We start from the raw sequence: 144179 nt of genomic DNA on the forward strand, positions 1-144179 counted from the left end.
ACAAACAGTAGGCAGGCAAAACAGATCGGGACACTGAACAGGAACAGAGAACGACACAGACCAAACACCAACACAACCACAAACAATGACCAACAACAGGGAAGTGAACAGACAGAGTAAATATAGTAGACAGGAGCCAATCACAAAGCAGAGACGATTAGAGACAAAAACAAGACACCTGGGGAAGAGATGGAATGTAATTAGTGTCCATGGTGAGCGGGGCAAACAATTAACATCAGGGAGAGACGGCAGACAGAAACAAGGGGAAAATACAGACATACATGTTACAGACCTCCCCCCCCCCCTACGAGCGGCTTCCAGACGCTCCTAAGTCCACAAAACCCAGTCCAGGAGGGTGGAGCGAATGCGCAACCAGGGTGGGAGGGCGGGTCTGGTTCGTGTAGTGGTGGCGCCTGCTGAGCAGGAGGCCGGGGTGGCGCCAGCCGAGCCGGAGGCCAGGGCGGCGCCGGCAGAGCCGGAGGCCAGGGCGGAGCCGGCAGAGCCGGAGGCCAGGGCGGAGCCGGCAGAGCCGGAGGCCAGGGCGGAGCCGGCAGAGCCGGAGGCCAGGGCGGAGCCGGGAGAACAGGAGGCCAGGGCGGAGCTGGAGGCGGAGCCGGAGACCAGAGCAGGACCGGGGACCAGGGTGGTGCTGGAGGCAGAGCCAGAGAACAGAGCGGGACCGGAGACCAGAGTGGTGCTGGAGGCGGAGCCAGAGACCAGAGCGGGATCGGAGACCAGGGTGGCGCTGGAGGCGGAGCCAGAGACCAGAGCGGGACCGGAGACCCGGGTGGTGCTGGAGGCGGAGCCAGAGACCAGAGCAGGACCGGGGACCAGGGTGGTGCTGGAGGCGGAGCCGGAGACCAGAGCAGGACCGGAGACCAGGGTGGTGTTGGAGGCGGAGCCAGAGACCAAAACGCAGTTGGCAGCCAGGGTGGTGCTCTGGGCCTGTGAACAGGGACAGGAGGTAGAAGGGCTGGCAAGTCCAGCAAAGCAAAACACAGGAAAACAGAAACATGCATAGGTTCAGGCCAGGCAGAGAGTTCAGGTAGTTTGGGTGTCATGATGTCGACCGCGTTCTCTGACTCAGTCATTTCGGTCGACTCGGCTGATTCGGCTGGTTCCGTCGGCTCGGCCGGTTCCGTCGACCCGGTCAGTTCGGCAGGTTCCGTCGATCCCAGCTGCGGCTTAGGGATGCCGGCCGCCCGAGCCGATCTCATCGGGGTATCCGCCAGTTTGGAGACCAGCCGGTTAGCACGGACCTCAGCCGAGCTCGCCGGTACGGTAGCCATGGGAACTGGCTCAATCACGGGTGTGCACGGGACTGGTCTGGGCGGAGGCACTGTGGAGCATTCGGGCATCCGTGGCTGATTCCACTCTGTGGCCCACGGGCCCCGATGCTTGCTGCCCCCCCCCCAAAAAAAAATACTTACGGCCGGCTTCCGTCTCTACACTGCTCACGCTCAGCGCGGACCCGCCCAGGAGCAACGCCAAGTTGACGAAGTCCGAGAATGACTCTATCTCCCGGCTAGATGGCATTAAATGGCGTACCTTGCTCTCCAGTCCATGCCTGAAAATGTCTTTTAGGGCCTTCTCCCCAAAGTTGACTTTGTTGCACAGGTCCACGAATACCTCCGTGTATTCCTCGACTGGGGCGTCCTCCTGACGTAGACAAAACAGGATTTCTGCTGGATCCATGTGGTTGGTCGTTCTGTCACGGTGTGGCACGGTGGGACAAAGGCGAGTGAGGATCCAAATGCAGTTTAAGGTTTTAATAAACAAAACACAAACAAACAGTAGGCAGGCAAAACAGATCGGGACACTGAACAGGAACAGAGAACGACACAGACCAAACACCAACACAACCACAAACAACGACCAACAACAGGGAAGTGAACAGACAGAGTAAATATAGTAGACAGGAGCCAATCACAAAGCAGAGACGATTAGAGACAAAGACAAGACACCTGGGGAAGAGATGGAATGTAATTAGTATCCATGGTGAGCAATGAGTGGGCGGGGCAAACAATTAACATCAGGGAGAGACGGCAGACAGAAACAAGGGGAAAATACAGACAGACACGTTACACCTACGTTAGCTGATAAATCAGCTTCGGACACTACTTCCACAAAGAAGCATTCCTATAGGGTTAGCCAAGATGCAGCATCTCGTTCCCTTCCCAGGGAACTGTTTCACATACATAACCTGGTGTAGTTTTATACTAAAGAGGAGGAAAAGTAATTAATGCCAAATATGAATGTACTTGTATACACCGTAACATCTTATTCTTAAGGAATTATCAAAGTATTGCTTTTCTACACAAAGAAACATGGTAAGCCTTAGTACAAATTAAATATGTTTACATTTTTATTTATACCATTGCTTATATAATGTTTAAAACTATTGCTACTATACCTAAGAAAACTGGAATCTCCAATTACTGCCAGAATATCTTGAAGTACTTCTTTGGTAGCAGCAGTTGCTACTGACGCTGCCTTCTCATGTAGATAACCATGACTGGATTTTACATCATCCTTATTTATGCCACCATAACCCCAACTTGCTCTATCAAAAGTTCCTCCATGATGGCACTTTCCTTAAGATGAAGTGAAATTTAAAAAATATAAAATATTTAATTTGTATTTATATCTCTATCTCTAAAAAAAAAAAATTAAACAATTTACCAGAAAAATAAAATGGTCTAATAATGCCGAAGTATCCTGATGTTAGTTTCTGCTGTGCAATAACCTCTTCCAGGTGATGTTTCCTCTGCAGACATCACTATCACAACTCCTGCATGTTTTAGAATCTGGCAAAACAGGTAAGATTTTTTGTTGTATGAAATCCGAATTCTTTTTACAACCTAGATTATTTCCTATTTAATGGGATAGTCAGGAGAGGAGCTACCACTCCCATAAAACCAATGGACCAGCAGTTGAGAGAGTGTATCATTTCCAATACCTTGGTTCTCACATCAAACAGTACCTCTGTACCCGCCACATTTATACCCTGTCGAAGAATTAGTATCTAGATGTTTAGATGAACCTTAGATGCTTAAGTGTAAACTGTAAACTAAGGTGCTAAGAAACTCCTAAACCTGCAGCATCAATAGCATACTAATAGGAATCATCTTAGCTGTTTGAGAACAGCACTAAGAAGAATAGACTGGCTCTCCAGAGGGTGGTGTGATCAGATAAGCTCATCATCTTTTTTGACCTTCTTAACTTGCAGGCAATCAACAGCAACATTGCAAAATAGTAAAGGTCCTTAGCCATCGGAACAATGGACTCTTCACTCTGTTGCAGTCAGGGAAGAGCTTCCACTTCCTGAAGGCCAAAACAGAGAGAATCGGGAAGGGCTTCTTCCCACAGGACATTCAGGCCCTCAACCAGGACAACACCGCTTTCTAGAACTTGGATTTTGTTAGAACAATTCCCTCACCCTCTACACTCATGCTAATATACCTGTATTATACCCTATTATAAATGTTGATTATTTATGTTAATCTTTTCACTGAATTAATGTTTAGTGTTGTTTCCAAGTTTGCATAAAATGGGAGGGTTGTTTTAGGAAGGGGATTCAGCTTAAAACCTGTGCCAGATCAAATATGTAGACTACCCGAATCAGGAAGCAGCCAAAAGAAAAACAACAACCACAACAACAATAACACTGCATCTATTCACTGCAGCTACCATAGTTTCATGTTGCACTGCATTGCATTGCTTATATACAAACTTTATTTTGCCATACTTTTTATATGCTTTATACATAATTTCTATATTGGCCTTCCAGTGGTCCAGCTGGAACAAAAAACAAACAAAATTATTTTTCTGTGTTTTTCATGTAGATGGGTCAGGCCGTCCAGGATTCTTTAGCATTTTCAGCATTTTCCTTTATCCCAAGAATACCTTTTGAAATGTATAAAAATATGCAACAGCACATGTAAACTACAACTGAATGTAATGTACAACAGGAATAACATGAACACGTACCAACAGATAAATTATTTACCTGCGATGTTGTTAATCGGGGTGTCTTCTTTAATCAGGTTGGAATAAGGTTCTGTTTTTCCCAGTTCAATCCAGTTACTGTGACTATAGAAATCCTTAGTTAAAGACATGAACCAGGGTTAGAATTACAATGCAATCACTGCAAATTCAAATCTGTTTTTTTCCATTAAACTAGGACTTTTTAACTTGTATAGCACTACAACTTTAATTAACTATAAAGTTAATTCTAAATAGCTTTTATATTTTCATTTTAATAATTAGCATTGCTTTTTTGCCATTAAATGTGTCATACCTGCAAAGTATGTAGGATATTGCCAAGTCTCACTCTGGCAGTTACATAGCTCTGATTTTTGACACTGGATTTTATGTCAGAAAGTCCATTTAAAATAATTTGTCGTCCTGACAAAAACTCTTCGTTATCAAAATGGTAACTTCCATTAGCTAGATGCCAAACATCGATAAAAGCATTGGCGCCACTTATCTCATAAATGCTGAGATGAAAGTAAAAGGATGAATCGGAGAAACAAGCCTTTGCCACTGATGCTACTGACAGAGGGCTTGGCTGTGAAAGAAATGCAATACATAAAAATCTGAAATTCGAAATAACTAGAAATATTTATTTATCTAGAAATAAATAGTTTCTTTACCATAACAAAATCTTTTCCCTCCTGTTGAGCTTTAAACTTGCAAACATCGGCTGTTGTCTGTAAAATTGCGTCATTTGTTATGTCATGATGTGTCTTGGAGCCACTTTTCCAAAGCTTAAAAGCCAGAGACTGACTTGTTATGAGGAGCATTGTGAGATGTAAACTGATCAATAATTGTATCTGTAGCTTGGTGATTATCATCTTTACAACTATGAGGAGGAATAATATTGCATAAATAAAAAATATGATTAATGTAATTAAATTTTTATTATTTTTTTTATTATTCATTAATTTTAAATTATTATTACAAAAGACTATTGTATAGATCATACCATAAAGCTGTAGCCTTCAAATATCAGTTGTCTTTTTGTGATTTTCTTTATGGTTATCCTATGTGTGATCCGATGAGTGTTAATATAGTTTATGAACAACAGTTACAAGCAAAAACTTTATAATGGCACGACCAAACAGGAAAAACAGGTAAACATACCAGCGGAGAAACCCCTAAACACCCACATCCTACATAATCGTGTAGGAGGTAGGTGTGGTTCCTTGCTCAATCTTTGGTCATAAAGCTCTTTTTGGAAGTAAAGTTATTATTATTCAATATATTGTATAATATTCTATTGGGAGAATTATGTTAAAATTATTAAATGCCAAAAATATTAAATAAGAGGTTTGAACAAATCCTTTAAAATATTTTATTACAATTTTTTTTTAGAAATCAATACCGCATAAGATTCATCCTGCTAAACATTTTCTTTAAAGAATTAATAAAATGGAAACATAAAATTATTATTATTTTTTTATATATATAATTTTTTTGCATGATGAAATTCTTAAGGTTTCTTTTTCTCCAACGTGTATGTTTTCTTTTAATTTTTTTATTTATTATTCCTGAACTAAAACACTGTGTTTAATTCAGTAAATTCTGATGTTTAATTCTGTTCAATGTTTAATTCTGATGTTTTTCATGATACATCACCTTATAGAAACCATGCTTTTGTTCTGGGTAAGTATAAAAATTTATACATAAAATCTTATACATTTGTATAATCTTACACCATTTGTATAATCTTACACTTATACATTAAACTTATACATTGAACCGACCGGGTCAACCGAAATGACGGAGTCGGATAACACAGCGTAACCAGCCGAAGTAAGTATAAAAACTTATACTTAAAAAAATATATATACAGTAGCTTTTGCAACTTCTTAATTAGCATAAAGAAGAAAACTAGTACAAAGAAAAGGTCCTATCTTTAGTGAACCAGAGACAGTGATTGAATAGCAAAACTATTCTCTACTGAGAGCAACAGGAAGTATTTATACAGAAGAAGGGTGTCGTATTCTGTGCTATTGCTTTGTAAAAAAAGACTTCAGGAGAAACCGTTAAGATGGTTGATGTGTTTATTATGAAAAGGGCTATGTAAATTATGGGAGAAGAAACTGACATGGAAGAAAGAATATCTAGGTCAAAACAAAGGATATCATGGCCATATGAGGTTATAAACAAATGGTATCATGCAGGATTTAATAATTAAAAAATGAATTACGATTTTAAAAGTTTAAAACATGGAAGTATCATAGTTAAAACAAATTTGTATGAAAAACTCTTCAGAAAGTGTGTGCCTTGATATTAATGACCACCCGAACCGATGAGGTCGTCGGAACCAGATGAGCCGACCGGGTCGTCGGAACCAACCGAACCAGCGGGGTCGCCGGAACCAGCCGAACCAGCCGGTTCAACCAGCCGGGAACGTCGGGCCCCCACGCCACCCTCATGGAGTATATTTCTGACCATTTGAGCAGACACATGCACATTTGTGGCCTGCTGGAGGTAATTTTGCAGGGCATTGGCAGTGCACCTCCTGTTCCTCCTTGCACAAAGGCAGAGGTTATTGCCCTCCTACGGCCTCCTCCATGTCTCCTGATGTACTGGCCTGTCTTTTGGTAATGCCTCCATGCTTTGGACACTACGCTGACAGACACAGCAAACCTTCTTGCCACAGCTCGCACTGATGTGTCATCCTGGATGAGCTGCACTACCTGAGCCACTTGTGTGGGTTGTAGACTCCGTCTCATACTACCACTAGAGTGAAAGCACCGCCAGCATTCAAAAGTGACCAAAACTTCAGCCAGAAAGCATAGGAACTGAGAAGTGGTCTGTGGTCACCACCTGCAGTACCACTCCTTTAACGGGGGTGTATTGCTAATTGCCTAGAATTTCCACCTGTTGCCTATTCCATTTGCACAACAGCATGCGAAATTGATTGTAAATCAGTTTGTGTGTGTGTGTGTGTGTGTGTGTGTGTGTGTGTGTGTGTATTTGATGTCATATATAAACATATTTATTTTGAGATAGCTCATTTAATTAGAAAAAAACTTAACTTAATTATTAAAAATCTAATTGTAGCATAAATACACTTAATAGACTGAACAGGTTAGCAAATTATGATTATTCCTGTATCTCACCGGGAGTAATGAACTCTATCACATGCTCTGCTGTTATAAGACTCTAGGCTTCCCAACACCCTACAAAACAGCATAGGTCTTCATACAGTATCTACATTTTGCTCATTCTATAATAATTTTGTTATAATTGGACACCTACTGTATCTTTGTTAAATTAAAATTAATGTATTAATTTAGCAATATCAATACATTTTTTTCAAACCTATTAATATTACTAAAAAAATACATTCTTTTATTTCAACAAGGTAAAATAAAGTCCTCATAGAATTAAGCTTGTTGTTTAAATTCCTCAGAGAATTCCAATTTTTGCAGTCTTTTAGGAATTTTAAACAACAACCAATAAGCGCCACTGAATGTTGAGTCAAGAGCACTGACACCTCATCACACCTCAGAGAATTCCAATTTTTGCAGTCTTTTAGGAATTTTAAACAACAACCAATAAGCGCCACTGAATGTTGAGTCAAGAGCACTGACACCTCATCACACCTCAGTGTAAAAGCCAAAAGCTAACATCTGTGAACTGGTCATTAGGTTTTCAATCACCCTGGTCTCTGAACATCAACTTTATTAATTCTGACTGAACCTGCATCAAACTCATTCAAGTCTTCACTATTTCAACAATTAGTAAGGTAAAATTTTGGCTCTTTATTAAAGCTGGCCATGGCAAGAGCTTTAGCTTGTTTTCTATTGAAAACTGTCCACACAGTCCATGAGCCAAATGTATTGGTCCTGTAAAAAAAAAATTATTGATAAAATAGTAACCATTTACCATTCATTTTACGTACCCTACAAAGCTAATTTCTTTTTATCATATTTTTATCATGTCTAAACTGTAACAAATCCACCTGCCACCTGAGTTTTGACCACTTCTGGATTACTTCCAGCATCACAGACATGTAAAACTGCTCTGAACTACACACGGAGTAAAGTTTTGTTAGTTTGACTTTTGGGATTGTATAGGCTGCATTTCAGAAAACAATCTGAACTTTGAGCTGCGTGCCTGTGTTACTGTCAATGATGTATGTACCGTAGTAAGTCTCCTGACTTCAACAATGTCATCAGACTTGCTGCTAGTGGTGTCGATAACAAAACAAAGCACTGAAGTCTGCCTGAGACCCAACATTCTGAGAGATAAGAACAAGAACAGGGAGACACATAACTGTCACTACTGAGCAGATAAACCTGGAGGCAAAGGAAATGTCTGTCAGTAAATCATGTGTGATACATCTTGACATCTTTAACATATTCCTGTGAAATATTTAAAGAATGTTTGTGAATAACAAACGGTTAAAGTTGGTGAACAACCCAAGGGCATGCTCTCATGTCCTGCAGGAGTTATTTGTGGCTACTGATGCTACAGTACTACTTCATTTTGATGACCATGGCTGGCGGTTGGAGTATCCTTATTTATGCCTTCTTTCCCCAGACTTGGTATAGAACCTGCTTCTCCATGTTTACACTTTGATGAAAAAAATGTACAAAAGATTGTATAATATATAACAGAATTACTTTGGAGGGCATATTGTGGAAACTTTTAATGAAAAACATGTGATGATCTCTGTCTTTATTTATAGGATTAAACTATTTAAAGAATTACCTTCTGGTTTCTTATTGACAACATTTTCTGCTGTGTGAAAAAATTCTGCAGGATGTTTTCTCAGCAGTAATCATCAACACATTTCTTTTATGTATCTGAATCTGCCATAACAAAACAATGTTGCATAAAATCACTCTATTCACTCTATTTATAACTCTATTTTACTTTCATAAACTCATAGTTCCTAGATAGTCTGCTGTGCACAACCTAGATTTATTTAAGATTAATCTGTCTTTTCAAATGTAGAATTTGCATTAGAATATGCAAACAAAAACTGAAAAACTGAAGTTTGCTGGTTGTGACATAACTAGAAAAACAGGAAAAACACAAAAACAGAGAAACACCTACAGTACATACACAGAGATAGATCATGTTTCCTTCTATGTTGTTAATTGGAGTGTCTGGTTTATTCAGGTTAGAAAAGGGTTCTCTTTTCCCCATTTCTATCCAGTTACTATGATATGCAGAAATCAAGAATAACAGCACAATTGTTCCAAACAAATTTTTAAGCCTTATATTTTGTTTAATATCAACTAATGTCCCAGTAAAAACAGGACATCTTAGATATTCCACCAATGCAATATAACATCTTTCCATTTTTCATCAATTTTCATTATATCTTTATCTCAGTTATTAGCAATAGCACTATTATACAGTTATAATGTGTCATACCTGCAAAGTGTGTAGGATTTTACCATGCGCCTCTCTGGCAGCGTGGTTGTGCTCCTTGACACTGTATTTGATGGCAAAAAGTAAAAATCCTCTTCCAGCAATAATCTCCTCGTTCTCAAAATAATAAGGTACATCACAAAAATGCCCGGAGCCATCCCATGCATTGTTATTGTTTATCTCATCAATGCTTTTTTGAAAATCTTTGTCTGAATCAGATGAGTAACGGCTTCCTGCAACTGACTTAATGTAACTGTCAGTTTGCCTGTCTGCGGTATGAAAGGCACAAAACAATCCAGTATATTCATATATTGTTATAAGAAATAACGTCTCTAGGTTACGACCGTAACCCTAGTTCCCTGAGGAACATGACGTCATCGGCGGGTCACGTCGCGTAAACAGGAAGCTACAAATGGCTGCGAGACGGACAAGACGCTAGCTCCCGTGAGAGAAGGTAAGCGCCGCAGGGATGCAGGGAGTGTGTCACGGAGACGCAGCGTCTCGTTCCTCAGGGAACTAGGGTTACGGTCGTAACCTAGAGATGTTCCCTTTCGGAACTCTAGCTGCGTCGAAACGCTATGGGAACGAGTGTCCAATTACACCACACTGACCAGACCCTGCTTAGAGAGTGAGGGCCTAGGCAACTGCACGTAGGACAGAGGAGCCCGGGGTGGCTCTGAGGTCAAGGACATAGAACCCGACAAAGGTCAGCGGGGTGGACCAACCCGCAGCGTCACAGATGTCTTGGAGTGCCACTCCAGCGGACCAGGCCGTAGAGGCCACCACACTTTGGGCGGAGTGAGCTCGGACCCCGAACGGTGCGGGGAAGCCAGAGGGCTTGGGAGCCGACAATCGCATCCACTACCCATCTGCTCAAAGTCTGCACAGCGGTCAGGAAACCCTTCCTGTTAGGGCCGTAGCAGATGAGCAGCTGCACCGATTCTCTCCATGGACTCGTCCTGCAGAGGTAAGTGACCAGTGCTCGCACTGGACACAGTCGGTTCTGTCGTTCCTGTTCGGGGGCTGTAAACGGAGGAGGGCAGAATGCCTGCAACACGACAGGTCGTGAGGGGGCCGAAGGCACCTTCGGTACGTACCCAGGTTTCAGATAGAGAAACACTCTGGCCATGCCAGGGGCAAATTCCAGGCGAGACTGGGCCACGGACAGGGCCTGCAGATCCCCGATCCTCTTCAGGGAGGAAATCGCCAAGAGGAAGGTGGTCTTAATAGACAGAAACCTAAGGGCCACTTCGGTCAATGGCTTGAAGGGGGGCTCCGATAGAGCCGCCAACACAACTGCCAGATCCCAGACAGGCACTCTGGGTCGCATCCCGGGCCTCAGCCTCCGGGCGCCGCGGAGGAAACGTGTCACCAATGGGTGCCTACCCAGCGACTGCCCCGCTGGCGGGGTGCTAAATGCCACAATTGCGGACACATAAACCTTCAGGGTTGAGGGGGTTAGCCCAGCGGCAAACTGTTCCTGTAAGAACTCCAGAACTGAGCCGATCGGGCAGTTAACTGGTTCCAGGCCATGGTGCTCACACCATGACGTAAACAGTCGCCATCGTGCGGCGTACAACCTCCTCGTGGAGGAAGCTCTGGAGTGGAGAAGGGTCTCTACTACCTCGGTAGTGAGACCAGCTGCTATGAACTGTGCCCCCTCAGGGGCCACAGCCTCCACAGCTCTGGGCGGGGGTGCACCAGGGTTCCGCCCGCCTGTGAGAGGAGATCCCTCCTGGGAGGAATTTCCCACGGAGGGCCCCCGAGTAGGGACACCAGATCCGCAAACCATGGCTTGCCCAGCCATCGGGGTGCTACCAGGAGGAGACGGACTCCAACCCGGTGAACTCTCTCCAGAACTCCAGGGAGCAGTGCGATCGGGGGAAAGGTATACAGGCATAGCCTCAGCCACGACTGCACCATGGTATCCAGACCTAACGGGGCTGGGTGAGAGATGGAAAACCAGAGGGGACAGTGCGGGTCTCCCGGGTCGCAAACAGATCCACCTGGGCTCTGCAGAACCTCCGCAAGGAAGTGACACAGGGCACAGGAAACGCTCATCCAGCTTACTGGGTGTGCGCTGCTTCTGCTGCTCCACCGGCCAATCTAAATCCAGTTTGGCTACGGTTCGTGTCACGACCTTGAGGAGCTCCTCATACAGCACAGGCTGTGAGGAGCCCACAGGCTCGCTAGCATCCATCAGCTCTCCTTCCTTGGAGGGAGAGACATGTAATGCCGCGCTGCTCGCACCGGGAGAAGAAGCAGCCATCGGGCTGCAAGAGCGGGACTGGAGCCGTGAGGGAGAGCGCTCTTCTCGAAGAGCGCTCTCCGGGAGCGAAGCGTGCGCATAGCCATGCGGCTGCAATGCGAGCAATCGACTCCCTCGAGAGCCGATTGTGCATGCTCCACTCCCAAGCAAACAACGCATCGATCGTGCGAATCCTTCCCTGTAATAAAACGGGGACACGGAAAAACACACTTTCGGAATTTCTGTCTGCTAGCCATCACTAGATGAGAAAAACACAGTATCAGAAAACAGCGCTTACCTGAACGAGCAGATCGCTCGTTCTCGCAGCCATTTGTAGCTTCCTGTTTACGCGACGTCACCCGCCGATGACGTCATGTTCCAAAGCCTAATGGTCAGATTACACATGTGGTTCAGAGCACGGTCATGCAGAGGGCGTTCCCATAGCGTTTCGACGCAGCTCGAGTTCCGAAAGGGAACACTATATTTCAATTACTATAAAAAATTTATATAACAAAACAAAATTTCTTCCTTCCTGGAGTGCTCTTGATCTGCGGATATTAGCAGTAATCTGTAAAATCAGATACTTTACAGTATCTGTAAAATCGCAACACACATTATGATATGATGCATCTTGGAATTCTACTTTGACTGCATAAAGGTTTGACTTGTCATGAGGATCATTAAAAGATTTGGATAGATCAATGTATTGATTAGATTTGTGATGATCGAAAAAATGGTTAGCATTAATAACCTTCAAAACAAACTAAATATGATATTGGTTTGCATGCTTTATTATACTTATTTATAAATATCTTAATTTCAATATATAAAAAAACATTAAATGCATTAGAATCATGAATTATTGTCATATAAATCATACCTTATAGCTTTAGCCTCTAGATGAATTTATGGATCTATACTCATGTCCAAATGTCTATGTTTTCACTATTTTTTTCTTTCTCTGCTTTACCTGTGTGTTTAACTTTGTCTTTAACCTGTTTGTTGATCATCTGATCACTACTTGGTTTTGAATATGATTTTGCCTACTGTTTTTGGATTATCTGCCTGGTTTGCATTAAAGAACTGTTTCCATGCAGTGCAGTTGCAGGTAAACAGTTCTTTAATGCAATGTATTAGAAATCATTGACATATAGAACTTACCTTAAAGCTTTCTCCAGAAGTCTCTAGATGATTTTAGTGTGTCTGTGCTCTGTTCTAGTGAAAATTAATTTGTGCTTGTTACAGTTTAACTGTCAAGAATAAGAAAGAAAGTGACTGATAGCCTTGCCTATGACCAAAATTAACATACATAGCATTATTATAACACCTTGACCCCTTTAACAATTATAAATGCATGCATATTTTAATTTCATTCAGAAATGTGTGATGATCTGTCATTTACAGAATTTCTAAACTGAAATAGTTTTCTCTTTTTACCCACAAGTATACCAAAGGCTGTCAGACATCATGGAGAAAAAACAGACCCAAATGTCGGGTGATGATTCATTACATTGAAACACAAAACCAAAGAACACTGGGGGAAAGAAAAGTGAAAAGTGAAAGAGACATGACATACAGCTAAATATGGTGACCATACTCATCGTTCTCTGCATTTAACCCATCCAAAGTGCACACACACAGCAGTGAACACACACACACCGTGAACACACACCCGGAGCAAAACCAACACTCAAAAGAAAACCACAACTCAAAAGAAAACCAAAACTTAAGAGAAAACCAAAACTCAAAAGAAACAAGACAGTGCAACAAACTGAGAACACAAAGATGAGGATTAAAGCCAGAATAAAAAAGGAAGGCAATTAGGTGACATCAGGAACAGGTGTGCTGAGGTAGGAAGGAATAAAGACTAGAGTGGGGCAGACACGTGAAAACAAAACGTAAACAAAAAGCACATGGCACAATAGAGAACTGCCGGAACACCCTTATGATTCCAACAGGGAAAGTGTTTGGGCGTGATCCTTACAAAAGTATGTATTGCATACCAGTACTAGCATAACTGTAAAATGTAATTAATGTAATTGATTTTTCTAACCTAATTGAAGTAAATACTCAAATATATTTAAAAAGACATACAGAAAGAATGACAAACTGCAGCTGAAGTATACAAGGACAGTTCAAAACAGGCTCCTAGAGGTAGGGCTGAAGTTATGCAAATAGGCCAATAATCAATGAGAATCAAAGAAGAGCAAGACAGAGGTTTAAAAAAACATTTAAAATCGGACCGTGAAGGACTACATTAAGCTCATTTTCTCTCATGATTCAACTTTGTCCAACACCTAGTCATTTCAAGCCAATTCAATAAGTCAAGAAGCTTTTGTCATTTCAACCATGTGTATCTGACGCAGTACATAGTGAAATAAAAAAACGTTTATCCAGGACCATTGTGCTACAAAAAACAAAACAGCACTACATGGGCAAAACTCAGAGCATAGGACTGAAAGTAAGTTAGCTCTAGCCACATAAAATACAACGGCTGCAGCATCTGACGCAGTACATAGTGAAATAAAAAAACGTTTATCCAGGACCACTGTGCTACAAAAAAAAAAAACAGCACTATTTAGGCAAAACAGAGCTAAGGACTGAAAGTAAGTTAGCTCTAGCCACATAAAGAGCAACGGGTGCAGCATAGTGCAAACAGTGCAAGACAAAAGACGGACAGACAAAACAAAACACTACAAAACAAAACACACAAGTCAGTACCGACCAGTGTGCATTTTGTATGTTCGATCTGTGCATTGCTCCACAGTACTGAATCAGCAGAGTGAACAGCAGTGGACTGAGCACCTGAGGGGCACCAGTTCTCAATGTGGTGGTGCTAGAGTGTTTATAGGCATCTCCAGGTTCCCCTCTAACCATTAAGCCCTTAGTGTTTTGCACCCACTGTAAAATTTGGTGGAGTATTAGTGCTGTTCTGGGGGTGCATCAGCAAGCATGAAATCGAGTACATTAGTCTTTGTGAAGGCTGCATGAATCAAGCCATGTATAAGGTTGTTATGAAAGAAAATTGCTTCCTTCTCCTCTGGCAATATTCCTAACAGAATTTATTTTGAGCAGTACAGTACTCCATGACACAAAGTTAAGTCAATCAAGGTGTGGATGAAGGACTATCTCATCATGAATCTATCATGTTCAGCCCAAGCTCTAGACCTGAACCACATTGAGAACCTCTGAATTCTGATCAAGTAGAAAATGCTGAGCTACCTCAAATTTTTGCACCAGGAGTGGCATAAAGTCAACACAATGTGAAAGATTGGTTGAGAGTATGCCAAGACAAATGAAAGCTATTATTAAAAAATAAGGGTTATTTCAACAAATAATGATGACATCAGTATTGTGTTGTTAAGAAATTAATATAACCTTGTTTTATTTGCATTATTTAAGTCTGAAAACACTTTTTTTAACCAGCTGACACTTTCTGCAAAAAACACTTTAATGCCAATATGTTCATTTTGAATTTGTGAGATAAAATTACTTCCACTTTTTAATAAAGAGTAGAACATTTTTAGAGCTGTATATCTTTGGAAAATCAGAAATCGTACAGCGGGTTGTGTTCAAGCCTTAGCAAGACCAAGCTGAGCCTTTAAACAAGGTCTTTTGTCAACCCTATTTGCTCCAGGGAAACTGTATCATGTCTGCCCTTAGCTTTGAGCCCAACTTACAAATCTGGTATATGCAAAGAAAAGTATTCAATAACAAAGGCTGCTGCTTCTAGCCGAACCTTTCTACATCTTTCTTTACATAGGTAAGTTAATATACACTGAGACTAATTATTACAAATGAAAAACTGTGTTTAAAGTAATTTTAATTTATCTCATAGCAAATGAAACAAAGGAAAGAATACAAGAAAAAGACAATATAGACTGTACTGTAAAAACATTGGCTGTAATTAAGTATTTAATTATTTGGGGGGGAAATAATGAATGTTCTATGCAATACATCAAATCACCTTATACCAGTTAAAGAAAACTCCCTCATTATTTACCAGTACATGCAGTTCTAAAATGCAATTCAGGCTATTTCAAAATAAAATGCACTTAAATTTGCACTTAAGATAGAATTATTCAAATGCAAGCAAGAAAGATGAAAGCTCTACCAGAACGATACCAAACATTAACACTGTATGCATGTAATAGCAATAAGCCTGTAATTACTGTGGTTCTGTAGCTCAATCCCACAGATTTTAAATTGTAGGCAAAAACTGTTTCTTTAACATGATTAGTACAAATAGTGTGTTTGTATGTGTGTGTACTGACAATTAATGGTAAAAGATCCCTGAATCAAAGAATAATGAGCCCAAAGTTTAGACTTCTTGAAATATATATTGTGAATAAAGCAAGTAAGATGTCCTCCCTGTTACACACTGATATATAATAAGACAATAATAAAGCAAACCATTTTCAAACAGGTATAACTGCAAAATCTTTAGATATTTTCTCTAAATTTCTTAGAGATGCATGAATTGGTAAACAGATGCTCCTACATTTATCCAAAGGAAGACTGGCAAAAACAAACATTCAGCACTATTAATGCTGGCTTGGTTGCTGGGACGAGCTGTGGATGCTGTAGCAGTATTTGTAGTGATGTTGGTGGTGTTGGTTGCAGGGGGTACAGTGCTGGTGATTGGTTCTGTAGCTCTTACAGATTTAAAGCATGTGGCAACATTTCCAACTTCATCCACAGCAACCAGTTCCAGATCTACAAAACAACAAGAGGCATTGTAGATGACCATAGTGACATTCACACCTGTGTCACTGAGCACAGTAGTGGTGGTGAGGTTGCCATTTCCCTGAAGGATTCTCACAGTCGGAACACTTGATCCATTTCCATCAGTCACATTGGCAGTGAGGTACCATGAGGAGAGGCTGCAGTTGCCTGAGCAGTTAGCATATGCATTAACAGCCTCACACACAGGAGGCGTAAAATCTGTTATCTTTAAGAAAGACACAACATTTCAGTATTAGTTTCAGTTCAGACATTTTGACATTTTGTGTTGTTATTGCTCAGACTACAGACTTTCCTTCAAATTAAAAAATAAATAATGATAATAATAATAATATATATATATATATATATATATATATATATATATATATATATATATATATATATATATATAATTTTAGTATAAATATGTGAAATCTTAGTGCCAAAGTACAGTAAAGGCAGAAACACTCATTTTTTGTTTTAAAACAGATTTATATTTTTGGCCATTGAGCAGCTTTTCCCAGATCATCAGAGAAACAGGAAATTAATGTTGGAGTTTCAGTGGTGCTGACGTATAATGTAATGAAGTGTCAGCTTTGAAACCTAAATGTCCTTCTCTTCAACAACAGAATGTGGACATTGAACACTCCTTTGATAATGTCCAGGAATATTTACTGTAATATTAGTAATTACCGGTGCAATGACAGCAATACGTAGCACAGCGTAGTTGGAGTCACTTCCATCAACTGCTTCAGCTTCAATTGTCACAGTGACATCAGTTCCAGAGGGAGTGTTTCCAGGTACAGTCAGAGTTACTGTATCATTCACACTGACTCCACTCTTAAGAGTTATGGATGTGTTAAACTGAGTTTTAAAATTGCGATCATTGCTAACTCTAATATTAAAGCTTCCTCCAGAGCTATTAGTTGCAACTGTAAAGGGGAGAGTGAATATTGTTCCTGGTTCCATTGTTCCAACTTCTTGAGTCTGAGGGTAAGAAAGAAAGGCAAAAAAAGAACTAAATTTTTACCCCCCAAAAAAATTATTATTAAATGCCATTAAAATCAGTATTTGCAAACTTTGATTTTACTTAAACAGTTTTTCTTTTACTTCCTATATTTGAGTCCAGCATTACATTTGGTTCACAATATTTACTGCTCATGTATACTGTTTAATTTTAATCAAATTGTTATGTTGTATAAAATTATAACATATTATTTTGCAAGATGTTGAGTCCTTTCATGAGGGCAAGTATAAAGAAAAAACATTGTTTGCTCACAAGACTATAACTACAACTACTTCTATCTATAACTACAACTACTTCTATCTATAACTATTTTCACATTTAAATGAAAGGATCATTCTTTTTTTTACCTATGGTGCTGGTAACAATTTCTGAAGCTCATTTTGTTTTTAGACTTACAGTTATAGTCACAGTTGATGTTTGAAATTGAGTTGGTGACTGTCTCTGAAAGATGTTATCTGAAGATCTAGAGAGACTGTTCTGTCCAACCACACGAACAGTAAATGCTCCTGCCGGGATGCTGTTGAAGGTCACTAAGTACTGGCCACTAGCTACCTCTTCCAGTGACCCAAAAGTGTTGAATATTGAATTTGATGCTTCAACCAGAAACACTTCTGTAGGCCTCACAATATCCCCACCTACCATGGACACCAACAGGCTGACATTGGTGTCTGAATGAAGGGAATAAAAGAAACATTAGGGTTTTTGTTTTGTTACCATAACAAACAAACATACAAGGATATAAAAGAAAATGCTTTAAACAGCACTAACTGATTATCTGGTAATGTCATTAACTGGTTATCTGTTAATGACTTACTTGCAGGCCGTCTGTTTAATACAGAATAGCTTGGATGAAGCCCATGGGAAAATTCTACAAAGTCGAATAGGAAGTCAACAGCACTTTGACCTGAATGTTTAAAACAAACAGGCAGACAAAAGACAGAAAGACAGACAGACAAGCCGACAGACTCAGTAAGTTACTCACTGTACTATATCATTAATTTCGGCCATGTGTTAATTCACAGATAATCAGGAGGGAGCTGTACAGATTTTACCAACAACTTTGATGGTGTAGGGTTGTGTTGAACTAATATTGAAGAGCCACAGTCCAGTCTGATCTGCAATATTTGGTTGCACTGTATGGAAGTTACCAACTTTACGAATACGCCCCAGTGTCCCATTCAGTACAGTGCTGTTCTGTGAGAATCCTGGATTAGACAATAGCACAGTATACATTTACATTTAGCATAGTATTTCATAAAGTGGATGTTACGTGTACAGTATGTTGCTGTTTCTCAGAATGAAGATTATTTCACCCACAGACCTGAGGGACTAATGATGGTGTAATCTGGAGAGTTGCCTGTGATGTAAATTGTCAGGTTTTGCACAGAAGAATCCACAAAGACTGAAAAGTTTTCAGTTTCTGTTGGGTTCCTTACAGCCTGAAATAGAGTGACCTGAAGAAGCAGAAAAGTGATTGTTTCTTAGTGCTAATATGAAATTTTCCAAGTGTTCTAAAAAAAAAATAAATAAAAATAAAACCAACAAATTTAAGTATTATATTATTTTAACAAATCACTGAATCGTTTTTTTTTTTAATTTTTAAAATACATTCGTATTATCCAGGGTCAAGGATCCACCCCTCCCTTGATAGCCACATTAAGGGAACATGACTAAAAGTGGATGGGGTCCTTAAGTGTGTCTTTGGTAAAAAAAAAAAAAAGGTTTTGATTTTATGGATGGATGAAAGAGCAGCATGAAAAATAGAAGACTTGTGCCTAAAACCTCTTTATTAACTCTTCTCTCTATTCTATTCTCTCAAACTATCTGTCTTCTCTGTACTTTATCATCCTCAAATGTATGTCCTTGAGATGAAGACACAGTGCTAATCTTAAAACTATCCCAGAAGCACTGAATGTAAAGACGGATGTCAAGGGATGCTTTATTATGCCTCTCTCTGTTTTGTCTAAAGTATTTATATAATTACCAGAGTAGAGCTGGAGATATCTGCAATAATGCTAGTGGCCTGGTCTAGAGTTCCTTTGGTGACTTCAATAGCCTGACCTCCAGAGGCTTGAGCCAGGTCATGGTAGACCTGGTTTAGCTGAGTGAAAAACCCAGTGGATGCTCGCTTTTGGCGATGTACAGATGTGATACTTCTTCTGTGACGTCGAAAACTAAAGCCATTAGTTAGCATAAAGGTCACCTTCAGATTCGGAAAGAAAGAACATTTAGTGCTTTGCCAATATTATCTCATTTTAATTAACATCTTTTAAAAATGTTTAAATTAACAATAGTATCAATAGTCAGTATCAATAGTCGTGTGTGTATATTACAGATTGTCCAGCTGCTTTGGTACAATCATCAAACAACAAAAATAATTCTCTAAACACTGAAGTACTGCACACTGAATACTAATTAAACTAGTTGGGCTTTAATTGTTTAAATGGGCTTATTCACCTTTAATTGTTTAATCAGAACATTATAAGTATTTCTCATTGCTTTAACACCGAATTCATATGTATGCATACTGCTGTCATTCTTGAAACATGTTATGCACTGAGTAGGATTTACTTATCGAAATGAAGTACTCAGGTACAAAGGTACTTGAGTACTTGAGTACTTCTTACTTATCTGTAGTTGAAGATTTATTAATACCATTAAGATGATTACTGTGAATATTAGACCTTATTGCATAGAAAAAAGATATTAACATATTTACTTCTCTCATTGACACATTTCTTTAAGCTTTGTCCATATTGGTGAAGATTCTAGTTCAATATTTTGTGAAAGTAATTAATGTAGAAATAGTAACTACAACACTCCGGCGTGACATGGTCCTGTGGTCTCCAACAACAAAGCTGGCTTATGTTGTGGAATTAACAGTACCATGGCTTCTGAGAGAAAAAAGAACAATTATTTCGTCTTGGCAGATCAAACGGATCAAACTGGATCAAGTGTAAGGACCCAATCTGAGCGGCAAAGTAGAGACAGATGGTATGCAATTCAATTCAAATTATTTTGTAAAGTGCTTTTAACAAATGACATAGTCTCAAATCAGTTTTATAGAACATAAACAAAAGGACACAGAAAAAAAGGATGTCCCTGCCATGCAGAGCCCTTCAGGGATATAGAGGGTATGGCAGGAAGGGGGGGTGTACCTGGGATGCTGGGATGCAATCTAACTGAGAAAAACAATAATATTTTTTACAATTATAGATACTTACAACAGACTTTGTTTTCTCAATCAGTGCTTTCACAGTGCTTGTCAACCATATATCTTTTGCATCAGCATCAGTAAAAACAAAAATTTCAGTCTGTGGTGGAGATCCAGTGAGGGCAAGCTGGAATTAAATAGAAATAAGGATAAACACCTGAAATGTAATTAATCAGGAATGACAAAATGACTGACTGAACAAGTGGCAGAGACATTAACAAGAAGTCAACTTTTTTGAAATAAAGTTTTTAACTTTCTTTATAGAAATTTAAAACAGCTAAAGTATTTTTAACACAAGGACTTAACACTATTTGGCCTTTTTGTAATAGGAGAAGCAGTTTTTTTGTCATGAATTTCTACTGTGGCTGATTTAACATGAACTCAAATGTTTCCATAAATGTAACTATAAATGGATAAAAAGTATGATGTGTCATTCTTTAATGAATATTTAACATTTAATCTTTTAACCTTTACATGTTTTATTTTTAGACATTGTAATATTTTGAAATCAACAACAAAACATTATAATATAGCAAGTCACTTAAATGTTTGTTTGGATTACATGATTCAAAGAGCACCAGGATCTGAATTTACCCTGAGTCCTGAGAGACACATTTCAGGTTCATCTCCTCCATCGTGAGCTATAAGTGCATTGAGTTGTTCTTTAAACAAATTGGGATCAGTTGTTCTTGTTAGCGGGCCATAATCTGAAATAACAATGTGCAAGAACAAATTTTTTTTTATATCACCGTAACCTAGACAATTCCCCCAAACCACCAGATGGTGCATTGTTTGAACATATTTGCCCAATCTCTTCGCATTATTATTCTCACCTGTTTAATGTTATTTAAAAAGTCAACTTTTTAAGCTCATGTGTTTCACCTTTTCTTCATCTGTTTTCATTAAAAAAAATTTAAACCTAAACATAAAACCTGATTGAAAATGCTGTTTTAGGGAAATAATAAATTCCAGCCTGGTGTGATGTTGTCTATTGTGAAACTGAATTCCTATTATCACCATGAATTAGGAGGAATTTCAATGTCAAACAGATTTTCGTTTTTGCAGAGAAACACCTGCTGAGAAGTATGTTGAAAGAGCTCTAGTTTACCAGTAATACCATTGAATTGAGCTCAGATTATTGGTACACTAGCAGTTATTTAGTTAGCTATATATCATAAGCTTGGGTGCAGGACATTGCAGGTAATCTTATGTGTAGAACAAAATGGAATATGCATTTCTGAAGCTTTTCTGAAGCTTAGAATGCTAAAAATTGGACTTCTAAGAGTTCTCATTCATCGAAAGAGCTCATACAAATAGGTCAGTTGTATGAATGAGATAAAAGTAAGCTGCTTAGGATAAAAACAATTGCTAAATGCCATAAATAAATAAATAATATAACCAAGCATATGAACTGACACATTTTCTTTTAAAGGTTTTTATAGAATCATGAAGAAAACTTCATTGAGCAGATTTTTTCTTACCAAGTCCTAAGGATAGAGAATAACCTTCTAAATTGTGTTCACAAACTTTTGTACATCAAGTTGATAATCCTACTTGTTTCGTCAAGCATTTTGTTCATAGCATTTTTCTTGCTAGATGCTATTATCACTTTGTCATCAATCTTTCTGTGTTTATTATGCATATAATCACACAAAGCATATCGTGGCATGCCCAAGTATTAATATTTTATAAACAATAGGTCCATCTGACTTACCAGGGTCATTAAATTCCACAAGGATGTATTCTGAAGGTTGAGCTGCTGTGCGTGTTTTACTGTCAATAATGGATGAAGTAACTCTCCTGACCTCATCAATGTCATCAGACATGCTACCAGTGGTATCAATAACAAAACACAGTACTGAAGTCTGACTGAATCCCATTAGTCTGAGGGTGACAATTAAGAGCAGTGTTACATATAACTGTACTACTAAGCAGATAAACCTGGATTTGCAGCTAAAGAGAAATACTACTTCTACTCACATCTACTACAAATAAACTTTACAATACATTACATTCTGTGATAACCCTTTTTATGTTTTCTCTTATTTTTTCATCATCTTAATACCTATCATTTTTGTATTACATTACAACTACCAAATGGAGATGGCGAGTCAAGCATACACTTCCTACAAGAGCATTAGATTAGTCTATATACTAATCACATGCTACTTTTCCTAAAAAATCCAACAACCCGAATACCAGTAACTCTCCATACAGTCTAAAACTATTCCAAAGTTAAACTATTACAGTAAAAGACTTGTTCTGATACCTAAGAAATTCAGAATCTCCAACTGCTGCTCTAATATCTTCCAATAGTTCTCTGGTAGCAGCAGTTGCTACTGATGCTGCCACATCATGTAGATAACCATGGCTAGAGCTGTCAGTATCCTTATTTATGCCACCTTCAAACCAACTTGATGGATCAAATAATCCCCCATGACTGCACTTTCCTTAAGATAAAATAGAAATTTGAAGTTTAAATGTTCTGTATATTCATCTCATAATACATATTTCTGATTTTTTGTCTGCTTAAAGTTTTTGAGATATTACCTTTTGGTTTGAACAAGCCAAAGTATCCTGATGTTAGTTTCCGCTTTTCAATGACCTCTTCCAGTATGTTTGCTGTGCAGGTGCTGTTTGTACATTGTCTGCATGTATCTGAATCTGGCAATACAGATACGAAACTTATGTTGTATGACATCAAAGTTATTTGCTTTACTTTCTTTAAAACATGCTCTGCCATGTATTATTTTTGTAGTTGCATTAGTGTCTATGCTGCACAACCTAGACTACTTTATAAAGGGACAGTAGTCGATAATAATACTGCATTACTTTAAAAAAAATCTGCATCTGGGGGTTAATTACAAAAACAGATGGACTTCAAATGAACTGTTAAACAAAGAAGTTCACATATTTTTTATCACTCATAGATGTGTAATATTGCATATGACTAAATAAATGACCAAATATAATATTTTTGTATTACTGCATATCTTGGAATGTTATATCACCTGTACATCACTTGTTACTATCAAATGATAAGTGAGATGTGCCAAAACCTAAGAACAATCAATGAGGAAACAGAGGTAATGAGGAAACAGATGTAAACCACAGGTTTTCCCATATACCAATAGTCTATTCATTTACCTGCTATGTTACTGATCGGGGTGTCTGGTTTAATCAGGTTGGAATAAGGTTCTCTATTTCCTAGTTCAACCCAGTTACTATGACTGTAGAAATCCTTAGGAAAAGACATGAAGCATAGTCAAAATTAAAATACAATCAATAAATGATTAATTAAGCCTCACATTTTGTTAATGGTGAGCAACTAATGTCCTATTGCTTCAGGACTCTTCTTGGGATATTACAATTTCAAATTCATTTTAAAATACATCACAATATCTCAGTTATTACCAATAATACTGCTTTACAAAAACATGGTGTCATACCTGCAAAGTGTGTAATATTTTACCAAGTGTCTCTCTGGCAGTTTCATATCTTTGCTGCTTGACACTGTATTTGACAACAGAAACTCCTTCAGTAATAAGATTCCGTCCAGACAAAAACTCCTCATCGTCAAAATGGTAACTTCCAGTAAAAGGATGACGATAGTCAATCCAAGCATTGTGCTTATTTATCTTATCAATGTTCCTTTGAAATTGCTTGGCTAAATTAGATGAGGAACAAACTTCTGCCACTGACTCTACTGTCAGTGAGACAGGCTGGATGAAGAAAATCAATTTCTTGTCAACAAAAAAATCAAAACAATATTGGATTTCAATAGATATAAATAGCTTTAATCACCAGAACAATATCTCGTCCTTGCTGGAGTGCTTGCAGTTTGCAAACATCAGCTGTTGTTTGTAGAATTGCATCATGAGTTATATCCTGATGCTTTTTAGATTTTGTCCAAAAAGGCATAAAGGCCACTGTCTGACTTATTATGAGATACAGACAGATCAGTATTTGAATCTGTACATTGGTGGTTATCATCTTCAAGTCTGTGGAAATAAAAATAGTTCAAAGATTTCAAAGCAGACTAGAGTTTCAATATGTGCTGTTCAAGCTCAGACAATAAAATCAAGATATACAGACTGGCTCCAAATGTACTCTGTAGGCCAATAACCCCAAACATGCAGCCATTGTCATACAGACTATCTTCAGTATAGAGAAGAATAAGTAGTCCTAGAAGTGCTGGTTTATCCCCTATAGAACTGGATCTCAAAATCATCAAATCTGTCTGCGATTACATGAAGAGACAAAAGGATATCCTACCTGCTTCAAGATCTATGAAACTTCTTCAAAAACAAATGACTTACATACATGTATACATATGTATGAATGTACAATACACATATACTTATGTTAATATAATCTGCTTTCTCAATATTTCTGTCTATAATTCTAAACTCTTTGAGTCTACAGAGGATCAACACTCTCCAGTGATGAATGAGCTTTAGTGCTCAAACTAGTCATGTTTTTTCAAGTGTGTCACAACGGCTATGAAAAACAATCCCATAGGTTATATTTTGTTTACATGTAAATGCTACCAAAGAGCTGCCAGAGCTGACAAAACTGGTATACTTTTTTAATGCTAGTATCAGCCAGGCAGTTAGAAAATTGTTTCATCTTTCTCACTTTTCCATTTTCCAACTGCAAACAAAAGAGAACAGAGTTTACTCTTGATGTTAAAACTGCTGCTAATGGTTAATTGTTAGAAATCTTGTACTTTGCTTCTTTGTACATAGTGATCAGAGAGCTTAGTCAAAGCTTCCGTTGTGTATGCTCATTAAGTACGCCACCCAACTTTAAAAACAAGAAGCTGTTATCATATCAGATATGCACTAAACACATTGACTGAACTGAAGTATTTATATATTAATGGAACAATAATGACAAAGCAAACACAGTCATTTCTTTTAAATTGATAATTTATCATGAACTGAAACTGTTAAAGCATATTAAAAATGGGAACAAGAAAAACAGGTTAACACAAAAGCCATTATACTTGTATGCTAACATTCTAACCATCAACCGACTGTGGCAGTCTTGAAAAACCTTACACATAATGAAGTTTTGTCACTTCTTTTAATACTTTATAAATGTAAACATTACAGACATAGAAAATCAGAAAAAAATATTTAAAGATACCAATGAACTAATACTGTGAATGTAAATACTGCTTTGTGATGAGAAGTTAAAATGAAGGATTAGATGACAGGATTAAAGACCGGAGACTGACTAACAGATATTTGGATTTGTATCTTGGTGGTTATTATAATTATTATTTCTCCCAAATAATTAGATTAATAAAACTATTTATAAAGATCTTACCTTTAAGATTTTGTCTCTAGGTAACTGAAGCGGTGTATTGATTCGTGAAAAATCTTGCCTGTGCTTGTCTTTTGTGCGATCATGTTTTGAAAGCCACTCCCATGTAGACACTTGGTAACATCACATCATGATAGAACCTTTTTTGGGTGTTAGAGTATCTCTATAAAGTTATTAGAAGTTATTAGAAGAAGCCTAGACAAACAAGAGACACTTTTTGTGTTAACTAAAAAACCTAGAGTATCACCTCATCTCCCTGAAATTTACTGAATTTGCCTATGTAATATTATGTAATAAATAATAAATGTTGTATATAGAATTTGTTATACCAATTAGCAAAACAAATGCTCATTTTTATTTTTTTAACCAATGAAAGTGTGCTATCATTTTTTATTTATATTGTTTACTTCCACCTTCTAATACTTTTTCCCTTTCTGTTTTTATTGTAGTTCATTATTACATTGAATGAAATAACCACTTTAACATGACAAGTAACATGAGTTATCACTAATTAAAATCATTAATTAATATAAGAAAATACATTTTTATTTTGAGAGTGCATTATCAATGATCCAATATATTTTATTACGTAAAAACTGCCAGATACTTGTGTTACTGCAGCAATAACAAGCTTGTGAACCAAAAGAAATAACATATGGAAAAGTAATCTTAATTTACAGTATTCAAAAGTATTTCATATACCCTTAAAACTGGATGTCTGACTTCTGTAAAGAATGACAGGACTCTGTTAAATATATCTTATCAGCTGAGCACTCATATATAGTCATGAGTGTACACATGTTCATTTTTACATCACTGGTGGCAAAAGAGAATGAAACCAACTGAGGCTGTTGTGCTGTATTTCAAGAAATGATTATAGGGGCCACTGAAGTCAACAATAGCACAATAATTATATTGTGAATACAGAGGTGCGAGGTCGTACTGTAAAGAAGAACTATTCTGGCAAAACAATCTTCTGTCCAAGTCATGCTTGAACTTCAAGGACATTAGGGGACATCTTGGCAGTGTGTTGTGTGTCATCTGTTTTCCTACCTGTTCGTACCTGACACTAATTACCTTTCCTGTTTACAGATTACAGTCCTTGTTGTTGGTTTGTCTTTGTTTCGGTTTTGTTTCTTCAGTGTTCTCCATGCTGTATTCCACATTTCCCCTGTCAATGTTTTACATTATTTGTAAATAAAGTGTTTGTTTTGTTATCCCTGTTTGCATTTTTTTATTGTTTGTCCCTTGGATTTAAGTTAACTGTGGCCCAGTGTGAAAAGTACCTGCCAGATGAACTAGAATAGTAGTAGGTAGTTTACAGAATTTGAGGATTAATCATTGTGGACACTTTAACAATACTACCCTTTTGTGATGTTCATGGACAAAAACGTCCACTAAATTAAAATTATAAACTAAAAGTTCTAATCAAAACTACTAAATCTTAAAAAAAAAATAAAAAATTACTAATTAATTAGTGAATTTGCCTAAAAATACACAGAAAATGACTTATTTTTAATATAAAAACAAAGTGAACTGAATTTTTTACATTTTATTACAGTCTTGGATATGTCAAAAGATGACTAATAACATTGGCTTTTATGCTTTGTTAGTTTTTGTGCAGCATTAGATTTCCTCATCCCTCATTTATATATCAGGGCTGTTTATTCCCCATTGACCGCCATTAGCACCACGTTTAATCACTGCATGGCCATGAAATGAAAAAATCTTGCATTTTTGCTTGTTTATATTTCTCTCCGCTGGGAAGAGGTAACATTTAAAATTTTTACTGTTGACCAAAAAATTGGGCAATTGGCCCATTACAAAGGTCTGTGCTAAAAAAAAGCTTATTTTCTGATTTTTTTTTTACTTGGAGTTCTATGAAGTAATCAGAGATGGGCTTTCCAGCAATCCTGCTTGATTGCCTGAATTATAGAGTCTGAGAAGTGCAAAACAAAATAACAAATCTAGAAACAAAATAACAAATTAGAAAACAAAACATCAATTTAGAAAACAAAATAAAAAATCAGAAAACAAAATAACAAATAAAAACAACAACAACATTTCAGACAAACCTGAAAAGGAAGGTATAGTTTGCAAATGGAAGACTTATCAGGATGCATTGATATTTTTTCGAGACATGTCCTGTGGTTTATTTGTAAACCAACTTACAATAATCCTGCTGTTATTGCAGACCTACTGTACAGTACAAAGAGAAGAAGGTCAAATGATGCAATGCATTTAACACTGGTCTTGTCCGGCAGAACAAAGCATAATGAATTAGTATATTCTGAGTTGGTGCAGATTGAATAGGAATGATTTTCAATGAACATTATGACTGGAGAGATTTAAATGTCAATTGATAATGGTAATTGCACGATAATGGCTCTAAATGTATTTCTAATTTGCATTTAAGATGTATCTTATTAACACAGCCTGTCAGTGCTCAGACCATATGCTGCAAACTTCATCAAATTGGTCTGCACAGCCTGTGTTGTCCCAGAAGGAAGCCTCTTCTAATGATGATGCACAAGAAAGCCCGCAAACTTTTTGCTGAAGAACAGACTAAGAACATGAATTACTGGAACCTGTCCTGTGGTCTGATGAGACCAAGATAAAGTTATTTGGTTCAGATGTTCTCAAGTGTGTGTGGGAGCAATCAGGTGAGGAGTACATGTTAGTCTATGTGACCGTATGAATGAGGTACAGTACGAGTGGTGATTGACGCTCATGACCACCAATCAGAAGCGAGCAGGCAGTATTTAGAGCGGGTTGGTTTGAGCCTGGGATGCGCCACGTCCGTATCCTCCCCTTTTTCTGTTTCTATAGTAGTTATAGGCATAGACATCTACACACACACACACACACACACACACACACACACACACACACACACACACACACACACACACACATATATATATATATATATATATATATATATATATATATATATATATATATATATATATATATATATATATATCTATATATATAGAGAGAGAGAGAGAGAGAGAGAGAGTATATACTGTCACATCATGACTCTATCATGTCCAGCCCAAGCGCTAGACCTGAACCACATTGAGAACCTCTGTATTGTGATCAAGAGGAAAATACTGAGCTGAGCTACCTCAAACTTTTTCAGGAGTGGCATAAAGTCACACATCAATGTAAAAGATTGGTTAAGAGCATGCCAAGACAAATGAAAGCTGTTATTAAAAATAAGGGTTATTTCAACAAATAATGATGACATCAGTATTGTGTTATAAGAAATTAATATAACCATCTTTGCATGATTTAAGTTTAAAAACACTTTTTTTTTTTAACCAGCCGACACTTTCGGCAAATAATGCTTTAATGCCAATATTGTATGTTCATTTGGAATTTGTGAGAATAAAATTACTTCTACTTTTTAATACAGAGTAGAACAGTTTAGAGCTGTATATCTTTGTAAAATCAGAAATCATACAGCGGGTTGGGGTTCAAGCCTTAGCACCACCAAGCTGAGTCTAAGGACTCTTTCCTCTTTGCTCCAGGGAAACTGTATCATGTCCGCCCTTAGCTCTGAGCCCAACTTCCAAATCTGGTACAGTGATCCCTCGTTTATCACGGTTAATGGGGACCGGAACCCCTCGCGATAGGTCAAAATCTGTGAAGTAGCATTGGCCCTAAGTTTGACCTTTTCACTGATGGTCATCATCTTCCTCTTCCTCTTGGGCTTACTAGAGGAATCTTTCGCAGGGGCACGGCGCTTAGGAGGCATTGTAAGGGCTTAACGAAAAGTTAATTTCAAACACAATACGCAAGACACAGTTGACAGCGTGAACGCGAGTGGCGAGATACAACAAGGGAAGAAGCTGGGAGAGGATGCAATGATGCGCAGCCAATCAGCTCATATCTCGCACCGAGAACCAATCATGTGCCTTGTCTGAGTGCCCGTGGGTATGTACAAAGCCTCTGAGAGAGTTTCTCTCTTTGTCTGGCATCCTGGGAAATCGTTTTTATTTTTATTTTTCGATGAATATTTTTGAAAAATCAGCACTGAGGCCGCGAAACTTGAACCATAAAGTGGTGAGGGATTACTGTATATGCAAAGAAAGGTATTCGATAATAAAGGCTGCTGCTTCTAGCTGAACCTTTCTACATCTTTCTTTACGTAAGTAAAGTAAATATATAATGAGACTAATTATTACAAATGAAAAACTGTGTTTAAAGAAATTTTAATTTAGCTCATAGCAAAGGAAACAAAGGAAAGAATACAAGAAAAAGACAATATAGACAGTAAAAAAACATTGGAAGTAATTAAGTATTTAATTATTTGGGGGAAAAATAATGAATGTTATATGCAATACATCAAATCACCTTATACCAGTTAAAGAAAACTCCCTCATTATTTACCTGTACATGCAGTTCTAAAATGTAATTCAGGCTATTTAAAAATAAAATGCACTTAAATTTGCACTTAAGATAGAATTATTCAAATGCAAGCAAGAAAGATGAAAGCTATACCAGAACGATACCAAACATTAACACCATATGCATGTAATAGCAATAAGACTGTAATTACTGTGGTTCTGTAGCTCAATCCCACAGATTTTAAATTGCAGGCAAAAACTGTTTCTTTAACATGATTAGTACAAATAGTGTGTTTGTATGTGTGTGTACTGACAATTAATGGTAAAAAAGCCCCAAATCAAAGAATAATGAGCCCAAAGCTTAGACTTCCTTTAAATATATATTGCAAATAAAGCAACTAAGATGTCTTCCCTGTTACACACTGATATATAATAAGACAATAATAAAGCAAAACATTTTCAAACAGGTATAACTGCAAAATATTTAGATATTAGATGTCTTAGAGATGCATGAATTGGTAAACAGATGCTGCTACATTCAGCCAAAGGAAGACTGGCAAAAACAAACATTCAGCACTATTAATGCTGGTTTGGTTGCTGGGACGAGCTGTTTTAAAGCATGTGGCAACATTTCCAACTTCATCCACAGCAACCAGTTCCAGATCTACAAAACAACAAGAGGCATTGTAGATGACCATAGTGACATTCACACCTGTGTCACTGAGCACAGTAGTGGTGGTGAGGTTGCCATTTCCCTGAAGGATTCTCACAGTCTGAACACTTGATCTATTTCCATCAGTCACATTGGCAGTGAGGTACCATGAGGAGAGGCTGCAGTTGCCTGTGCAGTTAGCATATGCATTAACAGCCTCACACACAGGAGGCGTAAAATCTGTTATCTTTAAGAAAGACACAACATTTCAGTATTAGTTTCAGTTCAGACATTTTGACATTGTGTTATTAATGTTCAGACTACAGACTTTCCTTCAAATAAAAAAATAGTATTAAAAATGTATTATAAATATGTGAAATCTTAGTGCCAAAGTACAGTAAAGGTAGAAACACTAAATTTTGTTTGTTTCAAAACAGATTTATATTTTTGGCCATTGAGCAGCTTTTTCCAGATCACCAGAGAAACAGGAAATTAATGTTGGAGTTTCAGTGGTGCTGACGTATAATGTAATGAAGTGTCAGCTTTGAAACCTAAATGTCCTTCTCTTCAACAACAGAATGTGGACATTGAACACTCCTTTGACAATGTCCAGGAATATTTACTGTAATATTAGTAATTACCGGTGCAATGACAGCAATACGTAGCACAGCGTAGTTGGAGTCACTTCCATCAACTGCTTCAGCTTCAATTGTCACAGTGACATCAGTTCCAGAGGGAGTGTTTCCAGGTACAGTCAGAGTTACTGTATCATTCACACTGACTCCACTCTTAAGAGTTATGGATGTGTTAAACTGAGTTTTAAAATTGCGATCATTGCTAACTCTAATATTAAAGCTTCCTCCAGAGCTATTAGTTGCAACTGTATAAGGGAGAGTGAATATTTTTCCTGGTTCCATTGTTCCAACTTCTTGAGTCTGAGGGTAAGAAAGAAAGGCAAAAAAAACCCCTAAATTTTTAACCTCCAAAATTTATCATTAAATGCCATTACAATCAGTATTTGCAAACTTTGATTTTACTTAAACAGTTTTTCTTTTTCTTCTTATATTTGAGTCCAGCATTACATTTGGTTCACAACATTTACTGCTCATGTATACTGTTTAATTTTAATCAAATTGTTATGTTGTATCAAATTATAATATATTGTTTTGCAAGATGTTGAGTCCTTTCATGAGGGCAAGTACTGTATAAAGAAAAAACATTGTTTGCTCACAAAAATAATTACTATTATCCATTACTATTTTTCTATAACTATTTTCACATTTAAATGAAAGGATCATTCTTTTTTACCTATAGGGATGGTGACATCCCTATAGGTAAATATATAGGTAATATGATATATATATATATATATATATATATATATATATATATATATATATATATATATATATATATATATATATATATATATATTGTTCTTAGACTTACAGTTATAGTCACAGTTGATGTTTGAATTTGAGTTGGTGACTGTCTCTGAAAGATGTTATCTGAAGATCTAGAGAAACTGTTCTGTCCAACCACACGAAGAGTAAATGCTCCTGCCGGGATGCTGTTGAAGGTCACTAAGTACTGGCCACTAGCTACCTCTTCTAGTGACCCAAAAGTGTTGAATATTGAATTTGATGCTTCAACCAGAAACACTTCTGTAGGCCTCACAATGTCCCCACCTACCATGGACACCAACAGGCTAACATTGTTGTCTGAACGAAGGGAAAAAAAGAAACATTAGGGTTTTTGTTTTGTTAACATAAACAAACATACAAGGATTTAAAAGAAAATGTTTTAAACAGCGATAAATGATTCTGTTAGTGACATTAACTGGTTATCTGTTAATGACTTACTTGCAGGCCTGCTGTTCAATACAGAATAGCTTGGATGAAGCCCTTGGGAAAGTTCTACAAAGTCAAACATGAAGTCAACAGCACTTTGACCTGAATATTAAAAACGAACAGGCAGACAAAAGACAGATAGACAGTCAGACAGACAGACAGGCCGACAGACCCGGTAAGTTACTCACTGTACCATATCATTAATTTCGGCCATGTGTTAATTCACAGATAATCAGGAGGGAGCTGCAAAGATTTTACCAACAACTTTGATGGTGTAGGGTTGTGTTGAACTAATATTGAAGAGCCACAGTCCAGTCTGATCTGCAATATTTGGTTGCACTGTATGGAAGTTACCAACTTTACGAATACGCCCCAGCGTCCCATTCAGTACAGTGCTGTTCTGTGAGAATCCTGGATTAGATAATAGCACATTATACACATTTAGCCTAGTATTTCATAAAGTGGATGTTACGTGTACAGTATGTTGCTGTTTCTCAGATTAAAGATTATTTCATCTACACACCTGAGGGACTAACGATGGTGTAAACTGGAGAGTTGCCTGTGATGTAAATTGTCAGGTTGTGCACAGAAGAATCCACAAAGACTGAAAAGATTTCAGGTTTTGTTGGGTTTCTTACAGCCTGAAATAGAGTTACCTGAAGAAGCAGAAAAGTGAGTGCTAATATGAAAAAAAATAATAATAATAATTAAGTATTATTTTAACAAATCCCCGTGAACCGAGAAGTTTGGATAAGCGAAAGAAAATGAATGAATTTTAACAAATCACTAAATTGTTTTTTTTTTTTTAAATACATTTGTAACCTCCAGGGTCAAGGATCCACCCCTCCCTTTATAGCCACATTAAGGGAACAAGACTTTTCATGTCTTTGGTAAAAAGGTTTTGATCTTTGCGATAGATGAAAGAGAAGCATGAAAAATAGGAGACTTGTGCCTAAAACCTCTTTATTAACTTCTCTATATTCTATTATTCTCTATTTTATTCCATTCAATTCTCTCAAACTATCTGTCTTCTCTGTACTTTATCATCTTCAAATGTATGTCCTTTACTTGAAGACACACTTTCTGCGCTGTGGTGTAGTGTCCTACAGTCTCCTAGTGTCCTAATTTGTACAACACAAATTGGAATCCTCATGTGTTTCTTCATCTGAAGGACCAAAAAGACACATTTGAGATTGATAAGTTACACATCTTGGACAGAAAGTCAGATGGTTTGAGAGAGTAGTGAAGAAGGCCATCTAAGTGGCAAATGCTTCTTTCAACAGAGGTGGATGTTTTAGGCAACAATGGGTATCCTATTTTTCATGCTGCACTTTCATCCATCAATCTTGGCTTCAGATCAGTTATCATGTGCCACCACTGTCTGATTGGAACCTGCAGCCTGTTCCTTTCTGGGAACATGTGAACACTTCTGCTGTAGGTGATTGAATAATTTACAAAAGTAGGTTGATTGAGGTAATTACTTGATCATGTTGTGGTCACAGGTTTTGTGACTATCTTAAAATATCCCAGTAATGAATGTAAAGACGGATGTCAAGATATGCTTTGTTATGCCTCTCTCTGTTTTGTCTAAAGTATTTCTATAAATTACCAGAGTAGAGCTGGAGATATCTGCAATAATGCTAGTGGCCTGGTCTAGGGTTCCTTTGGTGACTTCAATAGCCTGACCTCCAGAAGCTTGAGCCAGGTCATGGTAGACCTGGTTTGGCTGAGTGGATGTGATACTTCTTCTGTGACGTCGAAATGCAAAGCCATTAGTTAGCATGAAGGTCACCTTCAGATTAGGAAAGAGAGAGAACATTTAGTGTTTTACCAATATTATCTCATTTTAATTTACATCTTTTTAGAATGCTAAAATTACCAGTACCAATAGTCAGTATCAATAGTTGTGTGTATATTACAGATTTTCCAGCTGCTTTGGTACAATCAAATAACAAAAATAATTCTCTAAACACTGAAGTACTGCACACTGAATACTAATTAAACTAGTTGGGCTTTAATTGTTTAAATGGGCTAATTGGGCTTTAATTGTTTAATCAGAAAATTATAAGCATTTCTCATTGCTTTAACACTGAATTCATATGTATGCATACTGCTGTCATCCTTGAAACATGTTACAGTATGCATTGAGTAGGACTTACTTATTAGAAAGAGGTATCTTAGTACCTGAGTACTTGTTACATATCTGTAGTTGAAGATTTATTAATACCATTAAGATGCTTACTGTGAATATTAGACCTTATTGCAAAGGAACAAGATATTAACATATATTTACTTCTCTCTGTCATTGACACATTTCTTTAAGCTTTTTCCATCTTGGTGAAGATTCTAGTTCAATATTTTGTGAAAGCAATGATTAATGTAGAAAAAAGCAACTACAACACTCTGACCAGACATGTTCCTGTGGTCTCCAACAACAAAGCTGGCATATGTTGTGGAATTAAAAGTACCATGGCTTCTGAGAGAAAATAGAACAAATATTCCGACCTGGCAGCTGAAGCATCCTAAAATGGCTGGAAGACCAGCATCTTTCCAGTAAAGGTGGGATGCAGTGGATTTGTTGCAACATCTACCACCAGTTTGCTGAAGAAAATAGGGGTAAAAGGTCACTCTCTCCAACAGGTTATCAAGTCAATTTCAAGTGCTGCCAAAAAAAGCAGTAACTGGCTCTGGATCAAGCGTTAGGACCCCATCTAAACAGCAAGGTAGAGACAGATGGTATGCAGTCAGGTGTAGGCCTGACACAGAGAGAAGGATGCCCCTTCCATGCAGAGCTTATCAGAGATATAGAGGGTATGTCATGGAGGCGGGTGTACCTGGGATGTTTGGTCCACAGTTGAGCCTTCTGGAGATGTTGTGGGCTTCAATCAGTGAAATGTCAATGAAGCAGGTTTTCCACCTAATGACCCCAATGACATACTTTACCCTCATTTTTTTCACCACTCCAGTCCACACCCACTGCTACTATCAAGAGAGTTTCCTACTAAAGGGATTGAAACATCTAGTTCTATTAACTTTACTAATCTTCTGGAAGAAAACCCAGTGACTGTCACTGGGAAAGACATGGGGAAGACTATGTGACAGCATGGAGAGACAGCTGACCAGAGGAAATAGACCCCAATAGGTTTGTTATGGGCTAACTACCCATAGCAGCAGGCTCTTTCACCCTATTAGGGCACAAGAGTCACCTTATCTGACTATAAGAAGTTCAAGAAGAATACCCCTAGGGTCTGCAAGTGCAAAGGTGCAAGAAAGCTAACAGACTGACTTCCCAGTAATGATCCTTGAAGAGACATGACATCGAATGAAAGTAGTAACAAGACTCCTGAGAAACCAGCAGCTGGACATGGTCTTCAGAACAAATGCCAGAAAGCCACTAACCCAGGACTCCGCATTGATCAGATTCTGTCAAGGAGAACATTAAAACAGTCGGATGAAACTCAGCAGCAAGAAGAAAGCCACAGTCCATAGAGAATCAGCACCCCAGGGAATGATGAGGAAACTTCAAGTAGAACCACCAAGCCCACCGCAAAAAGAAAGCATGTAAGTTGGTGGAAAAGCAAGTTGGTGGAATGGCCAAAATCTAACAGCAAGGAGTTGGAAACCATCAACACAGACTTAAGCCTTATCCTAAGTAACATCAAAGGATCAGCCGAGAAGAAGCTGAAGAAGATGGGCGACCATGTCTACAGCTACAGAGAGGAGAAATGGGGAGTCATGGAGCAAGTCAGGAAGAAAGACATGCTTCCCACCCCCAAGTTCCATAGGCTTCAAGAGAATTCCAACAACTCGTGAAAGAGAGGCGACGGCTAAAAAAGTTAGAGAAGGGCGACAGTAGAAGAAAGGGAAGGCATCAACTTCCTTCAAGAGGATCTAAAGCACATGCTCTCAATACTCCACTGAGCATGAAGCCTACGGATGCAACCGGAAGAAGAAAGAAAAAGAGAGAACCCTCATGGCTCTCATAACAAAAGGCAAGATCTTCTTCAGTTTATTGGCACAACGACTGACACAGTATTTAAAACAAAACCACTTAATTGATTCATCAATCCAAACGGCTAGCATCACAGGCTTTTCGGAATGCCTTGAACATAACAGCATCATACGGCATCAAATCCAGACTGCAAAGAAAAAAGTGAAAGATCTCAATTTCTTGTTCCTCAATCTGCCCAATGATTATGGATCAGTCCCTCATTCATTTCTGTGGGCTGCCTTTGATTTTTTCCAGGTGCCGACTACAATCACATTTGCATTTCCAGCATTTTGGCAGACACCTTTATCCAGAGCAACTTACATTATATTCTTTTTTAATATGACTGTGCAACTGAGGGTAAAGGACCTTGCTCAGGGGCCCAACAGTAGCAGCTTGGTGGACCTGGGATTGAACTCACAACATTCCAACTGATAGCCCAACATCTTAAGCACTAGGCTACCACAGTCAATCACAAATCTTCCAAAACTTCCAGGATCTACAGTTTTACATTACAACATCAGGCTTTTCCACAAGTTGGCAACCACTGGAGGTAGGCATCATGGTGAGGTACACCATCTCCAGATTGGCCTTCATGATGGCAATGGGAATGACTCTGGCAATGGGAAAAACTCTGTAGAATTGAGGGGAAGGGAGAACCTTGAGAGGAGCCAAACTCATATGGGTGACAGTGGAGGGTGTGATTATAAATATACAGTCTGACAATGTTGTATTGATGTAAAAGACCAAATGGAGTTCACATCTCCCCTATAGTATCGCAGAGTCCAGCTGGAGCTGGTAGATCTCTAGATGATTAGGATCCTCACAGAGTCGACCTAATCTCAGTGGAGGACCAAAATCTTCATTGCACGGAAGACTATCAGAGATGGTACAATGTCTGGATGCCTTGGGATGGGTAGAAAGAGAGAAGCAGTGGAGAGGAATTAGCGTAGCTGCTGTTCATAATATTTGCAAGTCTGATGTAATAGTGCACAATGTTATGTGATGTATTATGTGTAAGCCTGACTAAAGAGATGAGTTTTAAAATCTACATTTAAACTGGGAAGGTGTGAAAGGTCAAGTCAAAGACTGTGTCACAGATCAAAGATTTCATGTCGGTGGAACACCTGTCCCAACTGTGTCAGAAATGCCAGTAAAGAGCTTGGGGAGATGGTATGATGTGAAGCTCAAAGACAATTAGGAGTTTGAACAACTAAGAAAATGATACCAGCATGTACATGGAGCACGTCAACAAGACATTGTTGCCAGGAAAATGTGGTGATTCCAGTTTGGCATACTCCCAAAACTCTTGTGGCCATTAACTGTGTATAAGATCCCCATCATCAAGGTTGAAAAGTTGGAATGGCTGATAAGCATGCAGCTGAAGCAGTGACTTGGAAATCCACGTTGTTTATGCTTATGTTCCGCTAGCCTTTATGGACATAGCAAGTTGGAATTTCCAATCACAGATGCACCAAAGCAAGGCTACAGTCCGAGGATACAGTCATTCAAACAGCTGGCCCTCCCAGGTAGTAGTGGGAAGGACATGGACTCCATTAGAAGCTGTTCAGAGTGCAAAGTCTGTGCTTCAATTCGGAGATGTGTTTGGACAAGTACAGAATGAGAGGGCAGGGTTTGGGCTCATCCCAAAACTGCTGCTCTGTGGCACAAAGCAACATTAGTGCAGAAGAGACAGCTATTGGTAAAAGAAGTCAGGAGAAAGCAGGAAGGAGAGTGATATGCCAAAGCTGTCTTAATGGCCAAGCAGGGGAGATAGACCTACTGTTAGGGCCGGGAGAGGAAAAAGCTCTGCTGGCGTGACTGTGGTCTCCAATAACAAAGCTGGCATATGTTGTGGAATTAACAGTACCATGGCTTCTGAGAGAAAAAAGAACAAATATTCCGACCTGGCAGCTGAAGCATCCCAAAATGGCTGGAAGACCAGCATCTTCCCAGTAGAGGTGAGATGCAGGAGATTTGTTACAAAATCTACCACCAGTTTGCTGAGGAAAATAGGGGTTAAGGGTCGCTCTATCCAACAGGCCATCAAGTCTGGATCAAATGTAAGGACCCCGTCTGGGCAGCAAGGTATAGACAGATGGTATGCAGTCAGGTGTAGGCATGACACAATTCAATTCAATTCAAATTATTTTGTAAAGCACTTTTAACAATTGACATTGTCTCAAAAGAAGTTTTACATAAATAAAAGGACTCAGGAAGAAGGGCATCTAGCCATGCAGAGCCCATCAGGGATATAGAGGGTATGGCATGAAGTGGGGCGTACCTGGGATGCTGCGTACAACGTTTAGCCTCCTGGAGACATTGTGGGCACCGATCAACGAAACATCAATGAAGCAGGGTGCCCACCTGATCACCCCAGTGACTTACCTTACCCACCTTTTTTAACCATTCCACACTGACTGCTACTATCAAGAGATTCCTACTAAAGGGATTGAATTATCTAGTTCTATTAGCTTTACTACATATGATTCAATTATAAAAAATGGGTTAATGGTTTCAAGTGAGCTATTACCCTTTTTTTTTTACATAAGACATACAGTTTTGCTTACAGTATAAATGCCTGTGACACTTGAATTTAATTTTTGAGAACTGTTTTGGGAAATGGGCCAAATCTAACTGAGAAAAATAATATTTTTTACAATTATAGATACTTACAACAGACTTTGTTTTCTCAATCAGTGCTTTCACGGTGCTTGTCAAATATGTATCTTTTGCATCAGCATCAGTAAAAACAAAAATTTCAGTCTGTGGTGGAGATCCAGTGAGGGCGAGCTGGAATTAAATAGAAATAAGGATAAACACCTGAAATGTAATTAATTAGGAATGACAAAATGACTGACTGAACAAATGGCAGAGACATTAACAAGAAGTCAACCATTTCAAGATAAAGTTTTCTTAATAGAACATTAGAACAGCTAAATATTTTTTTCTTAACACTAGGACACTATTTGGCCCCTTTTTAATAGGAGAAGCAGTTTTTGTCTCATGAATTTCCACTGTGGCTGCTTTAACATGAACCCAAATGTTTTCATAAATGTAACTATAAATGGATAAAAAGTATGAGGTGTCATTCTTTAATGAATATTTAACATTTAATCTTTTAACCTTTACATGTTTTATTTTCAGACATTTTAATATTTTGAAATCAACAAAAAACATTATAATATTGACACCTAGATGTTTGTTTGGATTACATGATTCAAAAAGCACCAGGTTGGGAATTTACCCTGAGTCCTGAGAGACACATTTCAGGTGCATCTCCTCCACCGCTAGCTGTAAGTGCATTGAGTTGTTTTTTAAACAAATCAGGATCAGTTGTTCTTGTTAGCGGGCCATAATCTGAAATAACAACATGCAAGGACAAAATTTAATTATATAACCGTAACCTAGACAATTCCCCCAAACCAGCAGACAGTGCATTGTTTGAACATATCCATATTTGCCCAATCTCTCTGCATGATTATTCTCAAATGTTTTATGTTATTTAAAAAGTCACCTTTATTAAGTTCATGTGTTTCACCATTTCTTCATCTGTTTTCATTAAAAAATGTAAAACCTAAACATAAAACCTGACTGAACATGTTGTTTCAGGGAAATAATAAATTCCAGAGTGATGTGATGTATTGTGAAACTGAATTCCTATTACCATCTTGAATGTCAATGTCAAACAGATTTTCGTTAAGCAGAGAAGCACCTGCTGAGAAGCATGTTTAAAGAGCACTAATTATAAGAGACTCGTTTCAATACCGTGCAAAATTTAATTTGGATTATTGGGACACTAGCAGCTATTTAGTTAGCTATATATCATCAGCTTGGGTGTAGAACAAAATGGAATATTTTCATTTCTGAAGCTTTTCTGAAGCTTCGACTGCTAAAAATGGGAATGCTAAGAGTTCTCGTTCATCGAAAGAGCTTATACAAATAGGTCAGTTGTATGAATGAGATAAAAGTAAGCTGCTTTGGTCAAAAGCATCTGCTAAATGCCATAAATAAATAAATAATATATCCAAGCCTATGAACTGACACATTTGCTTTGAACTAAAGTTTTTTTTTTTTTTAGAATCATGAAGAAGATTGTTTATAACTTTTTATTAGATAAATGTGCAGATCTGGAGGGTTGATGGAGGGGTCATGGAAAGTTGTAGTAAAATGGAAAATCAGGATGTTATAATGAATTTTTCATCAATCTTTCTGTGTTTATTATGCATATAATCACATAAAGCATATAGTGGCATGCCCTTATGTTTTAATATTTTATAAACAATAGGTCCATCAGACTTACCAGGGTCATTAAATGGCACAAGGATGTATTCTGAAGGTTGAGCTGCTGTGCGTGTTTTACTTTCAATAATGGATGAAGTAACCCTCCTGACCTTATCAATGTCATCAGACATGCTACCAGTGGTATCAATAACAAAACACAGTACTGAAGTCTGACTGAATCCCATTAATCTGAGGGGTGACAATTAAGAGCAGTGTTACATATAACTGTACTACAAAGCAGATAAACCTGGATTTGCATCTAAAGAGAAATGAACCACTATTATCTGCTACAAATAAACTTTACAATACATTCTGTGATAACCCTGTGTTTTATGTTTTCTCCCATGTTTTCATCCACTTAATACCTATCATTTTTGTATTACATTACAACTACCAAATAGAGATGGCGGGTCAAGCATACACTTCCTATAAGAGCATTAAATTAGTCTATATACTAATCACATGCTACTTTTCCTAAAAAAAAAATCCTACAGCCTGAATATCAGTAACTCTCCATACAGTCTAAAACTATTCCAATGTTAAACTATTTCACTAAAAGACTTGTTATGATACCTAAGAAATTCGGAATCTCCAATTGCTGCTCTAATATCTTCCAGTAGTTCTCTGGTAGCAGCAGTTGCTACTGATGCTGCCACATCATGTAGATAACCATGGCTGGAGCTGTCAGTATCCTTACTTATGCCACCTTCAAACCAACTTGATGGATCGAATAATCCCCCATGACTGCACTTTCCTTAAGATAAAATAGAAATTTGAAGTTTAAATGTTCTGTATATTCATCTCATAATACATATTTCTGATTTTTTGTCTGCTTAAAGTTTTTGAGATATTACCTTTTGGTTTGAACAAGCCAAAGTATCCTGATGTTAGTTTCTGCTTTTCAATGACCTCTTCCAGTATGTTTGCTGTGCAGGTGCTGCTTGTACATTTTCTGCATGTATCTGAATCTGGCAATACAGATACGAAACTTATGTTGTATGACATCAAAGTTATTTGCTTTACTTTCTTTAAAACATGCTCTGCCATGTATTATTTTTGTAGTTGCATTAGTGCCTATGCTGCACAACCTAGACTACTTTATAAGGGGATAGTATTCGAAAATAATTCTGCATTACTTAAAAAAAAAAAAAACTTAAAAAAGTTCACATATTTTTACCGCTCATAGATGTGTAATATTGGATATGACTAAATAAATGACTGTTACATGCCAAGGCACATGTGTGTGCAGGTGTGTTTTGAATGCACTTGTTAAAGCGGATTGGCTGCGTGAGCCAGTTTGCCCAATACCGGGTGGTGCAGGGCGGAAACGCAGCGTACAGACACCGCCCTGGAAGAAGTCTGCAGCCATAAAAGCACGAACGTCGTGTCAACTCATTGCAGAGGCGCCCCCATAAACCTTTAATGGGGTGGCCGGAGGAGGCCACTGCAAATCTTGGGGCGCACCAACAACGAGAGGGGGAGGGGCAGTGAAACAGCTACTCTTGTGGCACCAAACAATCTACAATATATTTTGGTGGCTGCAGTGTGTGCTTCATTATATTTATTTGTTTGTTTGTTTGTGTATTTATTTATTTATTTACTTACTTATTAATTTATTTATTTATTCACTTCATGAGCTATTGTAAATTTTCATCATGCATTCAAATTCATACTAGGGGTGGCCACAGGGGTGGCCAGAGTTTATACAGGGGTGGCTGTGGCCACCACTGGCCACACCACGTAGTATACTTCAGTGTCTAGGGACCTGAGGTAAGGGGTGGTGCCTCCCCTGGTATTTTAGTTAGCGATGGAAGTATAGCGTAGTTCTGATTTTGGTTTCACTTTTCTTTGTAGATAGTGTGACTAAAATAAAGCAGTGTTAGGTAAGCAGATTTTGACTTTCTGTTTGTTTCTTTTCTTTGGCGCTGCCAATTGTCCAGTCCCGCCTGTTGTAGAAGTAAACATTTGTATATAACATTTGTATATAATTGTGTGTACGGTATATATTATTGTAAATACAACTGCCACTTTGTACAGTAAAGAAAAAACTCACCACAAGCATTGTTTTCGCATGTGTAAATACGGGTGTCGGCTATTTATAGTAATTATCATACAGAACCAGTTAATCTTTTACATCCATTCACAGCCATATTGGTTATCGCTAGTTGCTGACCCTGAGAACTCCCTAGACTTAACGGGATCGTAACAATGACCAAATATAATATTTTTGTATTAATGCTTATGTTGGTATGTTAAATCACCTGTACACGTTACTATTAAAAATGATCAGTGAGATGAGCCAAAACGTAAGTACAATCCTTTAAAACCTCTTACCCGTCGCCCCCCCATTTTCATGATTTTTGCCTAGATGACATACCCACCTATAAAGTGGTACAGCTCCCATATACTTTGACACACAGAGGTGAGCCTGGTCTCATTCGAAAGAAGAGAGTCTCTAGTTTCTGATACAGGCTTATTCTAGGCCTTACTGACACAGAGTTACAGAGGCTAGAATGGAGGGTTTTTATTTCCGTCTGAGTTGTTTACCTGATAAACTGATTACATACATTGCTGTATTTAATGATGGTAGGTAAACAACAACTGAGGGTCATAGCCACATGTCTTGGCTTTCACCAAAAAAAATGAAGTCAAAAGACTCAAAAATGGATTTTATATGAATATTTTTCTGCGGACATGTCCGTCCGTTCATGTTTTTCTTGTTTATTTGTTTACTGTATAACTTATAAAAAGACTGCATGCTTAGTTCAAAAGTCCTATAACAAAGAGAACACCTCTGCCTAGAAGCCTGCTGTGAAAAAAGGCCTGTAAACTGACACCCTGAGGTGTGAGAGTGTGAAAAGTTCGAGAATTGCGCAATAAAGTTGAAACAAATTAATATGCGCATGCTCATTGCACAGCCCGCCCTCACCAGATGTATCATGTTGCATCTCGTTGGAATCGTCTCCTTATTGGCTAAAGAGCTGTGGTGCTCGCGAAACATCAAATCGCTACTGGAGGGAGCAATTGTCAGTCAAAGGGAGGGTGTCCCACATAGCATGGAGAGGCCTCATTCGCTTCTTAGCTGCCTATCTCTGCACCACAGATACTGTTTGGCACATGAGAGGGCTTGTTTGATTCGTTAGACCCTCTACTACAAATCTGACGCATTTTGTAAGTTTTGTAAGCCTCCAATGAGAAGTAGGAGTCGAACAAAGGACGGAAGTGAACCGCTGTTTACAGTTTCCGGTCAGAAACATAATACTTGTGAGGCCAGCAAAGCGTTTTGGATTAAATGGCTTACATATTCCAGTTCCTTGGACTCTTGGGGATTTTTACAAGCATTTGTTTTGGAAAATACATTAACATTAGTGACAATGTGAAGAAAGGGAAATTGCGTTTAAAGGTGAGTAAACAAACCGAACTAGCGCCACCTAGTTCAGGTGGCTATCAAATGGTTAAATTACTATGACTGCTATAAATCATATTATGCTTTGTGTGTAGGCTTAATAAAATCCTGAGAGTCTATGCTTTCAAACAGTATATAATTTAACCGTGTATTTAGAGGATTTAATGCCTTAAAGTTACAATGAAGTTACAATGAAGTTGATGCAGTCTCGTCTCCTAGCGGTGGTGGCTCGTTCTCGCGACGGCGACCTGATAAGCTCCTTCAGTAATAAGATTCCGTCCAGACAAAAACTCCTCATCGTCAAAATGGTAACTTCCAGTAAAAGGATGACGAAAGTCAATCCTGGCATTGTGCTTATTTATCTTATCAATGTTCCTTTGAAATTGCTTGGCTAAATTAGATGAGGAACAAACTTCTGCCACTGACTCAACTGTCTACTGTCTACTGCAAATGAGGAAACAGAGGTAAACCACAAGTTTACCATAAACCCATCGTCTATATACTGCATATATAGTGTATTCATTTACCTGCTATGTTACTGATTGGGGTGTCTGGCTTAATCAGGTTGGAAAAAGGTTCTCTATTTCCTAGTTCAACCCAGTTACTATGACTGTAGAAATCCTTAGGAAAAGACATGAAGCATAGTCAAAATTAAAACACAAACAGAAAATAATTAATCAAGCCTCACATTCTGTTAATGGTAAGTAACTATGTCGGATTGGTTCAGCACTATTCTTGGGATATTACAATTTCAAATTCATTTTAAAATACATCACAAGATCTCAGTTATTATCAATAATACTTCTTTACAAAAACATGGTGTCATACCTGCAAAGTGTGTAATATTTTACCAAGTGTCTCTCTGGCAGTTTCATATCTTTGCTGCTTGACACTGTATTTGACAACAGAAACTCCTTCAGTAATAAGATTCCGTCCAGAAAAAAACTCCTCATCGTCAAAATGGTAACTTCCAGTAAAAGGATGACGAAAGTCAATCCTGGCATTGTGCTTATTTATCTTATCAATGTTCCTTTGAAATTGCTTGGCTAAATTAGATGAGGAACAAACTTCTGCCACTGACTCTACTGACAGTGGGACAGGCTGGATGAAGAAAATAAAGTTAAAGATTTCTTGTTAAAAAAAAATCAAAACACCTTTGATTTCAATCGATATAAATAGCTTTATTCACCAGAACAATATCTCGTCCTTGCTGGAGTACTTGAAGTTTGCAAACATCAGCTGTTGTTTGTAGAATCGCATCATGAGTTATATCCTGATGCTTTTTAGATTTTGTCCGAAAAGGCATAAAGGCCACTGCCTGACTTATTATGAGATACAGACAGATCAGTATTTGAATCTGTACATTGGTGGTTATCATCTTCAAGTCTGTGAAAAGAAAAATAATTAAAAGATTTCAAAGCAGACTGGGTTTACAAGATGTGCTGTTCAAGCTTAGACAAGACATACAGACAATATTGTCTATCATGCAATACCACTGAGAGGCATCAGATTGTTGATTCTGCAGGTTAATGACCCCAAACAAACTGCCATTTTAATACAGAACTATCTTCAGTGTAGAGAACAATGAGTCCTAGAAGTGCTGGATTATCCCCTATACAACCCTGATCTCAAAATCATCAAATCTGTCTGTGAGTATATGAAGAGACAAAAGGGTCTCCTACTGTACCTGCTTCAAGATCTATGAAACTCCTTCAGAAACTGTATGCAAGTTGTATGTACGACTTACATACATATATACATATGTATGAATGTAAAGTACACATATACCTGTGCATATACAGTATAATCTCCTTTCTCAATATTTCTGTCTATAATTCAAAATTAAGTATAACAATGAAATGCTTGCGTCTGCAGAGGATCAACACTCTCCAGTAATGAATGAGAGGCATCATACTGGCTCCAAATTTATACTGCAGGCCAATGACCCCAAACATACAGACTTTTAGTGTAGAGAAGAGTAAGTAGTCCTAGAAGTGCTGGTTTATCCCCTATAGAACCCTGATCTCAAAATCATCAAATCTGTCTGTGATTACATGAAGAGACAAAAAGATATCCTACCTGCTTCAAGATCTATGAAGTTCCTTCAAAAACAAATGACTTATATACATGTACACACATGTATAAATGTACAATACACAATACTGTACATATGTAAATATAATCTGCTTTCTCAATATTTCTGTCTATAATTCTAAACTCTTTGAGTATTCAGAGGATCGACACTTTCCAGTGATGAATTAGCTTTTGTGCACATAATAATCATGTTTTGTCACGTGTGTCACAATGGCTATGAAAAACAATCCCATAGGTTATATTTTGTTTACATGTAAATGCTACCAAAGAGCTGCCAGAGCTGACAAAACTGGTAGACCTTTGGTTTCAGTTTTCTGAAACAGCATTATTAATGCTAGTATCAGCCAGGCAGTTAGAAAATTGTTTCATCTTTCTCACTTTTTCATTTTCAAAGTGCAAACAACTGAGAGTTTAGAACAGAGTTTATTCCTGACGATAAACTACTGCTAATGGTTAATTATTAGAAATCTTGTACTTCACTTGTTTGTACGTAGTGATCAGAGAGCTTAGTCAAAGCTTCCGTTGTGCATGCTCATTAAGTACGCCACCCAACTTTAGTAACAAGAAGATGTTGTCATATCAGATATGCACTAAACACATGAACTGAAGTATTTATATATTATTGGAACAATAATGACAAAGTAAACACAGTCATTTCTTTTAAATTGATAATTTATCATGAACTGAAACTGTTAAAGCATATTTAAAATAGGAACAAGAAAAACAGGTTAATTAACACAAAAGCCATTATACTTATACATTATACTTGTATGCTAGCATTCTAACCACCAACCTAATTAAACATATTTTAATTTATTACAGAAACATGTGGCATTCTGGAAAAACACTTCTTTTGATACTTTATAATTAAAATAAAAAAAAAAAAATTAAGGATTAGATGGCAGGATTAAAGACCGGAGATTAAAGATCTTGGTGGTTATTATAATTCTAGAAATAAAATTGCATAAAATACCAACATAGGAATAATATGTGATTATTTTACTTAATTTCTCCTAAATAATTAGATTAATAAACTATTTATACAAATATTATCTTATAGATTTTGTCTGTAGGTGAACGAAGTGGTGTATTGACTCCAGAGCCGGATTAACGCAAAGGCAAACTAGGCACGTGCCTAGGGCCCGATTGGCGGGATGGGGCCCAGACAGAGGGACCAAAATATATATATATATATATATATATATATATATATATATATATATATATATATATATATATATATATATATATATATATATAATAAAAATAAAAATAAAATAAAATTTACAAATGTCCTATCTACAATTTATTTCATTATTTATTAATTAAATAAAAATAGTGACGATGTTTATTTAAACCATAGACTGTATTTATATAGAGGCGCCAGCCAGTTAAGTCCGAGGAGACGTACGCTGCGCGGCGGTCAGACGTCAGAGCGGGACAACAAATATAGCAGGCAGGTGTGTTTTGAGTAGTAGGCTGACTTTGAGGATGCTTTCGGGTGCGGCAAAACGTAAAAAGAAAAAAAATGAAGAAGAACAAAAGAAGAGACAGCGGGGGGCTTTGCAAAAGTTTCTGTCGGGCAGCCGTCTGACAGCTGTGAACGCGGTGGAAGATGCGGCGGGAAATGCGGCGGAAGACGCGGTGGAAGATACAAGTTTATAATAGTCTGAATACCTTTAGTTTTCCATAGTTTAAATCCTCCATACTTATATTTATTATTATTTATTGTTAGAGAGTTTCTAAATGGTCTTGATGAATGTGAAGGGGTCATGTTTGCCTTCTTGTTCTTAATTACAACATTTATAAATGTTGTACTCTATTGCATTTTGCAGAAAATCTTAATTAAATGTGTTGATTAAATGTAAACAGAGCAAATAAACTTATTTGCTCTGTTTACATAGTTTACTGACACCTATTTGTTATTTGCTGATACTACTGCCTTAACAATGTATCAAAAAATAGTCTGATAGACTGTTTAATATACAACATTACCAATTTGTAACTAAAGACAGGGCTATTAAAATGTGAATTAACTTTTATTAGTAACTTTGGTAAGTTTCAGATTTCAATTCATAAATAACATCGATGGAGGGGGCCCAAAAAATGCAGCCTGCCTAGTGTAGTCCATTTATTTAATCCGGCTCTGATTGACTCGTGAATTTTTTTTTTTGTGCACAAAAGACCTTTTGTGTTGATGAAAACCTTACACCCTTAACCTAATTTCCTACTGAATCTGCCTGTATTATAATATGTTATAAATAATAAATTTTGTATATAGTCACAACCGGAAGAGGAAGGAGACAGACCCGTATGCAGGATAGCTTCAAATGAAAGGGGTCTAATAAATGATAAAGAAGATAACAAAAGCAATACAAACGAAGACACTTAACAAAGACTAGACATGACGAGGGGTAAACGTAACTAATGGCTCACTTAAATATAAAAAGACACGATGACACAATAAGGATCAGGTGTGGAGACAGGGAGGGGCAGACGAAGGCGGGGCAGACACGTGACGAGGAAAATAAACAAAAAGGCACGTGGCCAAAAGTCCGGGTTGAGTCCTGACAATAGTATATTTGTTTTTATATTTTTTACTTTCACCTTCTAGTACACTTTTATTGTTGTTTATTTTTAAGTTGAATAAAATAAATATATTAGGTTAACATGACAAGTAACATGAGTTATCACTACTTCAAAAAATTATCTAAGAAGGGTCTTTTTTTGTAATTATAATATTTTGAGAGTGTATAACCTAAAGAGAAGAAAAAACAATTCAAAGTATTTTATCGTTAAGGAAAAAACTGCAAGATACTTAAAGAGACTTTGTCTGCCTAAAGTCTTTTTTACCTTTTGGTTAAAATGGATAGACTGACCTGGATTACCAATATATATTTTTCATTGCTTGTAATACAATCTCAGAATCAGCTTTGGTGTCTTTGTTTTTTTTTTAATTGTGCCTGATCCGTTACCATGTTTTTGCCTCATGTTTCTGGATTATTGTACTGGTTCCTACTGCTAATAATACTCTGCATATGGATTGTCTGGCATTTGCATGTGGGTGTTTATTACATCTGGGTGTTTATTTACAGTTGTAAAAACAGATGGGCTTCAAATGAATTGTTAAACAAAGTTCACAATTTTTTTCCACTCATAGATGTGTAGTATTAGATAGGACTAAATAAATGACCACGTATAATATTTGTCTCTTTTGTTTGATTGGTTTTGTTATGTCTACTTTTAATACTTTATGCACATTCATATATATATATATATATATATATATATATATATATATATATATATATATATATATATATATATATATATATATATATAGGAATAATATGAGGTAATTTTATTTAATTTTTCCTAAATATCTTGTTAATAAAAATATTTATACATATCTTACCTTAAAGATTTTGTCTCTAGGTGACCGAAGAAGTGTATTGACTCATGAAAATTCTTTTGTGCTTGTCTTTTGTGCGATCATGGTGAGCATTAATATATGTTTTGAAAGCCACTCCCATGTGGAACTTGGTAACATCACATCATGATAAAATCTTGACCCTTTTTTGGGTGTTAGAGTATCTCTGAAAAGTAATTAGAAAAAGCCCAGACAAAAAAAAGACCCTTTTTGTGTTGACGAAAACCCATCATCTCATTTCTCTGAAATTTTCTGAAATCGTCTGCATTATATTATGTAATAAATTAAATATGTTGTATATAGAATGTGTTAGATCAATTAGCAAAACAAATGCTTATTTGTCTTTTTTTATCAATTAATGTGTGCTATAATTTAAATTTTTTATATATTTTACTTTCAACTTCTAATAAATTTTTATTGTGGTTTATTGTTAAGTTAAATGAAATGAATATTTTAAGTTAACATGACAAGTAACATGAGTTATCACTACTTGAAATCATTTGTTAAGAAGGGTCTTTTCTTTGTAATTATAATATTTTGAGAGTGTATAATTTAAAGAGAAGAAAAATCAATTCAATGAGCCGAAGTATTATATTGTTAAGGAAAAAAACTGAAAAATACTTACAGTAAAGAGACTATGTCTGACTAAAGTCTTTGAGACATTACCTTTTGGTTAAAATGGATAGACTGACCTGGATTTCCAATATCGATTTTCCATTGCGTGTAATGAAATCTCAAAATCAGCTTTAATTTTTTTTTTTTTTTTTTTTTTTTTTTTTTTTTTTTTTTACTGTGCCTGGTTCCTTACCATGTTTTTGCCTCATGTTTCTGGATTATTGTACTGGTTTCTACTGCTAATAATACTCATATGGATTATGTACATACTGCATATGGATTGACATCTACATCTGGGTGTTTATTACAAAAAACAGATGTACTTCAAAAAATTTCTCGCACCACTGTATTGATGCCAAAAGCCCTGCTAGAGCGGACAAAACTGGTATTTTCTGGTTTCAGGAAATAAATTATTTAGTTCATTTAGTGACACAAAACCTACATGAGAGTACAATGATTACTTGTGATGCGCTACCTATTTTTAGGTACAAAGTATAAACAAAACGATTAATGAGGAAACTAAGGTAAACCACAAGTTCTCCCATAGTGTATACCCATAGTGTTTTCATTTACCTGCTATGTTACTGATTGGAGTGTCAGGTTCAGGACTCTTCCTGAGATATTACAGCAATGCAATTTCAAATTCATTTTAAAATACTCAATATATCTCAGCTATTATTAATAATGCTTATTTACAATAACAAGGTGTCATAACTGAAAATAAATAAATAAATTAATACATAAATATATAAACTGAAAAAATATTTTATCAAGTGTCTCTCTGGCAGTTTCATAGCTTTGTTGTTTAACATTGTACATAAAACAGAAACACCAGCAGTAATAAGATTCTGACAAGGCCAGGGTTAAACAACGACAGCCACCGGCACTCTCGACCTACAGTACAGGGTGTCCACAGAAATTAGGGTACTGTTGGTTGAGGAAGGAGTGGAGGGAGAAGGGTTCATAGGCAGAGAGAGAAAAGGAAAGGCAGGGATAAAGGTCTGAGTATAGGGACTCTTAACATTGGTACAATGACAGAGAAATGTAGAAAGCTGGCAGACATGATGGAGAAAAGAAAGGTGGATATACTAAGTGTGTAGAAAACCATGTGGAAGGGGAGCAAAGTATGTAGTATTGGAGTGTGATAAAAACTGTTTTATTATGGTGAGCATAGGAAGATAAATAGGGTGGGAGTGACCCTGTAAGGATGGGTTTGTAAGGAACGTTTTACAGGTGAAAAGAGTGTCAGACAGAGCAATCAGTTTAAAGTTAAAAATTGAAGGGGTTGAATGTCACCGGTTATGCTCCACAAGTAGGCCGTTAGTTATAAAAGAAGGAGAGATTCTGGAGTGAGTTTGATGAGGTGATGGAGCGTATTGCCAGATGGGAGAGAGTAATGATTGGAGCAGACTTCAACGGACATATTGGTGAGGGGAACACAGGTGATGAGGAGATGATGGGCAGGTTTGGTGTTAAAGAAAAGGAACCCAGAAGAACAGATGATGGTGGATTTTGCTAAGCAAATATAAATGGCTATAGTTAACATTTATTTCTAGAAGAGAGAAAAATAGAGTTACATATAAGATTAGAGGTAGGAGTATGCAGATAGATTACATTCTATGTAGATGAGGCAATCTGAAAGAGATACAGTAAGTGACTGCAGAGTGGTGGAGAGAATGTAGCCAGACAGCATTGGATGGTGATGTGTAAGTGTAACCCAGAGTGATTATAATAAGCAATAAAAATTGGGAGAAAATGGTAAGCCTCAGGGATTACTAAAAGAATTAATGAATGCAAAGTTAAAACTTTTCATTAGTGATCATTTTGTTTTCATATGTAGTAAATGTAAGACATATACATAGTTAAGTAATGTTCCTTTAAGATAATGTGAGGTTCAGTTCACTGCCAACCTATCAGGAGAGCAAACGCGAAGCAAGATGATTACTTACTCAGCGACTTGTATGAAAACAGAGAAATGTTGAAAACAGAGAGGATGCAAGTAGAAAGATACTGATAAAATATATCAGTGATTGTGCGTGAAAACCAGAAACGTCTTGAAAGACATTGGTTGATCGTTTTTGAGTGATTTTGAGTCATTCTAGAGTGTTTTTCAATGTGAACACTGCGATGACATGTACAGAGCTCATCACCTCATGGAAAATGGCGAACCTCCCAGCGAACTTTTATTTCAACACAACCATCTAACGTTTTCAGCAGATTTACTGTTAGTTTTCCCCAGAAGGAGGAAAAAGAAACTGTGAATTAACTGAAGTTGAACTGTTTTTCTCATTTTGGCAACATTATTATGTTCAATACGACAGAAGGAAGCCTGGATTGTTGCATCTACGTTTCATTTGGGTATAGACGATTGTTTTTTCTTAATTCAGAGACTGGTCATTTATTCAATACTTGTATTGTTTTGATTTAAAGATGATGTCTTTTGGGTGATACATTTGAAATTCATTCATTTTCTACTGCTTATCCGAACTCGGGTCACGGGGCATCGAGGTAGGATACATCCTGGACGGAGTGCCAACCCATCACAGGGCACACACACACTCTCATTGACTCACAGACTCACACACTACGGACAATTTTCCAGAGGTGCCAATCAACCTACCATGCATGTCTTTGGACCGGGGAGGAAACCGGTGTACCCGGAAGAAACCCCCGAGGCACGGGGAGAACATGCAAACTCCACACACACAAGGCAGAGGTGGGAATCGCACCCCCAACACTGGAGGTGTGAGACGAATGTGCTAACCACTAAGCCACCGTGCCCCCTACATTTGAAATATAAGATTTATTTATTTTTACTTATTGTTGATTTGATTTGTACATTGAAAGTTAAAGCTACTGAGTATTTAAAGTTGATATAGACCAGTGTAGGTTTTAATTAAGGAACTTAAAATCTAACACCAGTTCAAATAAATAATTAGAACGCTAAAAATAAGTAGGAAAAAGAAAAAAATATTAAATTGGCACTTAAACTAAAGACTTAGTTTCAAAAAGCTTTAAAAAGCAACTAGTCTTAAAAAGGCGATTAAGAAATTATATATATATATATATATATATATATATATATATATATATATATATATATATATATATATATATATATATATAATCTGCTTTCTCAATATTTCCCTCTAATTCTAAACTCTTCCAGTGTAGAGAGAATCAACACTCTCCAGTTATGAATGAGCTTTTGTGTTCATACTAGTCATGTTTTTTTTTTACATTTTTTTTTTTACAGTACAACGGCTATGAAAAACATTCCCATAGTTTATATTTTGTTTATATGTAAATGCTACCAAATAGCTTCCAGAGGAACAAGAAAAACAGGAACAAGAAAATAGGAACAAGAAAAACAGCTTAACGCAAAAGCCCTTATACTTATATTATACATTATACTTGTATGTTAACATTCTAACCAATAACCTACTTAAACATATTTTTATTTACTACAGAAATGTGTGGCAGTCTGGAAAAATCTTACACATAATGAAGTTTTGTCACTTCTTTTATAATACTTACATTGTCGTAAAAAAAAATCATATTTAATGATATCAATGAACTACTATTGTGAATGTAAATCTGTCTGTGGTTACAATCTCCTGCCTGCTTCAAGATCTATGAAGCTTTTCGAAAAATGTATGCAAGTTGTATGCATATGTATATATCTATGACTGTACAATGCACACACATACACACACACATTATATATATATATATATATATATATATATATATATATATATATATATATATATATATATATATATATATATATATATATATATGGGTAGTTGAGGTGACATGGCTTTTTCACTGTCACAGAAGATAAAACAATTTATTTCACATTTTCACATAATTTAGAATACTGTAAATGGTTAAACATTTTCTTGTTTTATATGAATTTGTTGTTTTAATACCCAAGTTATTGATAGATTTTGTAGAACTTTGAGCCAAATCTCAAAATTGTCCTATGGTGTGACGGTAGACAACATTATTTCATAAATATTACATTTTATAAATAAAGAAAATAATGTTTAAAAATCTTAATGAACACTCCTGGCATAATTGTGCAAGTGTCTATTTCACTAAGTGGCCATCACTTTTCATATACATACATTTCTCATACTCACATCATACAAGTGTAGGAATTTCATAAAGTTTGTCACAGGAAAAAAATGTCCTTTGGTGTTATGCAAAAACCTAATTTTAATTTGGGCAATATCATGGATAACTACATTTAATTGAAACACCCCACTCAAGGTCATGTGACTGAATACCCCTATGAAGGCCATGAGAAGTGCACATGGTAAGTATTTCTCTCAGAATTGTTTAAATATTTAACTATGTTTTAAGACCACTGAAATTGTTAAGTTTTTTGTCCTTTGGTGTGACACCATTCATCTATTCATGGTGAAAATGATTCTAATTAGTACTTTCATGTAAAATAAATATCCCTTTAAGAAAATAATGTTTTAATAATGTGAACAATTCTGTCTCAAGTATTTATTTTATGTTATTTAATATAATTTCTAAGTACTTTTTAAATGTCACACCGTAGGACATATTTACAGTGTTGTTGAGTGAAAAAGTGAAAAAAAATATGTGAAGTCATTGACAAAATGAGTGACCAGTACTATTTTCTGAAACTGCAGTTTTCATACTCCACAAATATATGTATTTTTCTCTTAAAAAGTTATGCTTTCTAAAAAAAAGTACTTTTTCTTGGCCATTTGTCAACTACCCATATATATATATATATATATATATATATATATATATAAAATCTGCTTTCCTGATTTCTCAATATTTCTCTCTATAATTCCACACTCTTTGAGTCTACAGAGAATCAACACGCTCCGTGCTTTTGTGCTCATACTAGTCATATTTTTTCAAGTGTGTCACAATGGCTATGAAAAACAATTCCATAAGTTATATTTTGTTTATATGTAAATGCTACCGAAGTCCTGCCAGAGGAACAAGAAAAACAGGAACAAAAAAAATAAGAGATTAAAAAGGAGATTAAGGAAGAATTATAACAGTTCATAATAAGAAAAAGTTAGAGCCAGTTTAATTGGTTCCTTCATTTATTCAGTAATTTCGTTGTTGTTTTATTGATCATCATTCATTTTTAATTGTCTCTGTTTTACCTGAAAGAGAAACAGTTGATTAATTCATTTCATCATCATTTTTTCCTTATATAAACCTTTCAACAAAATTCAAACTTACTTGTGTTGGCTGTCTGTTCTTTTAATCTCTCACCACTGCTCCCTATGAACCTAGAAGTACTTGTCCACGTTTCCGCTAGTTTAATTAACTCAACTAGGTGTCCATTCAGCCGTGGTATCCTGGTAACCTGAAGGAGGCGCTACATAAGATGTCTTTGGTGGTAAGGAAGAAGAGGAGAAGAAAGATAGAAAAAGAAGACCAAGTGGTAGAAGATAAAAAAAGGAAGAATGTTGTGAGGAATTCAGACAAAAGCTGAGACAGGCTTTGGGCGGTCAGGAAGAGCTTCCAGATGACTGGGAATCTACAGCAGAAGTGATCAGGAAGACAGGTTGGAGGGTGCTAGGTTTGTTTTGAGGTGCTGATGTTTGAGAAAAATGAGAGGGAAAGACTGGAGGAAGAAATAAATATTGTAGAGCATTAACTAGCAAAGATTGGAAAGGATGAGATGAGGAAGGATTTGAGGTGAATCAAGAATGGAAAGGCTGTTGGTCCAGAAGACATACATGTGGAGGTGTGGAATTGTCTAGGAGAGACATTAGTGGAGTTTCTATCTAGATTGTTCAACAGGATTTTAGACAGTGAGAACATGCCTAGGAAATGGAGGAGAAGTGTTCTAGTGCCGACCTTTAAGAACAAGGGCGATGTGCAACAGTTGTACCATGGAGATGGAAACATTGCACCGTATTGAGGAGAGGATGGATGGGGCCACGTATTGATCTTGGCCAACACCCTCCTTCCCTCAGTAAGAGCACTGAAGATGGGTCGTGGCTGGGTCTTCCAGCATGACAACAAACCGAAACAAACAGCCAGTGCAACTAAGGAGTGGCTCCGTATGAAGCATCTTAAATTCTTGTCATAGCCTAGCCAGTCTCCAGACCTGAACGCAATAGAAAATCTTTGGAGGAAGCTGAAAGTCCGTATTGCCAACAACAGCCCCAAAACCTGAAGGGTCTGGAGAAGGTCTGTATGGAGGAGTGGGCCGAAATCCCTGCTGCAGTGTGTGCATACCAGGTCAAGAACTACAGGAAATGCATGATCTCAAACCTGCAAAGTGTATCAAATACTTGTTCTCCCCACCGTATATCCTGATGCTTTTTAGATTTTGTCCAAAAAGGCATTAAGGCCACTGTCTGACTTATTATGAGATACAGACAGATCAGTGTTTTAATCTATACATTGGTGGTTATTATCTTCAAGACTGTGGAAAGAAAAATAGTTCAAAGATTTCAAAGCAGACTGGGGTTTCAATACGTGCTGTTCAAACTCAGACAATAAAATCATGAAATACAGATAATATTTAACTATCATGCTTTACCACTGAGAGGCATGTGATTGTATCCAAATTTATTCTGAAGGCTAATGAACGCAAACATACAACCATTGTCATACAGAACTATCTTCAGTGTAGAGAAGAACAAGGAGTCCTAGAAGTGACTTATACTCCAAGAACCCTGATCTCAAAATCATTAAATCTGTCTGCGATTGTAATGAAGAGACAAAAGTATCTCCTACTTGCTTCAAGATCTATGAAGCTCCTTTCGAAAAATGTGTGCGAGTTGTATGTACTGTACATATATACATATGTACGAATTTACATATTGTGACGGCGGCACGTGCACCGCCGCAAATGCATGCAGGAAAAAAACGATCTTTCCCCCACAGCATTCGGCAGCCAAGAAGGGGGAAAGTGTAAAGAGCGGCGGTTCAGCACCTTGGCCAGCGGCGGTGAGCGTGAGCTCCCGAACTTCAGCACCGTGGCCAGCGCTGCATGGAGTGAGAGCGCGTCGGAGCAGTCAAAACTCCCGACGAAAATCACGGGTCTATCAGGTGCGTCACTGGAGCATTCACCCTCCAGGATGAAATCCAGGATGAGATCTGCTTTCTCAATATTTCTCTCTAATTGTAAACTCTTTCAGTGTAGAGAGAATCAATTATGAGAATCAGTTATGAATGAGCTTTTGTGCTCATACTAGTCATGTTTTTTTCAAGTGTTTCACAACGGCTATGAAAATCATTCCCATAGGTTATATTTTGTTTATATGTAAATGCTACCAAATAGCTTCCAGAGGAACAAGAAAAACAGGAACAAGAAAATAGGAACAAGAAAAACAGCTTAAAAGCAAAAGCCATTATACTTATATGTTAACATTCTAACCACTAACCTACTTAAACATATTTTAATTTATTACAGAAACATGTGGCAGTCTGGAAAAACTTTACACATAATGAAGTTTTGTCACTTCTTTTATAATACTTTATATCTGTAAAAAATACAGACATAAAATGTCATAAAAAAATCATATTTAAAGATATCAATGAACTACTACTCTGAATGTAAATCTGTCTGTGGTTACAATGAAGAGACAAAAGTATATCCTACCTGCTTCAAGATCTATGAAGCTCCTTTCGAAAAATGTATGCAGGTTGTATGTATGACGTACATGCATATGTATATATGTATGAAATGTACATATGTATATATCTATGACTGTACAATGCACACACATATATAGACCCAAATGTTATAAATACCACACCACTGTTAACTTCAATCCAGCCTCTGTGCCTCTTCTTCCATGTCCCATCTCTCTAAGAGCCCTACACTGGTGGAGAATGTGGGCATCGGACACGGAAGCAGCCTCAGTGTCCTCTGTGGGGCAGGTGCTACAGCATCTTATGCAGGCCAGTCTCCATCAGCTCGAAGTGACCCAGGAGCTTGCCAAGAGTGTCAAGAGGGCCACAGAGGAATTACTGGAGCTTCGGCGGGGGGCCCCACCGCATTAATTCCCCTCCCTGATCCCGGCCATGACGCTTAGTGCTGAAGAGGATGTGGAGGCGTTCCTGGACACCTTTGAGCACACTGCGGACCAGGAGAGCTGGTCTAAGCACATCTGGGATGATGCCCTAGCCCCGTTGTGGAGATGTTCAACTAGCATATAATGGGCTGGATCCAGAAAGCACTCAAGATCATGAGACAGTAAAGGTGGAAATTCTCGTCCACTGCGGTCAATCCACTGTAACTGCAGATCCAGGCCAGCTCCCACCACCCCCAGCCCCGACAACAACAAGTGTCCGAATGGGTTTGGGAGAGGAAACCATTGGATAGCCGCCCCACCCTAGGATCGATCAATGAGCCCATGCCCACCAAACTGGACCTTAGGGCCCCAACCCAGGCCCACAAACAATGGGTTGATGGAGTAAACAACAATCCCGCATGGCCGCCCCCCCATCATACTTCCTGGTGAGAAATGGGCTTGTCTACTTCCACACCGACAGGAAAGGAGAACCCTGTGTCCTGCTGGTGGTGCCATGCCAGCGTACTCTGCTCCTGCTCTACCTATCCCACACTCACTCCTTGGGGGGCCATCTGGGACCCAAGAACCCAAGGGACCCAAGTTGCGCTGGCCCCCTTATTCCCCTTCCTATTATAAGCGTCCCAATTTAGAGGCTTGGCATGGACCTCATCGGACCGCTACAAAAGTCTGCCTGGGGCAATGAATACATTCTGGTTATGGAGGACTATGCCACCCGCTACCCCGAGGCGGTCCCACTTTGGAAGGTCACCTCACAGAGTGTGGCCAGAGAGCTGCTCCTGCTCTTCAGCAGAGTCGGGATCCCCAAGGACATCCTCACCGACCAAGGTACGCCACTTATGTCAAAATTAATGATGGATCTGTGTCGGCTGTTGCAAGTCAAACACCTGAGGACGTCTGTCTACCACCCCCAGACAGATGGCTTGGTGGAACTGTAACGCTTACTATCGGGCTAATAACTCATAGATTATATAAATAATTAACCATTGGTTTTTAACAAGGTAAGTTCTTTGTTCGTTCACTTTAAGTCAGTGTTTGATTCAGCAAAAATAAATGTTCAAGTATCAAAAACCAAAAAAATATCTATCACACTTGTCACACAAAAAAAACAATTGACACTTCTCAATGAAATAAAATGTCCTTTGATCTCTAAACTTTCAATTTCTCAGTCTTTCAAAGGAACAGTCCTTCAAATAGTTTGCATAAAGATATAAATGTCTTTTCACTGTCAATGAGGGGAAAAATACGTTTCCATCCGAACAAGAAAAAAAAAGTGTTATTCGATTTCCTACAATTTGCAGAGTTCAGAAAAACAACACCAGGTTACGTATGTAACTCAGTTCCCTGAGAAGGGAACGAGACGCTGCATCAGGGCTGATGCTATGGGAATGCTTCTTTGAGGAAGTTGTGTCTGAAGCTCTGTGTGCACACACGCCATTTTAAAGGCTCAGAAAGGACACATGATGAAGTGATTATACGTCAGCAAGTCCATATAAGGGCATCTATGTCACACTGCTCCAGCTTCAATTTGTCTGACGCTGCGTCAGGGCTGACGCTATGGGAATGCCAATACCCACGCCGCCACGCACCATTCGATGACTCCACGAGAGAGCACAAGCAGTCTGAAAACAGAACATCAATGGCCCACGCACGACCTGGGACCCCGGAGTGGGGTCCAAGTCCAGGCCATAGAACCTGATAAATGTGTGCAGAGAGGACCATCCTGTCACAGCACAAATATCTTCAAGGGGGACACTCCTGGCCAAGGCACTGGACGAGGCAATAGCCCTAGTAGAGTAGGCCCTGATGCCTAGAGGCGAAGCAAGACCATGAACCTCATAAGCCTGAGTAATTTCCTCCACTACCCAGTGCGCCAGGCGCTGTTTGGAAACCGGATTACCCCTATTCTGGCCCCCAAAACAGAGTGTGGAGGAGTTATGCCACAAGCTAGAACGGTGGACATAAGCCCTCAAGGCCCTCACTGGGCACAGCAAATGCAGCCTCTCCTGTGCCACTGACTCATGGGGCGGGGGACAGTAGGCCTGCAGGATGATTGGACAACTCACCATCCTGGGCACCTTAAAGACATATCCTGCCCTGGGGTGCAGAATAGCTTTGGGCATGCCAGGGGAAAACTCTAGGCAGGCGGGGGCGATCGACAAAGCCTGCAAATCACCCACTCTTTTGAGAGATGCCAATTTCAGTGGACTGGTCCCCCTCAGGGGCCAGACCCAAAGCTTCCACATCTCTCGGGGGGGTGTAGGAATGACCCCTGCACCTAAGAGAGGAGATCCCTCCTGAGGGGAAACTCCCATGGAGTGCTGTTCAGGAGGGAAATCAGGTCCGCGAACCAAAGTCGAGAAGGCCAACGATGAGAGGGGAGAACCACAGCGGACAGTGGGTCGACTCCTCGGAGGCGAACAGATCCACTTCTGCCTGGCCGAAAATCTGCCAAATTTGCTTCACCACATGGGGGTGGAGACGCCATTCCCCGGGCCTCAGCACCGGCCTTGACAGGAAGTCTGCCTCCTGATTCACACGCCCTGGGATGAAAATCACTCTGAGCGAAAGAAGCCTGGTCTCTGCCCAAAGCAGAATCTGCTGTGCCAACCTGAACAGGGGGCACAAACGCAGACAACCTTGAAGAATGATATATGACACCACTGCGGTGCTGTCTGTCCGTACTAGGGCATGGCAGCCCCCGAGGTATGGGAGAAAGTGTCTCAACGCTAGAAACATAGCCCTCACCGGGCAATTTATGTGCCATGAGAGATAGGGGCCCTCCCATAGACCCTGGGCCAGGCGGGCATCAAAGGCCGCTTCCCAGCCCGAAAGCGAGGCATCTGTTGAAAGAGTCCTGCGACGGTGACATGCCCCTAGAGTGGGACCCAAGGGCAGGAACCGGGGTTTCCTCCACATAAGAACGGTACCCACCGCACGTAACCCTTATAACCTTATAACCCCTGAGCCAGAGCTGGAATGGCCTCATGTGAAACAGACCCAAAGGGATAACGTTGGTTGCTGCTCACATTAGGCCGAGCACCCTCTGTGCCTCGGCGAAAGAAAGGCCTCGGCCTAGTCGAATAGCTTTCACTGCTGACAAGCTGTAAGCCACCCGGGTCGGAGACAGATGTGCCCGCATCATGGTGGAGCCCCAAACTACTCCCAGAAAGGTGGTTCTCCCAGAAAGGAGAAAGCACACACTTCCCTGGGTTCAGCCTGAGGCCTAAAGACCTCATGTGGGCAAGCACAGCATCTCTCGATGACTGGCCACCATAGCCTCTGACTGGGCCAGAATGAGCCAGTCGTCCAGGTAATTCAGTACACGGATGCCCTAGGGACGCAATGGTGCCAGGACAGCATCCATGCACTTCATGAACATGCACGGTAAAAGGGCTAGGCCAAAAGGGAGGACACAATACAGGTACGGTTCGCCCCCCAAAGCAAACCTGAGAAACCTCCTGCGCTCTGGCATAATGCCTATGTGAAAGTAGGCGTCTTTGAGGTTGATCGTCACAAACCAGTTGTTGGACCTGATTTGTGACACAATAAGCTTGAGCATGAACATCTTGAACTTGTAAGTCTTCAACGTACAGTTCAGAGCCCGCCGGTCCAAAATCGGACACAGCCTCCCCCTCCTTCTTGGGAACAAGAAAATATCGGCTGTAAAAGCCCGAGTCCCGCTCTGGGAGGGGAACATGCTCTGTGGCCCCTTTCCTCAGAAGCGAGAGGAGTTCCTGGCATTTCACCTCCTGGTGTCTGTCTATGACAGTATTCACAGCATCACCGAACAAACCCCGAGGCGAAACCGGGACGTCCAGGAGAAAGGATTTATCCTTATACTTTGTCAGTTAGATTGATCCACAGGTGCCTCTCCGTGGCAACAAGTGAGGCCATTGTTTGGCGGAGTTCAGATATCACCTAAGGTCCCAATCCCTCACCACCGTCAAGTTCTGACAGCAGGTCAGCCTGGTAGGCCTGCAAAACGCCCATGGTGTGCAGAGCCACACCTGCTTGGCCTGCCGCCATATAAGCCTTACCCACAAGGGCTGAAGTGGTCCTACAGGGCTTGGAGAAAGGGCAGGTCTCCTCCATGTGGGTGATGTAGGCGAGAGACCCTAGGCATCGCCCCATAGCCATGGCTTTCAAGCCCTATGATGCTGAATAATTAGACATGGCTGGAGAACAAATATGTGCCAAAAATGGATTCTTCCAAGACCTCGACACCTCAGCATGGAAGTCATTCCTTTTACTAATAAAACAAGTAGATAAGATACTCTAAGATTCTTATTCTTATAACCCTGCAGACCTGCCAACCTTGGAAATTTTTTTTGAGTAGCAACTTATTCAGCGACACTGTGCGAGGTGAGGCTCAGCGTTCATTAAGTTCACATGCTCACTCATCACAACTTTTTACTTAGCACATAGTTCTCACTCACCACCATATCAATTTATTCAACATACAAGTAGACCATGAAGAACTCTTTTATTGAAAAGGCAACATAAAAAAATTTAACAACTCTTTATGTATTGCCATAAATTAGATCTAATGAACTAAACATTTGACAACACATACATGTGTTAATTTTCTCAGCAATAATGCAAGACTCTAGACTTCACTATGGTTTTGACTGGCTGATCATATAATAATACCTCCCTCATTATTTCTACTTTCTGCTTCTATTTCCCTGCTTTTCACAAAAAAATTCTGATGTCCATCAGATGTGATCTATAGGAGCCAGTAACAAACAAGTCAGAATACGATTGATATTTATTACAAATATCAAACTAATGTAACTATTACATTAGTTTCGTCATGTTATAGCATGACTTCGTGCTATAAAAGGGACACAGATGCTCGCGGATATTGATTTCTGAGTGCTCGCGCCAGTTTGTCTTTTCCGTTAAAGTACGACGGCAATGCGTTTACATCCATGACTTACGTTTCCTATATAAATACTGGCAAATAAAGTAAAACTTGATCTGTGTGTAAAATTTAAACTTGAGGCACAACACCGGACACTTGGGCATATGCCCCAGTAAAGGAGTCTAACGACGCCTGTGGTTCGGCAGGCTTATTAAAAATGGATGAAATTCACAATTCTGGCCATTTACCTTTGAAACGTTAAGTCCTCACTTGTAAAAAAATACAGTCACTGTAAGAAGAATTGAAGACGGACAGAGACAGATTCCACATTCGTGTTGATGGCTCTCCGCTTGTAGCGTTGAAGAGGTTTAAACTGGCGCTATGATTGGTCGGATTATTATTTTCCCAGGTTGCTGCCCAATGCGGTTACACCCATAGTTGTACTCAAAGGCATCAATGTTTTTTTACAATGCGTATTTTGAAGTGACAAATCGTAGCAGCGTACTTTGATGTCTAAATGCGTATCTGCTACACAAAATGCGTAAAGATTGGCAGGTCTGACCCTGTTATGTATTTCTTCTGTTAAGGCTTGCCTGAGTTAAAATTATTTACTCCTTACTCCCCTGACAAGGGTGTATTTTATTCATGTGTCAGAACACAACACTTTAGTAACATCAGTTACACTTTTATTACTGTTTACTGATGTACCGCTGCCTTTATACCGTCATTACCCTTCATGTTTAGTATCCAAATGACCACAAAATTATTGGTTACTCATTTTTCAAACAATGGTGTAATTTATTTGAGTACGAAAGGTGCCATACCATCTTAATACACCTTGGATAAAACTTTAAAGTCATCTAAAAGTTTGATAGGTAAACCACGCCCACAGACACCTGAAACAAAGGGAGATTTTCAGTCCGAAATCTCAGGCCGTAGTATTGGCCAACTCCCCAAAGATGGGTGGAGTTCGCGACCTTTAAATTGTCACAAACACCACCAATCCGTGGTCAGACTTTCAGGAACAGTTTGGAGACAACTCCATCTTCCTTCAAAAAAGTTCCAGCAAGCTTCACTTCCAAGAACGACAACTGCTCTGGGGTCTCATTTATAAAACTGTGCGTAGGATCCCTACTAAAAGTTTACGTACGCCCAAAAGCCAAAAATGGCGTACGCCAAAAAAATTTGATTTATAAAACCGTGCGTACGCACACCTGTAAGCAATGTTCCCTTTATAAATCACAGATCACCCGCAGATGTGCGTATGTGAACCAGCCTCAAATCCCGCCCTGTACACGACCATTTTTAACCATAAATAGTCAATGCAAATCACTGCGCGGGCACGAGAGTGGACCTCGTTATAATATTTACTCTGCGCTCTGTGTGTTTAAAAACTGGGTGAGGAGCCAGCGTCTCAGGGGTAGCCACTGTCGCCTGCAGGTTATAATTATATTAAAAGCAACATTGTTATAATTATATTAAAAACAAAATTGTTACATTTTCTACTTTTTAATATTGTTAAACTCACCAAGAAGCCAGCCATCACGTAGCTACTGCGCCTGCATTTAGCCTGTTCCCTACACTGTTATGTGTCAAGATAAAGGAATCATGTGTTGAACCAGGCCAGCGTGCCACAATGTTTGTGAGGGTCATGTTGGACTCACATATGATTTGCACATTAATAGAATGCACATGCTTTCTGTTAACATAAGCAAATTCATTTGCAGATGGTGCCCTTATAGCAACATGAGCGCAGTCAATTGCGCCGATTTTATTTGGGAAACCAGACATTGCTGCAAAATTTCATTTTAATTTCGGCCTGTTCTCGCACAGTGTAGGGGAACCTGATGTATCGACTACCCATATTAAGTATACCATTCAAAACGACAGATATTATGGCACTCAGGGACGGCTGTGATATACCAGACCTATAGGGTGAGATGATAGATTCCAATAGAATTATTTCATATACAAAAAGGTTTTAGACACAAAGTTGAGGATTACTTCTAGTTTTTTTTTATATATAAATAATTTATCTGTCTGCCAATTCCCACTGGAAACAGCCGGTTGCCAAGAACCCCAGAGTGGTGAGGACTTGTATTTAGACTGGGATGGCATGGTTCCGGCATGTTGCCCTCTCTAATACTGGACCCAATTCAACACATATATCTAAGAGCACAGCTCTAGGGAATCTAAATCGGCTTATTAGCCAGACATCATACTGGGCCAGGAAATCATCATGGTCCCTGAAAACTCGTTCTCTCCTTATTCTTCCATTGGCGTAATCCTCCAACAGTGCCAGCAGTTGAATTTAGCAGCCAGCAAAATTTAAGACGAAAATGTTATAGTGAACACATACCTCTTTATGACGGTTTTGTAATGAACACCATAATAGTTAGGACCGATGATGAGTAGCGATTGTGCTTCATGACTGTATTTGCAGACTTTGATATTTTATGATATATGTACATGTATATGTATGTTGGAATATGTTGGAATATGTATATGTATGTTGGAAAGGAAAATATTCTGCAGTTCTCTAATAAATGGGTATTTCATGCTATTCTGTATCACATGTAGTCGCGTCATCTCCTCCTGCGCTTCTGTTGTGGACAATGTGACTGTAAGACAGCACTGATTATTCATTCATTCATTCATTCATCTTCTACCGCTTATCCGAACTACTCGGGTCACGGGGAGCCTGTGCCTATCCTCAGGCGTCATTGGGCATCAAGACAGAATACACCCTTGACGGAGTAGCGCTGATTAGCATCATTATTATTTTATTTTTAATAAGTTTTGAATTACGTTTGGATTTTACTAGATGTATATAGCCTAAAACAATCGGCACAAATAACACTGTTGGATTTAATCTTCATGATAATGTGGATATAACATATGAAATGGAGTGAAAATTAAATTTCATTAATTCTTATAATCGTTCTTCTCACATGAATTTTCTACAATCTTACTTCAGTTCACGACCTCACCATCTGTGTCGCCAATTCCCTTTGTCTCCAGAACGTGCGTACGCACATCTCAAAGTTTGCTTAAAGGTGCGCACATTTTCCCATCAAGTTTGTTTTTTATAGATCACAACCTTTACAGCCCCGTTTTGTGCATACGCACGCTTTATAAATGAGACCCCTGATCTTCAGGAAAACTTGGAAGAACGTCTGACCCCACCCTAACTGACTCTTCAGAGTTTTCTCTGAATTATGGTGGCCGAGAAGTGCAAAACAAAATAACAAATCTAGAAACAAAATAATTTAGAAAACAAAATAACAAATAAAAAACAACAACAATTTAGACAAACCTGAAAAGGAAGGTATAGTTTTTCCTGGAGACAGGAAAATGCAAAACTGAAAAGGAAGGTATAGTAATTCCTGGAGACAGGAAAATGCAATTCATAATCAAGAAATAGTTTAGCCCATCTATGTAAAGAAGGTGCAAAATATGGTTTACATTCAAATTCCATCAGGAGTCATGTTACTTGGATTGATTGCAACAATCACCCTTGTGGCTTGTTAACACAGAATATAAGGTCTGTGGGTCACATTTAAACTGTTCAAATCTGTATGTTGGAATAGGAAAAACACCATTTGGCTCTGGATTTGGCATCTTTTGGCTATCCCAAATAAAGAGAAATGTGAAATCAGTCCAAGAGTATGTGACAGATAGATTAAAAAAGATCAAATGCTCATAGTTCCATGCATTAATCACTTTGCAAACAAACATGATATCTTTGTTAATTGCCACAATCTGTTAATTTGCTTAAATCCGTGGAGGCTTGAGCACGAAGCAAGAAAGTGTATCATATCGTCAATATTTAATTCCATCTAAAAAGACTGATAAATCAACAAGAACTGTTGTAAGCTGAGGAGCTCTCAGGCACCGTGTATGTTGCACATTCTCAGGATGAGCTTGTACAATTGTGAGGATAATCGTATAAAACAATATTTTCTGGTAATGGAGACTTTCTGTATAGAGCACATTGTTCTTTCTCTCTCACACACACACTCTCCCCCACACCCACACATAAACATTCCTTCTCTATCTTACACATATACACACAGATGCCTTGACCTTAGTTTAACCCTCTCCCCACCATAGTGGGACCCCCTGCTTTGCACGTATCGCATTTGCATCACTGAAAGCAGTTGTAAGAAACATGATACTTTGGCTGGGAGGTTACTACATTGAGATAACGGCCAAGGCTACTTTTGTGGACACTAGCATTAAGCTCTACACACACATATTACACCATCCTTCTTCTTGTACAACTATATATTCCTGCTTTTCCTAATAAACTTTAGAACTTCTCTTTGAAAGACTGACACGTGTGTGTTTCATGGAGACTTCCCCAAGGCCTTGTGGAGAACAGAAACCGAGCAGAGGAACGAGAAGCTGAATTTTAGGTTATCCTGCCCAGGCGGCAGATGAAAAGAGGGTTACCCTGTCCAAGCGACGGATGAGAATTTCAACTGAGGACCTAAAAAATGACCTTGTGGCCATAATGTGATGCTTTACAGATAGTATGAGAGCTACATTTCTGAAGTTGAGAGCAGTATGAATCACATTTTTTTAAAAACCTGTGCTTTCCCTTGAAGAGCATTGTCCAATGCTCAATGAATGGTTTTTTGGAACATAGTTTGCCACAGTTATCTGACTGGATGGTTGTCTGACCACTGTCTTGTTTGACACCAGAATTTTCCCTGCTCATTAGTTTAATTAAATGCTTTTCAGAGGAACCAGCAAAACATCTACTCAAATCTGATCTGTATAAGCATTCTATATACTGCACCATATTTTATTGATATAATTATATTAAAAATATTAAATGGAGAGGTTTGGACAACTCCATTAAAATATTTAAGTAACTCCATTTTGTGGAGTGGTTCCTGCCAGCTTTTACAACTTAACATGGGGAAAATTGTCAGTGCTACAGTACATGTTGGGGAAGTGTGAAATGGGTTGCAAAGGGGTGTGTCTAATTGTGTACCTGGAAGTGGTTTGATGAAGCATTGTGAATTTTCTAAATTTGTCATCTGCAAATGATCCAAATTGCAGCTGCACAACTTGTTTTCAATCTGACTGAGTTCTCACATACCACCCTACTGCTGCATCCCCTCCACTGGCTTCTAGTAGCTGCATGTGTAAGATTCTTCAAAGCTACTTACTTCAAAGCTAACAGCACTAAGCTCCCTGGTCCCACAATCTTTCGGGGTAAGAGGTAGGTGATGCAGAGGACTCTTTTCCCAGAACAGAGTTTTAGGTTAAAGGTATCCTAGTATAAGTCTGTAACCTAGTTATCCAGTGTAAATATAGGCAAACCTATGCTATGAAACTCTTTTTAACTCTTTTTGTTTGGTAGCACTCTGTAAAAAAAAACTCAGTATAAACAGACTGATGTCTTCAATAAAATTTGCTCTTGTATGATATAATTGTCACATTGAACAGAGAAACATAGTGTGTAATTCAGTAAATTCCAGTGTGCTGAATGTTACACCAATGCCCACAATCATGTCCCATGCAAGAATAAATAATTTACCCTGTGTGAGCATTCAAGAATGATGTCCATATAGATATGTGCATGCAGAAGTATAAATTAGCCCTGACTTAAGTTGCAGGAAGCTACATAACCTATTTCCAAAACAAAAGAAAAGAAAATGCATCAGCTTGCATAACTCCTTAACTAAGAAAAATTGTACAAAGAAAAGGTTCTCTGTTACAGCCACATTCAACTGCCAGAGGGAATCATCAACAGAGTACATAACAGTTATCACTTTTGGGTTAATGAACATTTACAGTAAGCTGCTTATCACCACAGCAGAATGCGAAGGATTCACTTTATACCAAGTCGTTATTGTTACCTCTGTGCGCCACTGCTACGTTTCTGGTTAATCAAGTTTTAAATATTGTGTCTTTGATTTGGTTGCTCCTCAGACTGTTACTTCCTGTTTTTTTCTGACTCTTCTGCCTGTTCTGTTGACCATGCTTTTGTCTACTGTTTTAGGTTTGTCTCTGATAATAAACGTCTGTGTATGGATTAATATGCAGCTGCCTCTTCTGCATCATTACAGAATACTTCACCCAGTGTAAACACAGCAGATTTAAAACAGTCACCAAGGAGAGGTGTTTGTAGCCTATTTAAAACAACTCATAGGGCTTCCACTGGGAGTCTGGAGTCTGATCAATCATCCCATATCCCCGAGGACTACAGGGACCTAGCAGAGTACTTCACTAAGGTATGGGCCACCAAGCTCCCCCTGCACTGTTTTGGGGAATGCACAATCGACTTGTTACCCAATGCTGTGCAACCATGAAACAGAGTTTCCCAGAATCAACCCCAGTATCACAGGCAATGGAGGACTACATCAAAGTATTGACTATTGAGGACTAAGTGCAATTTGAGTAAGCTCCCCTACCCACTGCCACTGGTCCCCCAGGCCAGGAGTACTTCTGTGAGGCATGAATCTTCACCAAGTTGGACCTCAGAAGCATGTACAATCTTATTTATATGTGAGGGGGTCAAATGAAAGACAGCATACCTTACAGCATTGCGTGCATTACGGATATCTAGTTATGCCATATGGTCTAGTAAATGCTCCAACGGTGTTCCAGTCTTTCATCAATGAGGTGTTCAGGCATATAATTAACCATTTTTTAATTGCCTGCATGGAAAATTAGGATTTGTCTGTGATAATAACCATTGCATTTGGATTCACACACAGCTGCATTCTCTCTCTAATTTTATTTAATATAACATTTTCTCTCTTCTACATTATACTCACTTTTTTGCATCAGGTCATTAATCACTAGTGTTTCACTCTTTCATCGTGTAGCTTCTGTTGATACAATATTGTTTTTTTAAGTTGCCTTTGTTTTTAGTGTTTATGTTTCTTGTTACTTTTTGTGGTTTGTTTAGTTTAGTTTATCCATTCTATACTGCAGAGATAAAGATTACAATTGCACCGACCGTCGCCTCTATTAGTGTGATGTTTTTTGTTTAGTCTTTGCAGTAAGTAAACAAAAGTCCTTCCAAGTTGTGTAAGGATGGAGGTTGTATCTATATGTACTTACATATACACAAATAATAATTATTGTGCAAGTTCTCAAACACATTCAACACACCCTGAAAAATAGTATAGAAACCTCTTCACATGTAACCAAAATATTGGTCGGTTGATCTGGAATTACTGTATATATACAAAAATACATTGATAAAATGTATAATTACACATAATGCCCTTTTTATTTAAATAAACAGTTATCTAACATCCCACAACAAACAAATGCTAGCATTTACTGAAACAAAAAAAGAATGTTTATCCCTTATAAAACTACATACTAGAGAGATAAGTGAAATAATAATAGTAAAAGCCTTATAAATGTTTGCTGCATGTATGCATATTATACTGTAATAGTGAAGGACTTAAAAAAATGTGTATATATATATATATATATATATATATATATATATATATATATATATATATATATATATATATATATATATGGGTAGTTGACAAATTACCAAGAAAAAGTACTTTTTTTGGAAAGCATAACTTTTTAAGAAAAAATGCATATAAATACATATATATTTGTGGAGTATGAAAACTGCAGTTTCAGAAAATAGTACTGGTCACTCATTTTGTCAATGACTTCACATATTTTTTTCACTTTTTCACTCAACAACACTGTAAATGTGTCCTATGGTGTGACATTTAAAAAGTACTAAGAAATTATATTAAATGACAAAAAATAAATACTTGAGACAGAATTGTTCACATTATTAAAACATTATTTTTTTTAAAGTGATGTTTATTTTACATGAAAGTACTAATTAGAATCATTTTCACCATGAATAGATGAAAGGTGTCACACCAAAGGACAAAAAACTTAACAATTTCAGTGGTCTTAAAACATAGTTAAATATTTAAACAATTCTGAGAGAAATACTTACCATGTGCACTTCTCATGGCCTTCATAGGGGTCTTCAGTCACATGAACTCTAGTGGGGTCTTTCAATTAAATGTATTTGTCCATGATATTGCCCAAATTAAAATTAGGTTTTTGCATAACACCAAAGGACATTTTTTTCTGTGACAAACTTTATGAAATTCCTACACTTTTAGAAATGTATGTATATGAAAAGTGATGGCCATTTAGTGAAATAGACACTTGCACAATTATGCCAGGAGTGTTCATTAAGATTTTTAAACATTATTTTCTTTATTTATAAAATGTAATATTTGTGAAATAATGTTGTCTACCGTCACACCATAGGACAATTTTGAGATTTGGCTCAAAGTTCTAAAAAATCTATCAATAACTTGGGTATTAAAACAACAAATTCATATAAAACAAGAAAATGTTTAACCATTTACAGTATTCTAAATTATGAAAATGTGAAATAAATTATGTTTTATCTTCTGTGACAGTGAAAAAGCCATGTATATACATATATATATATATATATATATATATATATATATATATATATATATATATATATATATATGTGTGTGTGTGTGTGTGTGTGTGTGTGTGTGTGTGTGTGTGTGTGTGTAGAGAGTTTAAAATCACTGAACATATTATACAAGTAAGATTTCCTTCTAGTGTAGTACTTACTTTTTATGCTGATCTTATTCTACTTCAGATATATAGATACATTTAGATATTCTTCTTAGTGCTGGAATAATCAGTAAATTGAGATTCCTATATGAAACCAAAGACAGATTAGTAAAAACAATATAAATTCTGCACCATGAGTGAGGAGGCTTGGTGCAGCTTTAGATTTGAAGCAGGTGGCAACATTTCCCACTGTATCCACAGCAACAAGTTCCAAAACTCTGGAACAGCAAGATGAGCTATATTCTACCATAGTGACATTCACGCCTGTGGCACTGAGCTCACTGGTGGTGTGAAGTGTGCCGTTTCCCTTGAGGACTCTTACACTCTGGATTCCTGACACATCAGTCACATTTGCAGTGAAGGACCATGAGGAGAAGCTGCAGTTGCCTGAGCAGTTAGCATTTACATTAACTGCGGTACATACTGGAGGAATAATATCTTTAACCTTAACAAAGTAGAAAAAGAGTCTGTCAGTATATATATATATATATATATATATATATATATATATATATATATATATATACATATCAGAATATCAATTCCAGCGTATACTTCATAATTGGCAATAATTACCGGAGCAATGACAGAAAGACGCAGCACCACATAGTTGAAGTCGCTTGCATTTGGTGCTTCAGCTGCAATTGTCACAGTGACATCAGTTCCAGAGGGAGTATTTCCAGGAACAGATAGAGTTACTGTGCCATTCGCACTGACCCCACTCACAAGAGTGATAGATGAGTTATACTGAGTGTCAAAATTGCGATCATTGCTGACACTGATATTAAAGATTCCTCCAGTGTCACCGGTTGCAACTGTGAAAGGCAGAATGAATTGTTTTCCTGGTTCCATTGTTCCAACTGGTTGAGTCTGCAATTACATGAAAAAGAAAGCAAATAAATCCACTTTGCCAAATAATGAAGGAACATACTTAAAAATTATATTCTTCTTCTTCTTCTTCTTCTTCTTCTTCTTCTTCTTCTTCTTCTTCTTCTTCTTCTTCTTCGTTTTTCTTTTTATTAATATTATTGTTCAAGCACAAAGGTTGCAGTGTGACCATATCGTAATTGTACGTTTTCTTCTTCTTGGTATTATTATACTTTAATATAGGATTCTTAGTAAACTTATGCACTTAAAAAACAATTTGTATGTTTGTTATGAAGTTTGGCGATGACTAGTGATTAGTTAAGCATTGTAAGAGTGGCTATTAGGATCTTGGTCCGTTCCCTGACCAAGGCCCCTTTAGCCAAGTTACAGCTAGCTCTAAGAAAATCATGGTGCTTTCAACCATCTTACATTTTACAATGATAGATTGCCAACTCCAGGACCTGAGATTGTCAAAGCCAAGTGACTGAATTCTTATATGAATGAGATACATTATATCATTAATTGAATAATAAAAAAAAACTTTGTGATTCTAGATTATTGTGCGTAGTTAAATGCAGATTTTGACTGTGAACTCTTTTGGATTCAAACTTACAGTTATGTTCACACTTGATGTCTGGAATTGAGTTGGTGACTGTCTCTGAAAGGTGTTATCTGAAGATCGAGAGGGACTGAGCTGTCCAACCACACGAACAGTGAACTTTCCTGCTGGGATGCTGTTGAAGGTCAGCATGTACTGCCCACTAGCTACCAATTCTAGTATCCCGTTAAAAGAATTTGAAGTTGAAGTTTCTATCAGAGACACCTCTGTAGGCTGTATGGTATCCCCACCGACCATGGTCACCAACAGTGTAACATTGTTGTCTAAATGAAGGGAAAATAGAGAAGAATCTTTAGTTCAAATTTAATAGATTATCACCATTTAGGAGTTGTTCACTTACTTGCTAAAGGCCTGCTGTTTAATGCAACATAGCTTGCATGAAGCCCTTGTGAAAATTCTACAAAGTCAAAGAGGAAGTCAACCCCGCTTTGACCTGAAACATAGTGAAATAATTACTGACAATGTCTGAGCATTTTCAGAACCATTAACCACATTTTTAAGTCAGTTATTTATGCACAAGATCAGGAGATATCAACAAATGAGTATTACCAACAACTCTGATGCTGTAGGGCTGTGTTGATTTAATGTCAAAAACCCACCATCCAGTCTGATCTGCAATATTTGGTTGCACTGTGTGAAAGTTACCAACTTTCTGAATAATCCCCAAAGCCCCATTCTGTTCAGTGCTGCTCTGTGAGACTCCTGGGTGTGAAAATGACATGGTTCTAAAAGTGCCTTATAGTATTGTGATATAATTCGAGTTTTTAAGCACCATATCAGAATAAATATTTACACATCCTACACACCTGAGGGACTAGTGATGGTGTATTCTGGAGAGTTCCCTGTTATGTAAATGATTAGGTTTTGCACAGAAGTATCCACAAGTGCTGAAAATTTTTCAGCTTTTGCTGGGTTTCTTACAGCCTGGAAAAGTGTGACCTGAAGATGAAAAGAAGTTAGTTATATGTTATGTATTTAAATTGGGCAAAATTAAATTGTATGTATCACTTACAATGTCCATAATACTACAACAAATTAAGTTCATAAATCTTACATCTTAAATCGTCCACCTGTCTGTTTAATGAGTTTAAAATAATAATAATTATCATTTTCTAATGCTTTTGTTGACAATATTTACTTGATAATTTTTAATTGTTTTGCCCATAATTTGAACATGTTGATCCTTTTATTTATCTTTTAGCATTGCTCTTTAGTCAAAGCTAACATGAAATAGTTTATATGGCTTTTATTCCTAATATTTCAAAGCCATATATATGTCCAATCAGGTGATCTAGGCCTTAAAAGACTTCCAAGTGTGGCTCCAGCCTGGATGAAACATAAGAAGAGCTTCACCAGCCCTTTCGATGTTTACTAATTAATTCATGCTTGATTTATTAAAGTTGGCAGAGTGAGATGTAAAAATGAATATAGCAAGAGCAAAATAATCGAATAATTATTATTATTGAATAATTTGTTCATTCATATAAATGAAGTGCTATATCCTCGTTAGGATCACAGTGGATCTAACACCAGGAATAAACTCTAAATTGAATGAGAGTAAAAAAATTGGTTATAATGAAACTAAGATTTATAAGTAGTATTATACTATTGTCAAATTATGATTTTAATTACCAGTGTAGATCTGGATGTAACTGCAATAATATCAGTAGCTTGGGACAGAGTATCTTTGGTGACCTCAATAGCGCTGCCCCCGGAGGCCTGAGCCAGGTCCTGGTAGACTTTTGAATTGAACAGCTGAGGAGAGACTAGTTGCTGGCCATCTGCACGGCCAGCTCTCCTGCGACGCCGAGAACTAATGGTGTTAGTCAGCATGAAAGTCACCTTCAGTTTGGGAATAAAAGAATATTTAATCAGCATTTTGCCAATTTTGCATATTATCTCATGTTTATGTAAATGAGTCACAATAAATACAGAATGAAGAATAAATTATCGGTAGATAATTCTAAAAAAAACTCGAAATAATAGCAAGATTATTTGACTTTTATATATGAAGGTTTGCATGTACTCACTACAGACTTTGTTCTTTCAATCAATGCTTGCACAGTGTTTTTTAACCATTTATCTTTTGCATCAGCATCAGTAAAAACAAAAATTTGTGTTTGTGCTGGAGATCCAGTGAGGGCGAGCTGCAACAAAAAGTATGAAACAAATGTTACTTACTGTATATAATTGTGATTTATTAAGGCTTTCTAAATGTTACTAAAAGGGTTTTAGGTAGAAGGCCAGCTTGGAAGAGGAATTTTGACTGGGCCAATGACTTACTTACTAACTAAATGACTACCTGGCTGAATGTAGGTTTGAGTAACTTACTGGCAAACTGATTGACTAAAACTGACAAAAGTAACTGAAAAGATTGATTGGCTGCCTAATCGGCTGTATGACATATTGACTAATAAATGACTCTCACTAGCCAAATGACTGTAATGTAGGTTTTGGGTTTTGTCTCACATTGTGGTTTTTATGTCTTTTATTTCATAGCCTTTTTCTTACCTATTGTGTCTTTTAAAACCTTCATCTTTTAACACATGTGACAAACAACCAACCTTACCAACCAAGGATTTTACACCTTCATCATTGGATTTGGGCTATAGAGGACTTTCTGCAGGAAGTTTGTTGCTGCTAATCAGCAAATGTGGCAAGGCCCAGATCCTCCAGTGCTCCTTAATCTGGGACCTCCACTGCACCAGGACCTTCTGCTCCACTGCTTCATGGCTCAGGTCCTTCATCACACCAGAACCTACTGCTCCATGATCCATTTCTGCCACAGTTCCACATCCTAGATCTACCATTGCCCCATGGTCCAGGTCGACCAGTGCTCCATCACCTAAGACTAACACTACTGCATGGCTCAGGCCCACCATTGCACAATGAGCCAGCTCCAGTCCCGCTTCAAAGGCCTGGCCCTCCACCCAACCCCTAAGATTGCCTCCATCTTTCCACCACCATCCTGGACTTTTTTTTTGGGTGGGTGTTCCCTTAGAGGGATTAGGTTTTGAGTTTTTGTCTTGCCTTTTGGTTTTCATGTCTTTTATTTTGTAACCTTTTTCTTAACTTTTATGTCTTGCTTCCCTTCCCTCATGCTATCTTGCTTTGTGAATGTCCCTTGCTTTGTGAATGTGATTGGTTATTGTTCCTTGTGTGTTTGTGACCCTGAGTGTTTGTCAGTTGTTGTTTGTAATAGAAATTATGCCCCTGAGTCCTACCTGGAGTCCTGAGAGACTCATTTCTGGAGAATCTCCTCCATTAACAGCTGTAAGTGCATTGAGTTGCTGTTTAAACACATCAGGATCATTTGTTCGTATAAGTGGGCCATAATCTGAAATAAATTGTAAGAACAGAGGAAATAAGTTAATTTATTTATCAGCCCACAATGCTTATGTAAGATAAGTCAAACAACAGTCATCATAATGTTTTTAACATTTTGCACTTCTGTCAATTTCTGATATTTGATACTTTATGTTGGGGCTCATTTTCTTACTTAGATGAAATGGAGTGGTTTATTTCACTTGAGCTGATGAATTCTCAGTTCTGACTAATTTCCTATAACACCAGTTTTAACTGTAGTGATAGTGGTGATGCTTTATCCAGCTGCAGGTTCTTTGAGAACTATATTCATTGATTGAATTACAGTTAACAGAATATTGTATTTGGACATTTGGGTTAAAAACCCAGAAGTGAATAAAATGTTACTGGCTCCTACATTTAAATCAACATTAAATCATATCTCCTCTTTAGATGCATTTTAGCAAGACCCAACTCCTCTGTATTATCTACTCTATCTAATAATTTCTACCAGTTGGGAGTGCTTGCTTTATATTTCAATAAAGCATTTTCTTATTTTTTTTTTTCAATATTTGTGTTTTACAGGGTTAAGAGGCATGTTATTAATGTCTTGTGGTTATGAGAAGTTGTTTTCATTGTATTTGTGTATTCAATACTTACACACATATCAAATACAGCTACAATCATTCCCTGACCAGTCTCCCTACTTTCTCTTTGTTGAAGCTAATAAACACTATACTATATATAGTGTACTATTTAGAAATGTATAACAATGCTGCATTCTAGAAATAAAGCTTACCAGGGTCATTGAATGGCACCAGGATGTATTCTGAACTTTGAGATGAAGTGCCTGTGTTACTGTCAATGATAGATGAAGTAATTCTCCTGACTTCGTTAATGTCATCAGACATGCTGCTAGTGGTGTCGATAACAAAACAAAGCACCGATGTCTGGCTGAGTCCCAACATTCTGAGAGATAAGAGCAAGAGAAGTGAAATACTTAATTGTGGCACTACTGAGCAGATAAACCTGTAGAGGCAACTCTGGAAATGTGAAGCTGGAAAACATAACTCAAGGAAGTCAATGGACATGGAACACCAGTAATAGCAGTAACAGAAGTGGGTGTATGTGGTTGTTATTCTTTATAACACTACTTAAGTCCAATTTTATACATTGAAAGACTTTCTCTGATACCTAAGGAACTCAGAATCTCCAACTGCTGCTCTTATGTCCTGCAGTACTTCTCTGGTAGCAGCAGTGGCTACTGATGCTGCTGCTTCATGTAGAGAACCATGACTAGCGGTTGTACTATCCTTATTTATGCCACCTTGCCCTAGAGCTGTTAGATCGCCTGCTCCTCCATGACTACACTTTCCTAAAGACAAAATGAAACATGTGAAGATAAAGATTAGATTTTTTTTTCACAGTGGATTAAACTAGTACAAACATTTATTTTAAATGATTTTATTTTTAGAATTTTAGAATAATTTGAGAAGGAAAGTAAATATGAATAAAACCATTTACCTTTTTTTTTTAAAAAAAAATGTGTAATTTTATCTGAGAAAAATTATCTTTGATTTTATTTAAACTGTTAAATATTATTGAATATTATTAAAAAAAAACATTACCTTGTGGTTTGTAAGTTCCAAAGTATCCTGTTGTTATTTTCTGCTGTATAATGACATCCTCTAAGATGTTTCCCATGCAGTTGTCATCAGGACATTTCCTGCATGTTTCTGAATCTGCCAAAACAGTTAGGAAAACAATGTTGCTAAACTCATATCATTCACTTTCACTATAACATTCCTATATATTATTTTGTGCACAACCTAGATTGGTTTCCGCATACAGTAATGTGTTTAAGATACAAGATACACTCAAGATACATTAACCTTGCCATGGATACATTGAACGAGATTTTTAATATAAATTTCACACCTATTTATATGTAGAGGACAAATTACAGATTTGTAGTTTTTTTTTTTTGAACAAATATTTTAGTGGTGTTATTAGTATTTAATAATCAACTAACAAACAAATGAATAAATCAAGCATGTGGGGCATGGTGGCACATTTGACTTCTGCCCTGGAATTTTAGGGGAGTGGTTTCTCTAGATTGTCTGTAGTTTGTGAAATTGAGTGTGTCTTTGAGATTCAATTCAATTTATTTGTATAGTGCTTTTAACAATTCACATTGTCTCAAAGCAGCATTATAGAAGTATATAAACTGAAAAAAAGATGTCATTTCTACAACCGTTTATAATTGTGCAACCAAGAGCTCCTTAGGAGCTAATGGGTAAGCGCAAACTCACAATGGACCCAACACTAATTCCTTCCTGCCAAAGTCTTCAAGTCAAAAAGGCACAGGTGATTTTCCTTGTGTCTCGTGTGATGTGTTAGCACCCTGTCCAGGACCATGAAACCTAAATCCGGACTATCGGTTTGACCTGCTCATCCTGAATTTTGGCAGCTGGAACATTGGCAAATGTTATCATAGTTTCAGCTTATTACATATGAGTCACATCACATGTTTTCTGCAGCAATTACAATGTGCAATTATTATTATGGTCATTAAAAATATGATATTATGATTCTATTGCCTGTCCCAAAATTACATTTTCATTGTCTAACAGGTGCTGTGGAGAAAAACAATCTCCACAGCACCTGAATTTTTCAACCATCATGCACTTTCAGTTTCTGTTTAAAAGCTACTGAGCTGGTAAGAGCAGGTGTAGGTTTAAGGTGGAGCATCAAATCATATTTTCCTTATCCATAGTATTACTTTATTTTGATTCGTCTACAGTAACCACTTTATCTTGTGCAGGGCTGCAGTTTATCTGGCACTAATCCTGGGAACACTAGAACACTAGCAGATTTGAGTGTAAAATCTGGCATTTTCTTTTACACTAAGAACACCTGTCTTTAATGTATAATTTACATTTTAAAAGTCAATAAAACACACAAAACAAAACTGAAAGTATGTCAGTAGGAATGGAACAGAAAAAAAAACGGTTAACACACCAGCAAAGAAACACCTACATACTCAGAGCTAGATCATTTACCTGCTATGTTGTTAATTGGGATTTCTGGCTTAATCAGGTTGGAATATGGTTCTGTTTTTCCCATTTCAATCCAGTTACTATGACTATAGAAATCCTTAGAGAAAGACATGAACCAGGATCAGAATTACAACACAGTTGCTACACAGCTAAATTAAGCCTAAATGAAGCTAAAATGTTAAGCCTTTATTCTGCCTAATAACTAATGTACCATGAAACAAGGATATTTCTGTAGATATCAGTTATATGGTGTCATACCTGCAAAGTGTGTAGGATTTTCCCAAGGGATTCTCTGGCAGCTCGATAGTTCTGCTCCTTGACACTGTATTTGACAGCAAAACGTCCTTTAGTAATAAGTTCTCGTCCAGCCAAAATCTCCTCATTGTCAAAATGGTAAGGGGCATCAAAAAAATGCTTAATATCAACAAAAGCATTGTGGTCATTAATGTAATTTATGCTGCTTTGAAAATCTTTGGATGAATCAGATGAGTAACAACTTCTTGCCACTGACCGCACTGTCAGTGTGTCTGGCTGCGAAATTAAAGGCACAAAACAGTTACAATATAATAATATGTTTTTATTAGAAGTAACCTTTTTCAATAAATATAAGACATTTTATTCACCATATCGAAATTTCGTCCCTCCTGGATTGCTCGTGATCTGCAGATATTGGCTGTTGTCTGTAAAATCGCGTCACGAGTTATATCCTGATGCCTCTTAGATGATGTTTTTAAAATTTTAAATGTCAGAGTCGGACTTGTCATGAGGATCATTATAAGATTTAGATAGATAAATGTCCGGATGAGCAGATTTGTGATGATCATCATCAAAGCTGCGAAGAAAAAAAAACCCTGGCATAAATAACCCTAAAATAAACTTTATACAGTATGTTATTTATTACATGCTATCTTTATATTTCTTTCTACATTTTTTAAATTAAATATATTAAGAAACATTATAATGCATTATAATCAGTGTCATAAAGATCATACCTTAAAGCTTTTATCTGTAGATGACTGTAGTGGATGTTTGCTCTTTAGTAGTTACAGTAAAAATCTTTGTTGCTCGTGCTTTTAAGCAACCATACAGAGTGTCAAAAGAATGTCTGATAGCCACACCTACCAGACATAGCATGCATAGCATTATGATAACATCTTGGTAATTTCAAGAATGCATTATTTATTTCTATTATATTATATTTTAATTCTCTATACTGAAATAAGTTTTAGAGTTTTTTTGTATCTCAACCACTAGAAATATTAAAGTGGATCATTTACAACTGCATAGAGTACATAAACCAAAACACCTGTGGACTAAATACCTGTTCATTCATTCACTGAATCCTAAAAAAATATTATTACAGGCTGTTCCAAGCACCTAATATCCTGTTAAACCTGTTAACTCTCTTACAATTACAGCACTAGCATTGTACTCTCTTTCTGGGTACAAGACAATCCATTATAAAATCATTTTTAATTGAATATTTTAATTGAATATACATTAGGGGTGCACGGTGGCTTAGTGGGTAGCACGTTCGCCTCACACCTCTAGGGCCGGGGTTCGATTCCCGCCTCTGCCTTGTGTGTGCGGAGTTTGCATGTTCTCCCCGTGCCTCGGGGGTTTCCTCTGGGTACTCCGGTTTCCTCCCCCGGTCCAAAGACATGGTAGGTTGATTGGCATCTCTGGAAAATTGTCCGTAGTGTGTGTGATTGCGTGAGTGAATGAGAGTGTGTGTGTGCCCTGCGATGGGTTGGCACTCCTTCCAGGGTGTATCCTGCCTTGATGCCCGATGACGCCTGAGATAGGCACAGGCTCCCCGTGACCCGAGAAGTTCGGATAAGCGGTAGAAAATGAATGACTGAATATACATTTAGCCAGGAACTTATGTATAAAGCCTGGATAAATAGAAAGGGTTGCATTAGGAAGTGCATCCAGGATAAAACGTGCCAAATTTAAACATGCAAATCGATGGTAGAAATTAAATACCAGATCGGTCAAGGGTGACCTACATTGTGCCGGTGGAAATCTTACTACTGTTGGTCGAGGAAGTAGAAGAGGGAGAAGGATTCATAGAGAAGGAGAGAAGCAGAAAGGCAGGAGCATAGGTCTGAGAATAGGGACTCTTAATGTTGGTACAATGACATGGAAATGTAGAGAGCTGGCAGACATAATGGAGAGAGGAAAGATAGATATACTGTGTGTGCAGGAGACCAGATGGAAGGGTAGCAAAATATCTAGTATTGGAGTGGCATACAAACTGATTCATTATGGTGTAAATAGGAAGAGAAATGGGGTAGGAGTGATCCTGAAGGATGAGTTTGTGAGGAATGTTTTCGTGGTGAAAAGAGTGTCAGACAGGATCATCAGTTTGAAGTTAGAAATTGAAGGGGTGATGTTAATGTTTAAACGTTAAATGTTTAAAATGTTTAATAATGTTACATTTTCAAACAAGTGTGATGTGCAGAGTTGTAGCAACTATAGAGGTATAAAGTTGGCGAGTCACACGATGAAGCTATGGGAAAGAATAGTGGAATCTAGGCTAAGAAAGGAAGTGGATATTTATGGGAAGCAGAATGCTACTGATGCTCTGAGAATGTTAATGGAGAAGTACATAATTGGTCAGCAGGAGCTGCACTGCATCTTTGTGGATCTAGAGAAAAAGTATGACAGGGTGCCAATAGAGGAGCTATGGTACTGTATGAGCATGTCAGGAGAGAAGCACGTCAGATTAGTTCAGGATATGTACAGTATGGAAGTAGTATGTGAGATGTGCTGTAGGTCAGACTTAGGAGTTCAAGGTGGAGCAACATCAAGGATCGGCTTTGAGTTCATTCTTGTTTAGTATAGTGATGCAAAGGTTGACAGATGAAGCCAGACAGGAACAATGATGTTTGCAGATGACATTGTGATCTGTAGTGAGAGTAGAGAGCAGGTGGAGGAACACCTGGAAAGGTGGAGGTCTGCTCTGGAAAAAAGTAATAAAAGTCAGTCATATTAAGACAGAATGAATGAAGGGGAGGGAAGTAGAACAGTAAGGTTACAGGGGCCTGATGTCAAGAAGGTGCAAAAATTAAATCATATAGTCACATTGATCACACTTTAAAGCTTTATTCTCTTTGGATCTATGCTCCACTATAGTTGTGAAAATTACTTTTGCTTTTGCGTTATCTAATAGTTAAAAATGTCAAAAGAATGCAAGAGAGCCACTCCCAAACACAACATGCCAAACATTACATACATGACAATATGATAACAATGTGCATGGTGGTCATCCATTCTGCTTTTTTGTACAATATAGATTTTTCCAATTGTTTTTGGGAGCATGTTTGTCGGAATTCCCTTGAAATTCGTTCACTATATTATAGACCTTCTATATTTTAAGTGAGATTGGTCTGTAAGAAGAAAAGTTTGTGAAGACAAAAAGATTGCCCATATAAATTTGGTCAACATTTAGGAACAAGGATGCAGGAAAAAAAATGTAAAACATGCAGTATACAATTCAATTTAATTTAACTTCATATTTGTAGTGCTTTATATTTAATATGCCCAATTTAAGAATATATTATTTGAACATATTATTTTCTTTTTTTTTTTCTTTGTACTACTCCTCCTAGTATATTGCTACTACTACTTATAATACTTTCATACATACATAGGTGATAGTGTATACTTTACAGACATTCCTGAAATGAAATGTTGTAATTCCTTTAAATTGCATTAAAAATGTTTTGAAATGTATTAATAAAAGAGTAATGTCTCTCCAATTAGATAGTTTACAATTGCATACAAAAGCCTTAACTGAAAGTACGTCTGTAATGTTGAAACAAGATAAACAGGTAAGAATCTGCAGAGAAATACTTGCAGTTAAGCTCTAGTTAAACTAGTTCTACAGTTGATACCAGATACTGTATTTACATACACCTCAGAAAAAAACACAAAAACTTTATACATTAATACAGAGTAATTTTTTTCTGTTTTAAATCAATAAATATTAACATATTTTTTGGATTTCTTAAATGTCAGAATCGAGCGAGGGAGAATTTTTATTATAGTTTATCGTGCCTTTAAACAAACAAACAAAAAAAAACTCCAGATGATTCCATTCAGAGCTTAAGAAGCTTTTGATAGGTTAATTGATTCCATTTGAGTTAATTGGTGGCACACCTGTTGATGCATGTAAAGGCACACCTCAAACACAGAGCCTCTTTCTTTGACACCATGGGAAAATCAAGAGAAATCCACCAAGACATCAGAAGAAGAATTGCTGACCTCCACAAGTGTGGCTCATCCTTTTTTTAATTTTTTTTAAATTTTTTTATTATTAGATGCAAAATACAAATACAAACAAAACAAAACGCGCGCATGTGTGTGTGTGTGTGTGTGTGTGTGTGTATGTATATATATATACATACATATATATACACACATACATAAATCAAAGAGGAAAATATATTAATTTAAATAATAATAATTATAATGACAGTAATAGTATCACACAAGACAAAAAAAATACATAAAATAAATGTAACCAGGGGAATAAATAAATAAATAAATAAATAAATAAATAAATAAATGTAAAATTGGGTATGAGGAAGGTGGCAATATCAACAGAAATAGCAATAATAATAATAATAATAATAATAATAATAATAATAATAATAATAATAATAATGAAAAATCCAATGAATAAGAAATAGTAATAATATTATTAGCAGTAGTAGTAATGATAATGTCACGGTGTGACACGGTGAGACAAAAGGCGAGTGGGGATCCAAATGCAGTTTTCTGTTTAATGAACAAAACACAGATGAACAGGCAGGCAACACAAGGCAGAACACGGAACGAAACAGAAACAGGCAGGCAAAACAGGTCATAACACTGAAAAGGAACAGAGAACAGGAACAGGAGCAGAGAGCAGGAGCAGAGAACAGCATACACCAAACACCAAAAACGACCAACAACATTGAAGTGAACAGACAGAGTATATATGGTGAACGAGAACCAATCACAAAACAGAGACAGACAAGGACTAAGACAAAACACCTGGGGAAGAGATTGAATGTAATTAGTGTCCATGGTAACAGATAGGTGGGCGGGGTCAACAATTAACATCAGGGAGAGACGGCAGACAGAAACAAGGGGAAAACACAGACAGACACATTACAGATAAACATATTTACAAATATACTCATTTCATCCGGAATGAAGGGGAGGTCAAAGGATCAGGAAGAGGACAAATAGAAATGGTAGTAGTAATAGCAATAATAATGCTGATACAGCCATTAATAGTAATGATAATAGTAGTAGTTATAATAATAATAATAATAATAACTGTAATATTGATAGAGCTATTAATGATAAGGTATTATAAAGCTGCCGCTGATAACCCTCATGGCCATGGCATATTATAGGTTTTGCGGGATCCATGGTCCCAAAATCCATCCCCATCCCGAGCCGTCCCACACATGCCACGCTTACCCTGTTTGTGTGTGTGTATGTTTTTTTTTGTGTGTGTGTGTAATAAATATGGCTGCTTTCACTGTTATACTTATGATATGTTTGTCAACTAGTGTATAATGCATTAAAAAAGCATGGCATGAAGCATGGAACCAGCCCAGGCTGCCATGCCCATGCCACACTCTATGTATGTGCTTTTTATATATATATATTAAATATATATATATATATATATATATATATATATATATATATATATATATATAATGCTCCAAATGAATGTGTGTGCACCTCATCTAATATGTTATGCATTAAAACAGCGAGACAAATGCTGGGCCAGCCGGAGACAAGAAATATCAGACAAAAGTACAAGCTGGAGGGCGAAAGTCCAATGCCACCGGCCCAACATCACACCCACCCACAGCTAATCAGAACCACACTTGGCAGGGACTAGTATGTGGCTCATCCTAACAAGTTAATTAACTTGTTAATTCAGAAAAACAGAGTAGATTTTTTTTCCTCAAGTGAATGCAATACGCTTCCGTAATAGGCACTGCCTGCAGTTTTAAATTGTTGAATTTTCACGTGTGTTTTTATTCACCGCACGGAGAGCAGGAAGAAACAGAACAGCAGCGATACACTAAATGCATAGTACAACAGTGACACCTATTGGTAAATGACTATATTACAACACTCCCACTTAATTTACAATAGCATTAAGCCATGTTATAGTAAAGAACACATATTACCTTTGACAAAAACAAAACAAAACAAAGGAAAATATTCAATAGTGTCAAGATACAATAAACTATACTAACACAAACTAGTAATATCTTTTTCTTCTTTGTCCCTTTTTTGTCCTCTTTTTGCCATGTTACTGGTATTGACACTGTCTTTTTTTTTTTTTACTTCTGATTTACATCAGCTGGGGTTGCAACAGGGTTAGCATCATTCATGCCATACATTCGAAGAATTGCTTCAATGTAATGGTTCTGATGAAGAAACATACATTTATTCTCCTTGTCTTGGATGACCGAGATACCCAAGATATAGGAAAGTTCTCCCATGTCCTTCATCTTGTAGCGCTTCTTAAGAGCAAGTTTCAGCTCTTCCATACTTTCCATCGACTCTGTGATTAGTATCAGATCATCAACATACACAGCTAATATCACCAGCTCCGGTCGAGATCTTACAAACACACATGGGTCAGATGTACTCTGATTGAAGCCAATGTTCTTCATGAACTCTGTAAAGGTTTTGCTCCAGCAGCGAGGAGATTGCTTCAGCCCGTAAATTGACTTCTTCAGTTTGCATACCAAACTATCCTCTCCTGATTTGATGTATCCCTCTGGTTGTTCCATGCAGATTTCCTCATCCAGATGTCCATTCAGGAATGCAGTTACTACATCCATCTGATGTACATATAAATTGTTCTGAACAGCGAAAGACAGTAATGTACGAATTGAGTTACAATAAATCTTACCACGGGTGAAAAAGTCTCATCGTAGTCAAAGCCATACTTCTGTGATTTATATTCCAAATCAGCCGCATCCTGCCATTCCGTTGCGTTAGGACTCATCATTGCTTCTTTCATTGTACTTGGTTCTTCAACACAACAAACACCAGCATAATGATCAACTGTCACCAGATCAGCAAACTCATCATATCCAAAATTCTTGGGTGGTTTTCTGATTCTGCAGTCTTATCGACAGTAACATCGACTGATGTTGTCTTGTCAATTTTCACGTGAACTTCATTCTCCGATGAAGAAATGTCCACTTCTTGTTTCCAGTCAAAGTCTGACTTGTTGAAGATCACATCTCGACGAATTAGAATCCTCCTTTTTTCTTCATCAAACAATCGGTAGCTCTTTGCATTATTGGCATATCCCACGAAATGTAGCTTCACAGCTTTCTTGTTCAGTTTTCTTCTTTCTGTGTCTGGAACATGTGCATAAGCTACATAACCAAACACTTTCATGTAACTGACATTTGGCTGTTTATCATACCATCTCTTGTATGGTGTCTTTTGCTTCAGAACAGATGTGGGCAGCCTGTTCTGTATGTAAGCTGCAGTCGCTACTGCCTCTGCCCAATACGTCTTTGGTAATTTAGCATGAGAGAGCATGGTTCTTGCTGCTTCAATTAAAGTGCGATTTTTTCCTTTCTGCCACACTGATTTGTGTGAGGCACAGTTGTTTCATGATGAATACCTCGAGTCTTCAAGTATCCTTGAAGCTCTATAGATGTGTATTCTCCACCATTGTCCGTTCTTATTCTTGTTACTTTTTCTCACACGCATTGGAGAATGTTTTCTCAAATTCCTTGAATTTGTTAAGCATTTCACTCTTCTGCCTCATGAAGTATACTTTGCAACATCTAGAACAGTCATCGATAAAAGTCACAAAATACTTTGACCTACCAATAGACAGTCTGCATGGGACCACAAACATCACTATGAACCAACTGCAATTTGTGTTTGGAACAGATTTCTCCCACTGGCTTGTGAGGCTTTCTAGACAGCTTGACTTCAAAGAAGGCTTCACAGAAGAGAACTTTTTCTGCAGAAAAGTCAAATCCATTCACCAGATTTTTATGTTCCTTCAATTTGGTGGTGTGACCCAGTCGCTGGTGCCACACGCTGGCTGTTACTAATGCACTTGACACACAATGACAGTCAAGTGAATTTCCCTCGACATCCAGCTGATACAGCCCATCAGATCTTTGTGTTCCCATTCCTCAGAGATCTCCATTTTTACTACGGATGTAACAGCGAGATTTTTTGAACTGCACCGTATTTCCTCCTCTAACAGCAGCTCCCACTGAGAAAAGATTCCTGGATAGCTTTGGAACATACAGCACATCAAACATTGTAACATTTTTGACATCATCGACTTTGAATGTCATTCTCAGCTTAACATTACCAAGTCCTAGGGCATCAACCACTATGCCGTCACTGAGAATTTCTTCATGACACGTTATATGCTTTGATGATCCAGCGTTGATCAACCACTCGATCTGTTGTGTCACTTTATCCTGGTTAGTCTCTTTAGAAATAAAAGCACTCTCAGACGAATTTTCTCAATGTTCACATGTTATGTTTTTTGCTTTGTGGGTTTTATTCCTTCGGATTTTATTCCTATTTGTTTTACTTGGACAACCACGCTTGATATGTCCCTCTTTCCGACAATTGTAACATCTTCACGAGTTGGATCTATCAGTTCTCACCATCTTGGAGTTGGACTGCATATCACCGTCAATCTGCTTTCATCAAATGTTCCATTTGAAATTTCCAAGTTGCCCAGTTCTCTGGCCCACTCAGCTTTTCAATAAACAGTCTATCCTCCATTGTGAATTCCACAATACTGTTTATATCACACAAAATCCTGTGTAAAAGCAACCTTTTTTAGCGAGGATCTGGGCCCATAACCTGTTGAATTTTCACGTGTGTTTTTATTGCGCATGGAGAGCAGGAAGTAACCAGGAAGTAACAGAACAGCAGTGATACACTAAATGGCATAGTACAACAGTGACACCTATTGGTAAATTACTATATTACAACATAAATAACCTTTATGCAGTGTGGGTTTGGGTGTGTGACCGAGTGCCAGTTTGTGAGTGGGTAGGAACACACACTTATAATCTTGATAATCATGTGAATGCTGATTTAAACAAAGAGGGAGACTGGAGCAAGTAAAAATATTCCCTTCTGCTCCAACATTCCACAGCCAGGATTCCCCTACTCCTTCATTGTCACATTTCTCAACTGTAGCAGCAGTAGAGATCTTCCATCCAGCCTTCTAATTCTACCACCTGCCCACTGGATTCACTCCCTTCCAGTTTGCTCTAGACCATCTCACAAGATCTTCTAAACTTTATCCCCATGATCATCAATGGATCCCTAAAATCTTTTAATGTACCAACTACCTTCAAGAGTGCAAGGGTTTTCCCCCATCCTGAATAAACCTGCTCTGGAAGCATCAGACAACAGTAACTGTATACTGGCATCACTTCTCTCTTTTCTAAAAAAAAAATCTTTAAGGCATTGTGTACAATCAACTGTCTGTCTATCTCTCACAGAACAACCTGCATGCAGACTCCACTGGTGTCTCACAGGGATCAGTACTCCTCTCCCTTTCTCCACTGCTGGTAGGTCTACCTATGAAAACAATTTATCCTCTGCAAATGATCTAAAATTCAGCTTCATGTCTTGTTTTCAACCTGCCTAAATTGTAATATTCCACCCCACTGCTGAGCTCCCTCTTCTGGATTCCAGTAGCTTCACGTATCAGATTCAAAACACTGATGCTTGCCTAAAAAGCCAAAAACGGACCAGCTCCCTCATACCTTGAAGCTCTTATCACTCCTCACACTGCACTTTGCTCCCTCAGATCTACCAGCACTGCTTGACTGGTCCCACCATCTCTCAGGACAAGAGGAAGTCATACAGCAAGACTCTTTTTGTTCTGGCACAGAGGTTGTAGAATGAATTTCCCCTAAAGGTCTGAACAGCTGAGTCACTGGCTGTTTTAAAACGAGGGGTGAAGACCTACCTTTTCCTGAAACACTTGTACTAGCAATGTTTAATAAAAAACAAACAAACAAAAATCCAAGCTGAACAGATTTAGGTTGATGGAATCCTAAGTCTATAACCTAGTTCCTTCAAAACTATGTGCAAGTGTACCAAGAAGAATTGATTGCTGTTTTGTAGTCAAAGGGTGGTCACACCAAATAATTCTTGGACTTGGATTTCTTTTCTGTTCATTTAATTTCCATTTTGTTATTTAATAAAAATTCTAGATAAGCATTTTTTTCAGACGTGCCTAAAACCTTTACACAGTATTATATATAACTTTTGTACATTCTGCTAAAGGGTGTCTGAAACATGCCATAATAATAAAATATTCTTTATTTGCTGAAATTTTTTGTATATTTATAAACATCACCATAACACCTTTTAAGGTAAGTGGGTTTGATTATTTCTGATTGCAATTGTATCTGTACAATTTTTTGCTGTTTAGATCATTTTTCCATATCACCACTCAATAACTATTCAATACAGTTATATAAATAACAGCACATTTTCTTCAGTTTATTATTAGGATTTAGTGAATTGTCCACTAAAAAGGCCAGTGTTTATGAGTTGTTAAATGTTGAATATTGATACAATTGTGTATTAGAATGAGTCAATAACTATAAAAAATAACTATCAGCTGACCAATCAGAATAGAGAATTAATAAGCATTGTGGAATGAAAAAGAAGATTTAAATGAAGTTAGTATTCATAAACATATAATTTATATCATAGCAACCCAAAAGAACATAAAATCAAGAAAAAGAGTGAAAAAGACACATTTAATGTACAGGTATATGCACAACAAGGCTCAAATAAACTTGTACAAGTAACATCCAGCCATCATATCTGTATGTCTAGTTTCAATTATAGTACCAGAAAGTAATTCAATTTAATTAAAACATATACAATTAATACATTTTATTAACTATCCCTCATACAAATTCAAACATGAACTCTATACTAGAACCTACAAAATTACTCTTTTTTAGTAATAAATAAAATTATTAATCTTATAATGCTATACTGCATGTAGATATAATATATTGTAAAATCAATTAACTTTTTTTATTTTAAATCTAGCACATACACAACATTACCCAGTCATTTAAAAATATTTTTTATGTTTTGACTTAAAATGTTTGTTTTAATTAAAATAAAAAGTTTATTTATAAAAGTAAAAATTGCGAGCCCTTTGATATTTATTTCCTTCTTCTTCTTAACAAACTTAAAAGCATTTACTTCTACATGTATAAAAGCATTACTCAAAGGGTATTATATGCAGTAGGCTAAAATATAATGTTTTTAGAGCTGCATGAATTGGAAAAGTAAGGTAACTATATTCATACAAAGGCAAATTGGTAAAATCAAGAAAAAATCTCCACCATAAGTGAGTAAGCTTGGTGCAGCTGTAGCTCTCAGAGATTTGAAGCAGGTGGCAACATTTCCCACTGTATCCACAGCAACCATCTCCAACTCTTGGAAACAGCAAGAGGAGCTGTAGTTTACCATTGTGATATTCATCCCTGTTTCACTGAGCACAGTAGTACCATTTCCTTGGAGAACTCTCACAGTTTGAATACCTGACCCATCAGTCATGTTGGCAGTGAGGTACCAGGAGGAGAGCTTGCAGTTGCCTGAGCATTCAGAATTTATGGTAACTGCCTTGCACACTGGAGGAGTAATATCCGTTATCTAAAGAAGTAGGAAAAAAAACATTTGAATTTCAACACCATTATTCCCCAGTGACTTGTATGCAATGACGATAATGTGTGGTAGTCTATAAAAACAACACCAGGTTATGTTGGTTCCCTGAGAAGGAAACGAGATGCTGCGCCAGGGCTGACTCTATGGAAATAATTCTTTGAGGAAGTGGTTTTTGAAGCATGTCTGAAGCTTTAATGGCTCGTGAAGGACAAGTGAGGAAGTGATTATGTGCCAGCAAGTCCATATGAAGGCATCTACATCACATTACCCCAGTTCTATTTGTCTGAAGGAAGAGCAAATCTATGCTCAGGGCGTGGCCAGTGACGCAGCATATTGTTCCCTTCTCATGGAACCGGGTTACATATGTAACCTGGTGTGGTTCCCTTTCAAGAGAACTCAGTGCTTCTTCAGGGCTGACACTATGGGAACATCAATACCAATGCTGACACGCACTGTTAGATGACTATGCCTTATAGGCCTGAGTAATGGCCTCCACAACCCAGTGCACCGGGTGCTGTTTGGAACCCGGATTACCCCTTTTCTGGCTCCCAAAACAAACAAGCAGTGAGGAGGAGTTACACCACAAGCACGAGCAGTGGACATAAGTCCTCAAGGCCCTTACAGGGCAAAGCAAATGCAGCCTTTCCTGTTCTGTTTTCCTGCCGACTCATGGGGTGGAGGACAGTAGGACTGCAGGATGACTGGACAACCTGCCATCCTGGGCCCCTGTAGGGACATATCCTTGAAAGTCCAAGGCTAGGTGCAGAGCTGTCATCAGGGACAGAAAGTTCTCAGAGGCTGACTCCATGGGCTTAAAGCGGGCTCCTAACCAAGGAGGCCCCAAGAACAGGTTTGCAGCGATGGCGGCCATGTACACCTTCAAAGTAGACAAAGACAGGCCTCGAGAAAAACAAGACTGTGGGAACTCCAGCACTCTACTGCAAGGGCAGTGAACTGGATCCTGAAAGCGTTCATCACCCTAGAGGCGAAAAAGTCTCCACTTCATAGCATACAGCTTCCTAGTGGAGGGAGCCATAGCATTCAATAGAGTCTCTGTAACCTCAGATGAGAGGCCTGCCTCTAGGAACTGGTCCCCCTCAGGGGCCAGGCTCATAGATTTCACATCTTGGGGCAGGGGTTTAGGATTGCCCCCTGCACCTGAGAGAGGAGATCCCATGGAGTGCCATCTAGGAGGGAGACTACATCCATGAACCAAACCCAAGAGGGCCAGCAAGGAGCAACTAGGAGAAGATTGACTCATTCAGGGTGCACTCTGGCTAGGGCTTGTGGGAGGAGAACTACCGGGGAGCTATCTTCCACGTCTGTACCAAGGCCCAAACTCGCTCCACCACCTGGGGCTGGAAAAGCCACTCCCCGGGCCTTAGCACCTGCCTCAACAGGAAGTCTGCCTCCCAATTTACATACCCTGTGATAAAAAATCACACTCAGCGAAAGAAATCTAGAGCAGAAACTGCTGCGCCAACCTGAACAGGGGGCACAAATGCAGACCACCCTGATGATTGATAGAGGAAACCACTGCAGTGCTGTCTGTGTAGGAGGTGTAGGAGAAAGTGTTTCAACTAGAAACACAGCCCTCATCTCCAGGCAATTTATGTGCCCGAGTGGGGCACAGATGTGCCTGCATGGTGGTGGAGTCCCAAATTATCCCCAAACTGTTCTCTAAGAAGGAGAATGCACACACTTTCTGGGTTCAACCTGAGAGCTAGAGACCTCATAATAGCAAGCACAGCATCTTAACTATCCGCCATAGCCACTGACTGTTCCAGAATGAGCCAGTCATCCAGGTAAATTCAGTACACGGATGCCCAGAAGATACAGTGGTGCCAGGGCAGCATCCATGCACTTTGTAAATGTGCATGGTGAAACCTTATAACCTTTTTTAGGCCTATCATCACAAACCAGTTCTTGTACCTGATCTGGGAAGCAATAACCTTAGGTGTGAGCATGCTGAACTTGTAAGTCTTCAGAATACAGAGCATGCACTATGTTATCAGCCCCACTGAGACATTCCTGGCAGAAGTTCCATGCTGCCAGGTGGTCTGAGAGAGGTGTTAGCCTCTCACAGTGCTCGCCTTGCCTACTGCCCTGAAACATCAAGCTGGGTGGGGCTCCCCAGGAGGCAGCTCCACATAAGGAGCATGGGCGGTCATAGCTGAACACAGAATCACATTAGAAGGCATGGTAGACAGCAGGGAGTTTCTTTGGAAACCCTAGCCCTAGGACATTAGGATTTTTTCTGACCACAGATGCGCTCCTTTAGCAGGTCAACTTGTGTGCAGCACTGCACCAGCTTAACCTACAGGATTGTAGGCCTTCTGTAAAAGGTTGAGGAGAATAAGCAGGCACAATATGGTTCATTTTACAGCCTCAACACCACAATGACACCTGCATGGAGGTGGAAGGCGGTAGCGATTGTCAGGCTCAGAGCGGACAACGCTAACCTTTCATTGGACTAGACTAAGCTAAGCTTAATAACAGTCTGATCACCTCCAGGAGCTAGTTGAACACCAGAGAATGTGGTGGCAATACGACTGCCGCTTGGCTGGAGTACAGTCAAATAAGTGCAGATTTAAACAAAGCACAATAATAGTTCTTCGTTTAAGTCGGGAGAAATCGCAAAGTGAGCTCCCGGGGTTGAAGCAAAGATATTAATCCGCAGAGAGGCTGAGAAAAAGGACTTACCCATCTCTCATTCCTTTTCCAATAACTTAGCCTGTAACTTTCATGACAGAAGCTGATGCGCTGCCTTGACAGACGTGGAATTCCAGCCTGAAATGCAGCGAGCCAGAAAGGAGATTGCGAAAAGCAATTGCTCATTGGAGTACAGCATAATCGCTTGGTTACATGTCCTTGCCGAGCCATTAAATTGGCATGTGTGCACATAGAGCTTCAGACTCCACTTCCACAAAAGAGCATTCCCATAGCGTCAGAACTGATGCAGCGTCCCTTGAAAGGGAGACCTACACATTGAAATTCTGATTTTTTTTTTAAGTGAAAAGGAAGAAAAGCTTTTCTTTTCAACTGAGGCAGGGGAACATCAGCTGGTATCTGGTTACAAAATGAATTGAGTAGATTGATATGTGTTTTGTTAAGGTATTTAGCCATCCAAAGTGTCACCAAAGTATGACATTCACTATGTTAGGAAATCACACTTAGGTTTTAGACCACATTAGGCAGATGGACTGTTTTCCTCATTGTGTGTTTACTCAACATAATGTTTGCACAAAGATAGTCAAGGTGAGAGAATTTTAGTGAAATCTATTTATCATTTCCTTAGCTTTGGGTGTTGAGACATTCTATATGCATGAAAAAATCCCAAAATATTTTCTATCCAAAATCTGTTTTTTCATTATTTCTGGATGTCTGCCAATTATTAGTCAGCTATAACAACTTAGGATTTTTTTTAATAACTGATTTTAGCCATAGACAATTAATTTACAGCAACCTGTGATATTTCTAAGTGATTAAGTTAAAAGTTATTACCGGAGCAATGACAGAAAGATGCAGCACAGCATAGTTGAAGTCACTTCCATCAGGGGCTTCAGCTTCAATTGTCACAGTTACATCAGTTCCAGAGGGAGTATTTTCAGGGACAGTCAGGTTTACTGTGCCATTTGCACTGCCCCCATTCTCCAGAGCTATGAATGTGTTATAGAAAGTCTCAAAATTGTGATCACTGTTTACATTCATTTTAAAGGTTCCACCAGAGCCCTGGGTTGCAACTAAGTAAGGCAGAGTGAATTGTTTTCCAGGTTCCATTGTTCCAACAGGTGGAGTCTGTGGTAAAAAGATTCAAGTTTTTGTTAATTTTTTATTGCACTTAATTGATAAATTACATGAGTTTTCATGCCATAATCAACAAACAGTACAGCAGAGGCAATGACAGAATCACAAGCAATCAAGGCAAGAAAAAAGGTAAAACTGGGAAATCAAAACAGTTAACATACTCTTGGTGTGTGTGTGGCTGTTTGAACACAGGTGTTTTCATCTTGCATCGTCAAATTTACTGGGAGTAAATTAATATTATTGTTATTATTGTGGGATATTTTTAAATGCAGACTTACAGTAATGGTCACAGTTGATGTTTGGAATCGAGTTGGTGACTGTCTCTGCAAGTTGATATTTGAAGATCTAGAGGAACTGATTTGTCCAACCAGCCGAACAGTAAACTCTCCTGCTGGGATGCTGTTGAAGGTCACTAAGTACTGGCCACTAGCTACCTCTTCTAGTGACCCATTAATAGAGTTTGAATTCAATGCTTCAACCAGAGACAACTCTGTAGGCCTCACACTCTCCCCACCAACCATGGTCACCAGCAGGGTGATATTGGTGTCTGAATGAAAGGAAAACAAAGAAGAAGCACATAGAAGAAGTTTTTATTCATAGTGACTGATGATCACATGCAGGACCATTCACTTACTTGCTGCAGGTCGGCTGTTTAATACACCATAGCTTTCTTGTGAAAGTTCAACAAAATCAAACAGGAAATCAACATTGCTTTGACCTGCACAGTTAAAAAAAAAAAAAAACACATCCTTTTATTATTTTGTAATGTATTCGTTTACAGCTAGGAGAGTTTTTTTTTTTTTTTGAAGAAAACTGATTTTACCAACAACTCTGATGCTGTAGGGCTGTGTTGATTTAAAGTCAAAAACCCACCATCCAGTCCGCTCTGCAATATTTGGTTGCACTATGTGGAAGTTACCAGCTTTCTGAAAAAGCCCCAAAGCCCCATTCAGTTCAGTGCTGCTCTGTGAGACTCCTGAGTTAGATAATAGCATCATTATAAAAGTTTAGCACAGTATTGCATAAAGTTGACAGTACATGAATGTTATAGTGGTTCCTAAGTCCAAGGATTGTTTCCCAGTCTACACACCTGAGGGACTACTGATGGTATAATCTAGAGAGTTGCCTGTAATGAAGATTGTCAGGTTTTGCACAGAATCATCCACAAAAGCTGAGAATTTCTCAACTTTTCCTGGGTTTCGTACAGCCTGGAATATATTGACCTGAAGAAGCAGAAAAGTGAGTGTTAATTATTATTCAATGCTTATATAAATATGCTAAGTTATTATTATTATTATTATTATTATTATTATTATTATTATTATTATTATTATTATTATTATTTATTAATCTATTTATTTTTTGCATAGCAGATCATTTCATGCTAGTCTTTATTGGTAAAAACAAAACAAAAATGCAGAAACCAAGCAGGAGTAATAAAAGAAGTGTGCAAAAAGAGTCTTGGCAAATACCAAAATATTTTATAGATTTCATATTCTTTAGTTTAGTCATGTCTAATCCATAAAGTGCTAGGTAGGGTGTAGGTTTTTGTTTCTACTAAGTCTGAGACACACACCATTCGACCAGATCTAGAACTACTATATTTTAGCAGCTATAAAAGACTTAAACTAAAATATCCAATCTTGACCCTAGTCAGCTGTCTAGCAATCTTACATGTACTTAGGTTTTGCATGTGTAGCCTAAAGCTTGCGGTGAGGTTTCATTTGCAAAAGACTGATTTAATCGTAAGCAGAGTATACAGAACAAAAAACAAACAAAAACTCACTTAACCTTACTGAACCTAGATAACTAAAATGCATACACCAGTTACAAAAAAAAAATATATAATAAGAATTTATTTTTATAAATCCAAAGCACTGAAGTATCAGATTCTGCCTTCTCACTCTACCCTAGTTTCAGTTTCGTTTTTCCGGCATACCGTGTTGGATTTCGGCCGGGTGTGTTCCAAATCGTGGATTTTCCTTTTTGCTTACTTTTTCAGCCCTATTTTCAGATATATTGATCATTTTTGTTTTTTGCTTCGGAGGACTAAATCCTTGTTGGATTATTCATTTGTTTTCGTTGAGATTTTTACTGTTTCCTGGACTCACCCTTCTTGATTTTTCTGTCAGGTCTGTTTTTTTGTGGATTCCTGTCTTCATATTAACTTGTTGAGGAGCTTTTTGTTTGAACTGTTATTTCTGTTAGCCCTGTGACTGACTGATTTTGTGTTGGATGTTTCCTGCTATTATTACCGAACATTCCCCTTATTAAAACTATTTGATTGGAAGTCGTATGCGTTCTGCATTTTTGGGTCCATTTCCCCCTGCACCCTGACAGTACAATCTGGCCAATCATGGACTCAGCAGAAGCACCAGACTTGCCTGCCATTCTCTCAAACCTATCGCAATCTTCTGCAGCTCATGATAAGCAGAACTCATTCGGCGTGACGGCTCTCTCTCCAGTCCTGCTGCCTCAGTCCCCACACTGCCCGAAACACCTCTAGTCATGCCCCCTGTCCGAGACCCACACCTGCTACCCCAGAACGCTTCAGTGGTGAACCAGGATTGTGCCGAGCCTTCCTCATGAAATGTGCGGTCATCTTTGAGCTCCAACCCTCCTCTTTTCCCTCTGAGCACCCCAGAGTGGCCTACATTATCTCCCTCCTGTCTGGAAAGGCAAAGTTGTGGGCCACTGCTGAATGGGAACAGCAGTCGCCCATCTGCTCCTCAGTAGAAGCTCTCTCCTCTGAACTACAGACTGTTTTTGACACCACACTCCCACAGCAAGATGCGGCCCAGGCACTGTTTGAGACTGTACAGGGAGGCTGTTCGGTGGGATAGTATGCGGTCGGGTTCCACATAGCGGTGGCTGATAGCGGAACCCCACGGCCCTATATGATGCCTTCTATCGGGGTCTCTCTCCTGAGCTTAAGGACGAACTCGCTGCTTGGGAGCTACCCCATGGATTGGATGATCTCATCTCTCTGGCTACTAGAGTAGACCGAAGGAAATGGGCACACTCGACAGCAAGACTCACGACTTGCCGGCCTTTTTGGATTCAGGAGCTGACTTACGATTCATGGACCGTGAATTGGTACATCAACTGGGCATCGAGACTGAACATGTGCACTGGATGCTTGAGCCCTGGATGGTCATATCCTCCATCAGGCCACTCATTGCACCAAGCTGCTCCAAATCACTATAGCAGAGCATCATCACGAGAGGGTGTCATTTCTGGTCATTACTTCCCCTCAGACACCTGTCATGTTGGGCTTCGCTTGGCTTTGCCAACACAATCCTCATCTGGACTGGAGCAGTGGGTGTGTCCTCAAGTGGGGTACCCATTGTCAATCTCACTGTCTCCGGCCTCCTGCACCCCAATGATTCTCCGGACCTCCGCTCAGTGCTGTCAGTTTACCATGACTTCAAGAGGGTTTTCAGTAAAGCACAGGCCTCTTCCTTACCTCCCCACGACCAATCGATTGCGCCATTGATCTCCTTCTTGGGACTTCTCCTCCTTGTGCTCATCTATTCAGACTCACTGGGCCAGAGAGGGAAGCCATGACTACATACATTCAGGAATCACTGGCTGCCGGTCTTATTCGTCTGTCCTCCTCCCCGGCTGGTTCTTTTTTGTTGGTAAGAAGGATGGTTCACTGCAACCCTGCATTGACTATAGGGTTGCTATAGAAGCTTCAAAGATTCTTAGGGTTTGCCAATTTTTACCAGCAGTTTATACGGGGCTTCAGTGCAGTAGCCGCTCCCCTTCATCGGCATTATGCCATTGGGGACTGGAAGCTTCTGGCTGTGAAACTCACCCTTGAGGAGTGGTGTCACTGGTTAGAGGGAGCAAATCAACCTTTCATTGTTTGGACCACCGCAACTTGGAATATCTCAGAACGGCCAAACGCCTGAATGCACACCAAGCTTACTGGGGCCTCTTCTTCTGCCATTTTAACTTCACCCTGTCTTATCGCCCAGGATCCAAGAACGGTAAACCAGATGCCCTTTCACGCTTACACTTCCCAGAAGAGGAAGATTATAGGACCGAAAATGTCCTTCCCACATCGGTAACCGTCCAGATTATTCAACTGGACATTGAGAGGAGGGTCCGTCAGGCCACATCTGGGCAAGCCACTCCCAGCAATTGTCCTGCAAACAGACTTTTTGTTCCCAATAACCTACGGTCCCAGGTTCTCCAGGGGTGTCATTGCTCGCCTTTGTTTTGTCACCTAGGTGTGTCCCGTACCTTGGCGACCATTCAACAGCGTCCTCCAGTTTGCGGGGGCATGCACCACCTGTGCTCAACATAAGAGCTCTCATACTCCACCGGCCAAGTTCCTTTGTCCTCTTCCTCTCCCGGGCCGACCGTTATCTCACATTGCAGTAATTTTATAACTGGATTACCTCCCTCAGCTGGCCAGACTACCATCCTCTCTGTAATGGATCGGTTCTCTAAAATGGTGCACTTTATATCATTGCCTGAGCTTCCTCCTCCAGCACGTCTTTCGACTGCATGGCTTGTCTAGAGACATAGTCTGTGATCGAGGACCCCAGTTCACATCAGGATTTTGGCTAGAGCTTTGTCGGCTACTGGGAGCTTCAGTCAGCCTGTCATTGGGATTCCACCCCCAGACCAATGGTCAAGTTGAACACTTTAATTAAGATTTGGAGGCAGGTCTTCGCATCTTATGTGCTGAGCAACCTGAGTTCTGGTCCTCCAAGTTGGTATGGGTGGAGTACGCCCACAACTCCTTGCCCTCCTCAGCCACAGGCATGTCCCCATTCCAAGCCACTTATGGCTACCAACCACCCCTTTTTACATCCCAAGAATTCGAGACTTCTGTCCCCTCTGCTCTCGCCCTAGCCAAGCGTTGTCATCACACCTGGAGAAGAGACTGCGAGGTGCTTCTTAAGTCCTCGCAGAACTATGCCCGGTGGGCTAATAGCAACTGGCGTCCGGCACCGGCTATGCACCAAGGACCTTCCTATCAAGGGGTCTTGCCGCAAGCTCACCTTGCTTTGTCGGACCATTTCCCATCTCCAGGATACTCAACCCAGTAGCTGTATGTGTTAAGCTTCCTAGGAGCTTACGTATACATCCCACCTTCCATGTGTCTCGCCTCAAGCCCGTTCAGGACTGTTCTTTGGTTCCCTCCTCCAGACCCCCTCCACACACCCGGTTCATTGACGGGGGCCCTGCATTCACTGTCCGTCGCCTCCTACACTCCAGGCATCGTGGGAGGGGAATACAGTACCGGGTCTATTGGGAGGGCTATGGTCCTGAGGAGCGTTCTTGGGTACCGGCTCGTCACATCCTTGACCCTGACCTCATCGCAGAGTTCCACAGATTGCATCCCGACCAGCCTGGTCGGTCGTCATGAGACACCCATAGGAGGGAGGGTACTGTCATATTCTGCCTGCTCACTCGGCTGTGAAACGGCCACTTTCGAGGCGGCAGCCATCTTGGCTGTGGCACTTCCGGGTTAATACCACTTTATACTCTGCCAGACTATTTAAGCACGCTGACTGCAGACACTCCTTGCCAGATTGTCTTTTTTTTTGCCAGATTGTCTTTTTCTACCCGTAAGTTTGGCCGGGTGTGTTCCAAATCGTGGATTTTCCTTCTTTGATACTTTTTCAGCCCTATTTTCGGATATCTTGGGTGGATTATTTTTGTTTTTGCTTCAGAGGACTAAAAGACCTTTTTGGATTATTCATTTATTTTCCTTGAGATTTTTACTGTTTCCTGGACTCACCCTTCTTGATTTTTCTGTCAGGTCTGTTTTTTGTTTGTGGATTCCTGTCATCATATTATCTTGTTGCGGAGCTTTTTGTTTGAACTGTTATTTCTGTTAGCCGTGTGACTGATTGATTCTGTGTTGGATGTTTCCTGCTATTATTACCGAACATTCCCCTTATTAAAACTATTTGATTGGAAGTCGTATTCGTTCTGCATTTTTGGGTCCATTCCCCCCTGCACCCTGACACTGAAGAACTGGCTGATTAAAATTAAAACCTGAACCCTCAAGAGCATCCTCATGAACTCTTACCCTGGCATCATTCTTCAAATTAGATTTTTAGGATATTTTATATACTATATTTATTTTCTTCCTTCAGTGCCAACAGCCTTCTGAGAGTTAATAGCATAATTGAATTTTATTAATACTACATGAACTGATTGCACTCAAATATTTCAATCTAGTAATTCGAAACTTGTTTTAAATAAAATTAACCATAACCAATGAAACAACGTTTTGATAAGAAATGTAATATTTTCTGTATTTTTTTTAAATAAAAAATAGATTAATAAGAGCTTAATCAAAATGAATATTTACTAAAGTAGCCAGTGTGGGGTGAAACACTGGCTGGACTGAACTTTGTAAGGTCATGGGAAGCTAGGCCAAAGTATGTCAACTAAAATGTAAGAAAATGAAATGAAAGAAAGAAAGAAAGAAAGAAAGAAAGAAAGAAAGAAAGAAAGAAAGAAAGAAAGAAAGAAAGAAAGAATAAAAGAAAATTCAATGTAATTGATGGTAATTATCTTTAGTAACTGTTAGATCCTGTTTGGGGTCACAGTAAATCTAAGTGATGGTTATAACACAACTGATATTTAGATGTACAAGTATTATATGTACATTAACAAAGTCTTTTAATTACCAGTGTAGCTCTGGAGGTAACTGGAATAATTTTAGAAGCTTGGGGCAATGCTCCTTTGGTGACCTCAATAACATGTCCTCCAGAAGCCTGAGCCAGGTCATGGTAGACATGAGATGAAACTTGCTGAGAACTAATGGCTTTAGTTAGCATAAAATTCACCTTCATTGAAAGGAAGAATATAAAATTAGCATTTACTGCTATAATATATATATATATTTCATTTTTTATGTGTCACAGATGAATACACAATTAAATATACTTTATAGTATAGATCTTTAAAAAAAAGTCTAAAATTGCATGAAAATGTGCATGTACTCACTACAGACTTTGTTCTCTCAATAAGGGCCAATATAGTATTTTTCAACATTTCATCTTTTGCATCAGCATCCGTGAAAACAAAAATCTCTGTCTGTGGTGGAGATGTAGTGAGTGCCAGCTGGGGGGGAAACAAGGTATGATTGCTGCTTGTATTAGTCAAGAATAAACAGGTATTATATAGAGTCCTGACTAGAACAAGAATTTTGAATGACTGACTTATTGACTTACTTTATCAGTAAAGTTAAATAAAAACATTTGCATTTGCTTGTACACATTAAACATTAAAATATATTTTTTTTAAAGGTACAGAACATCAAATAATCATTTTAGAATATGATTTTCTTGTCAAATACAACTGAATTAGAATATAGAATTGAATAAATAGAATGAATTGAGGACTCAATTACAACATTAAAAAGAGCATCCAACAGCTAACATGTATCATACCTGGAGTCCTGAGAGACACATTTCTGGAACATCTCCTGGAACATCTCTTCCACCTTCAGCCATAAGTGCAGTGAGTTTCTTTTTAAATAAACCAGGATCAGTTGTTCTAAAATTTGGGCCATAGTCTGAAAAGAATGTGTAGGCATATTTGTATATATACCAATAGCTGGCCAGTTACAGCAGTATAAGACATTTGTTTGCAGGTTGTATAAGACAAGCTATGAATATCAGCTTAACTATTCTCTGATCACCCGAAAAAACATTCCATTACATCCCGTTCAATAATCAATGTCCACTTCAAAATAATTTGTATGTACCTCATCAGGCTGACAGTCTGGAAAATTAATCAACAGAGAGATGTTATGTCACCTGCTAGGAAATTACTGTTAAGACCCTGAAGCGCAAAGGAAGAATTTCATTGTATAATGAAACTCTCGGTACCCTATTCACATTATAGTTTTACTTATGGATTTAATATGTAAGATCTCTACACATTGTACACATTAAACATTAAAATATCCTTTTTTTAAAGGTACAGAACATCAAATGATCATTCGAATGATCAATAATTCTTTTCTCACCAGCCTCTCTTTTTTCTCTCTGTCTCAGTTCACTATGTAATGTGTCAGATAAATATGGTTGAAATGATATTATGTGTTATTATATATTCCAGTTATAAGGAGTAATGAAACTTACCAGGGTCATTAAATGGTACCAGGATGTATTCTGAACGCTGAGCTTCTGTGTCTGTTTTGCTGTCAATGATGAATGATGTAACTCTCCTGACCTCCTCAATGTCTTCTGACATGTTGCTAGTGGTGTCTACGACAAAAGACAGCACTGAAGTCTGGCTGAATCCCATCAGTCTGCAGGACAAGGAATGACACACATAACAGAGAAGTGAAAGTGATGTGACGTACGGCTAAGTACGGTGACCCATACTCAGAATTTGTTCTCTGCATTTAACCCGTCCAAAGTGGCCCGAGACTCGAACCCACAACCTTAGGGTTAGGAGTCAGACTCTCTAACCATTAGGCCATTTCACGAAGAGAAAATAACTACAATCTAAACTGCTAATGCAAGTTTAAAATGTGTGATTTGACAAATGGACATGACACACCTTATAAATGAACACGTAAATAGGAGTGGGTATGCATTACATTTACAGCATTAAGCAGACGCCCTTATCCAGAGTGATGTACAGAAGTGCTTAAGTCTCTATCTTAAGTCTCATTAACTCTGGTTCACTAGGTTACATACTTGAGATACAGTACCATGAGTCTAATATATATATATATATATATATATATATATATATATATATATATATATATATATATATATATATATATATATATATATATGCCTCAAACAAGGAACTGCTAGTTGATGTGTTTCATGAATAAGTAGGTCTTCAACCGTCATTTGGAAATGGCCAGTGACTCAGCTGTCCAGACCCCTAGGGGAAGTTCATTCCGCCTTCATGCCAGAACAGAAAGGAGTCTTGTTGTATACTTGCCTCTTACCCTGAGAGATGGTGGGACCAGTCCAGCAGTGCTGGTAGATCTGAGGGTGCGGGGTGCAGTGCGAGGAGTGATGAGGGCTTTGAGGTAAGAAGGAGCTGGGCCGTTTGGCTTTGTACAACTTTGACAACTTTACAATTATGTGCTATTTTGTGTCGGTAGTTCATATAAAATCTTAATAAAATACATTTTTGTTTGTGGTTGTAACGTGTTAAAATGTGAAAAAGTTCAGTGGATAGCTAAAGCAGAGATAAAATCAGCTTTCTTTACAGCAGACTGGCAATTCCAATGCCCATCTACTACCACTGTTTGAGACTCACACAACAGAGGAGGGTAGATGAGGTATGGAAATATGACCTCTGCTCTGTATCTGTGACAGTAAGAGTTGAGTACAGAGATGGGTTATTGAACACTATTATATACATTGAAAGACTTTCTTTGATACCTAAGAAACTCAGTATCTCCAACAGCAGCTCTGATGTTCTGCAGTAGTTCTCTGGTAGCAGCAGTGGCTACAAATGCTGCTGTTTCATGTAGATGACCATGGCTAGAGTCTGAAGAATCCTTATTTATGCCACCATACCACCAACTTGATGGATCAAGTATTCCTCCATGACTGCACTTTCCTTAAGATGAAATACAAAAGACATTTTGTCAGAATGAATAAAAACAATTTGTTTGTCAGAGTGAAGAAAACTGATAAAAATTCATGTTTTTTAAATTATTATTATTATTTTTTTTATTATTATTATTTTGGTTTGAAAAATATTAGTAAAAATGAATATTCTTAATATTCTGGTGTAATGACCACTGACAAGACAGAGGGTTCCCATCTGATTATCATTATTTTATGTTTAGTGTTAACATTTTTTAGGCAAAAAAAGGAAGTTTATTCCACCACCTTCACCTCTGGGAGTGTCGTCGGAAACGCCTCAGCCCGGACCCGAACCGATGCAGCTGGGCTCATCGCGGATTTCGTTTCCAGAGCGACAGCGTCGCCTCAATGCTGGATTATGCCTCTACTGTGCGAGCAAAGATCATCTCATTTGTAAATGCCCAGTCCATCCAACTCGAGCCCTGGTGAGTACGGTTCAGACCGAACCCTCAGTTTCTTCACCTCTCACCACCCCAGGGCAGATTTCTCTTTCTCATATCCCCATTTCTCTCACCGCTATGATCGACTCAGGTTCGGTAGGAAACTTCATATCAGCGTCACTCGCTAACCAACTGAAGCTGACACGCGAGCGTCTCCCGTGCAGACTACGGGTACATGCAGTGACCGGCAAACCACTTAACCAAGCTCTAGTGACACAGAGTACTAGCGAGGTGACACTAACGGTGGGCGTTGTTCATCAGGAACGAATAAAGTTCCTTATCCTAGAACATTCTACTGCAGAAGTGATCCTGGGTCGACCCTGGCTAATGCAACACTGTCCCGAACTCTCCTGGGAAAAGGGTGAGATAAAGCGATGGGAGTTTTCCACAGTGCTTCTCAGGAATCCCCAAATCAAAACCAGAGTCGTCAAGTCTTCCTGTCTTCAGCACCTCCATTGAGAGCCCCACAGATAACGTCTCCGTTTCTGTGCCAAAGGATTATGATCACTTTTTTGACGTTTTCTGTCCAAAGAGAGCATCAAAGCTTCCACCTTATCGTCCTTGGGATTGTGCCATTGAACTCCTCCCGGATGCACCACTGCCGAAGGGAAAGATCTACTCGCTCACTATCCCAGAACAAGAGGCGATGGAAAAATACATTCAGGAAGCTCTCGCTCAGGGCTACATTCGGCCTTCCACCTCTCCTGTTGCATCTCCATTTTTCTTCATCTCCAAAAAGGATGGGGGCCTGCGCCCATGTATTGAAGGGACTCAACAACATATCCAAGAAGTTCCGTTATCCACTTCCTCTAGTGCCCGCAGCCTTAGAAAAACTCCGTGACGCAACCATATTTTCTAAACTTGACCTTCGTAGTGCATACAACCTCATCCGTATCCGTCAAGGGGATGAATGAAAAACTGCTTTCGTGACCCCTACCCGACACTATGAATATTTGGTCATGCCGTATGTCCTTGCTAACGCGCCCGCCGTCTTCCTGGATTTCATGCATTCTATCTTCTGAGACATTCTTAACAAGTACGTCATGGTTTACATTGACGACATCCTCATCTATTCGAGAAACACCAAAGACCATTATAACCATGTGTGTGAAGTATTGCGACATCTTCGCAATCACTCTCAAGGCCGAGAAATGTGAATTTCACCAGAAAACGATCCAGTTCCTGGGGTATGATGTATCAGAACGTGGTGTCAGCATGGACGATAAAAAGGTGGTAGCGATCACAACCTGGCCACCACCCAGCTCTATAAAGGAGCTGGGATTCACGAATTTCTACCTTCGCTTCATTCAGAACTTCAGTCTCATCGTTACTCCACTCAACACCACGCTTCGTGGAAACCCTAAGAAACTCATCTGGACTCCAGACATGCAAATCGCATTTGAGAGACTAAAAAGGGCATTTTGCGAAGCGCCAGTACTGGATCAGCCAGATCCCACGAAACCTTTCCGGGTAGAGGTGGACGCATCCTCCACCAGTGTGGGCGCGGTTCTGGTGCAAAGGACAGGCGAATCCCCCGCTCATCATCCATGTTCCTTTTATTCATACAAGTTCAGTTCGGCTGAGAAGAACTATGATATCGGCGACCGTGAACTGTTAGCCATAAAAATGGCACTGGAAGAGTGGAGACACTGGCTAGAGGGAGCCAGACATCCGTTCATCGTGATCACAGATCATAAGAATCTCCAGTACTTGAAGGAGGCCAAACGAATGAACTCTAGACAAACCAGGTGGGCTCTATTCTTTAAATGGTTTAACTTCTCCATTTCCTATCGACCAGGTTCAAAGAATGGACAAGCAGACGCACTATCACGGAGATTCTCACCAGAAGAAAAGCTGTCTCCCGAGCCCATCCTAGTGGATAAAATCTTCGCATGCCCAATTGAATGGAGCGAGGAGGATGAGATCCCAGACACTCCATCACCTCCTCCAGAATGTCTGCCTGGACATAAGTTCGTCCCTCATTCACTCAGGACCACATTGTTGAAAAGAGTCACTCGTCTCCAGGCACGGGACATCCCGGTGTGAACCAGCTGTCACCGTGCTGCAGCAGCGCTACTGGTGGCCCAATATGAGGCAGGATGTGAACCGTTTTGTCCAGGGCTGCCGGGATTGTGCAATGGCGAAGACACCCAGACAACTTCCGTGTGGCAAGCTTCTACCTCTCCCCGTTCCTCGTCGTCCATGGTCGCATTTAGGAGTAGATTTTGCCGCCGGTCTCCCAAGGTAATACAGTCATTTTCGTCATTGTAGATCGTTTTTCAAAAATGTTAAAGCTCATCCCGATGAAAGGTCTTCCTACAGCTATGGAGAGCACCTCGGTGCTATTCCAGCAAGTATTTCGCCATTTCGGGCTCACGGAGGACATTGTCTTGGATCGGGGCCCCCAGTTCATTTCCAGAGTCTGGAAAGATTTCTTCAGGCTTCTAAAAATCTCTGTCAGTCCGATTTCTGCGGACAATCTGTCACCAGCATCAGAACTCCTGGAGTCAATTCCTCCCATGGGATGAGTATGCACAGAACTCGTTACGGCAACAAACCACCGGTCTTACTCCCTTTCAATGAGTTCTAGGCTTCCAACCCCCGCTATTCCCGTGGTCCGAAGAACCATCAGAGGTAGAGTCAGTCCAACAATGGTATCGGGAGAGCGAGAGGGTCTGGGAAACCGCGCACACCCACCTCCGAAGTGCCAGTCAACGACAAAAGACTAATGCAGACGCACGATGGAGAACAGCACCCCAATACAAGGTGGGAGATAAAGTCTGGCTATCTACACACACCATACGTCTTCGCCTGCCTTGCAAAAAGCTCAACCCGGTGACCTTCCAGCTACGTCTACCCTCACACTATCGCATCCATCCCGTATTTCATGTGTCCTGTCTAAAGCCATACCACTCACCTATATCTTCTTCCTCCTCCACAGAACCTGGCATGGACACCCCCCCCCACACACACACACACACTCTAGAAGATGAATAAAACAATTTACACGGTGCGACAACTTCTGGATTCCAGGCGCCGTGGAGGACACCTCGAGTAGTGGACTGGGAAGGGTTCAGCCCAGAGGAACAGTCATGGGTGCCGAGGGCAGACATCTTAGACCCAGAGCTCCTACGTGAGCTCCACGAAGCGCATCCTGACAAACCTGCACCTCGAGGTAGAGGTTGTCCTCCCGGCACCGTAGATCGCAACGGTCCTCAGGAGCGGACCCTCAGGGGGGGGTACTGTCACGGATATGCCAGGTTCTCACGACACTTCCTTCAGATCTCAATCACCGGAGTTCTGATAATCATCACCTGGCATCACTCAACATTAATTGCTTACAGACTATTTAAGCCACGCTCTCACCTTCATTCACTGTCCAGTCTCGTATGCTATGCTTACTAACTCGACTCTCTCATTCTTCTTCTCAGTAGCGTTTCCAGATCCTGATCTGCACGTTACCAGATTCAACTCCTTATCGAGCGTGTATTTATCGGAGCACGGGCGAAGCGTCCTTCACCACGTCTCCAAGCTTTGCAGCTTTACCTCAGACCTGAACTATCAAAAGTTTTGATTTCATCTGTTTGTTCATTGTCTTCTGTATGTTACACTTGGTGCCAGAACAGCAAAGTCTTGCTGTATACCTACCTCTTATCCTGAGAAAGTCAAGTGTTTTGAAACAGATGTGTGAGCTACCGGAAGCCAGTGGAGGAAGTGTAGCAGTGGGGTGGTGTGTGAGAACTTAGGCAGGTTTAAAAAAAAAGTCATGCAGGGGAATTTTGGATCATTTGTAGAGGATGAATTGCATTTAGAGGTAGACCTGCAAGCTGAGAGTTGCAGTAGTCCAGTATCAAAATAACATGAGACTGAACAAGCACCTGAATAGTATGTGAGAATAAATAGCTGATTCATGCGTATGTTGTACAGAAGAAACCAACATGAGCATGTCACATTACAATCTTACAATTGATAGATTATGGTTACCCCAAGCCTTCGAACAGAAGAGGAGATTGAGAGTTGCACAGGGATATCGCAAGATCCTAACCTGGGGATGAACCACTGCAGTGTCTCAGAGACAGCCAAAAGGGCAGTCTCTGTGGAATGTGGCACTTTGAAGCCAGACTGGTTGGGATCATTGAGGTTGTTCTGTGAGAGATAGGCAGGCAGTTGATTATAAACAATCCTTCAAGAATTAAAAAAAAATAATAAAAAATATGCCAGTCTGTAGTCGCTCATGTCTGTGGGATACAGAGCAGGTTTCTTTAGGATGGTAATAACTCTTGCTCTCTTGAAAGTAACTGGTACATGATCAATTGATGACTGTGGTGATGAAGGGCAGGAGGGCTTGTGAGATGGTCCGGAGCACAGTGGAAAGGATTGGATCCAGGTGGTAGGATTGCAAGAATGGATGACTTGAGAAATGTGACAATAAAGGAGTAGGGGAATCCTGGTTGTTCAATGCAGGTGAAGCCAGGAAGTGAAGGTCTAGCAGATTTTCTAAATGTTCTCATTGTAAAAGTCAGTCAGGGGAATGAAGTCAGGGGAATGAAGTAGGTGGAGCCACGGGTTCTACCATTATACCCCTACAAGATAATGATTTAACTTTATAAAGTGAGATTCACTATTTTTCTACAGTTTACCTGTGCCTGTATGAACTATATAAACTGTTTAATTTAATAAAAATGTATTTGAATAAATTGAGCTTGGTAACTAAACATACAGTTGTGCTCAAAAGTTTGCATACCTTTTTTTAAGAAAACATAAGACAAAACGAGAAGACAAAACATTTTTTTTTATTTCTTATTGGACTCAAATTTATATGTAAGGCATGACAGAATAGCAAAATCGTCAAACGTTCAAAGGAAGGGGGTTTAATAAATAATAAAGACAACGACATAAAGACGATAATAAAAGCAATACAAATGAAGACACGTAACATAGACTAGACATGACGAGGGGTAAACGTAACTAATGATTCTGCGCTGCACTCGGCAACGCGGCTCACTTAAATATAAAAAGACACGATGACACAATAAGGATCAGGTGTGACGACAGGGAGGGGCAGACGAAGGCGGGGCAGACACGTGACGAAGAAGATAAACAAAAACAGCACGTGGCCAAAAGTCCGGGTTGAGTCCTGACAGTACCCCCCCCTCGAGGCGCGGCTCCCGAAGCGCCAAACCCCAACAAGGTCCAGGGGGGGGGGCGAGGCACACGGCAAAGGCAGATAGGGGAGCAAGGAACACGCCGAAGGCAGATGGGGGAGCGAGGAACACGGCGAAGGCAGATGGGGGAAGCGAGGAACACGGCGAAGGCAGATGGGGGGAGCAAGGTCCACGGCGAGGCCGGTGGGGGGAGCAAGGCACACGGCGAGGCCGGTGGGGGGAGCAAGGCACACGGCGAGGCCGGTGGGGGGAGCAAGGCACACGGCGAGGCCGGTGGGGGGAGCAAGGCACACGGCGGGCACAGCCAGCGAGGGCCGAGCGACGTCCACAGCCGAGCAGAGGGGCCGAACGACGTCCACAGCCGAACAGAAAGGCCGAGCGACGTCCACAGCCGAGCAGAAGGGCCACGCGACTTCCATAGCCGAGCTGAAGGGCCGAGCGACATCCACAGCCGAGCTGGAGGGCCGAGTGACGTCTATAGCCGAGCTGGAGGGCCGAGCGACGTCCACAGCCGAGCTGGAGGGCCGCACATAACCCCCGACGCACCGCTGCCAGATCCACGTCTCGATGACCAGAATATGAAGGGTGGGAGGGTGGGAAAAGTCCTTCGCCCTGGGCCTGCAGCACCCCCCGCGGATGAAGTGAAGCGACGCCCTCCTCGGAACGGAACCGAAAGTGGAGCGACGTCCTTCACCGAAAAAAATGCGGGGCGATGCCACCGAAAAAAGAAAAAAGGGTCAGAAGGACTGCCGGAACAGTCCAGGGGGAGAAGAAAAAAAACCGGTCCGAGCTGGAAGTTATCCTGCTGGGTCTCAGTTCTTAGGCGGAATCATTCTGTCACAAGCCGGAAGCGGAAGGAGACAGACCCGTAAGTAGGATAGCTTCAAAGGAAGGGGGTTTAATAAATAATAAAGACAACGACATAAAGACGATAATAAAAGCAATACAAATGAAGACACGTAACATAGACTAGACATGACGAGGGGTAAACGTAACTAATGATTCCGCGCTGCACTCGGCAACGCGGCTCACTTAAATATAAAAAGACACAATGACACAATAAGGATCAGGTGTGACGACAGGGAGGGGCAGACGAAGGCGGGGCAGACACGTGACGAAGAAGATAAACAAAAACAGCACGTGGCCAAAAGTCCGGGTTGAGTCCTGACAGTACCGAAGGTGGGCCTTTTTGTTGCATGGGCACAGTAACAGGTTTCTCATGGCAACGCGCCCATGCAGATCATTTGTGTTCAAGTACCTCGTTATTGTACTCCTTGAAACAACAACAACAACAACAACAACAACAACAACAACACTTTTTTTCCAGAGCAGCCTGTATTTCTCTCAAAAATGTTTGTGGGATTTTCTTTTGGGAGTAGTGGGTGAAATCTTTTTTCTTCTACCTGACCATGGCTTTTTATCAACAGAACCTCTTATTTTCCACTTTATTTAGTTTGAACAGTACTGGCTGGCATTCTTAAGTTGTGAGAATTTTTTTTCTATCCTTTTCTTGCTGTATAAAATTCAACTACTTTATTACACAGGTCCAAAAGAAGAATTTCTTTGATATCCCAATGGTGCAGTAACCAGCCAAGTCAGTGCATCACCTCATGAGCTGAGAAACTCACTGTCTATTTATACACAGACACTAATTACAATTACAATGTGTCACTGGTGTGGAAACTTTTCTTAGCCTTTTAAACCTCTGTGTGGCCAAATATTGAAGGATATGTTAATATTTGACCATTGTTGTTTAGGTGATTTCAGTTATAATTAGGCTTTAAAAAAGTGTGATTAATGACTTCACGTGTCCACTATCCTTGAATAAAAAAACATTATTTTGAATTATCAGTCATATTTTCCAAATAAATGGCAATGTTTAACAATTTCTTTTGTGCAAACTTTTTTGAGACTGTATATGCTGTGCACTCAATGTCACTGTCTTAAAATCATTTATTTTTTATTTTTTATTTTGCTTTTCTTATATACTGTAGTTTGACAATTTTCTGTATCTTCATCAGACCAATAATAACCTGTGTCCTTAGTTGACTGCTTAAACTGTTACACATTACCTGTTGGTCTGTAAAAGCCAAAATATCCCGATGTTAGTTTCTGCTGGGCAATGATCTCTTCCAGAATGTTATCTTTACAGTCTTTCCGAGTACATTTCCTGCAGGTTTTTGAATCTGGTGAAACAGATATTATTGTGCATGTATTGTGTTAAATATTCTATGCATATTTTCATTAAGCTTTGCAATGGTTATACTTAAGAGGACTTTCATTTATTCATTCATTTTCTACCACTTATCCAACTTCTTGGGTCATGAGGAGCCTGTGTATATCTCAGGCATCATCGGGCATCTAGGCAAGATACACCCTGGACGGAGTGCCAACCCATCACAGGGCACACACACTCTCATTCACTCACACACTATGGACAATTTTTCCAGAGATGCCAATCAACCTACCATGCATGGACCAGGGGAGGAAACCAGAGTACCCGGAGGAAACCCCCGAGGCACGAAAACTCCACATACACAAGCTGGAGGCGGGAATTGAACCCCCAACCCTGGAGGTGTGAGGCAAACGTGCTAACCACTAACGTGCTAACCACCCTGCCCCCCTTAAGAGGACTTTTAATACAGAATTAAAAACTTGTCTATTTACAGGTACAGGACAAGGTTTAGGTTCATGTGCTGGAAGATAATTTTGTACATGCAGGCCAGATTGAACCAGTAGGGAGATGTAAAGAAAATATAGACACAGGCAAACTCATGATACACACAGATAGTCTGTGAAATAAATAAATATAAATAAATAAATAAATAAATAAATAAATAAATAAAAGAAAAACAGGGGAAGGTCTAGGCAGAGAAATAGCTCAAAATGTGCATCATATGTCTAAAAAACAGGAAATGAGGATGACCATAGAGGAAGAGATCTAAAATTTGTGCAGGATGTCATCAGATGGTGATGCAGTGAAATGCCCTGGATGGATGTGACAGTCGTACTAATTGCTATGTCTAGTATTTAGCAATACCAGTATTAAGCATCATATTTTATGACAGCTGCAAATGCTTATTTGTGGACATTGTGCAAGTGATAAATATTTTAGAGTACAAATTTAGGTGTATGTTATGCCAACAACGTTATTGTCAGGGATCAGCACAGATCCGTCAGGGATCAGCGCAGACTTATGGCCATGTGCGTTTGTGTTTGTTTGTGTCACGTGATTGCCCCGTCCAAGTCTACTCCTCCCGGTCATCACACCTGTTCCCTATTGTGTGTGATTGTCCCTTTCCCTATATATGTGAGCCGTGTTGCCATAGGCAGCGTGTCTTCATTGAATATAATATTGTTAGTTCCCTGTGTAGTGTGGTTTATGTTTGTCTTCCTCCTGTATTAAACCCCTTTCATTTGAAGCTATCCCGCGTACGGGTCTGTCTCCAAGCCACCTTCCATCCTCTGTCCTGACAGTTATGATGACCTCACACAAAATTTTCATAATCTTGCCATCTGGAAAAAAGGTATTGATGCATTCGGGCCCTCGCTACCCCAAGCCATCTTTCCCAAGCTATCAGAAACCTTAATTTTCAGAGACTAGACACACATTCACACACATTCATGTTCAGTTGTACATCTCAAACTCACTGCAACCATTGTATAATAATTTTAATGCTGCTGCAACCTTCTGCTAATTGTCCGTTATGATTATGTCCAAAGCATTTTTACTTGCTCTTTATTCAATGACAGATCTGTATACTGGTCAACGCTCCTATGTGTACACTATTATATGGTACTTGTCTGTACTTGTAGTGCACTGTCTGTCTTGTACTGTCTGCATGCTTTGCGCATGTTTGTGCACTTTATTTAGAACTGTGTTAGTATACTTAGTTCTGTGATGTTTCATGTAGCTCTGTATTTTTATATAGAATCAGTGTCCTGGTAGAATGTTGTTTCATTTCACTGTGTCGTGCACGAGCTATATTTGGTTAAAATGACCTTGGCTTGCTGCAGAAACCAGGTCTCTTCTCCTCAGCATCGCCTGATGCCAGAGACCATGAGAGGGGATGCCGGAAGCGGCGCTTGAGGAAGCAAAGTCATGGTAAGCAGGTTTTTGCACATATTGGACAATATCTCAGTCATCTGCTGTTTTTTGCACAACTCCATATATAATCCAAAGGACCTGCTGCTAAGAACCTGCTGCTGTTCATTCTTTTACTGCACAAAATATTGTTTGAACATTCAGTATTTACACCGGTCGGTCGGCGCTGTTTCTGTTACTGTTTATTGTCTTTTTTGTAACTTAATGTCTGCACTGTTTTTTGTCCTGCACTGTCTTTTGTCCTGCACTGTCTTGCTTGTCTTGTCCTGCACTGTTTGCACCAGGTTGCACAGTTGCACTTTATGTGGCTAAGACTACTTACATGTCCTTAGCCCTGTCTTTGTTTTATGTAGCACCTTGATCCTGGAGAAACGTTGTCTCATTTCACTGTGTACTGCAACAGCTATATATGGTTGAAATGACAATAAAAAGCTTCTTGACTTGTCTTGACTTGACTTGACTTTAATATTTGCTCCATATTTGCTAATATTGGACCTTAAACAGGACTACATTCGACTTCAACTGACCACATGGTGAGAGTTTATTGACTGCTGCATCTTGGTTTTCATGGAGATCCTCATGGACATCATAACCTGTGACACCCCTTCCAAAGGCAACAATGAGAACTGAACTGCACCAAACACACACACACACACACACACACACACACACACACACACACACACACACACACACACACACACACACACACACACGCAAACACACACACTCAACTGTGTGAATTGCACTGATCTGTACCAAATCAAAAACACACTTGAACACTATCCAATATACATCCATGCCTACAGCATAGTGTATATATGTTTACTAGAACCCTATATGTTCATATTCCTATATTTTTGCACAATGTACTGTTTTATATAGTCTGTTTGCACTTAGTTGCACACAATGCACTTTATGTGGCTAGGACAACTTATTTTAAGTCCTTAGCTCTTTGTTGTTTTGTGTAGCTTTGTGTTATGTGTAGCACCATGGTCCTGCAGAAACATTGTTTAAAACCCCTTTATGCCTTGGCCCCCTTTTGCAGGTTTTTCGCCTACATGACCTACCCAACAAAAAGTGGTACAGCTCCCACATACTTTGACACACAGGGGTGAGCCTGGTCTCTTTGGAATCATTGGAAAGAAGAGATTCTCTAGTTTCAGAAACTAGTTTCAGATTGATTCTAGGCCTTACTGGCACAAAGTTACAGAGGCTAGTATGGAAGGTTTTCATTTTTCAAGGTTTACCTGATAAACTGATTAATCTTATTTTTCTGGAACATGTTAGGGACCAAATAACAACTGAGGGTCATAGCCACATGTCTTGGCTTTCACCAAAAAAATTTCAAGTCAAAAGACCCAAAAATGGCTTCAATAAAAATATTTTTCTACGGACATGGTCGTCTGGTGCAGCGTTTTTGTGTACTTGTTTACTGTATAACTTTGAATTAAAAAGCTGCATGCTCAGTTTAAAAGGCCTAAAACAAGCCTAGACTCTCTCTCTATCACTCTGGTGTGAAAACAGGCCTGTAACTTGACACCCTGAGCTGTGAGAGGGACAAAAGGTCAGGGATTACGCAAGAATTCTTCTGCGCTGCTTGTTCACGCAGATCCAGGGAGCAGAGAGGGGGGTTGCAGCATATCGTTGGAATCGTCTGCTTATTGGCTAAAGAGCTGTATAGGTCCCGGCCCATTTCATTGCTATTGGAAGGAGTAATTGTCAGTCAAATGCGGGTTCCCAAAAATGATGTCATGACATCATTGGCTTCCCAGCCGTCTATCTCTGCAATACAAGCACCGATTAGCTCAAGTGAGGGCTTGTTTGATTCGTTAGGCCCTGTGCTATAAATATGATGTAAATTTAGAATTTTTGAAAACCCCAATGAGACGTTAGAGCGGCAAAACAAGATGATGGCGCACTTCTGTTTCCAGTTTTTGGAACACAAACGGCAGCCTTGTCCTATTTACATGAATAAGAGTGGAATAACCGAAGCACACCGTAGATTGACTATTTTTGATTATTATGATTAACATACACCTTTTGTTCTCTAAAATGTTCTACAGTGGAAGCCAGCTAGCTATACACAATTTTTAGAATCAAATTTTATTTGTAATCCTATAACTATAATCTCATTTTAATAATAATAATAATAATAATAATAATAATAATAATAATAATAATAATAATAATAATAATAATAATAAAATGTGTCATCCAAAAAACTCTCATTTAACCATTTGGGTATTCATTTACCTGCTATGTTGTTAATTGGGGTGTCTGGTTTAATCAGATTGGAATATGGTCCTGTTTTTCCCAGTTCAATCCAGTTACTATGACTGTAGAAATCCTTAGAGACAGAAATGAACCAGGGTCAGAATTACAACACGATCAGGTAAAATAAAGTATGGACTTGTTATTTATTAATTAAACCCTTATCATAAAGCCTTGCATTCTACAAGTAATGTCCCATTAGTCTAGGTCACCTCTTTAGCTAAATTCAAATCTACTACAGCAATGTATTTGCATTTTTACATTTATTCAAAAATGAATGCACAGTCTTTAACAAACCTGCTACAGTTACATGGTGTCATACCTGCAATGTGTGTAGGACTTTACCAAGGGCTCGTTTAGCAGCTTGATAGCTCTTTTGCTTGACACTGGATTTGACCACAGAAACCCCTTCAGTAATAAGATTCCGCCCAGACAAAAACTCCTCATTGTCAAAATGGTAACTTCCTGTAAAAATATGCTTATAGTCGATCCAGACATTGTGTTTATTTATCTTATCAATGCTCTCTTGAAAATCTTTGGCTGAATCAGATGAGTAACAGCTTTCTGCTACTGAGTTTACTGTCAGTACTCCTGGCTGTAATAGAAAATGCACATTCTATTATAGTATGTATTATTATTATTATTATTATTATTATTATTATTATTATTATTATTATTATTATTATTATTATATGTATTAATTATTTTATTAAAATAATTGTATATTTAAATTGAAAAGGATTTTGTTCACCTCAACAAAATTTTGCCCCATCTGGAGCATTCGCAATCTGCAGATATCAACTATTGTCTGTAAAACTGCGTCACGGGTTATGTCCTGATGCGTCTTTGACTTTGTCCAAAGAATTTTAAAGGTCAAAGTCTGACTTGTCATTAGGATCAACATGAAATGTATATAAATCAGTGACTTGATTTGCATATTTGTTGTGCTCATCGTGTAACTGTGAAGATAAATAGAGAGAGAAATATCTAGCTGTTAGGATTTTGGGTCATGGCACTAGATTGTTCCCAATGTTGTGTTCCCCAGCCTGTCTATTCTCAGCCACCACTAATTTTGAGATCTTGTGTTTTTTCCACATTTTTTTTTTACCCTCTTCTGAATTCATCACTGATCTTGAGTTCACTTCATCTCCTGTGGCCCTATGGCACAAAACAGAGGATCTGACCCTCATGCTGCCCGACACGTTGCATAAATAACCTCCAATTGTGCGATATGTGCATGGATTTCTTTGTACTGTGTCTGGTTTGTCCCTTTTTTGCTATAATATCTGGATACACTTGAGCTGGCATAGACTCCACAAGTTTTTGCAAAACATTTCATCTTTTCAACAGTTACATCAAATCTGTTGGAGTATTATCTGATAACATGCTTTACTAAAAAAACTTAAAACAAAGAGAAAACCAAAACCTTTTTTTTTTAATCATTGCTATTATCACAATTTAGCTTACAATTAAATATAGACCTTGAAATAGCGCATAATGTTGAATATTAAATATTAAACATAAACATAAAAAAGAACAATTTAATGGGATCTCAGACTTTTAGCCCACAGTGCATAAAATCATAAAATAGAATGTTATACTGTAATGCAAATCATACCTTAATGCTTAAAATCTAGAAGATTCTAGTGGACTTCTGTATGTTCCTCTGTGCTTTTGCTTTGTGCAGTATGCTTGTTGAAACATACTGTAACAGTTTGTGAAAGACAAGCCACCCCCATAACGGAAAAAGATAACCACTTCATAAGAAATCTTTTTTGTTCATATGGTTTCCCAGGAAGTCCTAGCTTACAGAGTGCTATAAATCATCTCAGCTAAATGCAAACAAAATACAATACACCAGAGGACAAAAAAAATAAAAATAAAAGGTGTTTTCAATATTATAAATATTTTAATTTCACTCAAAATCTCTCCCTTTGTTTTTAATTATTTTATACTCTGGAAATTATTCATTTAACATTAATGTCTTCTGAGATGTAATGTTCTTATAGTTATTGTTCTTTTTTATGTTGTTGTAATTGTTAAATATGGTATGTGATGTTTTTAAGAATAGTGTTTCTCTACTGGATTTTATTTTATTCATTTATCTTTTTTATTCCTTCAGTTTCTTTCACTGTCATAAGCAGCTGCATTTCAGACCATTTAAAGTCTTCAAGGACATTCAAACTCTAGGTGAGATTTTAGATTTCTGGCAACCCAAACACCAGTAAAAAACTGAAACATTTTTTTTAGATTTTTTTAAAAACTTTATTATAGTATCAAATAACATAAATAACGATAAGCATTAACCTGAATTGCAGACATTACAGGTTTTATTCAGTATGCCACATTCATAGACATGTTAAGTCTTGTTAGGTTTTCATCAATAAGGAAATGCGGCATGTCACAGATGTTAAGGTATCCTTTTCACACAGGATGGGTGGTGAAAACATAGGCTTTTTTTTTTTGACTTTTCTTCTTAACTTCTTAATTAACAGTTATGTATGGCAAGTAAATCAATCTAGATTATGTTGTTTTGTTAATTTTTTAAAGTTTGTTCGACTCTAAGCAACAGTCCTGAGTGAGTATAGTTTGATTTAATCTTAAAATATGCCATGGTGCACCAACCAAATGCCTACACATTTTAGATGGAGTTTGACCATTGACTGGTATAATACAGTGGTCATAAAGGACATAAATTCCGAATAAATAAGTAAACTTAAAAAATAAAAAAAACTTTAAAAAGATGTAAACTTTAAAAATATAGATATAATTTTTAAATAAAGGGGGCATGGTGGCTTAGTGGTTAGCACGTTTGACTCACACCTCCAGGGTTGGGGGTTCGATTCCTGCCTCTGCCTTGTGTGTGTGGAGTTTGCATGTTCTCCCCGTGCCTCTGGGGTTTCCTCCGGGTACTCCGGTTTCCTCCCCCGGTCCAAAGACATGCATGGTAGGTTGATTGGCATCTCTGGAAAATTGTCCGTAGTGTGTGAGTGAATGAGTGTGTGTGTGTGTGTGTGTGTGTGTGTGTGTGTGTGTGTGTGTGTGTGTGTGTGTGTGTGTGTGTGTGTGTGTGTGTGCTCTGTGTTGGGTTGGCACTCCGTCCAGGGTGTATCCTGCCTCGATGCCCGATGATGCCTGAAATAGGCACAGGCTCCCCGTGACCTGAGAAGTTCGGATAAGCGGTAGAAAATGAATGAACGAATGAATGAATTTTAAATAAAATAAGTTAGCTTTAAATAAAAAAGTGTCAGCTTTAAAAATAACGAAATCATATTTCGTCTGCTTTAAATAAAATATTAACTAATAAAATGAGTTGACCATAACAATACCACCATCATGTTGGGTTGTTGTTATGATGTTCTTACTGTGAAGTTCTGAATACTGTGAGTTTCATTGCCAGATTTAACAGGACCCATGTTCCAGCTTAAAAAAAAAATCCCTTTCCTGTTTCTAATCATTTCCTGGCAAATATAGTTCAATACATTTCTTTCCCATCACTTTTGGAATTTTCTTTTGCTCATGGCATAGTATGCTGTATATTGAGACATTGAGTCTGCTTCAGATGGTTTATATTTAACAGTGCTGGCAGTAATCAAGTCTGGGTGCGTGTAGTCTAATTGAACCAAGTTTCCCCATAATATTTGCTTATTTGTTTATTAATTTTTAAGTATGATATACTTTCAGATGACTTTTAAATTAATGTTGCGAGTGTTTATACAGCTCTTTTCAGACATTATATGCATTTATATCTCAGCATGGTTGAATTCTAAAAGGATTAATCAACAAGGGTTTTTTAGGAAACATTTATGCAACATTAATGGAAGAAGTCTCAAGTGTGAGTGCTTTGTAACAATGATATGCAAAGTGCCTTAGCTCAAGAAAGTCTTCAGGACAGAGTTTATGCTTCATGTTTCATGTAAAATGTACTGATTTTTGAGAAAGAGAGAGAATGAGATGTTGGAAGAGGGTTTTTCATGAGTTTTTCATTCTTCAGTGTTTCCAAACCAATAGAAATGAGTGTACAACCTGCATGTAAAGAGTCAAACAACCTGACACTGTTTCTTAAAATCTGACTCAAGAATGCAGAGGTTAAAATCTTCCTAATTGCCAGTAACCATCTTCTGTTGGCTTGGAAAGGTCTGTAATACAGTAATACACAATAAAAATGTGTATCAACATTTTCCTTTTGAATCCCAATAGCATATTACAACTTTTTAGAAAATAAATCCCGCCTTTCTCTTAAAATCACAAAAGACTCATACTATGATTTCGCAACCTGAAAGTGTGACTATTGTCACAATGGTGTATGTCCATGAGGAGTCTGTAACATGCTAAAATGATAACAGGAACTAACATGTCCAAAGTCTAACATGTCACAACAAAATTACCTGTAGCTGATAAATATGGTTGCAGTTAAATGTGTCTCTTACTTAGATGAGCCAAAATGACTTATTAAGATTTTCCCTCAGATGTTAAAATAAAATAGTAATGACTTGCAAATTATGATTTGCCCTTAAAAACTATGAATGTTTCCTGATTTTATATCATTATTAATTAATTACTGTATTTTATGAACATGTGTAATGCTAAACCTTTGTTTAGTTATAGCAATACGAAAAACTTCCGACGAGTGTTTGGAAATAAAATTTTAATACATTGAACAATAAATTGGAAGTGACATCACAGATTGAGATTATATAAATCATAATGGCACTTGAATATGGACATGATGTAATTCTTTGATCATTTTAACCTTTTATAATTTCAATTTTCAAGTTATATCAGGATGCAATAATACGTTCTGTTGGCATTGTCTGTCTGACAGTGTATAAGTACTTACAAACGTACACAGAATAAGTATTACACTCATTTCTGTGTAATTCTAAGCCACATTTAGCACATCCTGAAAAATATATAAAAACAGTCTTACCCATTAACAAAATGAAATCTTTACATAGCACCACATGAATTGGTGTATTGACCTGGGAACACTGGTGTGCTACAAAAATACATTTCCACATAAATGTTTGAACAAGCCAGCTTTCCTACATCTATGTCTATTGCAAACACACCTGACACGCATTCAAAACAATGATTTACAGGTTAAACTAACTCACAATCATGACTAAGATCTTATTCTTAATACAGGTCAAAATTCTACTGACCTATCCTTATAACTGACTAAATTAACACTGGGACTTTACCTTTGTTTAGTAAAAATATAAAAATACTGTCATATTGGCTTTTACATCTTGACAGTTTTACAGTAACCTTTTTTTTTATTGTTGTTCAGATAAGATTTCTCTTTTGGGCATAAAATCTGTTAATCCAGATAAAAAGCACCAGAGTGAAATTCTATGCAAGTATTTACCTCATATTAGCACTATTAGCAAGTTCTTTTAATCTGACAAATGATTAAAGCCTTGGGTATAAGGTGGGAAAAGCTTAGGAGTGTAGATGAAAAAGAAAGCAGAGTCATTGGTGAAGTGTAAGATCCAGGAATTTTTGCTGTTTCTTCATTTTGAATCTAACGTCTCTCAGTTATATGTTCACTGGTTTAAGGCACACATTAATTACAGGCAGGTCAAACCACATGGAGGACCAAGGAAGACCTTGTTGCTGATGTCTAAACCTCGGAACTGTCCCCACTGAATCTTTTGCCTGCATTCTCCCTTCGGTTGCTGCCGTTGTCATATGCAGAGCAAGAAGAAGTGGAGTATGGTGGATATTTTTTCTCTTTCCTTTTACGCCTTAGTAATAGAGCCACTAGAATTACCACTAGACACACTAGAAGAATTAGTCCAGACATTCCCAACAGTGTGGGCATGCCAACAGGTAAAATAGAGTCAGTGCCAGGTCCTTTAACCAAACTTCCCTCCACCAGGGGGCGCTCTATGTACGTTTCACGATCCCATGGCTGCCGTTGGCTTACTCTGAGACGATCAGAGCGGTCCAGAGCGATGTGCTGAATATTAGTGCCACGGTTGTTCTCCACACCAATATCCAATGCGTCTGGGTCAGGAACAGCACGGCGGTTCCGGGGCATGGCATCAGAATTTGAAAGAACAGATGAAATGCCATGGTGGTACTCCAGGCTTCTCTTACCACGGATGGCATTTTCTTTAGAGCGAACGGTGTATATAGCATGGATGAACCACTCCCTACCAGCAGCAACCTAAAATATAAGATATTTTTTTTAATTAAAAGCATTTTAATATCCTAATATCCTTTAAGCATCCTGTCATTACACACTTAGCTACCTTCATTTGATACACAAATGTGCAACTGAAAATATCACTGCAAATATCATGTTTTAGCAAATGATTTATTAACATGTAGCAAACATTCATGTTAACCTTGTCACTACTTTTTTAAGATAAGACAGAAATGGGGAGATAAACCAATATCTGTATAATGGTATTATTTGGTATTAACAAAAAGCTCATCACCTTCTTTTTACCTGTTATATTTAACTTTAACGTATTAAGATTATTTAAAAACATCCGCGATCACAGCAGTAACACATCAAGACATGACTGGCACTAAGTATGGCCATTTAATTTAAAAATATAATTAGGCAAATCAAATCAGGTTTCTGACCTGGAAAAGAGGGGATGAGGACAAGGAGAACCCATCTGATCCAGGCTGACGGGCAAGAGGAAGGCCTCCTGGAGTATCTTGTGCCAGTGTAGCATCAAACCGCACATCTCCAAATGAGGAGGCCTGTGTTTCAGGCTGGGCTTTGTCCTAAAGAGCATACACAAACTGTCAGTTCAAATTCATGCTTATGAAGTACAAATGATTATTAGTGGAATGTAAATGTTAAAATCAGTTATATGTCCTTAACACAATAGTCTACACAGTGGATGACATAAAGGACAAATATAAGAAAGAAATTGCTTACCAGGATCTTGAACCTGTAGAGCAGTGAGGGGGCATCAGCCAAGCAGCCATATTCTTTATTGGTGGGGCTATATTTTGGCACATAGCCATCTGTACCAGTGCAGAGGAAAACCTTCTCTATGCTACAGGAGAATGAGTCTCCCAAGTTTTGCACTGGGTCCACCATCACTCGTCCATAAATTGTGGAACCTATCAGAACAACCAAGAGTAAACATACCCAAAGTTTGCATATGCAAAGTTTATTATAATCCTGCTTAAACATATGTGTTAGAGTGTTATACATGTGTGCAGAAAGCTGTGGTACAATATGCTGGATATTATAATTAATTGATGATACCAGTGAAATGAAAACCAGGTTTCATCAGGAGAGTAAAACTATCATCAATAAGTATCTATGTGCCTATGCCATGGTTTAGTAACTTATATAAAACCACCTGAAACGCAAACCTTCTGAATAGTAACTCAGCACCTTATGTACTGATCCACCAAGTTACACCAAGCTGCCACTGCTGGGCCCCTGAGCAAGGCCCTTAACCCTTAGTTGCTCAGTCGTATAAATTGAAATAAAATGTAAGTCACTCTGGATAAGGGTGTCTGCTAATGCCAGACATTTTAATGTAAATGTAATGAACCACTAATGCTATGTGAGTGCTTTTGGACAGATGGATAGATAGATGGATGGATAGATGGATGGAGGTTGACATGAGGTTTTGACTGCTGTGAATGTTGTGTGAGCATAGCTTATGATCACTCTTGCCCCAAAGAATGTTTCCTTATGTTTAAATACCTCTACTAGAATACTGGCTATAAATGTATTGCTAACATTAGGGGACTTTCCCAGAAAGGTTGCCTGCATAAAAGAGCACTACACAGTCTAATATCTGGAAAGCAAATACATTTATCATAACTGTGATATTAGTATCAGCCCCTAGAACAGTCCGACGTAAAGCAGCTTATTAGGATAGCAAGAAACCCCAATGCATCTTAGTAGCTTTAAACTGACTGTTTATAAATGTGGACACTAAAAATGTTATTTCAGGTTTTTTCAGCTCAGTTGAGATAAATATTTGTCTTAAGTTTTACCTTCAGTGAATGCAGCATCGGTGCCTTCTGCAAAGCCCATAGAACCGTCAGATAGCCACATTTCTTTCTTAGACAGGAGGAACATCTGAGTGTTCAGACTGAACTCTGCTGCCACGGGGTCACTCACCTGAGAGGAAAATGAAGTGAAAAGGAAGAAAATTCAGAGACAAATAATATTTTTAACACATTTATTTTAAGCACATTTATATTAAGCATCTCACCTGCTGGAAGCGGATGTCCATGTCAAATGTCAGTGGCTCTCGGGGGTGGCACACGGGTGGAATACTGAACTCTCCATTAGGAGAAGCAATGCACGGAATCAGCTTCACTGTGTAGGTGCCAGAGTAGTCTCTAACCTACACACATTCACAAATAGAACGAGTGAGATCAGTTTTTTTGTGCTAAGAAATATTTGAATGTAGACCACATATGTTGAATGTTAAAACAACCCTAAATTAGACTTAGTGGGGGGAGCCCAAGCCACCAGAGGGCATCCTTGTGCACATTTCAAACTTATTTTGTTGTTTTGTGTTTGCTGGTTTGTCACACTATTTATGTTCCTGTGCTTTATTGTTTTTGTTCGAGCTTTTGCTGAGGCCGTGTTGTGCTTTTTGTTTCTATGCTATAGTCTTGTTCCTACTTGTGTCTACTGTGCTACTTTGGTTTATGCATCATCATGGTTTGTTCATTCCTTTTACACTAAAACAATAATACAAGAAGTGAATGATTACAAAACAGGCATAAACCAATACATTTCTAATACATTTTATCCACGTTTTAAGTTTAGTACGCACAGCGAAGTCAGAGACAAAACTCCACTGCTGCATCGGCTGGTTGTATGTAGGCTCGGTTCGGACCAGAGATAGAGTGAATGTAAGGCCGGGGTGATCAGCACACATTACGATGGATAAGAGGCTGGTTCCTGTAGACCAAAGAGCCAATAAAGTGATTAGACACATGGATAGTATAATCTATTATTGATTTATCCATTATGAATAGTCTATAAAAAGACAATCATTTATATGTGAGGTGATGGAGGAACACTTTACCTGGATGAAACATGACAAACTGTCCCCTGAATCTAGCCTCAGTTTTAAAGTTGACAACCAGGCGACCCTCCTCGTTGATTCTCATACTGGTAGGATACATGGCACCTATAGAGGTTTTATTACACAAGCAACAAATTATATGACATCAGGGATAAAATGTCAGTTAAAATGATACTCTTTCAGAAAACAAAATATGAATCATTGTATGCTTTACAACTACACTGTATATGTAATGATATATAACAATATAAACATAATATTGCATCTTCGTATACAAGATAACTGTCAAGAAATAATACATTTAATCGGTGAGTTCCATAACCGTAAACTATCAACAAAGTATCTTGTGCCATTGAATTACTAAGTTGTACACAAGGTAGTAAATTCATGGTGTCCACGTACCTTTGTCCCAGTTCACTTCATAATTTAACCTTAAATTATTTAGTTGAACGCAAAAAAGCCTAGGATTTGTCTAAGGCTAATTTGGCTAATTGTATGTCCATGCTGCACCAGTGGTGACTCTAATGAACCATATAACATTTACATTTACAGCATTGAACTCACAACCTTCTGATTGGTAGCCCAACACCTTAACCACTAGGCTACCACAGGCCCTTTTAATAAGGGTTATGTTATTTTTGAAACAATCTGTGGCATCAATATAATAATTCTTAGACAAACTTCATTAAAATAATCACCATGTCACTTCAGTGGCTCTGTATGTATCAGATAAGGATATGGTGACACTTTCACAGCTGACTGCTGTGACATTATGAATTCTCGAGACCACCACTAGATGGCTTTGCAGCTACAGACAGACAGACAGACAGACAGACAGAAAGACTGACTGACTACCTTGCAGTTCAGCCTCGGGTGGACTACCGATTCCATCCTGCCACAAAATGGCAGTATCATATACAAATGTTAGACGTAGTTCTGACTGCAGGTCAAAATGCTGCCAGCCGCCAACTGCGACAGGAGAGTGGAACACATAGGATACGAAGAGAGGCACACGCAGGGTGACATAAGACTGGACCAAGTTCAGCACCTAAACACATAATAAACACAAACACATTAGACACATGATCACAGTGTATGTTACGCATAAATAAAAATGTATTGATGCATTATTCTGGTTCTGAAAGCCACAGGTTGTGTTTTGCTATTCCTACTTAAAGAAAGGATTCAGTTCATAATGATTGATTAATCAGTGCAATTTAATGTAACCCAGTACAACATAGAAAATTATCATTTTACAAGCTTCTGGCAATTTTCGACTGTTGATGTTCACATCAGACCTAGTGACATGTAAAAATGAAATGACTAAACATTTTCTACTGTACTTATAAATTCCACAATTGGGGTGTCATTTTGATGATGATTATTATTATTATTATTATTATTATTATTATTATTATTATTATTATTATTATTATTATTATTATTATTATTAAACCATTTCAGACTTTTACAAGATTTATTTATTTATTTATTTAGCTAAAAGTTTACATTTAAATTAGTATTAAATTCATATTTTTTTATTTTAAATTATATATCTCATTATATATCTTATATGTTTAATGTCTTTTTTGTTTGATTGTGTTTTATTTTTTCACTTTGTGTTAGTGTCACAGAATCAATGTAAATATATAGAAGAATAAAATTTCATTTTCTTCTTCTCATGGTCTTCAGGATATTCAAATGATCCAACCACTTGTGAAATATTCCAAATGTTTTCTAGGTTTGGTTAAGTGAATGTACATATTTTTATAACTTCTTGATGACTCTGGATGAAGCAAGACATAAACTGAGTGGTGTCTGTGGAACACAGAAATGGCACCGTAAATGTAGCTCAACCGATTTACATTATAATTTAATATACTTAAATATTATTTTTGTAAAACTAGATTCATACAGTATGTGACAGACTACAACTCCCATTATCCTCTGAATGTAATTTGTTATTTCAAACATTATACTGTATAGTACCAAAACAACAAAATATTATCAGCATCCAATTACATACATGTATCTCATAACCTCCAGAAAAAATATATATTTTATCAAGTACCCAGTACAACCCCTGTAACTATCACCTGTCCATCCGTGCCGATGGATCCTCCACAATCGTTGAGTAGCTCAGACATGTCATAGTAGCTGCTGAACTCCCACAGACAGGCCTCTTGGTTCAGGTTGCGGTAGAATCTTAGAGAGTTGGCACTGCGCATGGCCAGGCTGTACTGGTAGGGAGCCGTCTCACCAATGATCTCGGGGTTCTTGGTGGCATCTGTGATAAAGCCATGGCCTGTCTGGATTTCATTATAGTCAAGCAGGTTGGAGCAGCGGTGGTTCCCAGCTCGGGTACCATCCGGACTCAGAGTCAGCTCGAAGTTTGACAGAGGACGCGTGGAGATGACAGGCAGCATGCCTGAGCAGAACAGCCAGGGAACAAGAGCATAAATTATAGAAGGTTTTACACTGTACTGTATTGTGTGGTCCTAAATGGTTATAATGTTTGTACCAGAACTAAATCATACACTTCAAAACATAACATTTTATTAATGTGAATAATTAGATTATGAGTTAAAGCTTACTGAGAAGAAGCATATGTGTTATATCTATGAAATTAAATGTGTTGCTAATCCACATTCTTCAAATAAATACATATTTACTAATATTTGAAATCAAATTTGTATTCTTTTACAGGGTTGCTGAAAGTTTTTTGATCAGCATAGCAAATGAATGAGGTCAATATATGACCCTCACCATCCATGTGTGGCATAGTGACAGTTAGTTTGATGAGGTTGGGGTAGTCAGGGTCATCAGATCCGGTGTAACGGATTTTTGCCGAGAATGGCTCAGCACCGACGGTTCCAGGAATGCGAGGCTGGCAAAGCCCTGCAGAAAATGTTCAAAATGATGACAGATGTTGGTTCTAATGTCTAGGAAAGTTTTAGTACTTCCATACTAAGTATAATATGAATTTAAATCTAAATAAACGCATATTCCTAAATAAAGAAAATAGTAGAGATGTTAAGAATTAGCCAATGAGCTACAGTTTAACACTCACGGTAACAATATGGAAGTTAATTCAACCTAAAGGTGATATAACTATGTAATGGTTAATTTCATGTCAAGATCTGTATTGTTAAGAACGCTGACTGATACTGGGCTCACCCTCTTCCCGGCTGATGATCACGATAGGGGAACTGAGCTCTAGTCCAGCATCTCCATTAGCGTTGAAGGCCCGGGCAGCGCACTGCACACGCGAGCCTGCTTGGAAATAGATGGAGTCCAGTGTGATGGACTTTGTATTGGTGAAGAAGGTATTGGTGTCGACTTCACGCATGGGGCTGGTGACTCCATCCGGCCCAGTGGGGGCGCTAACAAGCCAGCGGTAGTGAGTCAGGGTGTCATTAATGTTCTCCACAGCACAGATAGAACCGGTCTTGTCAAAGTCGGCGTATTTGGGGTTGCAGGCCTGAAAAAATAAAGGAGTGAATGAGTGTTCAGAGATACAACAGCATGTCTCAGCATGCTTTATTTCTCTTACACCACAAAAATGTTTTTTATGTTGTTGAACAATTTAGATGTTATCAAATCTTAATTATAACCGTATTTCCTCACCAGTCTCTCATGTTTGTCATGTTATTTAGAAACTACAAAGCCTTCTTTCCTGAAAATTCCTTTCCTAAAGTTTTACATTTATCTGTTAGAAAATATTGCCACTGGAGGATCATGTGAGGATCAATGGTAAATAAACCAAAAAATCCATCAGCTATTGCTTTCTTAACCGGATTATGCAGCATCTGCAACTTATCTGTATCTACCATATAATCCCCTGCTGAAACGGTTACTATAAAGTCAAATAAAAAGCACATTGATATATACTGTATTCGATTTGGCTCAAGTTGAAGCCAGAGCTACTGTCAAACCTGCTGTTATGAAAAAGGAAACAAAACCTTTTGATCGAATAGAGAATTCAACACACAAACTAAATCTAAAAATACAAAGAAAAATATCCAATATGTTGTTTAGAGCACATTCCGGTCAAATGAAGTATGAGATGGTGTGAGGGTATGTGTTACACTCACCGTCACACACACTACAGGGTAGCCTGTTGGAGGGTATGGATTTTCCTTTGCCCGAGCCGTATCATCATACGTGAGAAGAGACACCACCTGGGGCACCGCTGGGAAGGTAACATCAGCTACACTATTCATCTCCTCAATATACACTATGGCTTTGCTCATCTAAAGGGAAAAAATTAAAAAAAAATTTTTTTAAGCAACAGAATTTCATTATATAAAAACAAATTTGAAAACAGGAAGATGGATACTAGTTATAAAATGTGAGATTAGAACTGTTTAAGCAGGTTAACTGTATAAACCTTAATTGCTGTATATAGGAATACAAGAATGTATAAGAAAATAAAAAAATAAAAAAACTGAATATCTGTATAGTATTTATGTTGATGCTTATCTTTGCTTTACTAACTGTAAAATTACACAATCCAAATGAGTTAATTCTGATCTTTTGTAGGAACCTTGGAAAATTCTGTGTAGAATTCAATGATAAGTATTTCTATTGCAGAAAGTGCTGCAAGTGACAAGGACTTGGATTGACAAGGATTTACAAAAGTGTTTAAGTCTCTATCATTGAATGCATGAACTCTGGTTCACAAGGATACAGACTTAAGATAACATAAGCCTAAAACACTGTTCAAAGTTTTTTTTTGTTTGTTTGTTTTTCAATTTATGAACCAATGAACCTTTCAGGGTGTTTTAATACTGGCAGCTTACTCTGAAACAGAGCATGGTTCACAGTAAATATTAGCCATTTAAAAGCTGTCATGTGGACTAGGATGGATGTGCAGCACTGTACAAATCTGAGACTACCAGTAAGAGGTGGGCTGAGTTTGGTTGTACAGGAAATGTGCCATGATTCATGTGAATGAGATCAATATATTCCACATCACATGTGTACCATGAGTGGCTGAGGAACAATGGGAGACCCCGCTGTGTGTATTATCAGCAAAATAAATAAATAAAATACATAAATAAATAAATAAATAAATACGTAGAACTTGATCCAGCTCATCCTATTAATGTATGCATTTTAATAGTATGGGCTAATAGTCAATTTTATACACAAATTAATGATGCCTTGAAATACTAAAATGGAGTTTATGAGCTCACATTAGTGTGTAACATGATTTAAGCTTTAAAACAAACCTTACAAAAATGGATTTAAATTCAGGGTCAGAATTGTAATAGTAATGCTTATGTGTTAAGTTCTGAATTGCGTTGTGCACAATTTCTGTATTACCTCCTTCCTAGGAGCATGTAATGTATCACCTCTGGTTACAGCATGCTATGCTGAGCACTACATGAAATCTTGCATGCACTTACATATAGCGCAGCATGACCATTGGGATATATTCTTATTACAAAGAGCACATGAAGAGACAGTCGGCTGTCTATACTGGAGACAGTGACCGGCTCCCACTGACAGAGACAGCTGCTATGTGGCTATTTTAGCAAGTGAAGCCACATTACTCTGTGTCAGTGGGAATATTTATATATTCAGTGACCTCTGACCTGTGTCTCAGCCACCATGTATTCATCGGGCTTCAAGTGGACAGTAAAGGCTTCACGGATTTCCCTCTGTCCATCATACAGGACCTGGACCTCCACCACATGCTCCGTCTCCCCTTCTTTAAACTCCACATCTACACACAGAGGCAGTCATAAACATGATACATGGCACATGAAAACAAATTGCACTAAGATCAAGTGTTAAAGTCTGGTAAAGTCAGTTTTAAATCACTTTCAATGGCACACTTCTCAGATTTATAGTTTGAGGTCTGTGTGTAATCGTATCTGCTGACCTTGAGACAGCGGGTTGTAGTCCTCTCCTGATGTGGCAGAGCCGTCTTTAGTGTGGACTCTTACCACCGAGACCTTGGAGGTGTCACCCAGACGGACAACAGGGATTTTCACCACAGCGATCTCTCCGGGAACCTGTGGCTCCTGTACACTGTACTTAACCTCTGAGAATCTAATGATAGCCTCTGGATGATGGAATGAGCATAAAATGATTGTGTTTATTCATGGTGATTGTGGTTTGTCAATGATAATTAATAAAAATGTATATAATTTTTTTAAATTAATTTCACGTACAAAACATAGTGTTATTTTAGACCACAAGATATATCAATTGATTAAATTTAACAAATTGTTAATTAGTATATACAAAAACCTATTTTAACTAATTACTACTTTTAGCTAAGAACAGCAGGCTGATAACCTCTATCTATTCCGGTACATATATTATGTGCAAAAGGGTTTTGAATGCTTAGCTGATGAGCCTTGCTAGTTCTGTAAGCACTGATTTAGCTGATTTAACTGATTTTGGAGTGTTTGTAAACTCACTGTCTTTCTTGTCAGTGATGGTGACCAGAGTTTCCTTCTGCTCCCCCAGTGCCGCTCCGTATTTCGACTTGCTTTTGGGTGTTCCCAGAACCAGCCTGAATTCTTCATCATTCTCGTGAATGGAATCGTCCAACAAAGTAACCACACATGGCTTTTCATTCTCACCTACAGACAGACACACACAAGACAGACAACACGTGTTCACATGTGTGAACACTTTCAGGGCTTGGGAAATGTATTGGTCTTTAATCTGGGACTGGGTGCTAAAGTCTACTCCATAAAACATGGGCAGCTAGTTTAGTGCAAAGCACCATTAATAACTGACCTGGCAGGAAGGTGATGATTGACGCATCGGTGTTGGGTCGCTCATTGTAATCCATCATGACCTGGGCAGATCCTTGGCGAGTGTAGCAGCGGACAGTGGATTTCTGGCTAATATCACCACTGCGGTACACCATGGCCCTCACCTGACCATCAGCTTCATCCACCTTATACTCTGCCTCTTTAAACTGCATTCTGGGAACTGCCAATACAGAAGCACAATACAAACCATCACATCTGAGATCTTATTCAGGCATACGACATTCTACATTCCATTTGCTATTTATATACAGTAAGTACTTTACTGGTAAAAAGCTAGTATCAAGGCAACTGAAAACAGTGGATGACTCACGATCAGTAATAGTGTCATTGATGGTGATGACTGTCTTGCTTGGCTCTCCCAGCACAGCGTTCATTGGCATGCGCAACACCAGCTCAAATTTCTCCGGCCCTTCCAGCTCTGGACGGCCCAAATCATCCAGAATGGTCACACGGAATGTCTGCATGGAGACGCCGGGAGCAAAATCCAAATTGCGACTGATGCCAACATAATCCAGACCAGCTATAGACAATCACAGACAATAACAAAAGTACATATATAGTGTATACAGAGATCTGTTACGTAGGTCTGTAACTTGGATAACGTGTATTTTTTATTTTCCAATATGCGTTTCTACCTTCAGCTGAGACAGGCTCTGTCTTTCGAGAGCGCACAGTCACTGTAGCTGTCTTAGAGAGGTCAGTGCCTGTCCTCCATACCAAGACCTCCACGTAGCCTGCACTCTCGTCCACTGTGTACTCTGTCTCACCAAAATACAAAGCTGGTTCTGCAGGACACAGAGAGGGCAAAATCACTCACAGAGGTCAAATAGAGGTGGTCATTGTTGTTCTAATATTTAAATATTAAATAGGAGATTTTTGTTATATCTAAATATAAACAAAATGTATAATTGTCTAAAAATAATCTATGCAAAAAAAATATTTAATTTGGTCCTTAAATAATAGTTTTTATTATTATTATTATTATTATTATTATTATTATTATTATTATTATTATTATTATTATTATTATTGTCTTACATTGTTATTACAAATGCAACATTTTACAAAATGTACATCTAAGCAAATCTAGACTCGAGCTCCGTTCTCATGGTGATTTTTTTCACCACACTAAATATGGTTATAAGTGCGTAGCGCAACCAACATTCTATTTCACAACACCAGTTTTTATAAAATTTTTCTTATTTTGACAGAATTTGGCAGCTCTCATTGAATATGAATGAACTCTGGTTACTTTCTTGCTGCATGTAGCTGTATGTCTGAGCAGAGCATAAGCCGAACGCATACCGCAGGCCAACGTCTTTGCATAAGCAGTTCCAATTAATCTTGCTTGAATTTTATGCATCAACTGAATAATTCAAGCCTGACTTCATCTGGCAGTGAAATCTATTAATGTGAATGAAAGTTTTTAGCAAAACAAGCTGTGCACAAAGACCCTGCTATATTTTAAGATGCCATTCCAGTAGTCAAAAGGAACATGAGAGTGATTCAGGATACAGACAGACAGAGAGAAAGAGGGAGAGAGAGAGAGAGAGAGAGGATTTAAGATAACTCTGTCATCACCATCTAACAACACAGAAAGCACCTTGCCCTTACTCCCTTCCTTCCAAAGACGACAGGAAAGACAGTTCTAGTATTCCAGCCAAGACACACTAGTGTGTGTTTGTGTGATCAGAAAAAGAAAAGAGGGAGTGGTAGACATAGAAGGAAGAAAGTGACTCCCATAGACATCCTACAGAATCCAATCCAGAGGAAGATAACAAAAAGGTTTTTGGACTGAAACCAAAACACAGGCCTCTCTAATTGAACTTCCCACATCCCCATTTGACCCCTACCACACACACACACACACACACACACACACACACACATAAGCAAGATCTGTTAGACCTACCAAGATGTTTTGGCCACAGTTGTGGCCTGCATTGTGTGCATGAATCCTCTCCAGTCACAAAGGAGAAGTAAAGTCTGGGAACGTACACACATTATTTTTGTATCTGTCCCGGGTTCTGAATCACTAAAGGAAGCCTCCATGTTGGTACTGGAAACAAATATAAGTTGAGGCATATTATATAACCCCTGAATGCTGAATGAGTAGACTGTTGAGGGTATAATCACCTACTGTAATCACAGGCTCTAGGTAGCACCAGTGGGAGTAATGGATTATGCTTTGTCCTAGAGATCATACAAAGGCAGATTTGAATATTAGGATGCCAAGTAGCCAATCTGTGTGGATTTAGTCAATTCTCTCAATTTATGTGGAAAAAACCTATCTGTTAAATTAATTACTAAAGGTTTTTTGTTTTGTTTTTTGTTTTTTTGTATGTAAAAATAAAAAAAAATATATATAAAAAGTTTTCAGGTATGCATGTCTGGGGTTTTCAGGTATGCATGTAGTCAGTCTGATTTAAGAAAAAAATAATCTGAATCGTATACATAACAAAACATAATTTTGTTGCTTATACTAAACACTCATGTTTGTAATGAGAAGTTTGAATGACGTGGAGTGTGGTTGATTTAGGTAAACCAGTTACAGTAGTTTAAAATCTCATGGGGATGATGATTCTGATAAGAAATACAAAATAACTACAGTGTGTTAAGGGACTGAAACTTGCACGGTAGAATAGTGCACTGGTAATAAGTCCACTATCTAACACCAACAGTGTGGGTTCAGTTCTCAGCTCAGGTGTGAGCTTAGTGTTCAAAGGCTTTGAAAACGTGATCAAATCATGTTGGAGGTATGAAGCAAACAAATTGTTAATGTTACTTAATTCAATCAAGTGGAATCAATGTACACATTTGAATTAAATAATGGTAAGCTGCTTTTTTTTTCAGAGTAGAAAATGATGTACATTTACATCCCTTACATCCTCCACTTAGAGAATAAAGAGCATCTGTTATCTTTTGTACACTTTTCTGGCACAAGTTTCAGAATGTTGACGACTGCAATCTGATCGCCTCTCCATGCTCGAATCCCGTGGTTCAAATATTTTCCTTTTAGAAACCAGTGCGAAGAAGTGCATTTACATAAAAGTGTAGACACCCAATCAGATCAACAGATCAGAACTTTTGCTAATAATCATGTGGTGCTCCAAATTTGGTGATTTGGGTCTCTAAGACTGAAACTAAGTTAATACACACATAAGAACAACACATACTCCTTTTTTTTGCTCTGTACCTGTATGGACATGTACCGGTTATTCGTTGCAGGTGCTTGACATTCTCCTGAATTCTGTTCTGTTCATTTCCCATGTTTTGGGTTCTCATGTTTCAAGGCTTCTAAAGATGGCTGTAGAATGGTGATGAATGGAAAACTGGCATGCATTGAAAATGATTGTTTTTAGCCATGGAAGGACAAATGTAGGACATAAAGAAGAAATGAGGTGGAAAGAATGGGCAAACCCTCAAAAACTGGAAGTATAAATGGGAAACAAGCAAATGTTATCGGATGTGCAAAGAATTTGGAGGTGTGCTTGGGAGTCTTGAAAATATATTTTTAGCAACCAGACATCAGGTACAAAGCTTGTTTTAGAGGTCAGTAATGTTGTTATATATTTCTAAAGACACAGTTCCTAGCCCATTACTTTTCTTCGTAAAATTGTTTTATATTCCCTAATTCAGTCCTACACTGGAATTATACCAGTAGGAAGGCATAAAGAACAATTAGAATCTTTGTCTTCTTAAAATTCTACAGTACTCCACCTACCCATGTAACCGTATGTTTAGCCTGCTGCAATCCAGTAACGCTTGGACATGTCCACTATTCAGATCCCTTAGAGAGTCCATAGAGACTCCATTATCACTCTGTACATTTACTGTTACTACATTCAACACTTTGGCGTGTCACCTTTTGCCCATTTTGTACTGTTACTACATGTAGCATGATTGCATACTGTATGAAATTTGATTTATTTTTATTATTTCTATTCTGTTCTGATTCTATTCCATTAGTTATATGTACAGTCTAAGGATAAGAAGGATATGTTTTAATTTCACTGCATCCTGTAAGCTCTATATAACTGTATGGGGAAAGTAAAATCTTTCATCTTAAATGTAATTTCCTGAAGAAAAAAAAAAAAAAAACAACAAAAAAAAAATGTTAACCTACTGAACTGAAATATGACCAACTTCAGGTTTTCCACATCGAGAAAAAGATCGATTCTAGTTTATTTTCTGTGTCTTACAGACTATCCAAAGCTTATCTCCTCCTTATTTATCTTCTATCATTATACTAAGTGGGAATAGGTAGGAAGAACAGAAAATACTGGACATTTAAACTGTTATCACATATGGCTGTATTTTTGGGCTTGCTTTCAGTGTAAAATGCCAACCTGAATGGACACAATCTGATGTCTCCCTTAAGTCTTCTAAAACTTACATTGTAAGCTGACTGGAAGAATGAGACACATCATTAACAAGTATAAAAAAGAGCCAAATAAAAGCCGCTGTAACACTGTGAATTAATAGTACTGTAGTAAATACAGTATGGCTGTTGCATAATATTAAATGCAAACATAAATGGATCAAAATGTGATGTCATTATTTAGTTCATAGAATTTTGATCATTGGTGAATTAACACAATAACTCATGCATTCATTAGAAAATATCCAAGGAGGTTAAAGTTTTCTGAAACAATTGTATTACCTAGTCTTCTTCCTTTATATCAATAACTTCTTGTCAACTTTCCTAATGATAAATAGTAGACATTATTTTCCTCAGACAACCTAACAACCTTATACGAGCAAATTAAAGGTAGTTACTATAAGTTAACTTCCTATGTTCCATTACTCACCATCATTGCTGTCTGCCAGTATGACCACCTTGGCACTTGGAAAGCTGGCTCCCACTTGACCTCCCATAGGCATACTCAGTGACACATTAAAGCTCTCCTCTTCCTCATACAGGGAGTCATCAATGATGATGATGCGGCACAGCTTCTCATGTTCATCCTTCTCAAAGCGCAGCACACTGCTGTGGTCCTCAGGTCGAGTGATGTAGTCAGAGTAGGAGAGCACTGTGCTGGGGATGGTCCCAGTGGCACTGCCTGAACGAAACACCATGCCAAAATTCAAAAATGAAATAAAAAGCTGAAATAGAATCAGGTTTTATGTATTTCTGGTAACAATTTTGGATAGTGAAACTAAATGAAAGCATGTTTAATACTGTTCTAGTATAAGAAAATGAAGAGCTGAGGTGTAAGCACCCACCTTGCTGTGTGTAACAAATAACCATAAGCTCCTGGCTAACATCTCCTGATCTGCGTACAGGAACAAGCAGTTCTCCAATGTCCTCCTCTATTAGGTATTCAGACTGAGGGATAAACACAGTGGACTCTGCCAAAGACAAAAATGAAATGAGCACCATAGTGTACATCACTTCCTTTTGGAAAAAAAAGACTAAGGAAAAAAAATCAGATCCAGCACAAAGTACATGCATCTACAACATGTCTAATTTAAGCTTAGTCTTTTTGCTCCATTTATGTGGAGTATTGCTCTTTGGAGAAAAAAAAAACATCCTTACCATCACCAGGGTCCACAATCTCAACAGTGGCTTTATCGGGGTACTCTAAAACTCCCATAACTGGTTCAGAAAGTTGGATCTCAAAGGTTTCTGAGGTTTCAAACTCCTGATCAGTGAAAATCTTGACTCTCCATGTAGCTGTAGTCTGGCCCGGATTAAATTGGACCTGTTTCTGGGCTTTACCACGGAAGTCCTTGTCCTTTTCAGCAGAGCCATCCTTAGTTGAAATACCTGGGAGAAAACAAACAGAATATAAGCAATTATAACAGCTGTCATGTACTCTTCATAACGCCCTCACACTAAACAGCCTTTCAATACACTTAATACTGTTTGTCTTTACCTTTCTTCACCTGTTTTCTGTAACGATTTACAGTCTTGTGATCAGGTCTCACCCAAAAGAATATGGGTTCTTTATATTCCTTGATCATATATAAAAAGTGTAATAGCATTACTTTAAAAAGAACTACACTAACTAAAATATAATTAAAAAATAAAAGTTAGTGTTGAACCTGTAAATATAACTACATGACTACAACCTCTTATATTTTAAAATATTTTACTATTGTGATTAGCAGATCTTTTTATTTTTTATAATTTTTTTTAGATAGTGGAGGATTTTATTGCTCCCCTTTGAGTTGCTTCATGGCAGCTCTTTGACATATTTTACAAAAAGAATTCCATGCCTGTCAAGTCATAAAATTGAGGTTATGGTGTAAGTCTAAATAAATCACTGTTACAAGGCTGTAAAATTACCATCTTCACAAGGAACAAGTGGCAATAGACATACAACATAAAAACACATATGTGAATATGTAATCGATCCACATATTTCACCTAATAAGCATAGAAATAATGGCTTCCGCAAACAGCCTACTCACTAACGGGCGAATAATTTTGAGACATGGTTCTTTTCATGACTTGAGTTTGGGTGAAGTCTTTTTAAAATGAAAAAATAAATCTTGGATAAAATGTAAAAAAAAGACAACAACAACAAAAAAAACTTTTGTCATTTAATTAGTCTGAATAATGCACACATATTTATTAAACAATTATAAAAGAAAACAAAACCAGTGTTGCTAATTTTAGTAAAAACTTACTGACAAATGATGTCTCTCCTAAATATCCTCTACGCTTGAGTGTCACCTCCAGGAACTTTGCATCCTCATCCACCAAGTAGTACTCCTTCTCCAGAGAGATCCATGCCCAGTTCAAGCGGAATGGCTGAGCCTTCAGTTTGTTACCCCCTGTTTCAACAACAGTAAGTTAAGAGAGAGCCATTTTTTTTTTTGCTGTCAGCCTATTCTTTCTTTCTTTCTTTCTTTCTTTCTTTCTTTCTTTCTTTCTTTCTTTCTTTCTTTCTTTCTTTCTTTCTTTCTTTCTTTCTTTCTTTCTTGATTTATCTACTTAGTAATTTTTATCTACACTACTGTATGGTCAAAATTGTGGTGGACATTGAGTCTATTCCAGAAATACTGGGCATAAAGTGGGAATACATTCTAGTTGGAGTGCTGGTCTGTCACTCCTACAAACTTTCACAATTTTGTGTATACAGTGAACTTCCTAGCATGTTTATGGGAGGGAGAAACAGGTGATATACAAAAGAAACCCTGGCAGATATTAGGTGAACATGTGAAACTCTACAAACATGGTGATCACAGTCACTACAGTACCTACTGTTCTATCTTGCCACTCATGTCAACTGATTGTGAGACTAAAACTCAACACAGATCACTTTAAAGAACATTTCATTGGGTATCATTTAGGTTTATGTATTTATTCTTCAAAAAACAATAGTGTCCAATAGAATCTTGAAAGATTGCTTTCCTCTGTTGATGCACTTTGCATTTACAACATTAACAACAACCCCTTGTTTTTTCATGATACTGTACTTATGTTTCAGGAACTGACTTAACACCACAAACTGAGGTGAGAATATCAAATCTTGCAGTCTGGATAACTTTGATTTGCGGCACCATCACTCTTCCACCTCTATCAGCCATCTTTGTTAAACGATAAGCCTGCTTTTGAGACTTAAATGAGTACATAAAATGAGTTTGTAAATGTACTCTTTATCTACAGGTCCAGACAGTCAGGTTGGGGTGAAGGTCACAGGACCAAAAGAAAAGAAGGAGGTTCAGTTACCACCATGATCATCAGTTTCAACAATAGCAGTAGGAGCTCTGAGAAACTCATATTGACCCCTTGTATGAGTCCAGACACCAGATTAATTGCTGTGCATTTTCTTTTGATTTTCTGTTTTAAGCCAATCCCTGTATGAAAATACAAATATATGCCGGACCATTTGTTACCTGTCACCACGTTTACAGTGTTTATTTAGTTTTTTAATAGTCCCTTTTTTAGTCCTGGTTAGACACAGTTAGATTTGGGATATTTGACAAATACTGTATCATGCAAAAATGAAAGAAATGTTTTGTTTTAGTTTTTAATATTATACTAACAGCCAAAGCTTTGGACAGCCTGAATTTAATAATATTTTATATTTATATCATTGTGTATTAAAATGTTTAACAAATGTATAAATAAAATAACATAAAATAAAAAGAAATTTGTTATTTAAAACAAGTTTACTTATTTTCCAGAATTAGTAGTTTTCATGTAAAACTCAGAAGCGGTTGAATTGTTGCCTATGTGAGAATTTTATAACTGGTGACTTTTAGACAAGCATTTTAGCAGCAAGCCAAATCAAAATTGTATTTAGAAAAATTGATACTGCTAGAACAATCACATAATGCTTTTAAAGACTGCTGAACTGTCAACCAAATAATTCTTTAATGACTGGAGTTTTATCTCAATGACTGTGAGAAAAAAATCTGGGGTAAACTGAAACATGGTGAGTAGTTTAAATTTAAGTGACTTTAAAAACTGTACTAAATACATTTTAATTAAAATAAATTACACAAGAACACATTAGGATCTTAAAGCAGACTTGTGTCTGGGTTATTTGAGAGTTTTTTTTATTGTGGAAGGGAAGAAAATCAGAGGACCTATTATTACATTTTTAATTAGGAACAAAAGAAACGCTCTGAACTTTCTGGGACATGTACGTGAGTAGATGATCTAGTCAGGTCAATGTGAGGCCTGCTCTGAGTTCAAGTTTGATGTATAAGGATGTGCTGGTGTGCTTTCCTAAATTTGAAAAAGCTGTGCGAAGGCAGCTGGGCAAATAAACGATCCTTGTCTACTGTCATCCAATGAATGGAACATTTACATGCAGTGCAGACAAGCCACCTGCATTTGGTCCACCTATGCCATCGGAGCTCTGTGTTCAGCTATGTGACTTTAAAGAAAAAAGATTGAAGTGTGGATGTTGAAGAAAAAAATAGGATGGGGTTAAACTCGCTGACTTGCCCATCATAACACAGGACCACAAGACTTCTGCAGACAAAACAAATCCTAATAGTATTCGCCATGGATGAAAACCAGCATGTCATTGCCATAATACCTCAAGTAAATATCCTGCAATATGTACTGTATTACAAAGAATCACATCTGTCATTATTCCAGTTCCCACTGCACACTGGATCAGGAAGCTTCTCAGTATGGAATAACAGCTTTATCCAGGAACATGCTCAGTAATTGTGTAGATAGTCACCTCTAAAAAATGACTCCATTCCATCTGGCTGATTTAAAGCAATTAAGTTTTACCAGTTGAAATCAGTTAAATTTAAACAATAACATTTGCTTGAACATTTGCACTTTATTCAATATGTATAATAGTTATACGATTAGTATAGTTGTAGTATATAATATTATAATATAATATAATATTAATATAATATTTAGCACTACTCCACTGTGTCAGTGTCAGGGACCCTTGGATATACAGTACAGCCTGGACCTCTTTAAGAGCTATGGGTTTAGTCGACTAATACTATATATTTACTAGTGGCTGCTAGTCAGAAAGAAAAAAATACTTTATAACTGTTGAACAATTTAAAATGTAATTGTTTTTACAATTCCATTTTACGTATGCATTTGTTTTCACCTACTTTGGATATTTTCTAAAAATAAAAACAAAAAAAACCTGACTTAAACCAGAGCAGTTGCTTTAATGAATGAATAATAAAATGAGTACATATTAATTTACACCTGACACAATGAATAGGGCACACAGTAATAATTAACATTTTTATTCAACGCTGATTTTCTTTGTCCTCTTTTTAACTTTTTTTTTTTTTTAGGTAAGATGACAGCTTTTTCTCCCAGGATTCCAGTCCTGTACGCAGTTTGAGCTTTCTGTTCCATATTTAAGTGCCTAATTGATTGATTTATTTTCATCTTTCACACTGTAACATGAAAAAACACTAAAGCTGGTTTGTGGCATGTGTATGGGGATAAATTAGTGTTTGACTTGCAGCTGTTAATTAACATGCAATAAACTGAAATACAACAATGCCCTGCAATCATTTTTACTTATAGAAAAGCTAGACTAATACTTCATTGTTAAATGTGAATTGCAATCCTAATAGTAACAGTGCATTTCCAGTCAGATCAAGCACACAGAGTATGACAAAATCAGACTTTTTCATATCTGTTCATATAGTAAAGGCACTTTACAAACAGCAGATTGTTCTACAGAAGAAAAAAAAAAATAAAACTGTAATGTGGGCAGTGTGCCCAGTGTGAGAATGAGTTGATATTGAGCTTAGTGATTGTGTACCAGAGGATTATCATCAGAACAGCGCTCAAACAAAAAGCTCTTTTACCGTGTGGTATCCGGCACATGGCCTCGTTAGCCCTGCGACATTCCACTGGTCATGGATAATACCACATTGTTTTCAAGAATATAATCAAAATATATTTCTTTGCACAAAAAAAAGTTGATGGGAGATCATTATTTTACATTTCCAGCATTTATCAGACACCCTTATCCAGAGCCACCAACATTTTTTATCTCACTTTATACAATTGAGGGTTAAGGGCCTTGCTCAGGGGCCCAGCAGCAGCAGCAGCCTGGTGGATGTGAGAATCAAACTCACAACCTTTCCGATTGGCTATCCAACAACTTAACCACTAAGTTACCACATCCCCTATGTATGATATTCTCTCACTCACTCATTTTCCACCGCTTATCCAAACTTCTCGGGTCACGGGGAGCCTGTGCCTATCTCAGGCGTCATCGGGCATCAAGGCAGGATACACCCTGGATGGAGTGCCAACCCATCGCAGGGCACACACACACACACACTCTCATTCACTCACACACTCACACACTATGGACAATTTTCCAGAGATGCCAATCAACCTACCATGCATGTCTTTGGACCGGGGGAGGAAACCGGAGTACCCGAGGAAACCCCCGAGGCACGGGGAGAACATGCAATCTCCGCACACACAAGGCGGAGGCGGGAATCAAACCTCAACCCTGTAGGTGTGAGGCAAACGTGCTAAATACTAAGCCACTGTGCCCCCCTTTATTTGTGATATTATAATGCTCTATACTTTGTATTTAATTTGATGAGTTGTTTGAAATACAATAAAAGAGGATACACAAATTGGAAAAAGTGCAGTTATGAAATTTGTCAAAGGCTTAAGGAAAAGAAATAATAGCTACAGTAAGTAGATTCTTCGAATGGTGTTAATAGTTGGTCTATAATTAACCATTCAGCAGTTGAGTTCCATGAGGTG

General features: G+C 38.4%; 5 protein-coding genes and 1 long non-coding RNA gene across 8 annotated transcripts in view; 1 reads left to right on the forward strand and 5 right to left on the reverse strand.

Moving 5' to 3' along the window:
• The first annotated feature begins 2046 nt into the window (after positions 1–2046).
• LOC113656517 lies at positions 2047–4563 on the forward strand. The gene is made up of 3 exons (XR_007140299.1): positions 2047–2330; positions 2756–2819; positions 3230–4563. It is a non-coding gene; the product is annotated as an uncharacterized LOC113656517 (long non-coding RNA).
• A 10998-nt stretch (positions 4564–15561) lies between these two features.
• Positions 15562–26020, reverse strand: LOC113656451 (von Willebrand factor A domain-containing protein 7-like). Its single transcript, XM_047811909.1, has 16 exons — positions 25948–26020; positions 24418–24614; positions 24063–24335; positions 23761–23854; positions 23164–23277; positions 22883–23063; positions 22328–22497; positions 21208–21320; positions 20624–20740; positions 19384–19602; positions 18721–18853; positions 18452–18604; positions 18214–18303; positions 17796–18067; positions 17066–17359; positions 15562–16598 (listed from the first exon to the last, which is right to left on the reverse strand). The coding sequence occupies exons 2-16, from the start codon at positions 24604–24606 to the stop codon at positions 16113–16115; spliced, it is 2898 nt and encodes a 965-aa protein (XP_047667865.1). The 5' UTR covers positions 24607–24614; positions 25948–26020; the 3' UTR covers positions 15562–16112.
• A 4128-nt stretch (positions 26021–30148) lies between these two features.
• LOC113656429 (von Willebrand factor A domain-containing protein 7-like) lies at positions 30149–50045 on the reverse strand. Its single transcript, XM_027167694.2, has 16 exons — positions 49989–50045; positions 45669–45865; positions 45308–45580; positions 45007–45100; positions 41928–42041; positions 41647–41827; positions 41093–41262; positions 40037–40149; positions 39466–39582; positions 34411–34593; positions 33325–33457; positions 33060–33212; positions 32814–32903; positions 32401–32672; positions 31593–31886; positions 30149–31198 (listed from the first exon to the last, which is right to left on the reverse strand). Exons 2-16 carry the CDS (start codon positions 45855–45857, stop codon positions 30800–30802), a joined length of 2775 nt encoding a protein of 924 aa, XP_027023495.2. The 5' UTR covers positions 45858–45865; positions 49989–50045; the 3' UTR covers positions 30149–30799.
• Positions 50046–72085: 22040 nt separating this feature from the next.
• On the reverse strand, positions 72086–81117 carry LOC113656436 (von Willebrand factor A domain-containing protein 7-like). Its single transcript, XM_027167702.2, has 16 exons — positions 81020–81117; positions 80651–80859; positions 80286–80558; positions 80031–80124; positions 78597–78710; positions 78163–78343; positions 77768–77937; positions 76890–77002; positions 75696–75812; positions 75298–75507; positions 74472–74604; positions 74215–74367; positions 74006–74098; positions 73660–73928; positions 72756–73049; positions 72086–72624 (listed from the first exon to the last, which is right to left on the reverse strand). Exons 2-16 carry the CDS (start codon positions 80852–80854, stop codon positions 72247–72249), a joined length of 2796 nt encoding a protein of 931 aa, XP_027023503.2. The 5' UTR covers positions 80855–80859; positions 81020–81117; the 3' UTR covers positions 72086–72246.
• Positions 81118–90819: 9702 nt separating this feature from the next.
• On the reverse strand, positions 90820–118864 carry LOC113656400 (von Willebrand factor A domain-containing protein 7-like). Of its 3 annotated transcripts, XM_027167668.2 has the most exons (16): positions 118778–118864; positions 117911–118118; positions 117482–117754; positions 117142–117235; positions 112853–112966; positions 104966–105146; positions 103694–103863; positions 102998–103122; positions 102552–102668; positions 102233–102391; positions 96661–96793; positions 96394–96546; positions 96205–96288; positions 95849–96117; positions 95268–95561; positions 90820–91751 (listed from the first exon to the last, which is right to left on the reverse strand). In XM_027167668.2, the coding sequence occupies exons 2-16, from the start codon at positions 118109–118111 to the stop codon at positions 91362–91364; spliced, it is 2757 nt and encodes a 918-aa protein (XP_027023469.2). In that variant the 5' UTR covers positions 118112–118118; positions 118778–118864; the 3' UTR covers positions 90820–91361. The 3 variants fall into 3 exon arrangements, with proteins under 3 accessions (XP_027023469.2, XP_047667870.1, XP_047667869.1); XM_047811914.1 differs by lacking the exon at positions 112853–112966; XM_047811913.1 differs by lacking the exon at positions 96205–96288.
• Positions 118865–121797: 2933 nt separating this feature from the next.
• The window catches only part of frem3 (Fras1 related extracellular matrix 3), a 36243-nt gene continuing 13861 nt past the window's right edge, over positions 121798–144179 (reverse strand). The window contains exons 3-24 of the mRNA XM_047811908.1: positions 139628–139774; positions 138531–138761; positions 138218–138343; positions 137803–138054; positions 133627–133776; positions 133302–133511; positions 132954–133151; positions 132629–132793; positions 132085–132267; positions 131795–131925; positions 130289–130447; positions 129372–129675; positions 128961–129092; positions 128291–128622; positions 127050–127242; positions 126195–126299; positions 125940–126067; positions 125367–125501; positions 125146–125272; positions 124064–124251; positions 123760–123906; positions 121798–123334 (exon numbers count right to left, since the gene is read on the reverse strand). Coding sequence (XP_047667864.1) covers positions 122786–123334; positions 123760–123906; positions 124064–124251; positions 125146–125272; positions 125367–125501; positions 125940–126067; positions 126195–126299; positions 127050–127242; positions 128291–128622; positions 128961–129092; positions 129372–129675; positions 130289–130447; positions 131795–131925; positions 132085–132267; positions 132629–132793; positions 132954–133151; positions 133302–133511; positions 133627–133776; positions 137803–138054; positions 138218–138343; positions 138531–138761; positions 139628–139774 — 4292 coding nt within the window. The 3' untranslated portion in view covers positions 121798–122785. The remainder of the gene's footprint in view (positions 123335–123759; positions 123907–124063; positions 124252–125145; positions 125273–125366; positions 125502–125939; positions 126068–126194; positions 126300–127049; positions 127243–128290; positions 128623–128960; positions 129093–129371; positions 129676–130288; positions 130448–131794; positions 131926–132084; positions 132268–132628; positions 132794–132953; positions 133152–133301; positions 133512–133626; positions 133777–137802; positions 138055–138217; positions 138344–138530; positions 138762–139627; positions 139775–144179) is intronic.

This window comes from Tachysurus fulvidraco, chromosome 4, assembly GCF_022655615.1.
Source record: "Tachysurus fulvidraco isolate hzauxx_2018 chromosome 4, HZAU_PFXX_2.0, whole genome shotgun sequence".
In the NCBI taxonomy this organism is placed as follows: domain Eukaryota; kingdom Metazoa; phylum Chordata; class Actinopteri; order Siluriformes; family Bagridae; genus Tachysurus; species Tachysurus fulvidraco.

Excerpts from the sequence above, each read along its gene's own strand:
- LOC113656451 (XM_047811909.1), bottom strand. The coding sequence starts at position 24,606 with ATGATAACCACCAATGTACAGATTCAAATACTGATCTGTCTGTATCTC. Across the intron at positions 23,278-23,760 it reads CCCGATCAGTAACATAGCAG|ATTCAGATACATGCAGACAA; the intron begins GTAAATGAATAG and ends CTGTATTGCCAG. Across the intron at positions 18,304-18,451 it reads CTACACCATCAAAGTTGTTG|GTCAAAGTGCTGTTGACTTC; the intron begins GTAAAATCTGTA and ends TTAAACATTCAG.
- LOC113656429 (XM_027167694.2), bottom strand. The coding sequence starts at position 45,857 with ATGATAACCACCAATGTACAGATTCAAATACTGATCTGTCTGTATCTC. Across the intron at positions 41,828-41,927 it reads TGGCTTGTTCAAACCAAAAG|GAAAGTGCAGTCATGGGGGA; the intron begins GTAATATCTCAA and ends TTTTATCTTAAG. Across the intron at positions 39,583-40,036 it reads TGTGTCTCTCAGGACTCAGG|CTCGCCCTCACTGGATCTCC; the intron begins GTAAATTCCCAA and ends ATTTAATTCCAG.
- LOC113656436 (XM_027167702.2), bottom strand. The coding sequence starts at position 80,854 with ATGATGATCATCACAAATCTGCTCATCCGGACATTTATCTATCTAAAT. Across the intron at positions 78,711-80,030 it reads CCCAATTAACAACATAGCAG|ATTCAGAAACATGCAGGAAA; the intron begins GTAAATGATCTA and ends CTGTTTTGGCAG. Across the intron at positions 77,003-77,767 it reads GGTGCCATTCAATGACCCTG|ATTATGGCCCACTTATACGA; the intron begins GTAAGCTTTATT and ends AATTTATTTCAG.
- LOC113656400 (XM_027167668.2), bottom strand. The coding sequence starts at position 118,111 with ATGAGCACAACAAATATGCAAATCAAGTCACTGATTTATATACATTTC. Across the intron at positions 96,794-102,232 it reads TTACCTCCAGAGCTACACTG|GTCAATATATTCCAGGCTGT; the intron begins GTAATTAAAAGA and ends CTGCTTCTTCAG. Across the intron at positions 95,562-95,848 it reads CATCAACTGTGACCATTACT|ACTCCACCTGTTGGAACAAT; the intron begins GTAAGTCTGCAT and ends TTTTTACCACAG.